At 45.4% G+C, this 126,587-nt stretch overlaps 1 protein-coding gene and 1 long non-coding RNA gene across 2 annotated transcripts; one reads left to right on the forward strand and one right to left on the reverse strand.

The window, feature by feature from the left end:
* Nucleotides 1–31,192: 31,192 nt before the first annotated feature.
* Nucleotides 31,193–96,675, forward strand: LOC149445760 (integrator complex subunit 14-like). Its single transcript, XM_089653415.1, has 4 exons — nucleotides 31,193–31,833; nucleotides 77,432–77,550; nucleotides 87,374–87,439; nucleotides 95,082–96,675. The coding sequence occupies exons 1-4, from the start codon at nucleotides 31,809–31,811 to the stop codon at nucleotides 95,331–95,333; spliced, it is 462 nt and encodes a 153-aa protein (XP_089509541.1). The 5' UTR covers nucleotides 31,193–31,808; the 3' UTR covers nucleotides 95,334–96,675.
* Nucleotides 32,931–38,734, reverse strand: LOC149445761 (uncharacterized). Its single transcript, XR_016306347.1, has 2 exons — nucleotides 38,225–38,734; nucleotides 32,931–33,140 (listed from the first exon to the last, which is right to left on the reverse strand). It is a non-coding gene; the product is annotated as an uncharacterized LOC149445761 (long non-coding RNA).
* Nucleotides 96,676–126,587: the final 29,912 nt, after the last annotated feature.

Here is a 126,587-nt window from a genome sequence, read left to right on the forward strand (position 1 = left end):
TTTCCCCACAAATCATTATCACTCAATTCTGCAAGTGGTTCTGATTTACTATCGCTGTTTTCTAGCTGGACTAAAACCGCTTTTGACCTAAAGGGATCCTTTTTCGACGCCATGGACATTCTCAAGTTTCCAGACAGAAAGAACGGTAAAAATGCAGGTCAGGGCACAGGACAAAGCACTCGGGACAAAATGTATGTGAAATGGTTTGATACAGGAATGGAATCCTAACAGACGGATGCTGGCACAGCGGGAGGACATTGGGGGAATCGCAGGACAAGGTAAGGATCGGGGGATCACAGGACAAGCACTACAGTGTAATCCCGAGTGTGGCTCTGGGTTGCTGCTTTTGGTATTGTAAATTAACCCCAAGTCACACTCGGGATTACCACTAGGAAGGTTAAAACTAAACTCCTGGATAAACAAATATTTTCTAAATACAAGACTCGTACTTCTTTGAATCTTGGTGTGCTCTGTGTATTTCTTCCAGATCTGTACACTCATCCATTCAGTGTGAAACCTTACCTCTGCACAGGAGTTTCCTGTAATAAAGACCAGTCACTGCTGCTCTCTCTCCTTGTGCAGGGTGACTGGTCTTGTCTCCGCCCCCTCCTGTAGTTGTCTGCAGGCAGCCTGTACTACTTTTTAAAGGTAATATCTGAGATTAGTTTCTGCAGAGTAGATGTACAAACATTTGTGGCAATTAAGGAATATAACTATTTTAATTAAGGTTTTCGTGCCCAGGGTTCAGCTTTAAGCTCACAGGAATTAAAAAGGACACTGCATTTCTGATTAGATCAAAGGGAAAAAAATTGATACTTACTGTAAACCAGAAAAATTAAAACTAATGCAGCCACCACATCTAAGGTCTGGTAAGCTGTAATCCATAAAATATTGGCTTTGGGGTTTGGATATGCTTTAAAAAGGATGTTTTGGATAGAGTTGGGCTTTAAGCACCTGCACACATTTTCTTGTGAGAGGAAAGGTTTATACTCCTATGTTTATATATATACAGTGGGGCAAAAAAGTATTTAGTCAGCCACCAATTGTGCAGGTTCTCCCACTTAAAAAGATGAGAGAGGCCTGTAATTGGCATCATAGGTAGACCTCAACTATGAGAGACAAAATGAGAAAACAAATCCAGACAATCACATTGGCTGATTTGGAAAGAATTTATTTGCAAATTATGGTGGAAAATAAGTATTTAGTCAATATCAAAAGTTCATCTCAATACTTTGTTATATATCCTTTGTTGGCAATGACAGAGGTCAAACATTTCCTGTAAGTCTTCACAAGGTTGGCACACACTGTTGCTGGTATGTTGGCCCATTCCTCCATGCAGATCTCCTCTAGAGCAGTGATGTTTTGGGGCTGTCGCTGAGCAACACAGACTTTCAACTCCCTCCAAAGGTTTTCTATGGGGTTGAGATCTGGAGACTGGCTAGGCCACTCCAGGACCTTGAAATGCTTCTTACGAAGCCACTCCTTCGTTGCCCAGGCATTATGTTTGGGATCATTGTCATGTTGGAAGACCCAGCCGTGTTTCATCTTCAATGCCCTTGCTGATGGAAGGAGGTTTGCACTCAAAATATCACGATACATGGCCCCATTCATTCTGTCCTGTACATGGATCAGTCGTCCTGGTCCCTTTGCGGAGAAACAGCCCCAAAGCATGATGTTGCCACCCCCATGCTTCACAGTAGGTATGGTGTTCTTTGGATGCAACTCAGCATTCTCTCTCCTCCAAACACGACGAGTTGTGTTTCTACCAAACCATTCTATTTTGGTTTCATCTGACCATATGACATTCTCCCAATCCTCTTCTGGATCATCCAAATGCTCTCTAGCAAACTTCAGACGGGCCCGGACATGTACTAGCTTAAGCAGGGGGACACGTCTGGCACTGCAGGATCTGAGTCCCTGGCGGCGTAGTGTGTTACTGATGGTAGCCTTTGTTACGTTGGTCCCAGCTCTCTACAGGTCATTCACTAGGTCCCCCCGTGTGGTCCTGGGATTTTTGCTCACCGTTCTTGTGATCATTTTGACCCCACAGGGTGAGATCTTGCGTGGAGCCCCAGATTGAGGGAGATTATCAGTGGTCTTGTATGTCTTCCATTTTCTAATTATTGCTCCCACAGTTGATTTGTTCACACCAAGCTGCTTGCCTATTGCAGATTCAGTCTTCCCAGCCTGGTGCAGGTCTACAATTTTGTTTCTGGTGTCCTGCGACAGCTCTCTGGTCTTCACCATAGTGGAGTTTGGAGTGTGACTGTTTGAGGTTGTGTACAGGGGTCTTTTATACTGATAACAAGTTCAAACAGGTGCCATTGATACAGGTAATGAGTGCAGGACAGAGGAGCCTCTTAAAGAAGAAGGTACAGGTCTGTGAGAGCCAGAAATCTTGCTTGTTTGTAGGTGACCAAATACTTATTTTCCACCATAATTTGCAAATAAATTCTTTTCAAATCAGCCAATGTGATTGGATTTTTTTTCTCATTTTGTCTCTCATAGTTGAGGTCTACCTATGATGCCAATTACAGGCCTGTCTCATCTTTTTAAGTGGGAGAACTTGCACAATTGGTGGCTGACTAAATACCTTTTCGCCCCACTGTGTGTATATATATATATATTTGTTTGTGAAATACAGTTATATTCATTCTGTTATTTTAAAAAAAGGAATTTATTGAAAAAAAAAAACATGAACCTGTACTATTTTTATTTTTTTACTGTTCCAGGCTGTCGTTAATCTAGTGGATGGCAAGCTGGTTGCGCAGCTTAAGGAGGTCCTCTCTGTCACTGAAGTCTCCGGAGATCTTCTCATCTCTGTAAGGATAATATGCTTCTTCTACCTGAACACCAAATGTACATTTAGGGATCATGCATAGAAAACGGTCGAACCTTATTTTTTAAACAGGGGGAACAGCCAGTAGCAACCAGTGTCAGTGGAGTGAAATACCAAACTAATGAATTGAGAGATGATCAAGAATATGTATATATTGCACACATGAATACCGTCATCTGCATCATTAATGTACGTGTTCCAAACATGATAATTGTTGTGTCTTAGTGCACGCTTTTGAAACAAATCAGCTGGCTGCAGATTGAGAGAGAAATGTAAAATAACAAAAAGTAGAATTTTCCTTTTAAGTAATTTTATTTGAAGGTCTTGTGCAAGCAGCTATAAATTACGCTTGTTGCTGGGGTGCCACGGAGCCACAGCTAAAGTGTACGTTTGACCATTGAGATTTATAGAAAAACGCAAGACCCCTAGTAACCCATTTTGTAATGGGGCTTGCAAATGGCTGTGGGATGGTGCCAAGAGGCACAAGTCCCTGCCAAGCTTCTTCTTGCTACCAGAACAACCCTCCTGCTTGAGATTTTCACCATTGTGCCAGAGGCCTTCTCACAACATTTCTGGCCATTGACCTTTATATTCTAAGGAAGAAATGTCCACACAAAAAATTAGGATTGCTGCGTTTTACTGATGTTACTTTAAGATGGCATTACAGTCACATCATGTGGACATACTGTCCAGGGTCACTTGACAGCATTTTGTCAATCACATAGAGTGGACGAACCGCAGCAGTCACATGAGGAAACAGTACACTTTAGTATGCCATCTTCCCTACTTAGTCCTTTTCCTCCCGAGGTCATCAGTACTCTTGTTCTGGTTTGCGTTAGGCTGTCGGTATCCAGCTCACTGCTCCTTACAGGTAGCCTTCCTGAGGCTGGACCACTGCACTCAACTCTGGCTTGGGCACATCTTCTACCAGGTCTTCCAAGGGAATAGCCTCTCCAAGGAACACTTGGCCTGGCCTAAAAGGCCTTTTGCAGCCTGCTCTAGCCTCCCTATAAGAGTCAGGATTACTAAAGCCAGCTCTTCTGGGTGCAGGTCTACATTTCCCTGTCCTCCAGCCATGTCCAGAGCCTCCACTTGCTGACTACATCTGACTAAAGGTGGGGTCTCTGGCTCCAATACCCCAACTGCACTAGGGCTGCTCCCAACCAGGCTTATATGTGGGCACTGACTCATCCAATACATCACTACAGGAGGGTTCTAGCTAAAAGGGGCCTAGCACCTGATGACACTATTCTCTGTAACCAGACACTATTCTGGAACAGAGCCACTGAATGGCAGACTAGCTAAGTGCACCTGCTTACACTTTTACTAAGGTTTTGCTTTATGTAGTTCCCCACGGAGAACATTTTTGCTAGGCCTCATGACATCCTGGTTTATTCAGAATATACATTGTAAAACCATGGTTGTGAACAAATAATGTACACATGTACAGTTGCAAGAAAAAGTATGTGAACCCCTTGGGATTATGTGGAGTTTTGCATGAATTGGGCATAAAATGTGCTCTGAACGTCATCTAAGTCATAACAATAGAAGAACACAGTCTGCTGAACATAATACTACACAAACATTAGATGTCGCCATGGTTTAATTGCACATAACATGTAAACATTCACAGTGCAGGGAGGAAAAAGTATGTGAGATCCTAGCTTAATGACTTCTCCCAGAGCTAATTGGAGCCAGGAGTGAGCCAACCTTGACTCCAATCAGTGTGATGATATTGGATGTGTTGCTGACAGCTGTCCTGCCCTTAAAAAACACACACCTGTTTTGGGTTTACTGGTTTCAAAAAGCACTGTCTGATGTGAACCATGCCTCGCAGAAAAGAGCTCTCCGAAGACCTACGATCAAGAATTGTTGACTTGCATGAAGCTGGAAAGGGTTACAAAAGTATCTCCAGAAGCCTTGATGTTCATGTGTCCACGGTAAGACAGACTGTCTACAAATGGAGAAAGTTTAGCACTGTTGCTACTCTCCCTAGGCGTGGTCGTCCTGTAAAAATGACTGCAAGAGCACAGCGCAGAATGCTGCATGAGGTAAAGAAGAATCCCAGAGTGTCAGCTAAAGACCTACAGAAATCTCTGGCACATGCTAACATTTTTGTTGACACATCTACAATAAGGAAAACATTAAACAAGAATGGAGTAGATGGGAGGACACTACGGAGGAAGCCATTGCTGTCCAAAAAGAATATTGCAGCACGTTTGAAGTTTGCAAAAGAGCACCTGGATGTTCCACAGCACTACCGGCAAAACATACTGTGGACAGATGAAACCAATATTGAGTTGTTTGGGAAGAACACACATCACTATGTGTGGAGAAAAAAAGGCACAGCACACCAACATCAAAACCTCATCCCCACTGTAAAACATGGTGGAGGGAGCATCATGGTTTGGGGCTGCTTTGCTGCCTCAGGGCCTGGACGGATTGTTGTCATTGATGGAAAAATGAATTCCAGAGTTTATGAAGACATTTTGCAGGAAAACGTACGACCATCTGTCCGCCAACTGAAGCTCCGCAGAGGATGGGTGATGCAACAGGACAATGACCCAAAGCATACAAGTAATTCAACAAAACAATGGCTGCAACAGCACAGAATACGCCTTCTGGAGTGGCCCAGTCAGAGTCCTGACCTCAACCCGATTGAAATGCTGTGGCATGACCTTAAGAGAGCGATTCACACCAGACAACCCAAGAATATTACTACACTGAAACAGTTTTGTGAAGAGGAGTGGTCCAAAATTACTCCAGATCGTTGTGCAGGTCTGATCTGCAACTACAGGAAACGTTTGGTTGAGGTTATTGCTGCCAAAGGAGGGTCAACCAGTTAAGTCCAAAGGTTCACATACTTTTTCCTCCCTGCACTGTGAATGTTTACATGTTATGTGCAATTAAACCATGGGAACATCTAATGTTTGTGTAGTATTATGTTCAGCAGACTGTGTTCTTCTATTGTTGTGACTTTGATGACATTCAGAGCACATTTTATGCCCAATTCATGCAAAACTCCATGTAATCCCAAGGGGTTCACATACTTTTTTTTGCAACTATATATGTTTGTTTCTTTCAGATTTTGACCTACAAAGGAATTGTCTACAAGACAGTTGGCAAGAGACTGCAGTAGAAGAGCAGCTTATATCTGTTCAACAGTTAACCAAATACAATAAATATCATGATGAAAAAAATAAAGTTCTCCTTCTGCCTATCAATACAAGTTTAAACGCACATCTGCTGCATGACTGCTTAAAACAGCCACACAAATTAACAAGAATGTTTGTTTATGGGTAGAAGGGGTAGTAGTTCACCCAGCCTGAGTCTTCACTGCTGTCTGGAACTCCAGTGGGGAGATCTTTAGCAACTCCAGCACTGTTTCAACAGGCTTAGTTTAGCTTTTCAGGATAGCTACTGTTGTCACCAGCTAGGATAACTTTCCAATACTGTATCATGGAGGGCCAAGTGCTGACTGGTCCTCAGCTGTTTCCCCTGTGTCAAGAGGAGGGGTTGGCTCTGAGGAAGAGGCAAGTCCTCAAAACGCATTAGCCAGTTGGAAGTCCACAGTTCCCATTGTGGACAGACACGCAGTGCAGATCGGACAGAGCTGTTCCTTTATGATGTGCCTTTGAGTGTATTGCCATTTTGTGGGTACAATACCGACTTTTATTAAATACATTTTTTAAGGTAATGCACTAGGCCAGTGCGCTCTCTGTTTGTTTTTTGCTTTATTCAGTACATTGGGACTCCCCCGGTCTTTTGAGGACAGCAAGGCGTGCATATTCCAGGACATTCGGGATGTGGTCATAATCTGTACTTCTCCCATCCTCTGGAACTCTCTACCCCAATCCATCAGACTGTCACCTTCCCTCCTCGCCTTCAGGTGCACCCTGAAAACCCATCTCTTCAGGGAAGCCTACCCCACCCTCACCTAATTGCTGATCTACACTCCTACTACTCCATCCCCCACAGCCACTTCCTCCTGTACCACTATCCCCTCCCTCCTAGATTGTAAGCTCGAAAGAGCAGGGCCCTCGAACCCCTCGTGTTTTGTCTTGTTACTGTACTGTCTCATGTACTGTCCCCCACTATAATGTACAGCGCTGAGCAAACCTTTTGGCGCTATATAAATAATGTATAATAATCCCTAAGCAACTGGATAAAAGAAAAAACATGAAGAATGTGAATGGAAGGTTAAAAGATAATAACGTGAGAATACAGAGAGAAGTACAGAGTACAGAATAGAGAGGAAGCAGGCAGACTTGGAAAACAGAAATGTTCCAGCCTGATTTGCCAGCAGATGACAGGACATAGTGGACTTCTTGTTTCATGAAAAACAATGAAAATCAAAGATCTTTTATAAATGTGACAGTTATTCTGGAATTGTCACTGGAAGCAAGAGGCAGACCCCAACTGGCCTGAATCTAGCTCAAGCTGCCATTGACCCTTCTCAAATCTTTAGGTACACCAACACTCTCAGCTCTGGGCAGGTTTTGTGTTCTCTTCCAAAATTTGTTTTCACAAGTTAACACATCAGAAGGACCAGAAGTCACTTGGAAAATTTCCGCAAAGCAGACAGATCTAAAATTTGTTCACAGCCTTCCAAAATTATCAGGACTGGGCAGGGGTGAACTGACCATTCGGGCACTGCCCAAGGGTCCGGGGTCAGTAGGGGGCCCCATGAGATGCCCCTGGTATCTTTCATTGGCTTTTTCATAGGATTTTTTGGGTGTGGGCAAGGACACAGGGGCCCCATGATCCCCTTTTGCCCGGGGGCCCCATGAGTTGTCAGTCCGCCCCTGGGTCTGGGTAAAGATCAGCTAATATATGCTGAAGTGTTTCAAAAACTGTAGTCATGCCCTGCAGAACTCAAGATGTGTGTGAAGAACAGTCCATGGCAAAAATACAGTCATGGAAAAAAATATTGGCACCCCTGTATTTCTATCAGATAATGCACTACTTTGCACAGAAAATTATTGCTATTACAAATGTTTAGGCATTCTCATATTTATTTCTTTTGTTTGTATTGGTGTGGCACAAAACAGTGGAGAAATGACTGCTACTGTACTACTGTTGTCAGCTAGTGCCAAACACGATCAAGCATCTCAGGTTAATAAGCAGACTGGAGGGGTCTCCACTCCAATGGAGAACTAAGGCTTCATGCACACTGGGGCTTTTGTAAATGCTCTTCTCTTGACAGGAGGAAAGCAGCTTCAAAAATGCTCATACGCCTCATTATTGCAAATGTGTTTAGGCGTGTCAGGCACTTGGGTGTTTATTCATTTCATTGACCAGAATATAAATTTATTCTGGCCACTGAAATGGAAAAAAACATGATCAAGAGGGGGGTTTGGGGTCATGGCATGTATTTTCTGAGCAAAAAAAGCCCTGTGTGGATATATTCTATATTTGCAGAGCGGTGCAGAATAGGTCAATATTGCATTTAGCAGCTGCGTTACCAGAAAACAGCTTCGGCTAGCAGGGGTAGCAGTTCCAGAAGAGGTATCTAGGATGAAGCAGCACTTCCCACCAGCTCCAAACACCGGAGGATTTGCAATAACCAAGGAGCCTACCCATAAATGTCCCTACTCCTCCTCAGGAACTTTTCCCTGTTTTCCACTCTCTCTCTCACATGCAGGTCCCTGTCCCTTACCATTCACTTGCCAGAAGCATGCCAAAGTGGTGCAGGTTCCCTTATTTAAAAAGGTTCCCTATTCCAAATTGTTGACATTACTACATAACCCGTATGCTTTAGCAAACATTGTTAAAATTTAAATATTTACTGCACCTAAGCCTGCATGAATGTTCCCGGCTTCTTTCCATAGAAGCCACTGGGCACTTCCAGGTTTAAAGATGGCTGCCATGTGGAGAGAGGGAGAGTGCGGCCATATTGGGCATTGGCACATTTTCCAGGACTTCCTTATCTTTTCCCCTGACACAGGCCATCTCTTAACCACCATTGGACTTTACTTGTGTGGTTAATATACTAGCCATCACAGTATACATCTGTTTTTTTCTTCTTAGTGCGCCAAAATCTATGTTTACATATTTGCACTTTAAAAATAAATGACCTCTAAGCAATCTGTCCCATGTCTGGTTGCTGCTTCCTTGTTTGAAACATGTAGCTTCATTAACTTTTCACAGAGCTGTCAGTGCCAAACTTTCAGCACTGAAACTTACAGTTCCACAGATCATTATGGGTAGCTGGCTCATCACCCCCAGCCATTCACAAAATGTCATGCAGACATTACCAGAGAGCACTTTTAATTTTGCTTTAAGTAACCTGGGCCTGTTGGACAGAAATGTCATTATAGGACAAAAGGGGCAAAAACTCAGCTTCCTTCTCCAAATGTGATTCAGTTGACGTTCTTTTGCCCCAGTGCCTTCTAAATTACTGGTCTTGAACAAGTATGCATCTAAAGAAGTCAGGGGAAAGTCCACATTTCTGATCTGCATAATTGTTCTGGATCATTGATTCATAACAAAGACTGTCAATTTCATAAAGACATAACTGTCAGGCAATTAGCATTACAAAGGAAGGATTCAGTAATGTCAGCCTCCTTTAAGATTCAACTTTTTTTATCATCACTCCTGAAAAACAAAACAAAAAAACGAAAGTTGACCTACGGTTTAGTTTAGTAGGCCAGGGACAGTGTAATTCAATGGGTAACTAGTTGCTTTTTTCCAATTGGAAGACTGAATTTTCTGGTATCAGCTGTATATCCAAACAATGACAGATAACTCTGTAAATGCATCAGACACAGCCAGCCATGACATACTACAGTGTGCCAGTTCTCACAATGATATCACTGGATCCTATTGGGTTAGCAGGCTACTTAGTATTGGTCTAGAACAGGGGTCTCTAAACTGTGGCCCTTTGCTTGCCTTCATCTGCCTAATCCTACCACTGATAGGAGGCACTAGTCCTTCCACTGACACCAATGATGAGACACAAATCCTCCCACTGACACCAATGATGGGGCTCTATTCCTCCCACTGAGACCATTGATGGAACACAATTCCTCCTACTGGCAGCACTGATGGGGCTCTATTCCTCCCACTGAGACCATTGATGGAACACAATTCCTCCCACTGACACCAATGATGGGGCACTATTCCTCTCACTGACGGCAATGACTGCGCACTATTCATCTCCCCCACACCAATGATGGGGCACTATTCCTCATTCCTCCCACTGACACCAATGATGGGGCACTATTCCTCTCACTGACGGCAATGACTGGGCACTATTCCTCCCACTGACACCAATGATGGGGCACTATTCCTCCCACTGACACCAATAATGGGGCACTATTCCTCTCGCTGACGGCAATGACTGGGCACTATTCATCTCACCTACACCAATGATGGGCACTATTCCTCTCACTGACGGCAATGACTGGGCACTATTCATCTCACCTACACCAATGATGGGGCACTATTCTTCCCACTGACACCAATGATGGGGCGCTATTCCTCCCACTGACACCAATGATGGGGCACTATTCCTCCCACTGACACCAATGATGGGGCACTATTCCTCTCACTGACGGCAATGACTGGGCACTATTTATCTCACCTACACCAATGATGGGGCACTATTCATCTCACTGACACCAATGATGGGGCACTATTCCTCTCACTGACGGCAATGACTGGGCACTATTCTTCCCACTGACACCAATGATGGGGCACTATTCCTCCCACTGACACCAATGATGGGGCACTATTCCTCCCACTGACGGCAATGATTGGGCACTATTCATCTCACCGACACCAATGATGGGGCACTATTCCTCCCACTGACGGCAATGATTGGGCACTATTCATCTCACCGACACTAATGATGGGGCACTACTCCTCCCTTTGACACCAATGATGAGGCACTATTCCTCTCACTGACACCAATGATGGGGCACTATTTTTCTCACTGACATCAATGAAGGGGGAATTTTTTCTTATTGACATCAATGATGTCATTTTTCTACCACTGGCCACTGTCCGGCCCTGCTCATATATGAAAGTCAGTAAACTGGCCCTTTGTTTCGAAAGTTTTGGAGACCCCTGGCCTAGAACCTATTTGGTTAGCAGGCTACTTAGTATTGGTCTAGAACAGGGGTCTCTAAACTGTGGCCTGCAGGCCAGATGTGACCCTTTGCTTGCTTTTATCTGCTTAATCCTACCACTGATAGGAGACACTAGTCCTTCCACTGACACCAATGATGGGGCACAATTCCTCCCACTGACACCAATGATGGGGCTCTATTCTTCCCGCTGAGACCATTGATGGGGCTCTATTCTTCCCACTGAGACCATTGATGGAACACAATTCCTCCTACTGACAGCACTGATGGGGCACTATTCATCTCACTGACACCAATGACTGGGCACTATTCATCTCACTGACACCAATGATGGGGCACTATTCCTCTCACTGTCTGCAATGATTGGGCACTATTCATCTCACCGACACCAATGATGGGGCACTACTCCTCCCTCTGACACCAATGATATGGCACTAGTTCTCTCACTGACACCAATGATGGGGCACTATTTTTCTCACTGACATCAATGAAGGGGAAATTTTTTTCTCATTGACATCAATTATGTAATTTTTCTACTCCCACTGGCCACAGTCCGGCCTCCCTCATATATGAAAGTCAGTAAACTGGCCCTTTGTTTCGAAAGTTTGGAGACCCCTGGCCTAGAACCTAACACAACTGTAGTAAATAAAAATGTGGCCTGCATGCTGTTACTTCCCCACTAGATGTCACCATAAGTGTGCAGTATCCAAAGTCTACATTTTTTCTGCTTTGAATAAAGTGGCGAGGGACTAGAATCCCGTTCAGGTTTTTATTGCTGTTTGAGTACAGTATATGATAGAGAGATCCGCTCTCTGTAATCTTCCTGACGCCTGTGGTTACCAGGACCAGTAGTAAGGAAAAATCCAAAAGTTTAAATTATCACCAGAACAAGAAGAATGGAGAAGTCTCCCAAGAGGTGACAATTTTCTAAAACAGCATTTCACTCTTTTTGGAGAAATTTCCTCTCATTTCCTGTAGGGTCTACAAGACAGGAAGTGAAGAGAAATCTCTCCAATGGGACATAGAATGCAAAAAGATTGAATAGCCCTAAATCTCAGAAACCTACTACAATGTAATTTCAGTTTTTGACCAGTTGCAGGCTCCTTTCTCTGCAACAGAAGACAACATACAGTGTAAATAATTATAAAAGCAGCAAATACAGTAACAAACCGGCTAAGTTTATTAATGCTTAAAGTGTTACTAAACTCTGGACCCTGCATTCTCTATATCTGGTCTCCCCGGACCCTGCATTCTCTATATCTGGTCTCCCCGGACCCTGCATTCTCTATATCTGGTCTCCCCGGACCCTGCATTCTCTATATCTGGTCTCTCCGGACCCCGCATTCTCTATATCCGGTCTCCCCGGACCCTGCATTCTCTATATCTGGTCTCCCCGGACCCTGCATTCTCTATATCTGGTTTCCCCGGACCCTGCATTCACTATATCCGGTCTCCCCAGACCCTGCATTCACTATATCCGGTCTCCCAGGACCCTGCATTCACTATATCTGGTCTCCCCGGACCCTGCATTCACTATATCCGGTCTCCCCGGACCCTGCATTCACTATATCTGGTCTCCCCGGACCCTGCATTCTCTATATCTGGTCTCCCCGGACCCTGCATTCTCTATATCTGGTCTCCCCTGGACCCTGCAGTCATTATATCTGGTCTCCCCAAACCCTGAACTTACTATATCCGGTCTCTCGGACCCTGCATTCACTACATCTGGTCTCCCCGGACCCTGCATTCACTATATCTGGTCTCCCCTGGACCCTGCAGTCACTATATATGGTCTCCCCTGGACCCTGCAGTCATTATATCTGGTCTCCCCTGGACCCTGCAGTCACTATATCTGGTCTCCCCGGACCCTGCATTCACTATATCTGGTCTCCCCTGGACCCTCCAGTCTTTATATCTGGTCTCCCCTGGACCCTGCAGTCATTATATCTGGTCTCCCCGGACCCTGCATCCACTATATATGGTCTCCCCCAGACCCCGCATTCACTATATCTGGTCTCCCCGGACCCCGCAGTCACTATATCTGGTCTCCCCGGACCCTACATCCACTATATATGGTCTCCCCTGGACCCTGCAGTCATTATATCTGGTCTCCCCTGGACCCTGCAGTCACTATATCTGGTCTCCCCGGACCCCGCATTCACTATATCTGGTCTCCCCGGACCCTGCATTCACTATATCTGGTCTCCCCGGACCCTGCATTCACTATATATGTTCTCCCCCGGACCCTGCATTCACTATATCTGGTCTCCCCGGACCCCGCAGTCACTATATCTGGTCTCCCCGGACCCTGCGTTCACTATATCTGGTCTCCCCGGACCCTGCGTTCACTATATCTGGTCTCCCCGGACCCTACGTTCACTATATCTGGTCTCCCCGGACCCTGCATTCACTATATCTGGTCTCCCCTGGACCCTGCAGTCATTATATCGGGTCTCCCCTGGACCCTGCATCCACTATATATGGTCTCCCCTGGACCCTGCAGTCATTATATCTGGTCTCCCCTGGACCCCGCATTCACTATATCTGGTCTCCCCGGACCCCGCAGTCACTATATCTGGTCTCCCCGGACCCTACATCCACTATATATGGTCTCCCCTGGACCCTGCAGTCATTATATCTGGTCTCCCCTGGACCCTGCAGTCACTATATCTGGTCTCCCCGGACCCCGCATTCACTATATCTGGTCTCCCCGGACCCTGCATTCACTATATCTGGTCTCCCCGGACCCTGCATTCACTATATATGGTCTCCCCCGGACCCTGCATTCACTATATCTGGTCTCCCCGGACCCCGCAGTCACTATATCTGGTCTCCCCGGACCCTGCGTTCACTATATCTGGTCTCCCCGGACCCTGCGTTCACTATATCTGGTCTCCCCGGACCCTACGTTCACTATATCTGGTCTCCCCGGACCCTGCATTCACTATATCTGGTCACCCCTGGACCCCGCAGTCATTATATCTGGTCTCCCCTGGACCCTGCATCCACTATATATGGTCTCCCCTGGACCCTGCAGTCATTATATCTGGTCTCCCCTGGACCCTGCAGTCACTATATCTGGTCTCCCCGGACCCTGCATCCACTATATATGGTCTCCCCTGGACCCTGCAGTCATTATATCTGGTCTCCCCTGGACCCTGCAGTCACTATATCTGGTCTCCCCGGACCCTGCATCCACTATATATGGTCTCCCCCGGACCCTGCATTCACTATATCTGGTCTCCCCGGACCCCGCAGTCACTATATCTGGTCTCCCCGGACCCTGCGTTCACTATATCTGGTCTCCCCGGACCCTGCGTTCACTATATCTGGTCTCCCCGGACCCTACGTTCACTATATCTGGTCTCCCTGAACCCTGCTTTCACTATATCCGGTCTCCCCGGACCCTGCATTCACTATATCTGGTCTCCCCTGGACCCTGCAGTCATTATATCTGGTCTCCCCTGGACCCTGCAGTCACTATATCCGGTCTCCCCGGACCCTGCATCCACTATATATGGTCTCCCCCAGACCCCGCATTCACTATATCTGGTCTCCCCGGACCCCGCAGTCACTATATCTGGTCTCGCCGGACCCTACATCCACTATATCTGGTCTCCCCTGGACCCTGCAGTCACTATATCTGGTCTCCCCGGACCCTGCATTCACTATATCTAGTCTCCCCGGACCCTGCATTCACTATATATGGTCTCCCCTGGACCCTGCAGTCATTATATCTGGTCTCCCCTGGACCCTGCAGTCACTATATCTGGTCTCCCCGGACCCCGCATTCACTATATCTGGTCTCCCCGGACCCCGCAGTCACTATATCTGGTCTCCCCAGACCCTGCATTCACTATATCTGGTCTCCCCGGACCCCGCAGTCACTATATCTGGTCTCCCCGGACCCTGCGTTCACTATATCTGGTCTCCCCGGACCCTACGTTCACTATATCTGGTCTCCCCGGACCCTGCATCCACTATATATGGTCTCCCCTGGACCCTGCAGTCATTATATCTGGTCTCCCCTGGACCCTGCAGTCACTATATCTGGTCTCCCCGGACCCTGCATCCACTATATATGGTCTCCCCCGGACCCTGCATTCACTATATCTGGTCTCCCCGGACCCCGCAGTCACTATATCTGGTCTCCCGGACCCTGCGTTCACTATATCTGGTCTCCCCGGACCCTGCGTTCACTATATCTGATCTCCCCGGACCCTACGTTCACTATATCTGGTCTCCCCGGACCCTGCGTTCACTATATCTGATCTCCCCGGACCCTACGTTCACTATATCTGGTCTCCCTGGACCCTGCTTTCACTATATCCGGTCTCCCCGGACCCTGCATTCACTATATCTGGTCTCCCCTGGACCCTGCAGTCATTATATCTGGTCTCCCCTGGACCCTGCAGTCATTATATCTGGTCTCCCCTGGACCCTGCAGTCACTATATCTGGTCTCCCCGGACCCTGCATTCACTATATCTGGTCTCCCTGGACCCTGCATCCACTATATATGGTCTCCCCCAGACCCCGCATTCACTATATCTGGTCTCCCCGGACCCCGCAGTCACTATATCTGGTCTCCCTGGACCCTGCAGTCATTATATCTGGTCTCCCCTGGACCCTGCAGTCACTATATCTGGTCTCCCCGGACCCTGCATTCACTATATCCGGTCTCCCTGGACCCTGCATCCACTATATATGGTCTCCCCCAGACCCCGCATTCACTATATCTGGTCTCCCCGGACCCTGCGTTCACTATATCTGGTCTCCCCGGACCCTACATTCACTATATATGGTCTCCCCTGGACCCTGCAGTCATTATATCTGGTCTCCCCTGGACCCTGCAGTCACTATATATGGTCTCCCCTGGACCCTGCAGTCATTATATCTGGTCTCCCCTGGACCCTGCAGTCACTATATCTGGTCTCCCCTGGACCCTGCAGTCATTATATCTGGTCTCCCCTGGACCCTGCAGTCATTATATCTGGTCTCCCCTGGACCCTGCAGTCACTATATCTGGTCTCCCCGGACCCTGCATCCACTATATATGGTCTCCCCCAGACCCCGCATTCACTATATCTGGTCACCCCTGGACCCCGCAGTCATTATATCTGGTCTCCCCTGGACCCTGCATCCACTATATATGGTCTCCCCTGGACCCTGCAGTCATTATATCTGGTCTCCCCTGGACCCTGCAGTCACTATATCTGGTCTCCCCGGACCCTGCATCCACTATATATGGTCTCCCCTGGACCCTGCAGTCATTATATCTGGTCTCCCCTGGACCCTGCAGTCACTATATCTGGTCTCCCCGGACCCTGCATCCACTATATATGGTCTCCCCCGGACCCTGCATTCACTATATCTGGTCTCCCCGGACCCCGCAGTCACTATATCTGGTCTCCCCGGACCCTGCGTTCACTATATCTGGTCTCCCCGGACCCTGCGTTCACTATATCTGGTCTCCCCGGACCCTACGTTCACTATATCTGGTCTCCCTGAACCCTGCTTTCACTATATCCGGTCTCCCCGGACCCTGCATTCACTATATCTGGTCTCCCCTGGACCCTGCAGTCATTATATCTGGTCTCCCCTGGACCCTGCAGTCACTATATCCGGTCTCCCCGGACCCTGCATCCACTATATATGGTCTCCCCCAGACCCCGCATTCACTATATCTGGTCTCCCCGGACCCCGCAGTCACTATATCTGGTCTCGCCGGACCCTACATCCACTATATCTGGTCTCCCCTGGACCCTGCAGTCACTATATCTGGTCTCCCCGGACCCTGCATTCACTATATCTAGTCTCCCCGGACCCTGCATTCACTATATATGGTCTCCCCTGGACCCTGCAGTCATTATATCTGGTCTCCCCTGGACCCTGCAGTCACTATATCTGGTCTCCCCGGACCCCGCATTCACTATATCTGGTCTCCCCGGACCCCGCAGTCACTATATCTGGTCTCCCCAGACCCTGCATTCACTATATCTGGTCTCCCCGGACCCCGCAGTCACTATATCTGGTCTCCCCGGACCCTGCGTTCACTATATCTGGTCTCCCCGGACCCTACGTTCACTATATCTGGTCTCCCCGGACCCTGCATCCACTATATATGGTCTCCCCTGGACCCTGCAGTCATTATATCTGGTCTCCCCTGGACCCTGCAGTCACTATATCTGGTCTCCCCGGACCCTGCATCCACTATATATGGTCTCCCCCGGACCCTGCATTCACTATATCTGGTCTCCCCGGACCCCGCAGTCACTATATCTGGTCTCCCCGGACCCTGCGTTCACTATATCTGGTCTCCCCGGACCCTGCGTTCACTATATCTGATCTCCCCGGACCCTACGTTCACTATATCTGGTCTCCCCGGACCCTGCGTTCACTATATCTGATCTCCCCGGACCCTACGTTCACTATATCTGGTCTCCCTGGACCCTGCTTTCACTATATCCGGTCTCCCCGGACCCTGCATTCACTATATCTGGTCTCCCCTGGACCCTGCAGTCATTATATCTGGTCTCCCCTGGACCCTGCAGTCATTATATCTGGTCTCCCCTGGACCCTGCAGTCACTATATCTGGTCTCCCCGGACCCTGCATTCACTATATCTGGTCTCCCTGGACCCTGCATCCACTATATATGGTCTCCCCCAGACCCCGCATTCACTATATCTGGTCTCCCCGGACCCCGCAGTCACTATATCTGGTCTCCCTGGACCCTGCAGTCATTATATCTGGTCTCCCCTGGACCCTGCAGTCACTATATCTGGTCTCCCCGGACCCTGCATTCACTATATCCGGTCTCCCTGGACCCTGCATCCACTATATATGGTCTCCCCCAGACCCCGCATTCACTATATCTGGTCTCCCCGGACCCTGCGTTCACTATATCTGGTCTCCCCGGACCCTACATTCACTATATATGGTCTCCCCTGGACCCTGCAGTCATTATATCTGGTCTCCCCTGGACCCTGCAGTCACTATATATGGTCTCCCCTGGACCCTGCAGTCATTATATCTGGTCTCCCCTGGACCCTGCAGTCACTATATCTGGTCTCCCCTGGACCCTGCAGTCATTATATCTGGTCTCCCCTGGACCCTGCAGTCATTATATCTGGTCTCCCCTGGACCCTGCAGTCACTATATCTGGTCTCCCCGGACCCTGCATCCACTATATATGGTCTCCCCCAGACCCCGCATTCACTATATCTGGTCTCCCCGGACCCCGCAGTCACTATATCTGGTCTCCCCGGACCCTGCGTTCACTATATCTGGTCTCCCCGGACCCTACCTCCACTATATATGGTCTCCCCTGGACCCTGCAGTCATTATATCTGGTCTCCCCTGGACCCTGCAGTCATTATATCTGGTCTCCCCTTGACCCTGCAGTCACTATATCTGGTCTCCCCGGACCCCGCATTCACTATATCTGGTCTCCCCGGACCCTGCATCCACTATATATGGTCTCCCCTGGACCCTGCAGTCATTATATCTGTTCTCCCCTGGACCCTGCAGTCACTATATCTGCTCTCCCCGGACCCTGCATCCACTATATATGGTCTCCCCGGACCCCGCAGTCACTATATCTGGTCTCCCCGGACCCTGCGTTCACTATATCTGATCTCCCCGGACCCTGCGTTCACTATATCTGGTCTCCCCGGACCCTGCGTTCACTATATCTGATCTCCCCGGACCCTGCGTTCACTATATCTGGTCTCCCCGGACCCCGCATTCACTATATCTGGTCTCCCCGGACCCTGCATTCACTATATCTGGTCTCCCCGGACCCTACGTTCACTATATCTGGTCTCCCCGGACCCTGCTTTCACTATATCCGGTCTCCCCGGACCCTGCATTCACTATATCTGGTCTCCCCGGACCCTGCATTCACTATATCTGGTCTCCCCGGACCCTGCACTCACTATATCTGACCCCGGGCCCTCGGGCAATGCCCGAATGGTCAGTCCACCCCTGATGTGTAACCTAAGGGGTTAATCCTCTGCATTGTGTAAAAAAAAAGTTTGATCCTGACTTCTCTGATCTTCCCCCTCTATCTCCTGATAAGACATATTGTGTAGAGTTACTCTGAACATGCTCATTTTGGTGTGTATTGTTAAAGAGGTTTTTGTTTTCTTGGGAGAATGCATGTGATCAGCACAGGGTCAATCAGCACTTTCCAGGCAGAGGGTCAGCGATCCTGCATCCTCCTAGAGCAAAATGAAAACTCCTCCTACAAGCTTTAACATGTGCTCAGCTGGACATTGATAAAAATCACAAGACTGCTATATACTGCTGATTAGAAAAGGTATTTAGCAGTTTATATTTACTAAAATAATTGCATTTCCATGTTGTGTGTACTGTGGGAGACCAGATATAGTGAATGCAGGGTCTGGGGAGACCAGATATAGTGAATGCAGGGTCCTGGGTTTAGAAACATTTTAACAAACCACACAGAACCCTTCTTTAAAAAGCCACACCCACTGCGGCTGGTATTTGTTTGCAAAAAAAGTTGGCAACTTTACCCATCACACATAAATATGGCCCAGGTGACCAGGTAGCGGCGGTTTCCTCTACCATCAGTGGGCTGGGGGCTGCCATAATATGATACAACCCAGCAGGCAGCAATGGTCCTATGTCTATGGATCCCAAGGTTTCATGTGATGACACAGGCATGGGAATCGGAAACTTTACTGCTCAATAACCAAATTCACCTTTTTTCCAAGAAAACTTAACATCTCAACATCGCCATCTAGTGCACACTTATATGAACTCCACACTGGCTTTCTGCTTGGATTGTTAACCTCTTCCATACCGGGCACTTTTACCCCCGTCCTGCCCAGGCCAATTTTCAGGTTTCAGCGCTCACACTTTGAATGACAATTGCGCATTCATACAACATTGTACCCAAACTAAAATGTTATCATTTTCTTCACACAACTAGAGCTTTCTTTTGGTGGTATTTAATCAAAGCTGGGGTTTTTATTTTTTGCTAAATTAACAAAAAAAGACCAAAAATTTTGAAAAAAAAAACATTTTTCTTTGTTTCTGTTAAACGTTCTGATAAAAGTTTACAAATAAATAATTGTTCTTAATAAATTTAGGCCAAAATGTGTTCTACTACATGTCTTTGGTGAAAATAACCCAAATTAGGATGTATTATTTAGTTTGTAGGAAAGTTATAGAGTTCACAAACTATGGTATAGATCTGAATATTGATCAATACTGAAGTACTGACAGCCAATCTAATTTCTTGAGGTCCAAGAATGTCAGAACTATACAGATATCCCCCAAATGACCCCTTTTTGCAGAGTAGACAGTCCGACGTACTTCATAAGAGGCATGGTGAGTTTTTTGAAGTTGTAATTTTTTTGTCATAATTTTTTGGAAATGAAGAAATAAAAAAAATTATTTTCACTATTTTTTTTATTTACATACTGTCACCAGTGCAGTACAGCATCATCATATAACTGGCATGGTGGTGATCAGGGACACTGACTGGTGACAGTATGAAAAAAAACAATAATTGATATTTTTTTTTTTATTATTTTTTATCTTGTATTACTTTTTTCTCTTTTTTTAAGATTTTTTTTTTCATATTTCACTATGACCAAAGTAGTATAATATTACCATAGTAACGTTGTACTACTTTGGGGAAGTGATCTATATTTTTTTTTTTTTATACAATTTGCTTATAGCAAAGAATTACTTTGCTATAAGCAAGCATTTACCTGAATGACATCCATTCATTCAGGGTTTTTTTTTCTTAACTGTGATTTGGCCACAGCTAATCACATGACACAGCTGGGCTGTGATTGGCCCAGCTTGTGCATGTGATCGCTGTGACCATTCACAGCTAGCCACACTCATATACAATGGATGCCATGAATGAAGCCATCCATTGTATACAACTGTCATGTGACCTTCTGTGATTGGTCACAGCAGGTCACATGGTACTGGCAACGGGGCTGGTACACAGATCTGTCATCGGCCGTGTCCAAGGTACACAGATCTGTCATCGCCCGTGTCCAAGGTACACAGATCTGTCATCGGCCGTGTCCGAGGTACACGGCCGGTGACAGATCGCGCCATTGCGTGGCTCTTCGGGCATGCAAACTGCGCATGCCCGAAAGGACGCCACATGACGTCCACCCGGAGGGACGAGGGTTTTTGCCGGCCGCCATTCGGCCATAGGCCGGGCGGGAACCAGTTAAAATGAATGCTTTGGAACTTACAAAAAACATCTGTGCGATGTATTGCGGATATGCACATAGACTAATAAATGTGGCCCCTCTCTCTGTCTAAAAAAATATAAATGTGTTTTGTGTATGTATGTACAGGGCTTTTTTTTCCTGCAGGAACACAGGGAAACCGGCACCTCCAGCACTGAATGTATGTAATGGCAAGGGGTACTGGGGTGTCCTGGAAAGTCTATTGATGCTGGCTGCTGAGGGATCTATTGTCACTGGAAAGGATCTGTTTTTGCATGGTAGTCTATTGTTGCTGGAGAGATCTATTGTTGCTGGAAGGGATCTACTGTTGAGGGAGGGGTCTATTGCTGCTTAAACTGGGATGCCCAATACGTTTAGTAATATATAGTGTATATATATATATACTGTATATACTGTACATATTTAAAAGTAAATTCATAGGAAAAAACAACAGACTAACCTACAGCTGTACAGTGAGCACCTTTGCATTTGTGAATGAAAACCTCCTGCGCTCCTAGCTAGACCACTAAATGAATAAACTAATGAAGCCGCCACCTTCCAGTCATATACCTAATGATCTATAGACAAATAACTCAGTAAATGATGTAGCGCTATCTATGTAAAACTAAGTGCATAAAAGAATATCATAACCAAAGTATAAGTGAATAAAAAACATAAATATAAATAAATGATGTAAATATAAAGCAAAATACACAACGTGACCGAGTCCTCATAAACGCCTAGTGATATACAGTTGTGTTCAACATAATAGCAGTGTATTGAAAAAAGTGAATAAAGCTCAAAATCCTTCTAATAGCTTTTATTTCCATACACACAAATGCATTGGGAACGCTACACATTCTATTCCAAATCAAAACATGAAGAAAAATAGATCAAATTTGTGTTGTTCCTCTAAAACAATTAAAGAAAAGTGAATATTAGACTGTTAAAAAAAATAGCAGTGTTTGTATTCTTCTTTACAAACTCAAACATTCACTATATAAACTGAGAAATGTTTGAAGATTTTGCTTTCACTTAATGAATATTTGGTTGTAGTCGCACTGTTTCTGAGAACTGTTGTACATCTGTGTTGCATGGAGTCACCCAACTTCTGGCCCCTGTGATCAGGTATTCCAGCCCAGGATGATTGGACTACATTCCACAGTTCTTCTCTATTTCTTGGTTTTGCCTCAGAAACTGCATTTTTGATGTCACCCCACAAGTTTTCTATTGGATTAAGATCCGCTGATTGGGCTGTCCACTCCATAACGTCAATCTTGTTGGTCTGGAACCAAGATGTTGCACGTTTACTGGTGTGTTTGGGGTTGTTGTCTTGTTGGAACACCCATTTCAAGGGCATTTCCTCTTCAGCATAAGGCAGCATGACCGCTTCAAGTATTCTGATGTATTCAATCTGATCCATGATCCCTGGTATGCGATAAATAGGCCCAACACCGTAGTATGAGAAACATCCCCATATCATGATGCTTGCACCACCATGCTTCACTGTCTTCACAGCGTACTGTAGCTTGAATTCAGTGTTTGGGGGTCGTCTGACAAACTGTCTCCGGCCACTAGACCCAAAGCATGACTTCAATAACGTCATGGCCCATCGACAGGGAATGTGGCGGTATGTGCGGCAGGACTGGATGCCTATCACACTCCTCAAAACACAACATGAAAGCTTTGCTGCCTCAGAACATCCAAGGCCTGTGGGAAAGAAATCTGACAAACACCACTATGTTCTATTGTGTCTTTTGTAATGTCTACATTCATCTCTGTTGTCACACATTTAGAAAATGCGACTTTAGGGCACAAATAAAATCAGTCACTAAACAGCTATAGCTTTCCAGACAAAGTTTCCGCTGTGCTACTCAGACAACTCATTTTACCCTGAAAGTGAATCTGTCACCAAAGGCCCGTTCCCCTTCTTTCTACCTGCCGCCAGGAGTGTGATTCTCAGATACTGGAACTTGACAAGGTAGCTTGCCTCCATCACCTAGAACAGTGGTCTTCAAACTGCGGCCCGGGGGCAGGAAAAGGCCCTTTGCTTGCTTGTATCTGGCCCTTTGGACACTATTCTTTCCAATGACTGCATAGATTGGACACTATTCTTTCCACTGACACCAATGATGGGGCACTATTCCTCCCAAAGATATCAACAATAGGACACTATTCTTTCCACTGACACCAATGATGGGGCATTATTCCTCCCAGTAATACCAAAAACAGGGTACTATTCCTTCCACTGACACCAAAGAAGGGTCTCAATTCCTCCCACTAACACCAATGATGGGGTACTGTTCCTTCCACTGATACCAGTGATGGGTCACTATTCTTCCCACTGACACCAACAATGGGGCACTATTCCTCCCATTGACACCATTGCCACTAATGATGGAGAACAATTCCTCCCACTGACACCAATGAAAAGGCACTATTCCTGCCACTGACACCAATGATGGGGCACTATTCTTCCCAAAGATAACAACAGGGCACTATCCCTCCCACTGAAAATAACAATGGGACACCATTCTTTCCACTGACACCAATGATGGGGCACTATTCCTCCCACTGACACCAATGATGGGGCACTATTCCTTCCACTGACACCAATTATGAGCCACTATTCCTTACACTAGTACCAATGATGGGGCACTATTCCTTCCAAAGATATCAACAACAAGGTACTATCACTCCCACTGACATCAACAATAGGACACTATTCTTTCCACTGACACGAATAACAGGCACTATTCCTCCCACTAATACCAATTATGGGGTACTGTTCCTTCCACCGATAACAATGATGGGGCATTATTCTTCCCATTTACACCAACAATGGGGCACTATTCCTCCTACTGACACCAATGATGGAGCACTATACCTCCCACTGATAACAATGATGGGGCACAATTCCTTTCACTGACTCTAGTGATGGGTCTCTATTCCTCCCACTGATAACGATGGGGCAGTATTCCTACCACTGACACTAGTGATGGGTCTCTATTCCTCCCATTGACACCATCAATGAGGGACTATTCCTTCCACTGATACCATCAAAGGGGCACTATTCCTTCCAATGACATCATCAATGAGGCACTATTCCTTCCACTGACATCATCAATGGGGCACTATTCTTCACATTAAAACCAATGATGGGGCTTTCTTTACTTCCACTGATGTTACAGTCAGGCCCCCTAAAGTCTGAAGGACAGGTAGCTGGCCCTTTGCTTAGATAGTTTGGAGACCCCTTACCTAGAAGAACTGGTAGCCTGGCACCGTGACAGATACCCCACTTATGTGGTCATTTGGACTATCGGGTTTGGGTTATTTATTTTAGAGATTTATGACGGTTTTAATGTACTTTTGAATTTAGAACTTGGAGAGGATATGGATAAAAGACACTGACCAAGGCTTGTTGACATGTTGCTAAGGCATCCAAATATATGTTGTATAGAATGTGTTTTAAGGTCCCACCATTGACTCTATGGGCCTCCAGACACAAGAAAATAAAATTAATAAGTAAGAATAATTAAAAATAAATAAATATCGTATCTTGAAAAGGTACTGCTATGCAGCACTTGAGAACATGGCTCTATCTTTATTGTGGGGGGCCAAGACACATGCGTTTTGGCATGCTAGAACATTCGCATTAAAACGCAACACTGTAAATGGTCCCTAAATGATCAGCAAAATAGCGTGTCCTTCACAAGCTGCAGCAATGGCCCAGTTTTCATCTATTGATGAAGGGCCTGAATGCAACACAGTTAGAGCAGACCACCCCATGCGGCGGAGGAGAAGTCTGTACAGATTTCAGCGGAGAAATAACTGATTAGGCCAAGCAGTCATTCGGCACATCCTTGAGGATGTTTGATCCTAGATCTGTCCCATCTGCACACTGACAGATTGGCTGTCGCCCCCACATGGAAGCACGGTGCAATCACTGGCTGCCCGGGCCCCTTTCCTCTCCGTCTGTCAGGGGATACTTGGGTGACATGCGCCTGGAATGGGATGTTTTCCGTATAAAATCAGCGCCTCTCACAAATGTCTCAGACACTCAATAAGATGGATTCCGTTTAGAAAAAAATGGGGGCTTGTGGTCCATTAACAAGTGTCCAAAGAACTGTACTTTTTACACGAACCCATCATCTTCTCCCACTTATTTTCCCCATAATACACCAGAAAGATGAATGGAGCAGCACAGTGACTTAGTGGCCAGCACATCCCAACCAGGACACTAGTTGCATGGAGTTTGCATGTGCTTGCGTGGGTTTCCTCCCATACTCCAAAGACATGCTGGCGGATAAATTGGCCCTAGCACTGTGTTTGTGGGTATAAAAATAGTGGCAGAACCTGGGGACACTCAGTCCAGTGGATAATGCACCTCTGATAAGGAGCCACTGAAAACAATAAGGTTTCAAGTGCAGAAAAGATTGCAACGTGGTCCAGGTAGTAAGGATGGAGAGGATAGCATGGCAGCACAGTGGCTAAATGGTTAGCACTACCACCTGGTAGTACTAGGGTCGCTGGTTCAAATCCCAACCATGGCACCACCTGCCTGGAGTTTGCAAGTTCTCCCTGTGCCTGTGTGGGGTCCCTCCAGGTACTCCGGTTTCCTCTCACACTCCAAAGACATGCTGGTAGGCTAACTGGATCCTGTCTAAATTGGCCCTAGTATGTGTATGTATGAATGTGAGTTAGGGATCTTAGATTGTACGCTGCTTGAGGGTTAGGGACTGATGTGAATGTAGAACATATATGTAAAGTGCTGCGTAAATTGATGGCACTATATAAGTACCTGAATTAAATAAAATAACAATAAAAGCAGAAAAATAGATCCCCCCAGCAACAATAGACCTTCCCAGCACCATTATATTCCCACAGCAACAATAGACCTTCCCAGAAACATTATATCCCCTCCAGAAACAACAGATCTACACAACAACCCCCCTGTAACAATAGATCCCCCAGCAACAATAGACCTTCCCAGCAACATGATATCCCCTCCAGCAACAACAGATCCCCACAACAAAATATCCCCAAGTAACAATAGATCCCCACAGCAACAACTGACCTTCCCAGCAACATTATATCCCCTCCAGCAACAACAGATTCCCACAACAAAATCCACCCCAGTAACAATAGATCATCCCAGCAACATTATATCCCCTCCAGCAACAACAGATCTCCACAACAAAATACCCCCAGTAACAATAGATCCACCACAGCAACAGTCAACCACTGCCAGAAATAATAGACCCCACCAGCAACAATAGATCACCCAGCAGCCAGCATCAATATACCGCTACCCTCAACAGTAGATCCCCCCAACAGCAAATGATTCCCCCAGCAGCATAAGACCCCTCCAGCAACAATAGATCCCTCACCAGCAATAATGGACCTCCCCAGCAACAGTAGAATCCCCCACAACAATAGATCCCTTCAGTACACCCCTTCACCCTTTGCCATTATATTCAGAACTGGAGGTGCCAGTACTGCGTTCCCCCGAGCCCAAGCTGAAATAAAGCCCTGTCCTCAAGAAAATGTTCGAAGAGTATCCAGGACCAGAACACTTTTGGTAAATTTGCAAAGAGTGATGAAAAGCTAAAGTGGCCCTGTCACCTTGTCCATTCAGCCAGGGTCTCTTCAAAGCCACCCCCTGACCCAGTTACACTCTCCTTCCCAGCATCCTCCCACATCTGGTCCAGGTGATAGCTGGAGTGGGAGTTTACATGGAGCAGTGATGCTTCCCCACCACCCCCCCCGTTATATGATAGAGTTCAGACACAGCGATTGGCTGCTAGGCCTGAGCACTGCATGAAGGGAGAAGGGCACATGCTCCCTCATACTCGGAAGCACTGGGTATTTTGTGTCGACTACATGTCGGTAGCAACAGCAAGGAGCACTGTGAAGCAGTGTGAAGGTCAGTATAACCATTCATCCCCGTATCACGAGGACTGTTCAGCCCTACTTTCATGTACTTTTTATATCTTGTATTGAACTGCCTTAGCTTATCAGTTTTCTGTAATATGCTGACATCTAGTGGTGGTTTCTGGCCACTACAACTTGTTTACCAATGTGTTGTTGGTATCTTCCTTTGTCCTGCCCTACTATTTAGTGTTAGTTGGTTTAGTCCTAACTAGACTGTGCCCACTTCTTCCATGTTCCCTCAGTCAGTGTTAGTTATTCACAGAGATGGGACTTATGAAAGTCATTGTCTTCTTACACTTCAAAAAAACATCCACAGTACTTCAATTAGCTGAAGTAATTTTGCACTGTATTCTTTTGTGTCTTTGCAACAGAACCGACCCAGTCTGCACTTGGGTATTTCCGTTAGAATACCGCTTCCCCGTCCGAACTTCGACAACAGACACCACAGCTGACCATACAAGACTAATCCAGAGTAATCCAGAAGGTAGACTACTTTATTTTAACACAGATACAAGATATATACACTCAGGGGACAATCCCCCTCCCTGCATAATGCCACAGGGTGGGGCAATCCACATTTAGTAACAAGAGCCATACCAACAGACAGTCCCATCAGGAGGGAGGGCTGCTGGAGACACCCCCCACCAAGCCAATACACATAAACACATACATCCCATAATAGTTTGCTCCCAAGCCAGACACACAATATAACAATGGGATGCACCCACATAACATCAAACAATCAACAACCCCCTACCCCAATATTAGGACAGATCACCCTGTACCCCTAACATGCACATGGTGATTTACACATAAGAGGGATATGGGGAGCTGAGATAGGGGTCTCCCCACCTCTCCAAAGTGAGCTGGGTTCCATGGGCCCCCCACCCAAAGAGACTCCCGTCACAGTCTTATTGAAAAGTTACTGCGGAAATTTACTGCATCTGAGCACCACAAATCAAAAACTCTGTTTAATTCATTTTTAATATTCAAAACGCGCCCATCCATTCATGTCTCCATGTTTTATTTTGCCGAGAAATCATATTGAAAAACATCCCTTAGCATTTCTGGCAGTGGCCATCTTGATCAAGGGCAAAAGATTCCTGTAGCAATTACTTCCTGAAATCCATCTGCCCTTAGCTCAGGCATGCAGGCAGGAGGGTGTGCTTAGCTAAGAAAAGTCCTCCTCCCCTCCTAAAGACTCTTGGGATGTATGCCATCATTTGCCTAGGCCTGGAAACCAGGAAGTAACTGAAGAAATTAAGAAAAAAGTTTAAAACAAGTAAATATGATAAACGTTCCTATCAATTTACTAATGTTGGCAGCATAAGGACTGAAAAAAGTCAATGTTTGCTGTGAGGGTAAAGTTCCACTCTATGCTGCCTGTGGATGGTGCCAAGTCAGCAGGCTGTAGTGTCAAGACAGTCTGGCTCTAAGGTGGTATGTCAATGCATAAAGAGTCATCTGATACAGAACAGGGATGGTCCCCATTTTGAGGGGTCTGTCCCTGGAAACCGTGTCCCCAACATGTCCACAGCTGTAAGGTGGTACAATATAAATAGCACTATCCCCTTAGGAGTCGCTAGAGATTTGGGTCCTCGTATAGTCCTGCACAGCCAGGCAACACAGATTTTCCACACAGACATTAACCGGTCCTTGGGCTTGTGTTTTTTGGATTTTATTAGGGCAATTTGAACTTGGATGGGGTAAGGGGTGTATAGAATGGGATGCCCAAGGGAACGGCAACTGAGGACAATCCTTCTGGAACTACGTAGAAGTCTCTTTAAACATCACAATTTTCTTCTTGGAGAGCTAGCCAGCCTCTCCTGGTGTACCACCCGAGACGCTCCTCTATCCAGCTGTCTGAAGGAATTCTTGGGGAGGGGATCCAGTGCCTGTCACTTTAAAGCTAATCCAGTTTCCCACTAGAGTGCTCCCTCCCCTTGCTGGCCCAGGGGGTGTAGGTCTACTCACTCAGTCCTCTGTCTGTGAGCTGATGGGTTGGTTGCTGCTCTCTGGCCTGCTGCTGGGCCGCTCCTGTCCTGGTCCTGTCTCTGGGGGCCGGTGAGGTCCTGAGCTTTTCTCCTTTCCAGCGCCACTTACTTGAGGGGATCCCCTTCCCAGCTGGGCCCCCTCCCCGGCTCCTGCACCTCAGCCTTTTCTCTCCATATTCCACTTGAACTCTCCTGCTGCTGAGCAGGCTCTCTCACATTTAAAGTGTTACTGAACCCACAACAGTACAATCAGTCTGTAGATGCAGTAAAGCATGCTTGTTATACTCACTGTGGAACCTAAGGTGTTAATCCTCCACATTGTGTAAATAGGGTGTTTGATCCTAACATTTCTGATCCCCCCCCTTCTTCTGGTGTCTCCTAAATATCTCCTGGTAGAACAGAGGCGCGTGGGTAAGCTGCACATACTCAGTTTGGTGTGTATTGCTAGAGAGTTGTTTTTTCATAAGAGAGTGTATGTGATCAGCACTGAGCAGACAGAGGTCAGAGGTTCTGCATCCTCCTAGAGCAGAATGAAAACTCCTACAAGCTAAAACCAGTGCTATGCTGAACACTGATAGAAGTCACAAGATTGCTCTAACTGCTGATGAGTAAAGGTATTTAGCTGTTTATATTTACTAAAATAATTGCATTTCTATGATCTGTGTACTGTGGGAGACCAGATATAGTGAATACAGGGTCCTGAATTTAGTAACACTTTAAGGGCTGCCCTGGCCCCATGCCAAGCCTCCTGTTTGGGGATTGGTCAGGGTCCCCTAAGTGTGCAGGCCAGCCCCTCCTCACCTCCGCCCACTGCTTCTAGAATCTTCTCCAAGATTCTACAGCAGGGGGAGGTATCAGGGAACTAACCTGCAGAGCCTCTCAGTTCTATTACACCCAGGCTTCTACTCTGCCCTTCTAACTAAAAATTTAACTCTAGCTCCACCTGGCTATCTAGAGGGGCGCCACATTAGCTCTACAATGCGCAAGTGTCTCGGTCACTCCAAAATTGTGTGGCAGAACTCTGTAGCCTATTGTTCTTCCTCATAGGGATTTTGTCTTTATATCTTAATTGTCTGCTTCTTGTTCTAAATGTCTGTGACCAATTGTTTTGGGGTGTGTTCAAAATGAGGGTGTGGTTTTGTGGGTGTGGCTATAAAAAGGGGTGTGATTTTTTTTTGTGCGTGTGGTTTAAAAGTGGGCATATTTAGTTGGATTTCATTTTGAAAATATGTTAACCTTAGCATAACTAGATTAGGTGAATGTATTCTTTTTTACACACAGTTATCATAGTGACAGTGTACTACTCTGGGGAGGTGATCAGAGACCAAAAATAAATAAGTAAATCACTAGAAAAATTGTAATAAAAAAAGAAAACAAATGTTAAAAATGTTTTTTTTGTGTTTTTTTTAATCTTTACATACTATTGCTAGTCAGTGTCCCTGATCACAACCACACCAGCCATATGATGAAGCTGTATTGCACTAGTGACATTATGTAAAAAAAAAAAAAAAAGTTTAGAATTTTTTTTTACTTTCTTAATTTTCCAAAAAATTACAACTTCAAAAAAACTCACCATGCTTCTTACTAGATACCATGCTTTCCAAAAAAGGGTCATTTGGGGGATATGTGTACTGTCCTGGAATTTTAGGGCCTCAAGAAATGAGCTGTCAGTATATCAGGATTGATGGATTTTCAAATACACACTATATTGCCAAAAGTATTGGGACTCCTTTACACGCACATGAACTTTAAAGGCATCCCAGTCTTAGTCCGTAGGGTTCAATATTGAGTTGGCCCACCCTTTGCAGCTATAACAGCTTCAACTCTTCTGGGAAGGCCGTCCACAAGGTTTAGGAGGATGTCTATGGGAATGTTTGAACATTCTTCTAGAAGCGCATTTGTGAGGTCAGGCATGAAGGGCGAGAAGGCTTGGCTTGCAGTCTCCGCTCATAATTCATCCCAAAGGTTCTATTGGGTGGAAGAACTTGCAGACCAGTCAAGTTCCTCCACCCCAAACTCGCTCATCCATGTCTTTATGAAATGAAAAGTGAAGGAGGCAGGACTGATTGGTGTTGAGAAGAGGGAAGGGCTGTGTGCAGAATAGAAGAGGCAGGAGGTATAGTAAGGAACGTAAACACAATGACAGCTGGCTGGAAGTGAGGAAAGTGAGGCTGGGAGCTGCTCGGCGTGCAGGCAGGGAGGGAGGAGAGACACACGGCCATTCAGCACATTTCTCTGCCAGTACAGCCCGGACTCCGCCGACATACCTCCACCAGGCTGCAGGTGAATTCCCCATCCTGTCTGTGGATTTATGAAAGAACAAAGACAAAAATAGCTCCCGGAGTCTCCAGGATACAAGAAGCTGGTTGGTGATTCAATGCACCAGTGCCAACCTAAAAAAGAAAAGCATCCAGTTTACAGGAGGTGCTCTTTGGGATGGTGAAGAGGCTTAATTTGTCCTGTGCAGATTCCAAACCTACAAGCTTCTCTTCTTGATTGACCTTTCTTTTCAAATATATTCAAGCTAAGCACCAAAAAAGAGCTTTTTCCATCCTTGTAGCCCTGGGGATCCCTGTGCCAGTTCCTTTGGAGGCTTTTCCAGATTGATACTGCTATGACCTGCCGGATCATTTTCTCACCACATGAGGGCGTAGGATCTCCATTTTCCCAGCTACACACTTGACCAGACCTGAGTGGAGAGGGGATCGTCAGGATATATATATACACATGCGCATTACCCATGCGCGTTCTGGTTAGTGTGAAATTCTACCATTTGCACTGGGAATCAAGGAGCACTGTTTTCACCGGACTGTGTCTTAATATTATCTACTCACGTTTTATGAGCGCTGCATTTCTTTTATTTATGTATTTTGGGACTTTTATGTGTTTTCCTATGATGTTCAGCTGCTCTGCATTGTAGACGAGCGCTTACTATATAATATTATTCTCTTAGTTGGCGACTTCTGTGCGCTTCAACATGCACTGACCCCGCTCTGTCATTCTACGTGGCCTATCATTTTGTGGCTGAGTTGCTGTTGTTCCCAGTTGTTATCCCACTAACAGTTGAGCGTGGAATATTTGTAGCAAGGAAATTTTACAGATGGGCTTATTGCACAGGTGACAACCTATCACGGTACAACGCTTGGAGTCACTGAGCTCCTGAGAGCGATCCATTCTTTCACAAATGTTTGTAGAAGCAGTCTGCATGCCTAGGTGATGATTTTATACATCTGTGACCATGGAGGGGATTGGAACACCTGAATCCAATGATTTGGAGGGGGAGGCCCAATACTTTTGGCAATATAGTGTATATATGCCATAGTTTGAATAAACTTTAGGCTAGGTTCACACCTATGCAGTTTGTGTTTGATGCGTTTCTGCAGTGCATTTTGTAGTGCATTTTGCACATGCATTTTTGCCGTGTTTTTGATGCATTTTGCTTTTTTTTTTTTTTTCAACTTGTTGCTGGCCAGCATAAAAACGCATTAAAAACAAACTACATTATTTTCTGCAGTGTCTCCATTGAAGTCTATAGAACTAAAAACGCAATGTTTTCAATTTAAAAAAGTCCCTGACCCTTTCCATAAAACACACTGTGAAAAAGCGGAGAAGTGAACCTGCCCCATAGGAAATCATGTTAAATGGACTGCAAAACGCAGTGGAAAATGCACAGGTTTGAACCTAAACTCAAACAGGCTAAATATTATAAACTGATTTGGGTTATTTCTACCAAAGAAATGTAGCAGAATACATTTTGGCCTAAATACATGATGAAAGATTATTTATTTGCTAAATTTTATAACAAAAACAAAGGAAAGCACTCCCCCCCCCCCCCACACACACACACAATTTTCTGTCTTTTTTTGCATTTATTTAGTAAAAAAAAATAAAAAAAAAACAGCTGTGATCAAATAACACCAAAAGAAATCTCTATTTTTGTGAAAAATTATAAAAATGTAATTTGGGTACATTGTTGCTTGAATAATTGTCATGCAAAGTGTGACAGCGCTGAAAGCTGAAAATTAGCCTGGCCAGCAAGGGGGTGAAAGTTTCCTCCTCCTACAAGAAAAACATAAGAAGCATTAAAATGCATCAAAAACACATTTGAGGCTCCGTTCACACCAATACGTTTTTTATTGCTTTTTGCAGAAACGCACTACAGTCCATTGAACATGGTTTCCTATAGAACATGTTCACATCTGTGCTTTTTTGATCTGCTGCGTTTTTGGAAAGAGTCGGGGACTTTTTTTTTTTTAAGCAAAAAGCAACATTTTTGCTACAATAGATTTCAATGGAGAATCTGCTGAAATGCATGGTAGTGCGTTTTTACCGCGTTTTGCATTTTTATTCTGCCCAGCAACAAAAAAAAAAAATCCACTTTAACAATAAAAAAAAAAAAAAAAGATGAACAAAATGCAAAACGTGGTAAAAACGCATCAAAGACACAAAACGAACTGCAAAAGTCACTGCAAAATGGACAAAAAGCAAACTGCATAAGAGTGAATGGAGCCTTAACATTAAATTCGAAAGTGTAACAAAAAAAACAAAAAATGCATGAGAAGCAACGCACAGATGTGAGCCTAGCCAAAAATAAATTTAGCATGTGCATGTATGATACATTTTGTGTAAGTATAAAATATTTGAGGTATTTATCATCTCTTAGACCAGTGGTTCTCAACCTTCCTAATGCCGCAACCCTTTAATACAGTTCCTCATGTTGTGGTGACCCCCAACCATAAAATTATTTTCGTTGCTACTTCATAACTGTACTTTTGGAGTGGGAGGAATAGTGCCACATCATTGGTGTCAGTGAGAGGAATAGTGCCACATCATTGGTGTCAGTGAGAGGAATAGTGCCACATCATTGGTGTCAGTGAGAGGAATAGTGCCACATCATTGGTGTCAGTGAGAGGAATAGTGCCACATCATTGGTGTCAGTGAGAGGAATAGTGCCACATCATTGGTGTCAGTGAGAGGAATAGTGTCCCATCGTTGATATCAGTGGGAGGAATAGTCCCCCATCATTGGTGTCAGTGTGGGAGGAATAGTGCCCCATCATTGGTGTCAGTGAGAGTAGTGCCACATCATTGGTGTCAGTGAGAGGAATAGTGTCCCATCGTTGGTATCAGTGGGAGGAATAGTGCCCCATCATTGGTGTCAGTGTGGGAGGAATAGTGCCCCATCATTGGTATCAGTGGGAGGAATAGTGCCCCATCATTGGTGTCAGTGTGGGAGGAATAGTGCCCCATCATTGATACTAGTGTGGGGCGGAATTGTGCCCCATCATTGGTGTCAGTGGGGGGGATAGTGCCCCATCGTTGGTGTCAGTGGGGGGAGGAATAGTTCCCCATCATTGGTGTCAGTGGGGGGGGGAAATAGTGCCCCATCATTGGTGTCAGTGGGAGGAATAGTGCCCCATCATTGATATTAATGACACCAATGATGGGGCACTATTCCTCCCACTGACACCAATGATACTTACCTTGCTGACTCCTGCTCCAGCCTGGGCTCGCTCCCTCCCTCTCCCATCTACAGCCAGCATACCTGGCTGCAGCAGCACCATCTGCACGCTGTAGACACTTACCTGTCAGCTGTCTTCCTTCTCTGGCCGCTCGATCTTCTTTGCTCTTCGCGCTGCTGCTTGGCTCCTCCTCTCCAAGCTCCACCTCCTCGCCGGTGATTGGCCGCCTGTGTGCCTCTCCTGAGCTACAGTTTCGGCGGCCAATCACTGGCAAGGAGGCAGAGCTGTTGAGTGATCCCGGGGATGTGGCCAGATGACAGGGGCAGCATGTCATCCCGCGCACACATCGCGGTCCAGGGAAATGTGGACGTATCTGCATGTGGGCAGACCCGCCTGGAGACTGATAGAGGAGCCGTGTCTCGGTTCCTAAGACCATCGGAAATATGTGTTTTCCGATGGTCTTAGGAGACCCCTGTGAAAGGGTTGTTCGACCCCCAAAGGGGACACGAACCACAGGTTGAGAACCGCTGTTTTAGAGAGATCACACTACTTCTCCATGACAATGCCTTCATATGATTTTCTCATCAAGAATTTAGAGCCATCTTTGTTCTGAGATCATCCAAGGTCATTTACTTCCTGGACTTGGATAGCAGAGCAGAGATGAAAACATAAAAACCCAGGTGCCTATGCAGCTCTTGTGTTCACAAACACCTGACACAGATCAGCCCCTGTTCTAGCCTCTCAGCTTGTGACTTGCTGCAAAGTTACCATGTTGCAGTCTGATCACTGAGGGAGGTTAGACTGAGGAAATGCCCCTCCTGTCTGCAGCAGACTGATGGCATCATCTCGGCTTAGGCAACACCACTGGAATGGATCTCCAGGACAAATTTATAATGATAAAAATGCTGATTTTGTCTTTTAAAATGATACTGTTGCTGTATATGGGGGCATATCAGAGCGTTATTCATGCAGATTTGTAATTTACTGAAAGGTCCACTTTAAGTTAGCCAACAGAGGGTATCACTTAAATTCAAAACTTTCTGCAGACTTCTAAAATAAAGTCTGGTGGGAAAAGGTGGCCATCCACAAAGGCTTGCAGTCATGCATGATGGCGTGTTATGGAAATGTGATCACCTCTCGTGTAACACGGTATTTACTCTCAACAGCAAGACACGCATAAAAACTTCAATTCTACTCTCTAAACAAAATATTATAACAACACGCCTTTGAAGCATTTTATCCGAGGAATATTCTTCCATGCTCTCCGAGAAAAGGTCTGGATTTTTCTTCAATGCCTCTTTAATGTAACCAAATGTTACAATAACATGCGAGTCTGTCTCTGCTTCACCTATCCTGGATGATTGAGCCCGCTCTCCCATTGCTGGTGATTGGGGTCACTGCCACTACAGACTTGTGCATTGTACTTGGAGGCTGTGTTGTATGAGTTATGTTGTTTCCTGGATCCGAGTGCTTAGGAACAGACGTTTCATGATTGAGGATGTGTGAAATGGTTAAACAAATCTACGCCTGGAAGCTTGACTACAATATTAAACAGCACGACTACTGAAATTCTCACTACACTAAGTACTACGCTAAGTACATCTTACATAGAGGGCAACTTAGATAAACTGCCTAAGGAAAATAGGAATTTTTAGTTCTTAGCTGGCTCTGGCTAGCATTTGAGCAAAATGTAATGCAGCTACAAGAAATATAGCTCAGGGCAGGGCCGGTGTTACAGGGTGTAACTGCTACTGCAGCCCTTCTCAAACATGGCTCCATGGAAGGGGCGGACTGACCATTTGGAAACTCGGGCACTGCCCGAGGGCCCGGGGTCAGTAGGGGACCCCATGAGATGCCCCTGGTACCTTTTTCATAGGCTTTTTTGAGTTTGGGCAAGGACACAGGGGCCCCATGATCCCCTATTGCCCAGGGGCCCCATGAGTTGTCAGTCCGCCCCAGCTCCATGGAACCATTGGGTTCCCCCAGAGGTTGCCAGGGGTTGTCTGAGCAATTAATGCCACTCAGATAAACTACCAATGACATCAATAATCTTTTCTGGAACGTCTAAGAAAGGTATTTTTTCCACTGACCACCAACGTATCGGGACATTCTTCACACTGACTTCCAAAGTAAGGGACATTCTTCACACTGACCTCCAATGTAGGGGATATTCTTCCTACTGACCTCCAATGTAGGGGATATTCTTCCTACTGACCTCCATTGTAAGTGACATTCTTCCCACTGACCACCAAGGTAAGGAACATTCTTCCCATCGACCACCAATGTATGGGCATATTCACACTGACTTCCAACGTAAGGGACATTCTTCCCACTGAATGAAAATGTAAGGGACATTCTTCCCACTGATCTCCAACATTCTTCCCACTGATCTCCAACCTAACTGACTTCCTACTGACCACCAATGTAAGACGCTGACTTCCAATGTAAGGGACATTCTTCCCTTTAACTGCCAATGTAAAGGACATTCTTTCCTCTGACCTTCAATGTAAGGGACGTTCTTTCCACTGACCACCAATTTAAGGGACGTTTTTCCCTCTGATTTCCAATGTAGGGGACATTCTTCCCACTGACCACCAATATAATGGACATTCTTACCAATGACCAATATTGTAAGGGACATTCTTCCCACTGACCACCAATGTAGGGGACATTCTTCCCACTGACCACAAATGTAAGGGACATTCTTCCCACTGACCACCAATGTAAGGGAAATTCTTCCCACTGACCACCAATGTAAGGGACATTCTTCCCACTGACTACCAATATAACGGACATTCTTCCTACTGACCACCAATGTAAGGGACATTCTTCCCACTGACTACCAATATAATGGACATTCTTCCTACTGATCACCAATGTAAGGGACGTTCTTCCCTTTGACTTTCAATGTAGGGGGCATTCTTCCCTTTGACTTCCAATGTGAGGGACATTCTTTCCACTGACCACCAAGGTACGGTATATTCTTCACACTGTCCACCAATGTAAGGGACATTCTTCCCATTGACCACCAATGTATGGGCATATTCATCATACTGACTTCCAACGTAAGGGATATTCTTCCCACTGAATGAAAATGTAAGCGACATTCTTCCCACTGATCTCCAACATTCTTCCCACTGATCTCCAACCTAACTGACTTCCTGCTGACTACAAATGTAAGACGCTGACTTCCAATGTAAGGGACATTCTTCCCATTAACTGACCACCAATGTAAAAGATGTTCTTTCCACTGACAACCAATGTAAGGGGGAACGTCTGCACTGACCATCAATGTAAGGGGGAGCTTTTCCACTGATCTCATTGAAATTGAGGGAGCAGTAAAATTTTCAATGTTGATGCTTACAATCAGAAGAAGAAAATTAACACTCTCCCCCTTATTGAAGCATTTAACAGGCAAGGAATACCAGCACATATTGCCTTTCAGACAGGTTCCATTTAAAGCTGATACATACACAGATGAAGTATATATTGGAAGAGACCAGTATTCCTTTGTATGCAGTTCTAGCACACAGCACAGACTCGTCTGGAAAGGTTTCTTGTGCTGCTTTCCTTCTCCCAGTCCAAGTTCTGCTGTAAAGAGGTTTGTAAACACTGATACCAAATCAAAATGTATATACCTATACTGCTGGAATAAAAATGGAATGATGTTTTAACCACTTACCGCTGACCTAGTACCTAGGCACAGTAACAAGCGGAGAGCTCCTGTTGCGTAGTGGCGGCCACATGATTGGAATGCCCACCTCCTCCTCCTGGCATTTAGATCCTGTTAAAGGGGCAGAAGGCGTCAGCGGGAAGGGGTTAATGAATTGACTCTATGAATGATAGTTTAAAGCTGAACTCTAAGCAAAAATAAAAGACATGAATTCATGTAGCTCTGTAATCACATCATTAAATGTATTTTTAAATGAAACCGAGTGCCTGAATTTGACCTGGTATCAGCCTCTTGCAAACCCCAGAACAGCAGAGCTTAGAGTGCGAGAAGGAGAAGCAGTACAAGGAGCCAATAAGTTGTGCTGACAAGAAACACACTGATAGGAGGAGAGAGCAGAGTAACAGAGGTCCCATCACTATGCTGCTTCACCTTTCACTGACCCATCACAGGCTGGGGGAAAGTCCAGGATGACCTGGGCTCAGAGGTAGTGGGTTGAATGATGCTGGTCATCAAATTAGGGACATCTAGTGACAGAAACAAAGTACTGCAGTGTACATCTCTGGCTTAAAGGTGAAAATTGCTGCAAAAAAAATGGTTTTGTGTTTTATAATTTAAATCAGCTATTCATTTTTTTACCTGGTTATTTGTCTGGAACTCTGTTTTAAATGACTAGGTACAGTGTCCTTCCTGGGCGGCAGACAGATGAATATTCCTCACTGAAGGATATTTTTCTCCACATATTTTCCCTCAGTAGTAAACTTTGGACCTCTCAGAACCGCTGCAGGAGGAAGGGGTTTGAAGCCTAATTAAAGCACACAGCCAGGAGATAACCTATTTGGGAAAATTTTGTGTAATAAATGGAATTACAGGCATGGGGCCAGCTCCACCGGATGTCATTTACAGCAAAGGAAAAAGATACTATTGTATTACGCTGAGCTCAAAATGAGCAATAATTTCAGAATAGTAATTGGCAATGAGGGCCACTGCCAAAGAAAACAAAGATTTCCTTTACAAGTGTCCAGCATGAGGAGGAATATAAAGACCACATTGAAGAAAGATCATTACAGGTTTCGTTCCCCGCTCAGAGGTTCCTTTTTATTTAATTGACAAAATTAAAAGGAAAATGTCAAATGGCTGAGATCTGCGGGATGATGGAAGAACGGAGATTAGTGGCAGAAGGTTAAGGAAGTCCTGCAAGAACGTCTTCCTAGGAAGGAGTGGAGTGGGGCCGGTATGCTGAGGGTAGAATAACAAGATGGAAGGAGCTTACCTATTGTTTGAATATACAAGCAGGGCTGGGCAAATGGATAGACAGGCAAGGCGTTTTCTTTTGGCACAAATGGGAATGTGTTTGTGAGTTAGCTCTGTTGTAATAAGCATGCTGCGCTTCCTGCAGCTGTGTTTTCCCAGGCTTGTGCTCCAAGAAAACAGTTAAACACACAATTGACATACGTGAACTCTCCCAAATGATTAGTAAATGTGTTCAGCCAGTCTTGTGATCCAGGAAATCCTGCCACGTAGCACACCGAGTATTGGACCTCCCTGCAGCCTACACTGCACTTAAGCAATACAGCCTGGTCTAAGACCCACCCCAGAGCAGCAGCACATTGATGAGGTCATCACTCTCCTCCTGTGAGCAGCTTGACTGTGTTAGACTAGGAGTCTCTTCTGTCCCCTGAAGACGTTCCTTAGCAATGAAATGCCTTGTACGGAGCTTATTCATGACATTATCCCACATACCGATCCCAATGCGGTAGTGTTGATGTTTGCCTGTCTCTTCTATAATATAGTGAGTGCCCTGTACTGTATAAATGAACACTTCTATATCAACAGTGCCAAACAATTAGTAAATGTGTTCAGCCAGTCTTGTGATCCAGGAAATCCTGTCACGTAGCACAGCCAAGTAGTGGACCTCCCTGCAGCCTACACTGCACTTAAGCAATACAGCCTGGTCTAAGACCCACCCCAGAGCAGCAGAACATTGATGAGGTCATCACTCTCCTCCTGTGAGCAGCTTGACTGTGTTAGACCAGAAGTCTCTTCTGTCCCCTGAAGACATTCCATGGCAATGAAATGCCTTGTACGGAGCTTATTCGTGACATTATCCCACATACCGATCCCAATGCGGTACTGTTGATGTTTGCTTGTCTCTTCTATAATATAGTGAGTGCCCTGTACTGTATAAATGAACACTTCTATATCAACTAAAGTGTACAGGAGGGTGCACACCTTTTTTTTTTTTCCACAATAGGTATTACAAAGCACATTCTTATTTAAGCTGCACAACTGCTTTAATAGCAGACTTTTCAAAAGTTCCGACCAGGTCAAACCAACCACTTCAGAACATAATATTCAAAAGTTCCGACCAGGTCAAACCAACCGCTTCAGAACATAATACAAAACATGCCCTGGTAGTTTTAATTTCCATACCTAAGGAGTCTAGAGGTCTAAAAATACCATCAATTTTGCCCTGTCTGGAAATAATGCAAAATACGGAGCGTGTTTACTGCATAGGTACATTGTTAGACAATAAGCCATTTTTCCATGCAAATTATGCGCAGGTGTAGGAATGCCTTTGAAGCTCACGTGTGGGGCCTTTTAGACATTTTTTTTATTGCATCATACCAAAAGACTGTTATTACCAATCTCACAATCTCTGAGGGGAAGCAGCGATGCTCTGATTAGTTGAATCATTGTTTATTGTGAACTTGATTGAAGGAGTTGTTGATTAGAAGATCTCTCCTCCCTGTAGCCTGGCTTTGGATTGGCTACATCTGGATGGAGCGGTGCTTGCTTCTGTGAAATACTCCATGCTGGCAGTGACCCATCCACCTCCACCAAAAGAAAAACAGCAGAAACGGCTCCATTTCTGCTACTCTGCTGCTGACTAAGGCTGAACAACGCAAGTCTTGCCTGAACCACAATATTCAAAGAATATCTCCAGCCTTGATTGTTTTGGCGAACACTCAGGAATTTCCTTCCTCGCCTGAGGGTCTGGAAATTAATACTTGATGTGTTTTTAATTTCTTTTTTCTTAACAAGAAAATTGAGTGTTCCTTTTACCCTGTTTAAAACAAGAAGTATTCCGAATCCTTTGGATCCTTCCAAATGCAATGTAAGACATCCTTTGGAAACCAGCAACTGGCAATACAGATAGTGCTAGAAGACTATTGGCTTTCGCAAAGAGCTGGTCTGCCATCAGGGGGGCATCAGTAGTAGATGGTGTGGGCGGCCCCTGGGATTAGGGAATTAGTAACTGCCTATCCAAATTTCAAATTAAATCCATGTGGTGGTATGACCCATAAACTGCTCTGTTGAGAAAGGAAGACAAAATATATTAGCAAGGGTAAAGGCAGCTACATGGATTAAGAAGAATATATCTAAGTATGAGCAAAACAGTTTTCACATACCTATAAAATTGTGACATCCACACTATCTTAGCCTCTTGCCAATGTAACACATATGTGCAGCGGCAAAGAGGGTGGGCTTTAATGCCCACACACTACACATATGTTTCCTTGGGTGACGGGAGTTTCTGTGCTGAGAGTTCACTCAATGCATGCTTTCAGCACAGTCTTTGACATCTCCCAGGCACTCTAGTAATGATCGGCACTGTGACAGCCATTCACAGCATGTAGAAAGAACGTCCCAGGTGTCTCACATCCAGCAAAACCCAACAATCTGTATGGTAAAAGCAGCCTCAGCCCAGGCTCCATCCAGGCCATGCGCCTCAACGCGTTTCGCCCTGCCCAGTCATGAACATTTCATATGTATTCATTTTTTTAATTGAGGTTTATCACTGTCATAAGAGAGCTCACATTCCCCTTTAATGAGAGCCTAAATGTAAAGATAGGTGCTCTTGAAGGGCTTAGATCTTTAATGTCTCAAGCCCATCTGGATTGGCATAACCCCAAATACCACCAAAACTATCCCAGACTCCTCTGGACTGTCCCAGGATTTTAACAGAATCCTGGTATCCCGTGTGTCTAGGACCGAGAGATGGAGCGCACAGCTCCAGCTCTTTGCAGACGAACTGATCTACTGCTTGACAGAGTCTACTCAGTCCAGGTAGCAGAAGGAGGAGGACGAAGAGAGCAGATTCGCGGGACAAGGACTGCAGTGCAAGGTAAGTTTTGTCCACTGACACCATTGTTTACTTTCACCCCCTACTGGGTGCTGTTGTTCCTCCCCACCGCCCTCTGGGTACTATTGTAAACCAGCCCACAGGTCACTACTGATTCCCCCCAATACACACTGGTACCGTTACTGACCACTATTTTTTCCACACCCAGTTCTGTGCACTACTGTTCTCGCCCACCTTTCACAGTCATCTAGGGTATTTTTATTCCCCTCGCCCTCCGCTGGGCAACATTGTTCTCTCTACTTTGGCTGGGGACTAGTTTTCCCTCAACCAAATCTTCGCATTGTTGTTCCTCCCATACCCTGCTTATAACCTCCCCCCCTCCCCAGAGCATTATTGTTCCCTCCCACCTCCACTGGGCATTATTGTCCCCCTTGCTAAGGTTTACTATTCCCTCCACCACCTTCTTAGCACCAATATACCTTCTGACCCTCTCTGAGCATCAATATTGCTCCCATTATGTTCCCTGAGCGCCGCATAGAGAGGGGGTGTCACCAATCTCATCTGGTCTTCTCACCCTGCAGCTCCCCTGAAGCCAGATCTTCTCCACATCACAAGCACTAGAGCTGCAGCAAGGATTCATGTAGCAGAGCAGCGCTTGTGATATTGATGAGATTGGATGCTAGGGGACGTTGGAGCCACGTTCTTCTTTCACAGACCTGAAGTGAAGATTAGTTAACACACAGTGGACTATCAGCAATGTCCCTGCGCTCCTCACAACGTAAGTCCTGCCCCTTCTAGAACTGTGGGGCATTGTCTATGGGATTGTCCCAGGATTGAAGCATAATCCTGGTGTCCTGCTGATCCAGGTCATGTCCTGAAGTCCAGGGCTGAATCTCTTGTTCCAGCGCTCAGCTCTGATCTATGCACCTACTGCCTGGCAGTGTGATCTCACCAGCAAAGTAAGGGCCCCATGTTACACCCTTCTGACCCCTGTATGTTTCACAGTCCTGACCCTGCACTTTATATGCTGTGTCATATACAGTATGTATAGTACGTGATTACCTAATTCTGACCAAGACATTTATTGTCTCTCTCGTGTCCAGTTGCTAGATAGTTCCCAATTATTTAAACGAACCAGACAAGGTGTTCACATCTATATCCTGTAAGCAGGGAACTACAGTGGGGCAAAAAAGTATTTAGTCAGCCACCAATTGTGCAAGTTCTCCCACTTAAAAAGATGAGAGAGGCCTGTAATTGGCATCATAGGTAGACCTCAACTATGAGAGACAAAATGAGAAAACAAATCCAGACAATCACATTGGCTGATTTGGAAAGAATTTATTTGCAAATTATGGTGGAAAATAAGTATTTGGTCAATATCAAAAGTTCATCTCAATACTTTGTTATATATCCTTTGTTGGCAATGACAGAGGTCAAACGTTTCCTGTAAGTCTTCACAAGGTTGGCACACACTGTTGCTGGTATGTTGGCCCATTCCTCCATGCAGATCTCCTCTAGAGCAGTGATGTTTTGGGGCTGTCGCTGGGCAACACGGACTTTCAACTCCCTCCAAAGGTTTTCTATGGGGTTGAGATCTGGAGACTGGCTAGGCCACTCCAGGACCTTGAAATGCTTCTTACGAATCCACTCCTTCATTGCCCGGGTGGTATGTTTGGGATCATTGTCATGTTGGAAGGCCCAGCCACGTTTCATCTTCAATGCCCTTGCTGATGGAAGGAGGTTTGCACTCAAAATCTCACGATACATGGCCCCATTCATTCTGTCCTGTACATGGATCAGTCGTCCTGGTCCCTTTGCAGAGAAACAGCCCCAAAGCATGATGTTGCCACCCCCATGCTTCACAGTAGGTATGGTGTTCTTTGGATGCAACTCAGCATTCTCTCTCCTCCAAACACGACGAGTTGTGTTTCTATCAAACAGTTCTATTTTGGTTTCATCTGACCATATGACATTCTCCCAATCCTCCTCTGGATCATCCAAATGCTCTCTAGCAAATTTCAGACGGGCCCGGACATGTACTGGCTTAAGCAGGGGGACACGTCTGGCACTGCAGGATCTGAGTCCCTGGCGGCGTAGTGTGTTACTGATGGTAGCCTTTGTTATGTTGGTCCCAGCTCTCTGCAGGTCATTCACTAGGTCCCCCCATGTGGTCCTGGGATTTTTGCTCACCGTTCTTGTGATCAATTTGATCTCACGGGGTGAGATCTTGCGTGGAGCCCCAGATCGAGGGAGATTATCAGTGGTCTTGTATGTCTTCCATTTTCTAATTATTGCTCCCACAGTTGATTTGTTCACACCAAGCTACTTGCCTATTGCAGATTCAGTCTTCCCAGCCTGGTGCAGGTCTACAATTTTGTTTCTGGTGTCCTTTGACAGCTCTTTGGTCTTCACTATAGTGGAGTTTGGAGTGTGACTGTTTGAGGTTGTGGACAGGTGTCTTTTATACTGATAACAAGTTCAAACAGGTGCCATTGATACAGGTAATGAGTGCAGGACAGAGGAGCCTCTTAAAGGAGAAGGTACAGGTCTGTGAGAGCCAGAAATCTTGCTTGTTTGTAGGTGACCAAATACTTATTTTCCACCATAATTTGCAAATAAATTCTTTCCAAATCAGCCAATGTGATTGTCTGGATTTTTTTTTCTCATTTGTCTCTCATAGTTGAGGTCTACCTATGATGCCAATTACAGGCCTCTCTCATCTTTGTAAGTGGGAGAACTTGCACAATTGGTGGCTGACTAAATACTTTTTTTGCCCCACTGTATATGTAATGATCGAATTTACAATTTTGTTCTTTGTGGCATAGTGACTACAGTATACCTCCCAACTAACCTGGGGACTTTGAAATAAATACAAGGGTCCCGCAGACCCACCCTATGTTCTGGCAGTGCTGAATGCTTTTTCCAACAACCCAGCAATGGTATCAAACCTTCAACTAGCATGGTGCCTATACAGGAAGGTGTGGAAAACTATCCACACATCTTGTTTCTGGTCATGTGATATAAGCTGATACTGATCTGGAGTCTGAATTAAAGTTTAGGGGGGCTGGTCTAAAGAGAAGTTTAAAGGGGGTGCTAATCTGGGGCCTGAAAAGTTTAACCTCCTTACATGGGTGGATGGATGTACCAGTACAGACTTTTGTTTGCACACACACAAAGCTCTTACTCCTGCCATTAGTCAATGGAGAACATTTAGTAAGGGCACAGAGACGATCAGGGTGGCTCTGTGCCATGGGATAGATGTGATTTCCAATCACAGAGATCACCAATGTAAATAGTGTAGTACTGTTTATATTGTTGTTCCCTCCTCTTCCTCTCACTACAGACTGAAGGATTCAAGGAATTAATCAATCCTATGGGAAGGCTGCAATTGAAGGTGGGGGTGGGGTTAAAAGGCCATTAACCACCAGTCTTTTGGGATTGCTTTTTGGGTTTTAAAGTGCCGCTCACCACCAGTAATAAGATGTAGGGATTTTAAAGTGCCAGTGATCACCTATGATTGTGGGATTGTTTTGGTGAAGTTTAAATGCCACTGGTCACTAACGTTCTGGGAGTGTTTTGGAAGGTTTTAATATGCCGCGGACCACCAGTGATGAAGGGTGGGGCCTTTTAAAATGCCACTGACCACCAATGATTGTATGACTGGGTGGGTGGAGATGTGTGTGTATTATTGCTATTAAAACTTTAAACTATTGAACACAATGCAATTTAAACCTTTGCACTTTTCATACTTTAAGCGCTTTTCCACTAATAATGAAATTCTAAAGCTGGCCATAGATGGATTGATGGCTAGCCATCGATCAACTTCAGTACAACCAGCCTGTCTGATTTTATGCATGTGAACACTGCCGGTGGGTATATCAGCCAGCAGTAATCATTGTGTTCTGCCGCAGGGAAGGCTTCCTGACTACAGAACACAGTAATGCTGTGGAAGGGAATCAGCGTTGATGGGGGAATCAAGCACTTTTCTTTCCTTCCACCCATGGTGGAAGAAAAGAAAATTTTATCATCTATGGCCTGCCTGACACTTGTATTCAGGGGGTGACTTTTAAAGGCCAAGCTCACCTTAAAGCAGAACTTCACGTATGGATATTTCAGGGGCGGACTGACAACTCATGGGGCCCCCGGGCAATAGGGGATCATGGGGCCCCTGTGTCCTCGCCCACACCCAAAAAAGCCTATGAAAAAGCCAATAAAAGGTACCAGGGGCATCTCATGGGGTCCCCTACTGACCCCGGGCCCTCAGGCCCTCAGGCAGTGCTCGAATGGTCAGTCCGCCCCTGGATATTTTATACATAGTTACATTGGTCCAACTTGAGCCGCTCACCATGGGTGCCATTCAGAGATTGTTTTGCATTTTCTGAGCAAGTTTAAAGTGTTCTCTGATTGGAAGAGGTGGAGAAGCGGCATGGTGATATCATAAAACAGCAGCCTGCTTATATAAAGTCCAAGATATTTGACTACTGAATATATATGATTGGGCTTCTCCTATTTTGGTATTTTTTTTATAAATACGATTTATATTCAACAATCTAGGAGAAAAAGTAGAAGCGAAAAAGGATAAAAGTAGAAAACGAGGGGTGAGGAAGGGGGAGGTGACTGACAGGGCGTGGTCACAAATCTTAACAAACTGATAATAGTTTGCAGAATTGTGATCTGCTGATATTCAGACTTATAATTGGTCTCCAAACTGTGTGTGGCAGTCATGGAAATAAAGTTGACTCAGCCACAATCCCCCTTTAACAGCTTAAAGCTGAACTCTAGGTACAAAAACGTTTATTGAAATATAATTCTTTACAATGACAAAAGATTTAAATCTATTTTGTGTGCATTAAAAGACTTTGCAAACCCAGTTATTACCTGGGTAGAGGTGACATCATCATTGTGCTGTATATAGCATGTGCAGAGGAAAGAGCTGTGGGAGGGACTGAGCAGGCCCCACCCACCACAGGCTACCTGCAGAAAACTATAGGAGGGGGCGGACACAAGATCAGTCACCAAGAAGGGAGAGCAGCAGTGACCGGTCTTTATTATCTTGGATTACTGTACAGATCTGGAAGAAATGCACAAGAACAGGCTTGGTTCAAGGGGGGGTGGGCACTCGCTTATTCCCCCCCTTTGCTGATCTGCCAGGCTGCATGCTTGGAAAAGGGTCTGCTATGGATTTTGGGGAGTACCCCCACGCTATTTTTTTTTCCACTTTTGGCGTGGGGGTTCCCCTCAAAACCCATACCAGAAACAATGGGCTTGGTATGGATGGAGGGGGGGACCCCACGCTGTTTTTTAAATTATTTTTTTAATTGCTGGCAATTCTATCTTTTACATTCAGCTGTCAGTGGGAACCCCGCGGACAGCTGAAACATTAACTCTGCATGGTTTTCACTACTAAAATATCGCATGACTTGATAAAATAACTCACGGGATATTTTAGTAGTGTTTTTTGGTGAATTCAAACTTTTTTTAAAAAATGCTGTGCGGTATCCTACCGCATACTCGGATGTGGTAAGATACCGCTTAGTGAACTGTGCCCAGTGAGCCTCTCACTGGGCCCCCTGCTGACCCCGGACCCTCGGCAATGCCCGAATTGTCAGTCCGCCCCTGATGCGTAACCTAAGGGGTTAATCCTCTGCATTGTGTAAAAACAATGTTTGATCCTGACTTCTCTGATCTTCCCCCTCTTATATCCTGATAAGACATATTGTGTGGAGTCACTCTGAACATGCTCAGTTTGGTATGTATTGTTAAAGCGTTTTTTTTTTCTTGGGAGAATGCATGTGATCAGCACAGGGTCAATCAGCACTGTCCAGACAGAGGGTCAGTGATCCTGCATCCTCCTAGAGCAAAATGAAAACTCCTCCTACAAACTTTAACATGTGCTCAGCTGGACATTGATAAAAATCACAAGACTGCTATATACTGCTGATTAGAAAAGGTATTTAATAGTTTATAGTTACTAAAATAATTGCATGTCCATGTTGTGTGTACTGTGGGAGACCAGATATAGTGAATGCAGGATCCAAGGAGACCAGATATAGTGAATGCAGGGTCCTGGGTTTAGTAACATTTTAACAAACCACACAGAACCCTTCTTTTAAAAGCCACACCCACTGCGGCTGGTATTTGTTAGCAAAAAAAGTTGGCAACTTTACCCATCACACATAAATATGGCCCAGGTGACCAGGTAGCGGCGGTTTCCTCTACCATCAGTGGGCTGGGGGCTGCCATAATATGACACAACCCAGCAGGCAGCAATGGTCCTATGTCTATGGATCCCAAGGTTTCATGTGATGACACAGGCACAGGAATTGGAAACTTTACTGCTCAATATCCAAATTCACCTTTTTTCGAAGAAAACTTAACATCTCAACATCGCCATCTAGTGCACACTTATATGAACTCCACACTGGCTTTCCGCTTGGATTGTTAACCTCTTCCATACCGGGCACTTTTACCCCCGTCCTGCCCAGGCCAATTTTCAGGTTTCAGTGCTCACAATTTGAATGACAATTGTGCGGTCATACAACATTGTACCCAAACTAAAATGTTATCATTTTCTTCACACAACTAGAGCTTTCTTTTGGTGGTATTTAATCACCGCCGGGGTTTTTATTTTTTGCTAAATTAACCAAAAAAGACCAAACATTTTGAAAAAAAAACACTTTTCTTTGTTTCTGTTATAAAACTTTGCAAATAAATAATTGTTCTTAATAAATTTAGGCCAAAATGTGTTCTACTACATGTCTTTGGTGAAAATAACCCAAATTAGGATGTATTATTTAGTCTGTAGGAAAGTTATAGAGTTCACAAACTGTGGTATAGATCTGAATATTGATCAATCCTGAAGTACTGACAGCCAATCTAATTTCTTGAGGTCCAAGAATGTCAGAACAGTACAGATATCCCCCAAATGACCCCTTTTTGCAAAGCAGACAGTTCAACGTATTTCATAAGAGGCATGGCGAGTTTTTTGAAGTTTTTTTGTCATCATTTTTCGGACATGAAGAAATAAAAAAAAATGATTTTCACTATTTTTTTTTTTACATACTGTCACCAGTGCAGTACAGCGCATGGTGGTGCTCAGGGACACTGACTGGTGACAGTACAAAAAAAAAAAATTGATATATATATTTTTTTTTTATTTTTAACTTTTTTTATTTTGTATTACTTTTTTTCTCTTTTTTTAAGATTTTTTTTCATATTTCACTATGACCAAAGTAGTATAATGTTACCATAGTAACACTGTACTACTTTGGGGAAGTGATCTATATTTTTTTTTTTTTACACAAGAATGAATATAAGCAAGCATTTACCTGAATGAAACCGATTCATTCAGGATTTTTTTTTTCTTAACTGTGATTTGGCCACAGCTAATCACATGACACAGCTGGGCTGTGATTGGCCCAGCTTGTGCATGTGATCGCAGTGACCATTCACAGCTAGACATACTAGTATACAATGGATGGCATGAATGAAGCCATCCATTGCACACAACTGTCATGTGACCTGCTGTGATTGGTCACAGCAGGTCACATGGTACTGGCAACATGGCCGAAACACAGATCTGTCATCGGCCGTGTCCGAGGTACATGGCTGGTGACAGATCGCGCCATTGCGTGGCTCTTCGGGCATGCAAACTGCGCATGCCCGAAAGGACACCATATGGCGTCCACCCGGAGGGACGAGGGTTTTTGCCGGCCGCCATTCGGCCATAGGCTGGGCGGGAACCAGTTAAAATGAATGCTTTGGAACTTACAAAAAACATCTGTGCGATGTATTGCGGATATGCACATAGACTAATAAATGTGGCCCCTCTCTCTGTCTAAAAAAATATAAATGTGTTTTGTGTATATATGTACAGGGCTTTTTTTTCCTGCAGGAACACAGGGAAACCGGCACCTCCAGCACTGAATGTATGTAATGGCAAGGGGTACTGGGGTGTCCTGGAAAGTCTATTGATGCTGGCTGCTGAGGGATCTATTGTCACTGGAAAGGATCTGTTTTTGCATGGTAGTCTATTGTTGCTGGAGAGATCTATTGTTGCTGGAAGGGATCTACTGTTGAGGGAAGGGTCTATTGCTGCTTAAACTGGGATGCCCAATACGTTTAGTAATATATAGTGTATATATATATATATATACTGTATATACTGTACATATTTAAAAGTAAATTCATAGGAAAAAACAACAGACTAACCTACAGCTGTACAGTGAGCACCTTTGCATTTGTGAATGAAAACCTCCTGCGCTCCTAGCTAGACCACTAAATGAATAAACTAATGAAGCCGCCACCATCCAGTCATATACCTAATGATCTATAGACAAATAACTCAGTAAATGATGTAGCGCTATCTATGTAAAACTAAGTGCATAAAAGAATATCATAACCAAAGTATAAGTGAATAAAAAACATAAATATAAATAAATGATGTAAATATAAAGCAAAATACACAACGTGACCGAGTCCTCATAAACGCCTAGTGATATACAGTTGTGTTCAACATAATAGCAGTGTATTGAAAAAAGTGAATAAAGCTCAAAATCCTTCTAATAGCTTTTATTTCCATCCACACAAATGCATTGGGAACACGACACATTCTATTCCAAATCAAAACATGAAGAAAAATAGATCAAATTTGTGTTGTTCCTCTAAAAAAATGGAAGAAAAGTGAATATTAGACTGTTCAAAAAAATAGCAGTGTTTGTATTCTTCTTTACAAACTCAAACATTCACAATATAAACTGAAAAATGTTTGAAGATTTTGCTTTCCTTTGAATCACTTAATGAATATTTGGTTGTAGTCGCACTGTTTCTGAGAACTGCTGTACATCTGTGTTGCATGGAGTCAACCAACTTCTGGCACCTGTGAACAGGTATTCCAGCCCAGGATGATTGGACTACATTCCACAGTTCTTCTCTATTTCTTGGTTTTGCCTCAGAAACTGCATTTTTGATGTCACCCCACAAGTTTTCTATTGGATTAAGATCTGGGGATTGGGCTGGCCACTCCATAACGTCAATCTTGTTGGTCTGGAACCAAGATGTTGCACGTTTACTGGTGTGTTTGGGGTCGTTGTCTTGTTGGAACACCCATTTCAAGGGCATTTCCTCTTCAGCATACGGCAGCATGACCTCTTCAAGTATTCTGATGTATTCAAACTGATCCATGATCCCTGGTATGCGATAAATAGGCCCAACACCGTAGTATGAGAAACATTCCCATATCATGATGCTTGCACCACCATGCTTCACTGTCTTCACAGGGTACTGTGGCTTGAATTCAGTGTTTGGGGGTCGTCTGACAAACTGTCTCCGGCCACTAGATCCAAAAAGAACAATCTTACTTTCATCAGTCCACAAAATGTTGCGCCATTTCTCTTTAGGCCAGTCAATGTGCTCTTTGGCAAATTGTAACCTCTTCAGCACATGTCTTTTTTTCAACAGTGGGACTTTGCGGGGGCTTCTTGCAGATAGCTTGGCTTCACATAGGCGTCGTCTAATTGTAACAGTACTCACAGGGAACTTTACACCTTCTTTCATCTTCCTGGAGCTGATTGTTGGCTGAGTCCTTGCCATTTTGGCTATTCTTCTATACATTCGAATGGTAGTTTTTCGCTTTCTTCCACGTCTTTCAGGTTTTGGTTGCCATTTTAAAGCATTTGCGATCCTTTTAGCTGAGCAGCCTATCATTTTCTGCCCTTCTTTATATGTTTTCCCCTCTTCAATCAACTTTTTAATCAAGGTACGCTGTTCTTCTGAACAATGTCTGAAACGACCCATTTTCCTCAGAATTTCAGAGAGAAATGCACTGTAACCAGCATGTACAACATTTGCTGCCTTCCTTCCTTAAATAAGGGCAATAATTACCACCTGTTTTTCAAAGAATGAATGACCTCACTAATAGAACTCCACACTGCTATTATTTGAACATGCCCCTTTCAATTAGTGATTCAATTACACAGAATCAGCAGCATGCATGTCATGACTGTTGGGTCTGTTGGATTTCTATTACTCTACTACACCTGCTAGTAAATTATTTGCCATGTAGAAATATCATTTCTACCAAAAACAGTGATTGATCAGGTTAGTGATGTCTGACTGCTATTATTTTGAACACAACTGTAACAGCCAAATGAAACTTGATCCCCCAGGGATCATACAAGTGAAAAAGATTAAGAAGTGAATAACCATCAACAAGGTGATACAAGTGTCTACAATACTCACACAATAATGTGTGTGTGAATAGATCCTAATGTGGATCTGAAAGTGATAGTGAACATACAAATAGTCCAAATGGGACTAGTGCATAAAATGTGTCAAAAATGGGACTGAAAGAAAATAACGCATGTAAGTAAAAATGCTAACAAAAAAATCCCCCCAAAAAAACAAAAACATCCCCCATAAAATATCAACACAGAAATAGTGCAAACAGAACACACATGTGACCACAAGCGTGATAGTGTGAATAAATTGTCATGTAAAATATAAATAAACATAAAAATTCCTAATAAACGCATTTGCCCCGTCATCAGGATTTATTGCCAGAGTTATATTGGTGGGGGTCTCTTAATCCCATGCAAGTTTTTACTTTTTTAAGAAGCCAACACCTACAAAGGAATTTTAGGGAATTCTAGGGTCTTCCACAGAAGGTGATTGAAGCAGAGCCAAGTACAGACACTTGTACTGACTATGGAATGGCAGGCTTTTTTTCCTTACAGGGTCACTAATTGGAGCAAAGAGGAAGCTTTGGTATTTCCAAGCCATTTTTTCAAATTTTTAGAGATTTTGAAATGGCTGGCTTTATACCAAAGGGTTGGGATAAGACCACTGCAGGGGCACTGCCCGAGGGCCCAGGATCAGTAGGGAGCCCCATGAAATTCCCCTGGTACCTTTTATAGGTTTTTTTGGGTGTGCTTTGACTATGGGTAAGGACACAGGGACCCATGATCCCCTATTGCCCGGGGGCCCCATGAGTTGTCAGTCCGCCCCTGGACCACTGTGGTGCCTTTTGTAGCAGAAGAATATCTTCTAGAAAGCAATATTATAAGCTGTAATCAGCATTGATTCACAAAAGACAAGTCTGCTTTCTTTTTATGAAAGTAAGCAAAAACCTAGACAAAGGAGTGGAGGTGGAGGCGGTTTGCTACAGTTCCTAGAATGTGTCTCAGCGCCTCTCACAGTTGTATATACTGCTTAGAGTACACTATACCCCTCTTGAACTGTACTGGATGGCTGATCTCCTCTGTCCTGGGTGTCGGAGGGACCATGGCGACCTGATTCACATGTTATGGTGCTGTCCCAAGCTTCATAGATACTTAGATACTGGGTCAGTGTCCTAGGTATCATTAACCAGGCCTATCAACTCAAGTTAACATTGGACCCCCTGTCTTGCATTTTGGGTATTTTGGATCTGGTGATCCCTGATGCTTTTTTTAAGAAGGCAGTATCTAGAGCTCTGTTCCAAGCCCGAAAGGTGATTTTGTTGTGCTGGAAGAGCCCTTCACCCCCGTCTATGCAGGGCTGGCTTACCACCATGCACACTACTCTGCGCTGTGAAAAACTCATATACCAACATAGGGGATGCCCAGCTAAATTTGATCAAATATGGGATGGCTGACTGTCGGTCCCTGGCCTAGCTTCACTAGAGCTGGGGATACCTCGTTTGTTAGGATATGGTTGAGCTTCTTAGTGGTGGGGCTCTCTCCCTAGGATGGATCCATTTTGATTTAGTATTTGAGTGGTCACAAAACTGTTCCAGTTATGATTTTGATGCTTTTTATCTTTTGCCCTGTTTACTTATCAGCGGTGGGTGAGGATGTTGTAAAGTCTACCCACATGGAAGAAAAATATATTTGAAAAATATTTTACAAATATTCTTCCCAAATATATTGCCATATATTTGAAATGCTACAATTTTGGCCATATTCAATACATATAAAAAAATAATAATATATATATATATATATATACTGCATGTTGAAATGCATTTTTACACTGTATGTCTTTAAAAATACAAATCTATTTCAAATAAAAAATAAATAAATAAATATATATATATATATATATATAGATATATATATAGATATATTGAAATATATTTTGAAATATATTGAATATGGCCAAAAGTGTAGCATTTCAAATATATGGCACTATATTTGGGAAGAATATTTTTATAAATATATTTCAAATATATTTTTCTTCCATATGGGTACTTTTTTCCACTTTATAATGTGATTGTATGATTTCTAAGAATCTGTACCCTAATCCTGGTTAACATCTTCACTATATGCTGTTACTATGACACAGGTATTTTGGAATATGTTTCTGTGTTCTGTTAAATAAACCTTTTTTTCTGATTTAAAAAAAGATTGGAAGTGGAACTAGTATACTTGGACTTTGCTAAAGTGTTTGACATGTGGCTGATGCATATGTTAAGGTCTAAAAGCTTCGTAAATTCAGTAAATGGAAAGAAAACTGGATTACAGACCGTATTCAGAGAGTAGTGATTAATGAACCACACTCTGAATGATTTGTGGTTATCAGAGGTGTACCCCAGGGTTCAGTGTTGGGACCCTTACTTTTTAACCAATTTATAATGATTAACCCTAGGTTCACACCTCTGCAGGTTGCACTTGATGTGTTTTTGCATTGCGTTTTCTGTTTTTGCACTTCCAGGGGGATCCCACAGGTATGGTATATGTATAGTTACATTGGAAAGCTCTATACTTGCGGGGCTGAAAACATGCAGCATCATAGTTTCTAGGAGTACAACTAGAAGGGTCAAAAATTGAGAAGAATGTGGGAGCTCAGGTAGATCATAGACTAAAGAATGGATATAAAAACACAGGCACCTGGACTGCAAGGATTACAATTAGTCTAGTGGGGTAGAGGAAGACGCTTCAATACTTACCATATCCATCGCTCTCCTCTTCTTCCTGATGCTTCAGGCTATGGAAGGTCCCTCTGCATCATAGCAAACAATGAAGGAATATTAGTCCTGCATTGTATGTGAGGAGTAAAATATAGGAGTGCAGGGAGGAGTGCCTTAGAACGTGGGCTGGGGGGGGGAGTTGTCACAAAAATGGAAAGAAGCCACTAGCCGCACGGGTGTCAAACTGGTGGCCTTCCAGCTGTTGCCAAACTACAAGTCCCATGAGGCATTGCAAGATTGACAGTTACAAGCATGACTCCCAAAGGTACAGGCATGATGGGACTTGTAGTTTCACAACAGCTGGAGGGCCGCCAGTTTGACACCCCTGTGTTAGAGCAAGGAATAAACACCTTATTCCTCATTTTCTAGACATGCATAAAACCCTTGCAGGGGGCACTACCCAGAGTTGAGATTTAATAGCACCACACTATGCCAGTCTGCATCTTCTAGAGCAAGCAAGATAATGTACAGTTGCAAGAAAAAGTATGTGAACCCCTTGGGATTACGTGGAGTTTTGCATGAATTGGGCATAAAATGTGCTCTGAACGTCATCTAAGTCACAACAATAGAAGAACACAGTCTGCTGAACATAATACTACACAAACATTAGATGTTGCCATGGTTTAATTGCACATAACATGTAAACATTCACAGTGCAGGGAGGAAAAAGTATGTGAGGCCCTAGCTTAATGACTTCTCCCAGAGCACATTGGAGCCAGGAGTGAGCCAACCTTGACTCCAATCAGTGTGATGATATTGATGTGTTGCTGACAGCTGTCCTTCCTTAAAAAACACACACCTGTTTTGGGATTACTGGTTTCAAGAAGCACTGTCTGATGTGAACCATGCCTCACAGAAAAGAGCTCTCAGAAGACCTACGATCAAGAATTGTTGACTTGCATGAAGCTGGAAAGGGTTACAAAAGTATCTCCAAAAGCCTTGATGTTCATGTGTCCACGGTAAGACAGACTGTCTACAAATGGAGAAAGTTTAGCACTGTTGCTACTCTCCCTAGGCGTGGTCGTCCTGTAAAAATGACTGCAAGAGCACAGCGCAGAATGCTGCATGAGGTAAAGAAGAATCCCAGAGTGTCAGCTAAAGACCTACAGAAATCTCTGGCACATGCTAACATTTTTGTTGACACATCTACAATAAAGAAAACATTAAACAAGAATGGAGTACATGGGAGGACACCACGGAGGAAGCCATTGCTGTCCAAAAAGAAGATTTCAGCACGTTGGAAGTTTGCAAAAGAGCACCTGGATGTTCCACAGCACTACTGGCAAAATATACTGTGCACAGATGAAACCAAGATTGAGTTGTTTGGGAAGAACACACAACACTATGTGGAGAAAAAAAGGCACAGCACACCAACATCAAAACCTCATCCCCACTGTGAAACATGGCGGAGGGAGCATCATGGTCTGGGGCTGCTTTGCTGCCTCAGGACCTGGACGGATTGTTGTCATTGATGGGAAAATGAATTCCAGAGTTTATCAAGACATTTTGCAGGAAAACGTACGGCCATCTGTCCGCCAACTGAAGCTCCGCAGAGGATGGGTGATGCAACAGGACAATGACCCAAAGCATACAAGTAATTCAACAAAACAATGGCTGCAACAGCACAGAATACGCCTTCTGGAGTGGCCCAGTCAGAGTCCTGACCTCAACCCGATTGAAATGCTGTGGCATGACCTTAAGAGAGCGATTCACACCAGACATCCCAAGAATATTGCTACACTGAAACAGTTTTGTGAAGAGGAGTGGTCCAAAATGACTCCAGATCGTTGTGCAGGTCTGATCTGCAACTACAGGAAATGTTTGGTTGAGGTTATTGCTGCCAAAGGAGGGACAACCAGTTATTAAGTCCAAAGGTTCACATACTTTTTCCTCCCTGCACTGTGAATGTTTACATGTTATGTGCAATTAAACCATGGCAACATCTAATGTTTGTGTAGTATTATGTTCAGCAGACTGTGTTCTTCTATTGTTGTGACTTAGATGACGTTCAGAGCACATTTTATGCCCAATTCATGCAAAACGCCACGGAATCCCAAGGGGTTCACATACTTTTTCTTGCAACTGTATTGTATTAAAGTTGTAGTAAAGCTGGCTAAAAAAAAAATCTTCTCCCTGCAAGGTAATGTTCTAATGTGCTAGTATGCATCACATTGTTGTACATGATGAATGCCTTATCTTTAACCCTCTAGCGGCGAACTGTCACTGCTGACAGGGCTTCTACCTTCACCTGGTCTTCCTTCCAGATTTGAGGGCTCTAGGTGCTTGATTGGCAGAGCTGCAATGAGGTCACTCCCACACATGCCGTTCCTTCAGAGCATATGCGCAAGTGATGTCAGCAGCTGCAGGGATACTGAATATCTTCTAAACCAGTGGTCTCCAAACTGCGGCCCAGGGGCCAGATGTGGCCCTTTGCTTGCTTTTATCTGGCCCTCGAGGCATTGTTCCTCACACTGCAAGCAACAGTGTGGCATAGTTTCTCCCACTGACTTTGACAATGGGGCACTATTCCTTCTATTGACAGCAATGATGGGGCACGATTCCTTCTATTGACAGCAATGATGGGGCACTATTCTTCCTATTGAAACCAACAATGGGGCACTATTCCTCCCATTGATACCAATGATGGGGCACTATTCCTCCCATTTACAACAATGATGGGGCACTATTTCTCCCATTGATACCAATGATGGGGCACTATTCTTCCCATTGATACCAATGATTGGGCACTATACCTCCCATTTACAACAATGATGGGGCTTTATTTCTCCCATTGATACCAATGATGGGGCACTATTTCTCCCATTGATACCAATGATGGGGCACTATTTCTCCCATTGATACCAATGATGGGGCACTATTCCTCCTATTGAAACCAACAATGGGACACTTTTCCTTTCATTGGTACCAATGTTGGGGCACTATTCCTCCCATTAATACCAATGATGGGGTACTATTCCTCCCATTGATGCCAATGATGGGGCACTATTGTTCCCATTGACAACAATAATGGGGCACTATTTCTCCCATCAATACCAATGATGGGGCACTATTCCTTCCATTGACAACAATGATGGCGCACTACTTCCCCCATTGATACCAATGATGGGCCCTATTTCTCCCATTGACACCAATGATGGGGCACTTTTCCTCCCATTGATACCAATGATGGGGCACTATTCCTCCCGTTGATACTAATAATTGGGCACTATTCCTCCCATTGACACCAATGATGGGGCACTATTCCTCCCATTGACACTAATGATGGGGCACTATTCCTCCCATTGACACCAATGATGGGGCACTATTCCTCCCAGTGACACCAATGATGCAGCACAATTTCTCCTATTGAAACCAAAGATGGTGCACTATTCCTCCCCCTAATACCAATGATGGGGCCATGTTTACTCCCAACTACTGCATCTTCTTCTCCCACTGGCCACAGTCTGGCCCCCCTAAATTTTAAAGGACTGTAAACCGGCCCTTTGTTTAGAAAGTTTGGAGACCCCTGTTCTAAACGATGCACATTTATTAGATATTCCTTGTACCTACAGGTAAGCTTTATTATAAATGAACCTCAAAATGTGTATAATTAATCCCATGCCACCAATCTGTGTGTTATCTATTTCTTCTAATTATGGGTGGCTGCTCACAACAAAAAGTGTTCCCACCAAAAAATTCGTATAATAAAGCGGAAGTGGCATGAGAGTGCTAGCTCCGTGACTTACAGATATGCAAATTGTTTTTAACAGCTTGTAAGTACATTTTTTATTTAACCTCCCTGGCGGTATGATTATTTCAGATTTTTGGTGCTGAAAGCGGTACCATTTTTTTGCATGGAAATATGTATTTTTTTAATTGTAGGCCTGTAATTTTTAGGAAAAACTCACTGAAATCTGTCCGAACAAGAGTCTAGTAAACATCCCGGGTATGATAAAATTTGAAACACAAAATCATAAATTATAATTTAATAAATAATCATAAAAATAATATAAAAATAATAAAAAATTTAATTCAATAATATAATCAAACCAAAAACACTGAAATTTGAAATATAGCACCAAGTTCGCACATTGCTGAGCTCAGTCGCAGAATCGTTTTCAGTGTCTGATGACGAATTTCCCCACGAATCATTATCACTCAATTCTGCAAGTGGTTCTGATTTACTATCGCTGTTTTCTAGCTGGTCTAAACCGCTTTTGACCTAAAGGGACACTTTTTGGACGCCATGGACGTTTCTCAGTTTCCAGGCAGAAAGAACAGACAAAATGCAGGCAGGGCGCCGGACAAAGCACTCAGGACAAAATGTATGTGAAATTGGTTGAGACAGCAATGTTTTACTATGTAAAATGTAAAAAAAAAAAAATGACATTTTTTAAAATTTTCAAATTTCCCGCCGCCTGCGGCGGCGGCGCCCGTACGTCCCGACGTCACAGGGACAGGACACAGAAGTCGGATGCTGGCATCGGCCGGAGGAGATGGCCGGGGACGCTGCAGGGGACACATCGTGGGAGCGCAGGGTAAGGTAAGTGAAGAACACATGCCGGAGCAGTGCCGCATGGTATTCCCGAGTGTAGCTCGGGGTTACCGCTTTTGGTACTGAAATGTTACCCCGAGCTACACTCGGGAATACCGCTAAGGAGGTTAATAAATGTGATTCCTTTAAATACTACACTAAGGGAGTCCCCTCTCTTGTGTGAGTTTTCACCGCAGACCAGAAACCGCTCATTTGAAAGGCCAGTTACATACAAATAGCAGAATCCATTTGAATCATTGAAAGTGAGATGATTGGATGGGAGAGAGTCCATATATGAGAGAGAGAATACCTTCAGGATTCCAAATATAAGGAAATAAGCACTTTGACCTGTAAGAGGGCAGGTCACATAGTGGAGGTGAGCACGGATTTTGAACGGTGGAAGATTATGCACTTATGCATGAGTTTGGAAAACTACATGGACTTTATTTTATAATTATTGCATGCATTTATGGACGTTTTTATCAATTATATACAGGGGCGGACTGACAACTCATGGGGCCCCTGGGCAATAGGGGATCATGGGGCCCCTGTGTCCTTGCCCAAACTCAAAAAAGCCTATGAAAAAGGTACCAGGGGCATCTCATGGGGCCCCCTACTGACCCCGGGGCCCTCAGGCAGTGTCCGAGTTTCCCAATGGTCAGTCCGCCCCTGATTATATATGCATTTTAGAAATAGCACTTTATTTCAATATTAATGATTAGTGATTTATGAGATTTATATTTTGGCACATGTGGGGATATGATTCTATGTAATCTATGCACTTGCACTTTGATATTATTAGCACTTTTATGCACTTTCTAGGTAATATGGTTATTTGTGAGGATTTTTGCACTTAGGGAGGCTCAGCAATATATATATTGGTGTATTAGGCTTTATTATAAGCTGCCCTGTAGGTACAAGTGTCCAATGGGAATTTATTCCCACTTTAAAAGAGGATTATACTCCAGAGAGAAAGAGAGGCATAGGGGTTGATTTACTAAAGGCAAATAGACTGTGCACTCTGCAAGTGCAGGTACACTTATTTTCCCCAAAGCTTAGTAAATGAGATGAAGCACTAATGATTTCCAGCATCCAATCCTGTGCAAGCAAAAATGCTTTTTTTTTTAACATTTTTCTTGCACCTCATTGAGTATTCTTTACATCAGCCTTTCTCAAACAGGGTGCCTTGGGATTTCTTCAGAGGTGCCTTGGCAAAATGTGCAAAACTTTTATATAAGCCAGAGAGTGGAACAAAGCCACAGGTTTTCATTGTGCACCATTACAACCTTCTAGCCGCCGGGTTCCTGATAACCAATGACATCATCAGTTGATAAGGAGAATGTCAGCTGCCTGCACAACATCCTAGTTTGCCCCTCCTCTTCCCCTCTCCATTAGTGCTGGGGTCACATCAGCTCAGTGATGGAGAAAAACTGAGGGAGAGGAGAAACACTGGAATACTGGTCAGTACCAGTGTGCAAAAGTATATTTGCTTTGGAAGAATAAATCACCTCTAATGTTGGATTCCCTACGTGTGTGGATGTTGCTGCATTATATAACACTATTAGAATAGTTTTTCACATTTTAGAATGGGGTGCACTTTTAAAAATAGGGACAGTCAATTTTTTAGAATGGTGTTCCTCAGGACTGTCCATAATTTTAAAGGGTGCCTTGACTGAAAAAAAGAATGAGAAACACTGCTTTACATAAAGTGAATCTTCACCACATTATTATCATTATTATTTTTATCATCAATATTATCATACAGGAGTTATATAGCACCAACAGTTTGTTCAGCACTTTACTATATTAACTAAGGAAAATGAGTGCAACTGAATATGCAAAGTGCACAGTTTATTTGCCTTTAGTAAATCAACCCCATCATTTTTCCCCTTTGCAAAGACTTAGTAGGACATCATCTGCAACATGCAGTTCTGTTTTGGAAACCAGTTCACAAAAAGGACAAAAAGGTTGGAGCGAATGCAGCATAGATCTACTCTTCTCAATATTCATTGAGAAATTGCTGCAGAAGATTTCTATTGTTCGTGTGGCTACATTCACTTGTGGGTCCTCTATGGAGCTCCGCTGTAGTCATTGCAACATGCGCACCTCCCTCAGGGTGTACAGATGGATGAGAAGCTGTTCTGTATGTGGACACGTGCTTTAAAAACATGTCTACCTGTATTTTATACATTAGCCACTAGATGTCAGTAAAGTTCTGTTTTACATCCTTCATCCTTTTCATCCTTGAAAAAGAAGTACAATGCAAAAAAAAAGAAGTACAATGCAGAGGTGATAGGGGTTCCTTGAGCAATGAGAATTTTCTGCCTCTCAGAGCCATTTAAAGCAGTGTGCCTGAGCTGACAAGAAGGAGAACTGTTAGTAAACAAAACAGTTCTCCTACCTGTCTGAGATCGTCGGAAATCACTGGGCGCCAGCAAGTAATCACCGCCCGTGACCTGGTGATTGACATGCTGGGGGGTTTACTGGCTGTAGAAAAAAAACATCAAAAGCCAAAAACAGCCGCTGTAAAAACGTCCCGTGTGCATGAGGACTACTGGTGCATTTTCATGGGACTAGAATTCTGACACCTAATTTGGGAAGGATGAGGCGTAGCCTCATTTGGTTCATTTGGCCTATTTTCAGGATTTATAAATAGCATGGTCAATGCCAGCTCCTTATACAGAGAACATTTACAGCAGGGATTCTCAGCCCTTTAACCTCGGAGGAACCGTTTTAGCTATTTAATGTGAAACGTGTGCTTGCTTTTTTCTGAATGGAATATTGGGTCCAACTTGAGATAAGCAGTGTACAAGGGGCAGCAGGGTGAGGTACAGGGGGTCAGGAGGACATAATATACAGGCAGGAGGGTGCACTACATGGGGGGCATCAGGGTGCATTACATGGGAGCAGGGCACATTACATGAGTGCAGGGCACATTACATGGGGCAGGGCACATTACATTAGAGCAGGGCACAGTACATGGGTGCAGGGCACATTACATTAGAGCAGGGCACAGTACATGGGTGCAGGGCACATTACATGGGAGCAGGGCACATTACATGGGTGCAGGACACATTACAATAGAGCAGGGCACAGTACATGGGAGCAGGGCACATTACATGGGTGCAGGGCACATTACATTAGAGCAGGGCACAGTACATGGGTGCAGGGCACATTACATTAGAGCAGGGCACAGTACATGGGTGCAGGGCACAGTACATGGGTGCAGGGCACATTACATGGGAGCAGGGCACATTACATGGGTGCAAGACACATTACATTAGAGCAGGGCACAGTACATGGGAGCAGGGCACATTACATGGGAGCAGGGCACATTACATGGGTGCAGGGCACATTACATTAGAGCAGGGCACAGTACATGGGTGCAGGGCACATTACATTAGAGCAGGGCACATTACATGGGAGCAGGGCACATTACATTAGAGCAGGGCACATTACATGGGTGCAGGGAACATTACATGAGAGCAGGGCACATTACATGGGTGCAGGACACATTACATTAGAGCAGGGCACATTACATGGGTGCAGGGAACATTACATGGGAGCAGGGCACATTACATGGGTGCAGGGCACATTACATTAGAGCAGAGCACAGTACATGGGTGCAGGGCACATTACATTAGAGCAGGGCACATTACATGGGAGCAGGGCACATTACATTAGAGCAGGGCACATTACATGGGTGCAGGGAACATTACATGGGAGCAGGGCACATTACATGGGTGCAGGACACATTACATTAGAGCAGGGCACATTACATGGGAGCAGGGCACATTACATTAGAGCAGGGCACATTACATGGGTGCAGGGCACATTACATTAGAGCAGGGCACAGTACATAGGTGCAGGGCACATTACATGGGAGCAGGGACATTACATGGGTGCAGAACACATTAAATGAGAGCAGGGCAACTTACATGAAAGTAGGGAAAGTAGGGATCCTGTCTGCACCCATTTTAAGTAAATTCCCCTCGAGGTAGCCCAAAGGAGGACTGTCTACAAGCTCTCTTTAGCCCATTGCACAGTAAGTCCATGAACTTTACAAGCTATATAACCACGGTAACCTACGGAAAAATCTATATCTGCTCATATAGATTTTAGTTGCAGACATTTGCAAATGTATGTGGAAGCCGCACTGCCTCACCAAGGCTCCTCTGTAAAGTGCGGTCCAACTCATTATTATTTATTTCAGGTACTTATATAGCGCCGTCAATTTACGCAGCGCTTTACACATATATACTGTATATATTGAACATTCACATCGGTCCCTTACCCTCAAGGGGTGTACAATCTAAGGACCCTAACTCACATTCATACATGCACATATTAGGGCCAATTTAGACAGGATCCAGTTAACCTATCAGCATGTCTTTGGAGTGCGGTAGGAAACCGGAGCACCCGGAGGAAACCCACGCAGGCACAGGGAGAACATGCAAACTCCATGCAGGAGACGCCAATGGTCGGGAATCGAACCCATGACCCATTTTTACTGCAAGGCAGATGTGCTAACCATACAAGAGTCTTCCTGTTGGAACATTCACAACAGAAATAAAAATGGAACCAAATGGAGCGATATAATCACGTTTCCGCCAACAATCCTGTCCTGCATCTTCTCCATCTTCATTGCCTGGCATGAGATGACATCACTTCTGCGCATGCACAGGAGCTATTCATTCTGACACACAGAGACTGGCCCGGAGCTGTAGGGTGAGCTGTGCATGTGCAGATCAGGTTACAGAGCTGGAGATGACATCGAGCAGGTATGTAGGGGTATTTAACTGCTTGCCATCCAGCCACCATGGAAAAACGGCCACAAGGTGGCACCGCTGGGCAAAATCACGTTTAAAACGTGATATTGCAAAACAAGTAGGGGCCGCACGAGAGGCACGCAACCGCCCTACCTGTTCTGCAATACAAAAGCCAGCGGTTTGTCGCTTGTCTGGCAAATTTAACCACCCACCTCTCTCACAACAGTGTTGTGAAAAGAACGGTGGGTTGACCACGCCCATGGGAAAACTACACTTTAGGCGAACAGGTCCTGCTGTCTATCCTCCGTAAAGGGGTACACCTTCTTCCCCATTTTACAGTCGAGCGTGCACACACAGACGGGACAGCAGTAAAGAGCTTTGTAGTATTTTGAGGAGGAGTTTACTTAAAAAGGGAGAAGACAGAATCTGGAGCCACTGAGTATAGCAACCACTCAGCTCCTTGTGTCCATTTCAAACCTTCACTCAACAAGCTGAAGTGAGAAGTTGATTGCTTACGATGCACAACAACTCCGGATCCTGTCTGCACCCATTTTAGGTAAATTCCCCTCGAGGTAGCCCAAAGGAGGACTGTCTACAAGCTCTCTTTAGCCCATTGCACAGTAAGTCCATGAACTTTACAAGCTATATAACCACGGTAACCTACGGAAAAATCTATATCTGCTCATATAGATTTTAGTTGCAGACATTTGCAAATGTATGTGGAAGCCGCACTGCCTCACCAAGGCTCCTCTGTAAAGTGCGGTCCAACTCATTATTATTTATTTCAGGTAATTATATAGCGCCGTCAACTTACGCAGCGCTTTACACATATATATATTGAACATTCACATCGGTCCCTTACCCTCAAGGGGTGTACAATCTAAGGACCCTAACTCACATTCATACATGCACATATTAGGGCCAATTTAGACAGGATCCAGTTAACCTATCAGCATGTCTTTGGAGTGCGGGAGGAAACCGGAGTACCCGGAGGAAACCCACGCAGGCACAGGGAGAACATGCAAACTCCATGCAGGAGACGCCATGGTCGGGAATCGAACCCATGACCCATTTTTACTGCAAGGCAGATGTGCTAACCATACAAGAGTCTTCCTGTTGGAACATTCACAACAGAAATAAAAATGGAACCAAATAGAGCGATATAATCACGTTTCCGCCAACAATCCTGTCCTGCATCTTCTCCATCTTCATTGGCTGGCACGAGATGACATCACTTCTGCGCATGCACAGGAGCTATTCATTCTGACACGCAGAGACTGGCCCGGAGCTGTAGGCTGAGCTGTGCATGTGCATATCAGGTTACAGAGCTGGAGATGACATCGAGCAGGTAGGTAGGGGTATTTAACTGCTTGCCATCCAGCCACCGTGGAAAAACGGCCACAAGGTGGCACTGCTGGGCAAAATCACGTTTAAAACGTGATATTGCAAAACAAGTAGGGGGCGCGCGAGAGGCACGCAACCGCCCTACCTGTTCTGCAATACAACAGCCAGCGGTTTGTCGCTTGTCTGGCAAATTTAACCACCCACCTCTCTCACAACAGTGTTGTGTAAAGAACGGTGGGTTGACCATGCCCATGGGAAAACCACACTTTAGGCGAACAGGTCCTGCTGTCTATCCTCCGTAAAGGGGTACACCTTCTTCCCCGTTTTACAGTCAAGCGTGCACACACAGACGGGACAGCAGTAAAGAGCTTTGTAGTATTTTGAGGGGGAGTTTACTTAACCACTTGAGCCCCAAAGGATTTACCCCCCTTAATGACCAGGCATTTTTTTGCTGTTTGGCGCTGCACTAATTCAAATGATAATTGCGCGGTCATGCAATGCTGTACCCAAACAAAATTTACGTCCTTTTCTTCACACAAATAGAGCTTTCTTTTCGTGGTATTTGATCACCTGTGCGCTTTTTATTTTCGGCGCTATAAACAAAAAAAACACGAAAATTTTGAAAAAAAACAATATTTTCTACTTTCAGCTATAAAAAATATATTGTAAACTCAAAGTTAGTCATAAATTTAAGCCAAAATGTATTCTGCTACATGTTTTTGGTAAAAAAAATCCCAATAAGTGTATATTGATTGCTTTGTGTGAACGTTATAGCGTCTACAAACTATGGTATAGATACTGTAATTTATGCCTTTTTTTGCTATATAGCGCTGCACTAATTCAAATGATAATTGCGCGGTCATGCAATGCTGTACCCAAACAAAATTTACGTCCTTTTTTTCACACAAATAGAGCTTTCTTTTGGTGGTATTTGATCACCTGTGCGCTTTTTATTTTTGGCGCTATAAACAAAAAAACACGAAAATCTTGAAAAAAAAAATTTTTTTTCTACTTTCAGCTATAAAAAATATATTGTAAACTCAAAGTTAGTCATAAATTTAAGCCAAAATGTATTCTGCTACATGTTTTTGGTAAAAAAAAAATCCCAATAAGTGTATATTGATTGCTTTGTGTGAAAGTTATAGCGTCTACAAACTATGGTATAGATAATTTGAAATTTACACAGCTTTTACTTTCTGACCGCTCATCACATCTCTTGAGATGCTAAAATACCAGGATAGAACAAACACCCCCAAATGACCCCTTTTTGGAAAGCAGACACCCTAAGCTATCTGCTGAGAGACATATTGGGGTTTATTTACTAAAGCTGGAGAGTCCAAAATCAGACTCCCTTCTGCATAGAAACCAATCAGCTTCCAGGTTTCATTGCCAAAGCTTCATTGAACAAGCTGAGGTTAGAAGCTGATTGGTTTCTAGGCAGAAGGGAGTCTGATTTTGGACTCTCCAGCTTTAGTAAATAAACCCCATTGTGTCCATGGAAGATTTATTTTTTTTCTACAAGTTTCTGGAAAATGACAAAAACTTTTTTTTTGTTTTTTTTTTACACAAAATTGTCATTTAAATGATTTATTTCTTGCACAAGCCATGGGTATATGTGGAATTATACCCCAAAATACATTCTGCTACTTCTACTGAGTATGAGGATACCACACGTGTGACACTTTTTGGGAGCCTAGCCACATACAGGAGCCTGAAATCCAATGAGCACTTTGAAAGCCTGAAGGTGCGTAACTTCTTCATTTCACTTCCCCACTACCTATCACAGTTTCGGAGGCCCTGTAATGCCAGGATAGCAACAAACCTCCCCAAATGACCCTTTTTTGGAAAGTAGACACTCCAAGGAATTTAAAAAGAGGCATGGTAAGTATTTTGCAGATCTCATTTTTTCTCACAAGGTTTTGAAATATAAAAAAGAAAAGAAAAAATATATTTTTATTTTCTTTCTTCATTTTCCAAAAACTTGTGGTAAAAAAATAAATTCTTCTATTGATTCAACATGCCTCTCAGCAAATAGTTTGGGGTGTCTACTTTCCAAAAAGGGGTCATTTTGAGGGGTGGGGGCATTTAATGCCCAGCATTAGAGGTTTATGCCACACATCACTCATTCTTCTAACCACCTGAAGACCAAGCCTTTTCTGACACTTTTTGTTCACATTAAAAAAATTTGTATTTTTGCTAGGAAATTAAAGTGAACCCCCAAACATTATATATTTTCTTAGAGCAGACACCCTAGTAAATAAAATGGTGGGTGGTGCAATTTTTTATCTCACATATTACTTACACAGCGATTTTTCAAACGCAATTTTTTTGAAAAATATACACTTTTTTTAATTTTAATGCACAAAAACACAATATATTGGCCAATTATTTGGTATGATATAAAAGATGATGTTATGCTGAGTAAATAGATACCAAACATGACATGCTTTAAAATTACACATGCCCTGTGCAATGGCGACAAACTGCGTACATTTTTAATATCTATAGGCAACGCTTTAAAAGCCTTTACAAGCTACCATTTTAGATTTACAGAGGAGGTCTAAAGCTATAATTACTGCCCTTGATCTGACGTTCGTGGCGATACCTCACATGCATGGTGCAATCGCTGTTTCCATACTGGTAAAGGGTCAACGCTCACGACCGCAGGTGTGCGCGTGCGCGGATGAGCGAGGGTCCTTTTTTTTTTTTTTTTCTGATTTATTTAATTATTTTTACACTGCCCCTTTATTTTTTGTTTTTTTTAATCACTTTTAATGCTATCTCAGGGAGGGGGAGGGGGGGCCATTTTCTCCCGCTTCTTGTAAAGGCAATTCTGCAGCTAATTAACCACTAGGAATGCTTTTACATGAAAGCCCATTGCCGGCTGAAAAAAATGATACCAGGATGATGCCTGCAGCTGCAGGCATCACCCTGGTATAACCATTCAAAGTCCAGTGATGTACCAGTACGTCACTGGTCCTTGTTGGGTGTATATGCTATGTTCTTTTTTTCTTTATGCAGCCTGTGGGCTGAATGAAAAAAAGGAGAAGAAATCTCTGCCAGAAAAAGTGTGTGGTATGCCCACCATTAGAAACCTCCCTCAATCCACCCACTTCTAATGGTGGGCACATATGAAATGTGCCAACAAATATAAAATATATATGCCGAAGCATGGGGGCCATCCACCCACTGGCCACCCCAGGCCCCCATGCTTTGGCATATATTCTCTTTTTTTTAACTGCGGATGAAAAATCTCATCCGACAGCACTGCACACACCTACTTATGTCTATTCTGAAAGCAAGACCCTGTTGCTGTCAGAATAAACAGGTCAGTGCTGCAGTTTGACGTTCCTGCAAAGAAATCAACAATGGTTAACAATAAAACATAAACTCAATAAAACAACTTTATAAGGAAAAGTGTGTGGTGGTATGCCCACCATTAGAAACCTCCCTCAATCCACCCACTTCTAATGGTGGGCACACATGAAATGTGCCAACAAATATAAAATATATATGCCGAAGCATAGGGGCCATCCACCCACTGGCCACCCCAGGCCCCCATGCTTTGGCATATATTCTCTTTTTTTTAACTGCGGATGAAAAATCTCATCCAACAGCACTGCACACACCTACTTATGTCTATTCTGAAAGCAAGACCCTGTTGCTGTCAGAATAAACAGGTCAGTGCTGCAGTTTGACGTTCCTGCAAAGAAATCAACAATGGTTAACAATAAAACAAACTCAATAAAACAACTTTATAAGGAAAAGTGTGTGGTGGTATGCCCACCATTAGAAACCTCCCTCAATCCACCCACTTCTAATGGTGGGCACACATGAAATGTGCCAACAAATATAAAATATATATGCCAAAGCATAGGGGCCATCCACCCACTGGCCACCCCAGGCCCCCATGCTTTGGCATATATTCTGTTTTTTATAACTGCGGATGAAAAATCTCATCCAACAGCGCTGCCCACGCTGACTTATGTCTATTCTGAGAGCAAGTTCCTGTTGCTGTCAGAATAAACAGGTCAGCGCTGCAGCTGAAAGCATTCCTGCAAACAGAAATGGTTAACAATAAAACAACAATAAACCAGTGAAAGTCGAACAATCACAAAAATGACAACAACAAAAAAAACTATAACTATTTTTGGTTTTTACATTTTTTTGGGGGGTATTTGTACTTTTATTTATTTTTTTTTACTTTTTTTTTCCAAACTTCAAACATTTAAACAGCTGGTAGGGTCTCTCCAAATGCGATAGCCAGTTTCCTGACTACCTAACATCTTTTGAGACCCTGTGTAAATGTGCCCTGATCTGTGCCGTGCTGTACCCTATACTAATAGTTCACTAGTGTATGGTAGAGGCGGAAGCAGGGCTTGATGCAGAGGCCAGGTTGGCCAGGACAGGAGGGACAACAATAGCGGCTGTCACGCCTAATTCCACGTTTGCTGCAGACACGACATCTTTTTTGGGGTCTTCTTTGGGTTGGGGTACCAGGAATGGTATCGGGAAAATGTCTCTCATGCAGACGGCTAACTGCATCTGGGAGAGGGATTTGGGGCGCAGCACCTTCTGGATACAAAAGGGCCCTGATGTTCTCTAACTGGAAATTTAGGTATGATCCACTATGTCCAGTTGCTTTATAGAGAACAAAAGCGTTATATACAGCCAATTGAAATAAATAAACTGACACTTTTATGTACCAGCGTTTGGATTTTCGGGAAACTAAATACGGCTGCATCATCTGGTCATTGAAGTCCACCCCTCCCATGTTAAGGTTATAATCGTGGACACAGAGGGGCTTCTCAACAACACCAGCTGCCGTGGTAATTTGGACAGTCGTATCTGCGTGAATGGAAGACAGGAGGTAAACATCCCGTTTGTCCTTCCACTTCACTGTGAGCAATTCTTCATTTCTCAAGCAGGCTTTTTCCCCCTTTTTAAGCCGTTGGGGGAAGCCTCGGCGATTAGATCGCACAGTGCCACATGTGCAAATTCCCAAATTGAACAAATGTCTATATAGTGGCACGCTTGAATAAAAATTGTCCACGTATAAGTGGTACCCCCTATGGAAATAGGATGACGCCAAGTCCCAAACTATCTTGCCACTGCTCCCCATGTAGTCTGGGCATCCGGGGGGCTCCAAGTAACTATCTTTTCCCTCGTAAATCCGAAACTTACATGTATAGCCTGTTGCCCTCTCACAGGTCTTATACATCTTGATCCCATATCTGGCACGCTTGCTGGGGAGATATTGTTTGATTAGAAGGCGGCCAGAATATTGAATGAGGGACTCATCGATGCAGATGTTTTTCTGGGGAGTATACACATCTGCAAATTTTTGGTTAAAGTGATTTACGAGGGGCCGAATTTTGTGGAGCCGGTCAAATTCAGGGTCACCCCGAGGACGACTGAGTGAGTTGTCGTAGAAGTGCATAAAACGCCTTATCGTCTCATATCTATGCCTGGCCATGGCAGCAGAGAACACGGACATGTGAACAAGAGGGTCGGTGGACCAATACAACCGCAGTTGATTTTTATCATTAATGCCCATGTTGAGGGTTAGGCCCAAAAAAACTTTAAATTCGGAAACCGTAATGGGTTTCCATGCGAATGGTCTGGCAAGGTTTGAATTTGGGTTGGCGGCGATAAATTGTCGTGCATATAAATTGCTTTGATCCACAATCAATGCATAAAGATCTTCTGTGAAAAACAGCTCAAAAAATTAAGGGGAGTATTTAAATTTTCTGTTTCCACCTGAATTCCGGGTTGGGCAGTGAATGGGGGAAGTACGGGTGCTGCAGAATTTGTGGGCTGCCAATCGGGATTTGCAAGCACATCCGGAAGGACACTAGTGGCTCTACGGGCCTGTCTGCAAATTCTTGGTGGCCGCGGGACACTACTTGTGCTCGCCACCGCACCAGCTTGTACTGCACTTATGGGACTCGCCACGTCACCAAGTGATACTGCAGTGCTGGTATGCCTATGACCAGGACGTACTAGGCCGCTGGTGCTCGCCAGTTCACCAAAAGATACTGCGGCACTAGTACTGGCACTCTGCTGCATATGAGAGTCATCATGCATTTGTAGCACCTCAGCAACCTGTGAATGGGATCGGGTACGCCTGACCTTAGCAGGGACCACTTCCTCATCGTCTGAGCTAGCTGTCAGGGTGCCGCTGCTGTCTATAGGTTCGTATTCTGAGCCTGGTTCTGCCAGTGAGTCTTCCCCTTCGCTCTCACTTGACATGCTCAGAATCCTATAGGCCTCTACACTAGTGTACCTTTGCTTAGACATTTTGGCCACTAAATTTACAGGTACCTAGTGCGACTCACGGGAAAAAGAGCGCCTGGCTGTCAGGGACTGCTTGAACCGCTACAAAAAATTTACCGACAAGTGCTAACAGATATCAGGCCTGATTCTGTGAACACTGCGGTTTTGTGTGTAATATGTATCAAGTGACAGTTATCTACTGACACTGCACTTGCTGGGGGAGAAGGGGGGGGCGTAGGGGCTAAACGCAGGTGCTGGCAGGTGTTGGGGCTGATCCCGCTAACACTGCGTTTTTGGGGATACTAAAGTAATGTGAATGCTGGTATAGCGCTGATCGGATCAAAGATATTGATCCAATCAGACACTATACTAGCAATGAAGGTTTAGCGTGCAAGTAAGCGTGTTCCTGGCAATCAAGGGGTCAAATGTGATTATTTGTGTACTAGCGGGCAAACTGGTGCTATCTGGGAGGGGAGCTAAAACTATCGGAAGTCACCAGCGACACTGATACAGTGATCTGTAAAAATTGGTTCACTGATCAGTGACACTGGTGACAGGGCAGTGAAGGGGTCAACTCAGGGGGGGGGCGATCAAGGGGTTAGACGGGACTACTGGTGTATTAGCGGGCAATCTGGCGCTATCTGGGAGGGGCGCTAACACTAACGGAAGTCGCCAGCGACACTGATACAGTGATCAGTAAAAATTGGTTCACTGATTAGTGACACTGGTGACAGGGCAGTGAAGGGGTCAACTCAGGGAGGGGGGGGCGATCAAGAGGTTAGACGGGACTACTGGTGTATTAGCGGGCAATCTGGCGCTATCTGGGAGGGGCGCTAACACTAACGGAAGTCGCCAGCGACACTGATACAGTGATCAGTAAAAATTGGTTCACTGATCAGTGACACTGGTGACAGGGCAGTGAAGAGCTCAACTCAGGGGGGGGGGGGAAGCCATCAAGGGGTTAGACGGGACTACTGGTGTATTAGTGGGCAATCTGGCGCTATCTGGGAGGGGCGCTAACACTATCGGAAGTCGCCAGCGACACTGATACAGTGATCAGTAAAAATCGCTTCACTGATCAGTGACACTGGTGACAGGGCAGTTAAGGGGTTAACTGGGGGGGGGATTAAGGAGTTAAATGGCTTTATTGGTGTACTGGCGGGCAAACTGGCGCTATCTGGGAGGGGCACTAGCACTATTGGAAGTCGCCAGCGACACTGATAAAGTAATCAATAAAAATCGCTTCACTGATCAGTGACACTGGTGACAGGGCAGTGAAGGGTTCACTGGGGGGGGCAATCAGGGGGTTAAATGTGTCCTAGACTGTGTTCTGTCAGTGTGCTGTTTTACTCACGTTTAAATGTCTCTTCTTCTCTGTCTGGAACGGAATGTGTCCAGGCAGAGAAGAATGACATCATATCCTGCCCTGTATAAATATCAACACAGGACAGGATAGGACAGGGACCGATCATCCGATTTCAGCCAGAAATCACTGGCTGAAATCTAATGATTGATCCCTCCTGGATCGAATCGGATCACCCGCGGGTCGGCGGGAGCGCGCGCGCCCCCTGCCGGCGAAAGTGTCGGGAGCGAGGAACCCGTTTTAAAACGTGGTTTTGCGCTCCACTGCCGCCCTGCACACGTATATATACAGTGGCAGGGCGGCAAGCGATTAAAAAGGGAGAAGACAGAATCTGGAGCCACTGAGTATAGCAACCACTCAGCTCCTTGTGTCCATTTCAAACCTTCACTCAACAAGCTGAAGTGAGAAGTTGATTGCTTACGATGCACAACAACTCCGGATCCTGTCTGCACCCATTTTAAGTAAATTCCCCTCGAGGTAGCCCAAAGGAGGACTGTCTACAAGCTCTCTTTAGCCCATTGCACAGTAAGTCCATGAACTTTACAAGCTATATAACCACGGTAACCTACGGAAAAATCTATATCTGCTCATATAGATTTTAGTTGCAGACATTTGCAAATGTATGTGGAAGCCGCACTGCCTCACCAAGGCTCCTCTGTAAAGTGCGGTCCAACTCATTATTATTTATTTCAGGTACTTATATAGCGCCGTCAATTTACACAGCGCTTTACACATATATATATTGAACATTCACATCGGTCCCTTACCCTCAAGGGGTGTACAATCTAAGGACCATAACTCACATTCATACATGCACATATTAGGGCCAATTTAGACAGGATCCAGTTAACCTATCAGCATGTCTTTGGAGTGCGAGAGGAAACCGGAGCACCCAGAGGAAACCCACACAGGCACAGGGAGAACATGCAAACTCCATGCAGGAGACGCCATGGTCGGGAATCGAACCCATGACCCATTTTTACTGCAAGGCAGATGTGCTAACCATACAAGAGTCTTCCTGTTGGAACATTCACAACAGAAATAAAAACGGAACCAAATGGAGCGATATAATCACGTTTCCGCCAACAATCCTGTCCTGCATCTTCTCCATCTTCATTGGCTGGCACGAGATGACATCACTTCTGCGCATGCACAGGAGCTATTCATTCTGACACACAGAGACTGGCCCGGAGCTGTAGGCTGAGCTGTGCATGTGCAGATCAGGTTACAGAGCTGGAGATGACATGGAGCAGGTAGGTAGGGGTATTTAACTGCTTGCCATCCAGCCACCGTGGAAAAATGGCCACAAGGTGGCACCGCTGGGCAAAATCACGTTTAAAACGTGATATTGCAAAACAAGTAGGGGGCGCGCGAGAGGCACGCAACCGCCCTACCCGTTCTGCAATAAAACAGCCAGCGGTTTGTCGCTTGTCTGGCAAATTTAACCACCCACCTCTCTCACAAGAGTGTTGTGAAAAGAACGGTGGGTTGACCACGCCCATGGGAAAACCACACTTTAGGCGAACAGGTCCTGCTGTCTATCCTCCGTAAAGGGGTACACCTTCTTCCCCGTTTTACAGTCGAGCGTGCACACACAGACGGGACAGCAGTAAAGAGCTTTGTAGTATTTTGAGGGGGAGTTTACTTAAAAAGGGAGAAGACAGAATCTGGAGCCACAGAGTATAGCAACCACTCAGCTCCTTGTGTCCATTTCAAACCTTCACTCAACAAGCTGAAGTGAGAAGTTGATTGCTTACGATGCACAACAACTCCGGATCCTGTCTGCACCCATTTTAAGTAAATTCCCCTCGAGGTAGCCCAAAGGAGGACTGTCTACAAGCTCTCTTTAGCCCATTGCACAGTAAGTCCATGAACTTTACAAGCTATATAACCACGGTAACCTACGGAAAAATCTATATCTGCTCATATAGATTTTAGTTGCAGACATTTGCAAATGTATGTGGAAGCCGCACTGCCTCACCAAGGCTCCTCTGTAAAGTGCGGTCCAACTCATTATTATTTATTATAGGTACTTATATAGCGCCGTCAATTTACGCAGCGCTTTACACATATATATATTGAACATTCACATCGGTCCCTTACCCTCAAGGGGTGTACAATCTAAGGACCCTAACTCACATTCATACATGCACATATTAGGGCCAATTTAGACAGGATCCAGTTAACCTATCAGCATGTCTTTGGAGTGCGGGAGGAAACCGGAGCACCCGGAGGAAACCCACACAGGCACAGGGAGAACATGTAAACTCCATGCAGGAGACGCCATGGTTGGGAATCGAACCCATGACCCATTTTTACTGCAAGGCAGATGTGCTAACCATACAAGAGTCTTCCTGTTGGAACATTCACAACAGAAATAAAAACGGAACCAAATGGAGCGATATAATCACGTTTCCGCCAACAATCCTGTCCTGCATCTTCTCCATCTTCATTGGCTGGCACGAGATGACATCACTTCTGCGCATGCACAGGAGCTATTCATTCTGTCACACAGAGACTGGCCCGGAGCTGTAGGCTGAGCTGTGCATGTGCAGATCAGGTTACAGAGCTGGAGATGACATGGAGCAGGTAGGTAGGGGTATTTAACTGCTTGCCATCCAGCCACCGTGGAAAAACGGCCACAAGGTGGCACCGCTGGGCAAAATCACGTTTAAAACGTGATATTGCAAAACAAGTAGGGGGCGCGCGAGAGGCACGCAACCGCCCTACCCGTTCTGCAATAAAACAGCCAGCGGTTTGTCGCTTGTCTGGCAAATTTAACCACCCACCTCTCTCACAAGAGTGTTGTGAAAAGAACGGTGGGTTGACCACGCCCATGGGAAAACCACACTTTAGGCGAACAGGTCCTGCTGTCTATCCTCCGTAAAGGGGTACACCTTCTTCCCCGTTTTACAGTCGAGCGTGCACACACAGACGGGACAGCAGTAAAGAGCTTTGTAGTATTTTGAGGGGGAGTTTACTTAAAAAGGGAGAAGACAGAATCTGGAGTAACTGAGTATAGCAACCACTCAGCTCCTTGTGTCCATTTCAAACCTTCACTCAACAAGCTGAAGTGAGAAGTTGATTGCTTACGATGCACAACAACTTCGGATCCTGTCTGCACCCATTTTAAGTAAATTCCCCTTGAGGTAGCCCAAAGGAGGACTGTCTACAAGCTCTCTTTAGCCCATTGCACAGTAAGTCCATGAACTTTACAAGCTATATAACCACGGTAACCTACGAAAAAATCTATATCTGCTCATATAGATTTTAGTTGCAGACATTTGCAAATGTATGTGGAAGCCGCACTGCCTCACCAAGGCTCCTCTGTAAAGTGCGGTCCAACTCATTATTATTTATTTCAGGTACTTATATAGCGCCGTCAATTTACGCAGCGCTTTACACATATATATATTGAACATTCACATCGGTCCCTTACCCTCAATGGGTGTACAATCTAAGAATATAACATTTTTGCTGTGAAGAAGAGGCATGTGATCTCCGCTGAGTCCAATTCAGTTTTGAGAACTGCAAAAGTAAACCAATCATCTGTGATAATATCTTGTAGGCAGAGAAACTGCCCAATAATCTTACAAAAACCTCTGGAAGAGCCTGACATTGTGAATGGATTCATGGAATTTATTTACCAAAAAAATTAAACATATACAGCCTTATTCTACATAATTAAAAAACTAATCTTTATTTCATGATGGAATAACCTTTGGATGGTAATATATTTTCCTCAAAAAGCATTTTATTTAAAAAAATCCAATTTATATAAAAACAAATCCGATTTAAATCAAAAAAATCCGATTTAAATAAAAAAATCAGATTTTTTTTATTTTTTAAAAAAAATCATTGATTTTTATGCACACTGCTGAGAACACATTTCTTTTTTAGATGCCAAGGAGAATCCATATGGCGAAGAAGACAACAAGAGCCCATTTCCCCTGCAACCCAAGTCAAAGAGAAGCTATGCACAGAATGTAACCGTATGGATTAAACCTAGTGGACTGCAGGTAACTGCCTTGATGGTATGTTCTTAGTTCAGTACTGCGTCCTGTAGTAATGTAGGGTCCAGCAGAAGGAACCACAGTGCATGGTGATGGACCAGGTACTCAAGACACCAGAAAGTATGTCATGTTTCTAGTTCACTACTGCATACTGTAGTAATGTAGGGTCCAGCGGAAGGAATCGCTGTGCATGGCGGAGAACCAGGTACCCAAGACTCTGGAAAGTATGTTATGTTCTTGGTTCAGTACTGCATATAGTAGTAATGTAGGGTCCAGCAGAAGGAATCCCTGTGCATGGTGGAGAACCAGGTATCCAAGACACTGGAAAGTATGTCATGTTCTTGGTTCAGTACTGCATCCTGCAGTAATGTAGGGTCCAGCAGAAGGAATCGCCGTGCGTGGTGGAGAACCAGGTATCCAAGACTCCGGAAAGTATGTCATGTTCCTAGTTCAGTACTACATCCTGCAGTAATGTAGGGTCCAGCAGAAGGAATCGCTGTGCGTGGCGGAAAACCAGGTATCCAAGACACTGGAAAGCATGTCATGTTCTTGGTTCAGTACTACATCCTGCAGTAATGTTGGGGTCCAGCAGAAGGAATCGCTGTGCGTGTTGTAGAACCAGGTATCCAAGACACCGGACAGTATGTCATGTTCTTGGTTCAGTACTGCGTCCTGCAGTAATGTAGGGTCCAGCAGAAGGAATTGCCGTGCATGGTGGAGAAACAGCTACCCAAGACACTGGAAAGTATGTCATGTTCTTGGTTCAGTACTACATCCTGCAGTAATGTAGGGTCCAGCAGAAGGAATCGCCATGCGTGGCGAAGAACCAGGTATCCAAGACACCGGAAAGTATGTCATGTTCTTGGTTCAGTACTGCATACAGTAGTAATGTAAGGTCCAGCAGAAGGAATCACCATGCGTGGTGGAGGACCAGGTATCTAAGACTCCGGAAAGTATGTCATGTTCTTGGTTCAGTACTACATCCTGTAGTAATGTAGGGTCCAGCAGACGGAATCCCTGTGTATGGTGGAGAACCAGGTATCTAAGACACTGGAAAGTATGTCATGTTCTCAGGTCAGTACTGCATACAGTAGTAATGTAGGGTCCAGAAGAAGGAATCGCTGTGCATGGCGGAGAACCAGGTATCCAAGACTCCGGAAAGTATGTCATGTTTCTAGTTCAGTATTGCATACAGTAGAAAATGTAGGGTCCAGCAGACGGAATCACCGTTCATGGCCAGGAACCAGGTTTCCAAGACAGCTGTAAGTGTGCTGGTGGTGGTGACTGCTCAACTCCTTCATGATAGTGAAGATTTACAACACCACCCACATAAGTATGTATTCATCTTCTTTCTTTACAGGGTGGATTTATTGTTGGTTTGAAGAGTTGGCAACAAAGTTGCTTTAAAGCCACAGCCGCCATACTTATTGAGGAAAGCACAAAAACAATAGAGGCTGCGACTGCTGACCTCTTTCTGAAAATGCTTGTTGTCTGGCTGTCAGCTAACCGCTTGAGTTTAGTACGTTCTAAGACTCCGAACTTGAAAAGTACACAGAGCAGAGGATCCATACTACACACTACTGCCCCCAACACCGTTCCACCCTCCCTCCTTGGCCACTGCGCCCATCACACTGACAGATGCTTGGCTGGACCGTTTTATACTGAAGATGGGCTGAGCCTGATGGGGGAACTGAGAAATTGGTTCCCCTATCAGATCTGCTCCAATTTTGACTGACAACATACGGCAGTGTGCAGATCTATATGTGTTGTTCAGTCCAATAGTGTCTTTAGACTCTGCTCCATGCTGCGCACTCCTCTGATTTTGTCGCTGGAGCCCTTTCTGTGTGAGATCCGAGCAGATTGTAATATCTCTGGTTTTCATAAACCATCTGGGGAACATAAAATGGCCGCGTTTGCGGACGATCTTATCTTTTTTTCTTAACGACCCTCTTATTGCCCAATATTTTGCAGGCGCTTGGGGACTATGGTAGCCTCTGCTACTTCAAAATCAGCCTCATGAAATCCTCGGCACCGAACATTTCCACCAAGTCCACGGTCCTTAGTCACCTTCGCCCTTCCTTCTCTTTCCATTGGGCCACGGACTCGATCAGGTACCTGGGCACTAATATTATGCCAGATTCTGCTCTTAAGGAAGACCTTCTCCGATGGCAATCCCTTACGCTGACATGGTTTGGTCGATGTAGTGCGCTTAAGATGACAGTGCTGCCCCGTATACTGTACTTATTACAAGCCCTCCCCATCAAGCTTCCCACGTCCTTTCGGAAGGTCAATGCCCTATTCCGCACTTATATCTGGTCACATGGGGGGGGGTCACATTTGGCTTTCCATGTTCTGACCCTGCCTAAGACATGTGGACGTGGGGATTGCTGGATATTTGCTCCAATTATAGAGCCGCTCACCTCACTCGCCTGGCTGATTGGCACTGCCATGGTGTTGCCAAGCACTGGATTGCCATGGAATTGGAGGACTCTGGGGGCACGGCCCTGAGTTGGCCGTGGATGCGATGTCCTTTACCTCCCGACCTAGTAGCATGCCTAACTCTTGGTGCCACTCTTGTAGTTACTCTAGAAGCATTCCGCAACATGTCCAACTCTCCGGCGCCTTATTCTCTGGTTACCATTCTGGGAAAGCCTGACTTCCCTCCAGGACAAGAAGACCCTCAATTTGCTTGTCTCACAACTACTGGCTACTCTCACTTAGTGGACTTTCTCAATCCCACTAGGGTCCTTCTTGCCAATGATTTTACTCGACTGGTGGATCCCCCATTGAGTTTCTGGAGAGGTATTCAGCTCCGCTCCTAACTGCGTTCTGTTTTGCGTGCTCCTGGTATTTCTTGAAAGTTGACTGCCTTTTGAAGCTCTATGTCACAAGGGAGAACCAATTCACCATAGCCTCTCCATCATCTTCTTTTCTCTTATTCACCCGGAACCCAACTTTGTTCCTCCTTTCCTATCTAAATGGGAGTGTGACCTGGACATCTCCTTTACCACGTCACTATGGGAAAAGATCTTGCACTTTGCCCATAAGTCTTCTTTAGCCACCAAAGTACAGGAGACCAAGTATAAGCTCCTCACGCATTGGTACCGGGTGCCATCTAAACTTCACCGTATTTCGTCGTAGCTTCCTGATGTGTGTTAGCGATTTGGAGCCAATGGTGGCACTCTCCTCCATGTCTTCTGGCAGTGCCCAAGGCTTCAGCCCTTTTGGTGAGGGGTGACTGACATTATCAAACAACTTACCGCTATGGACCTGCATGATGACCCGGCGGGCTGCCAGTTGCATCTTTCGGGGAGACCCATCAAAAAAATATAATGCTTCTATCGCTGCTTAACATGGTCAAGGCATGTATTCCTCTATGGTGAAAAGGCAACCACCCTTCTACCCTTTCATTGTAGTTTTGCAAGGTGAACGGGCTTAGGGACATGGAGGATCTCACAGCCACCCTGTATAATGAGGAGATATTTTGGGACACCTGGCACCTTTGGCAATATTTTCAATTTGCAGATGAATACCTGACCGAATCTACTCGCCCTCACTGAATGTCTTGCCTCTGAATTTATTCTCTCTTGAGAAGAGGAGATTAAGTGGGGATATGATCTCCATGTATAATACATAAGGGGGGATATGATCTCCATGTATAATACATAAGGGGGGATATGATCACCATGTATAATACATAAGGGGGGGGATATGATCACCATGTATAATACATAAGGGGGGATATGATCACCATGTATAATACATAAGGGGGGATATGATCTCCATGTATAATACATAAGGGGGGATATGATCACCATGTATAATACATAAGGGGGATATGATCTCCATGTGTAATACATAAGGGGGGATATGATCTCCATGTATAATACATAAGGGGGGATATGATCTCCATGTATAATACATAAGGGGGGATATGATCTCCATGTATAATACATAAGGGGGGATATGATCTCCATGTATAATACATAAGGGGGGATATGATCTCCATGTATAATACATAAGGGGGGATATGATCTCCATGTATAATACATAAGGGGGATATGATCACCATGTGTAATACATAAGGGGGGATATGATCTCCATGCGTAATACATAAGGGGGGGGATATGATCAACATGTATATTACATAGGGGGGGATATGATCTCCATGCACAATACATAAGGGGGGATATGATCTCCATGCATAATACATAAGGGGGGATATGATCTCCATGCGTAATACATAAGGGGGGGATATGATTTCCATGTGTAATACATAAGGGGGGATATGATCAACATGTATAATACATAAGGGGGGATATGATCTCCATGTATAATACATAAGGGGGATATGATCTCCATGTATAATACATAAGGGGGATATGATCTCCATGTATAATACATAAGGGGGATATGATCTCCACGTATAATACATAAGGGGGATATGATCTCCACGTATAATACATAAGGGGGGATATGATCTCCACGTGTAATACATAAGGGGGGGATATGATCACCATGTGTAATACATAAGGGGGATATGATCTCCATGTATAATACATAAGGGGGGATATGATCTCCATGTATAATACATAAGGGGGGATATGATCTCCATGTATAATACATAAGGGGGGATATGATCTCCATGTATAATACATAAGGGGGGATATGATCTCCATGTATAATACATAAGGGGGGATATGATCTCCATGTATAATACATAAGGGGGATATGATCACCATGTGTAATACATAAGGGGGGATATGATCTCCATGCATAATACATAAGGGGGGGGATATGATCAACATGTATATTACATAGGGGGGGATATGATCTCCATGCACAATACATAAGGGGGATATGATCTCCATGCATAATACATAAGGGGGGATATGATCTCCATGCGTAATACATAAGGGGGGGATATGATTTCCATGTGTAATACATAAGGGGGGATATGATCAACATGTATAATACATAAGGGGGGATATGATCTCCATGTATAATACATAAGGGGGATATGATCTCCATGTATAATACATAAGGGGGATATGATCTCCATGTATAATACATAAGGGGGATATGATCTCCACGTATAATACATAAGGGGGGATATGATCACCATGTATAATACATAAGGGGGGATATGATCTCCACGTATAATACATAAGGGGGATATGATCTCCACGTATAATACATAAGGGGGGATATGATCTCCACGTGTAATACATAAGGGGGGGATATGATCACCATGTGTAATACATAAGGGGGATATGATCTCCATGTATAATACATAAGGGGGGATATGATCTCCATGTATAATACATAAGGGGGATATGATCTCCATGTGTAATACATAAGGGGGGATATGATCTCCATGTATAATACATAAGGGGGATATGATCTCCATGTATAATACATAAGGGGGATATGATCTCCATGTATAATACATAAGGGGGGATATGATCAACATGTGTAATACATAAGGGGGGATATGATCTCCATGTGTAATACATAAGGGGGGATATGATCTCCATGTATAAATACATCAGTGGTTCATATAGTGAACTCGGTGTAGAGTCATTCCCCCTGAGGTCATCACAGAGGACAAGGGGGCGCTCTTTACGTCTGGAGGAAAAGAAATGTAATCTCCAAACACGGAAAGGTTTCTTCACAGTAAGAGCTGTGAGAATGTGGAATAGACTCCCTCAAGAGTTGGTTGTTGCCAGCTCAGTGGATTGCTGTAGGAAAGTCCTGGATTCTTTCCTGGATACACAGAATATAACTGGATATAACATTTATACAGTTGCAAGAAAAAGTATGTGAACCCCTTGGGATTACATGGAGTTTTGCATGAATTGGGCATAAAATGTGCTCTGAACGTCATCTAGGTCACAACAATAGAAGAACACAGTCTGCTGAACATAATACTACACAAACATTAGATGTTGCCATGGTTTAATTGCACATAACATGTAAACATTCACAGTGCAGGGAGGAAAAAGTATGTGAACCTTTGGACTTAATAAATGGTTGACCCTCCTTTGGCAGCAATAACCTCAACCAAACGTTTCCTGTAGTTGCAGATCAGACCTGCACAATGATCTGGAGTCATTTTGGACCACTCCTCTTCACAAAACTGTTTCAGTGTAGCAATATTCTTGGGATGTCTGGTGTGAATCGCTCTCTTAAGGTCATGCCACAGCATTTCAATCGGGTTGAGGTCAGGACTCTGACTGGGCCACTCCAGAAGGCGTATTCTGTGCTGTTGCAGCCATTGTTTTGTTGAATTACTTGTATGCTTTGGGTCATTGTCCTGTTGCATCACCCATCCTCTGCGGAGCTTCAGTTGGCAGACAGATGGTCGTACGTTTTCCTGCAAAATGTCTTGATAAACTCTGGAATTCATTTTCCCATCAATGACAACAATCCGTCCAGGCCCTGAGGCAGCAAAGCAGCCCCAAAGCATGATGCTCCCTCCGCCATGTTTCACAGTGGGGATGAGGTTTTGATCTTGGTGTGCTGTGCCTTTTTTCCTCCACACATAGTGTTGTGTGTTCTTCCCAAACAACTCAATCTTGGTTTCATCTGTCCACAGTATATTTTGCCAGTAGTGCTGTGGAACATCCAGGTGCTCTTTTGCAAACTTCAAACATGCTGCAATCTTCTTTTTGGACAGCAATGGCTTCCTCCGTAGTGTCCTCCCATGTACTCCATTCTTGTTTAATGTTTTCCTTATTGTAGATGTGTCAACAAAAATGTTAGCATGTGCCAGAGATTTCTGTAGGTCTTTAGCTGACACTCTGGGATTCTTCTTTACCTCATGCAGCATTCTGCGCTGTGCTCTTGCAGTCATTTTTACAGGACGACCCCGCCTAGGGAGAGTAGCAACAGTGCTAAACTTTCTCCATTTGTAGACAGTCTGCCTTACCGTGGACACATGAACATCAAGGCTTTTGGAGATACTTTTGTAACCCTTTCCAGCTTCATGCAAGTCAACAATTCTTGATCGTAGGTCTTCTGAGAGCTCTTTTCTGCGAGGCATGGTTCACATCAGACAGTGCTTGTTGAAACCAGTAAACCCAAAACAGGTGTGTGTTTTTTAAGGGCAGGACAGCTGTCAGCAACACATCCAATATCATCACACTGATTGGAGTCAAGGTTGGCTCACTCCTGGCTCCAATTAGCTCTGGGAGAAGTCATTAAGCTAGGGCCTCACATACTTTTTCCTCCCTGCACTGTGAATGTTTACATGTTATGTGCAATTAAACCATGGCAACATCTAATGTTTGTGTAGTATTATGTTCAGCAGACTGTGTTCTTCTATTGTTGTGACTTAGATGATGTTCAGAGCACATTTTATGCCCAATTCATGCAAAACTCCACGTAATACCAAGGGGTTCACATACTTTTTCTTGCAACTGTAGGTAAAGTTGATCCAGGGAATATCCGATTGCCTCTCGGGGGATCAGGATGGAATTTGTTCCCTGCAGGAGCAAATTGGATTGTGCTTTTCTGGGTTTTTTGCCTTCCTCTGGATCAACTGTGGGTATAGGATTATAACTTTTTTTTTTTTTTCTATGGTTGAACTGGATGGACTTTTGTCTTTTTTCAGCCAGACTAACTATTTAACCTGGCTTGACCTCTCACTCCAGGAGGGGATGCAACCCCCAAGGCTCTTGTTCTGTTTCTCCTGTATCCCATCTCTCCTCTCCCTCTATTTTCTCCTTTTCATTTAACTCTCTCTGCGCCTTTCTAACTTTGTTTTTCTTTTTCCTTTCTGTCCCAGCCCCTACAGTATCCTACTGTGGGGTCCCCCCCCTCACTTTTCCCCCCCATTCTATTATGTCTTTACGATACTGGTAGAGTTTTTTCTCTGTCGGTTTGATATTATCTCTACGTTCTTTCACATCTTTGTAACTATACATTCGATCCGCTCTCTTTGTGCTTTGGCATAATCCTCCTTTTCTTAGGATGTCATTTAAACGATCACCCGATGATTTGTTCTGGTCCTGTTTTGTTGTCATACAGTATATGTGCTGTTTCATTCGCTCTTGATACTTTCTTCTCACATGCAAACTTGATGAACCCCTAAAGATTCTATGTGACTATTTCAGGCTTGGTCTAGATGTTTATATTGGTTTTTTTTCTGTATTCTGGTGAATCTTTCTCCTGGTTCTTTTTATTGTATGTTAATTTCACCAATAAATAATTACAAAAAAAAAAAAGTATCACTTTAATTGCTGCCAGTTTCCTAACCAGAAAACTTGTTAATTCTTTAAGAATTTGTCACTGATAGATTCTTGAAGCGGCGTATGGTAGCATAACGCGTACCGTAGTTCTTAACCATTTCCATACCGGCAATTTTACACCTTCCTGCCCAGGCCATTTTTCAGGTTTCAGCGCTCTCACACTCTGAATGACAATTGCGCGGTCATACAACATTGTACCCAAACTAAAATTTTATCATTTTCTTCACACAACTAGAGCTTTCTTTTGGTGGTATTTAATCACCGCCGGGGTTTTTATTTTTTGCTAAATTAACAAAAAAAGACCAAAAATTAAAAAAAAAACACGTTTTTCTTTGTTTCTGTTATAAAAGTTTGCAAATAAATAATTGTTCTTCATAAATTTAGGCCGAGATGTATTCTGCTCCATGTCTTTGGTGAAAATAACCCAAATTAGGATGTATTATTTAGTCTGTAGGAAAGTTATAGAGTTCACAAACTATGGGATAGATCTGAATATTGATCAATCCTAAAGTACCGACGGCCAATCTAATTTCTTGAGGTCCAGGAATTTCAGAACAGTACAGATATCCCCCAAATGACCCCTTTTTGCAGAGTAGACAGTCCAACGTACTTCATAAGAAACGTGGCGAGTTTTTTGAAGTTGTATTTTTTTTAGTCATAATTTTTCGGAAAATTAAAAAATGCAAAAAATTATTTTCACAATTTTTTTTTTTTTACATACTGTCACCAGTGCAGTACAGCGTCTTCTTATAACTGGCATGGCGGTGATCAGAGACACTGACTGGTGACAGTATGAAAAAAAAATAATATATATATTTTTTTATTTATTTATTTTTTATTACATTTTGTTTCTTTTTTTTAAGATTTTTTTTTCATATTTCACTATGTCCAAAGTAGTACAATGTTACCATAGTAACATTGTACTACTTTGGGGAAGTGATCAGTATTTTTTTATTTTTTACACAATTTGCTTATAGCAAAGAATTACTTTGCTATAAGCAAGCATTTACCTGAATGACATCGATTCATTCAGGGTTTTCTTTTTTTTTTTTTGTGCTTAGCTCTGATTTGGCCACAGCTAATCACATGACATGTGCATGTGATTAGCTGTGACCATTCACCGCTAGACAGTAGTATACAATGGATGGCATGAATAAAACCATCCATTGTATACAACTGTCATGTGACCTGCTGTGATTGGTCACAGCAGGTCACATGGTACCGGCAACGGGGGCCGATACTCAGATCTGTCATTGGCCGTGTCCGAGGTACACGGCCAGTGACAGATCGCGCCGCTGCGCGGCTCTGCAAGCGCGAAATGTACGCATGTGCGGGAGGACGGAACGCTGATGACATTTGCCGGCCGCCATTCGGCCATAGGGCGGGCGGCAAATGGTTAAAGGAACTACCACCAGAAAAATGGCATTAAAGCCGTTTTGAATTGACGCCCTCATATTGTACCGTAGTTGTCAGCATTAAAAATTAGCAGTTCTTGCAGTTGTTAAAATCAGTAGTGTATGGAACCCTCTTGCTTGTTTGCCACATTTTACTTTTTTTTTCTTTTTCTTTTTTGTTAGACTGATGTGCAGAAGATTCTGCGGAATGCCAGGAAACTTCCGGAGAAAACGCAGACGTTCTACAAAGTAAGATACAGTTCCCAATATCTTTTAGTTCTTTATTTATTAAAGCGGAGTTCCACCCAAAAGGGGAAGTCCTGCTTTAAAGATTGGTCCCCCGCTCCCCATTAAGGATTGGTACCTTTGAGGAGCTGGTACCCGAATTTGACAGGTACCCGCTCCCACTGCGATCGCCTAGGAGATCGGAAACGGAAATTGTCCTCCCTCCCCGAAGTCTTGTGGGACACGTGACAGGTCCCAGAAGACGACGGGGCCATTCAGGAAGCGCAGCTCTACTCGCGCATGCGCAGTGGGCACCCGGCTGTGAAGCCGCAAGCTGTCACAGCCGGGTGCCCACACTGAAGATGCCGGCGCCGGGGAGAGAAGACGGCCGGTGAAACCAGCTGTGGTGAGGCCGTCGCCATCTTGAAGTGGTGTGCCCACACTGAAGATGCCGGCGCCTGGAATACACGACGGACGGTGAAAAAGGCTGCGGCGGGGGGCAACGCGGGATCGTGGGACAGGTAAGTGGCTGTTTTTTTAAATGTCAGCAGCTATAGTTTTTGTAGCTGCTGACTTTTATTTTTTTACAGATTGAGTGGAACTCTGCTTTAAGATGAAACAATTCTTTGATTAGTAGATTGCTGTGCAAACAAACCTAAAAGAGGAAGTGGAAGCAAAAGAATAATAGAGGTATTATCCCCGGCTCTTCCATCCTGACTTGTGCTCCATCTCCGTAGCCTCTCTGAATCTGTTTTGAGGTTGAGAAGCCAAGCCTGGACATTTTACAGCACCTTCGTTTATTTATAAGGGATCTTTATCTTTTGAGTAACAATTTTTCTTAATTTTTAGTATTTTCCAAAGATGTGTTTAATAAATTAAGCAATAACTTTTGATCATGTCTCAGCTGGCCTGCTCTTCTTCTTCTTTCTTTTTTTTTTTTTTTTTTTTTTATGATGTATTGCAGGAAGATGTTCACTGATGCTGTGCCTAGTCAGCTTTCTGTTCATTTTGTACCGGTAGTATACCGAACTATAGCTGATATTTTGCTGTTGAGCCAGCTTTTTAGGTATGTTACACTATATGCAAAAAGTTCAGTATGTGGACATCACTCCAAATGTGATTCTCGTAGTTTCCCGTGAAGGGTACTAATAATGCTACAGTATTCAGACATTTTAGGCCAGGGTTTCTCAACCAGGGTTCCTCCAGAGGTTGCCAGGGGTTCCTTGAGCAATGAGCAATTTTTGCCTCTCAGGTAAGTTCCCGCTGACACCATTGATATTTTTAGCAATCTGTAAGGGGGTAATTCTTCCCAATGACCACAAGTGTGAGGAGCATTGTTCCCAATGACCACAAGTGTGAGGAGCATTGTTCCCAATGACCACAAGTGTGAGGAGCTTTGTTCCCAATGACCACAAGTGTGAGGAGCATTCTTCCCACTGACCACAAGTGTGAGGAGCATTCTTCCCACTGTCCACAAGTGTGTGGAGCATTCTTCCCAATGACCACAAGTGTGAGGAGCATTCTTCCCACTGACCACAAGTGTGAGGAGCATTCTTCCCACTGTCCACAAGTGTGAGGAGCATTCTTCCCACTGTCCACAAGTGTGAGGAGCATTCTTCCCACTGTCCACAAGTGTGAGGAGCATTCTTCCCACTGTCCACAAGTGTGAGGAGCATTCTTCCCACTGTCCACAAGTGTGAGGAGCATTCTTCCCAATGACCACAAGTGTGAGGAGCATTCTTCCCAATGACCACAAGTGTGAAGAGCATTCTTCCCAATGACCACAAGTGTGAGGAGCATTCTTCCCAATGACCACAAGTGTGAGGAGCATTCTTCCCACTGACCACAAGTGTGAGGAGCATTCTTCCCAATGACCACAAGTGTGAGGAGCATTCTTCCCACTGACCACAAGTGTGAGGAGCATTCTTCCCACTGTCCACAAGTGTGAGGAGCATTCTTCCCACTGTCCACAAGTGTGAGGAGCATTCTTCCCACTGTCCACAAGTGTGAGGAGCATTCTTCCCACTGTCCACAAGTGTGAGGAGCATTCTTCCCACTGTCCACAAGTGTGAGGAGCATTCTTCCCACTGTCCACAAGTGTGAGGAGCATTCTTCCCAATGACCACAAGTGTGAGGAGCATTCTTCCCAATGACCACAAGTGTGAGGAGCATTCTTCCCAATGACCACAAGTGTGAGGAGCATTCTTCCCAATGACCACAAGTGTGAGGAGCATTCTTCCCAATGACCACAAGTGTGAGGAGCATTCTTCCCAATGACCACAAGTGTGAGGAGCATTCTTCCCACTGACCACAAGTGTGAGGAGCATTCTTCCCACTGACCACAAGTGTGAGGAGCATTCTTCCCAATGACCACAAGTGTGAGGAGCATTCTTCCCAATGACCACAAGTGTGAGGAGCATTCTTCCCACTGACCACAAGTGTGAGGAGCATTCTTCCCACTGACCACAAGTGTGAGGAGCTTTCTTCCCACTGACCACAAGTGTGAGGAGCATTCGTCCCACTGTCCACAAGTGTGAGGAGCATTCTTCCCACTGTCCACAAGTGTGAGGAGCATTCTTCCCACTGTCCACAAGTGTGAGGAGCATTCTTCCCACTGTCCACAAGTGTGAGGAGCATTCTTCCCACTGTCCACAAGTGTGAGGAGCATTCTTCCCACTGTCCACAAGTGTGAGGAGCATTCTTCCCACTGTCCACAAGTGTGAGGAGCATTCTTCCCAATGACCACAAGTGTCAGGAGCATTCTTCCTAATGACCACAAGTGTCAGGAGCATTCTTCCCAATGACCACAAGTAAGAGGAGCATTCTTCCCAATGACCACAAGTGTAAGGAGCATTCTTTCCAATGACCACAAGTGTGAGGAGCATTGTTCCCAATGACCACAAGTGTGAGGAGCTTTGTTCCCAATGACCACAAGTGTGAGGAGCATTCTTCCCAATGACCACAAGTGTGAGGAGCATTCTTCCCACTGTCCACAAGTGTGTGGAGCATTCTTCCCAATGACCACAAGTGTGAGGAGCATTCTTCCCACTGACCACAAGTGTGAGGAGCATTCTTCCCACTGTCCACAAGTGTGAGGAGCATTCTTCCCACTGTCCACAAGTGTGAGGAGCATTCTTCCCACTGTCCACAAGTGTGAGGAGCATTCTTCCCACTGTCCACAAGTGTGAGGAGCATTCTTCCCACTGTCCACAAGTGTGAGGAGCATTCTTCCCACTGTCCACAAGTGTGAGGAGCATTCTTCCCAATGACCACAAGTGTGAGGAGCATTCATCCCACTGTCCACAAGTGTGAGGAGCATTCTTCCCACTGTCCACAAGTGTGAGGAGCATTCTTCCCACTGTCCACAAGTGTGAGGAGCATTCTTCCCAATGACCACAAGTGTGAAGAGCATTCTTCCCAATGACCACAAGTGTGAAGAGCATTCTTCCCAATGACCACAAGTGTGAGGAGCATTCTTCCCAATGACCACAAGTGTGAGGAGCATTCTTCCCAATGACCACAAGTGTGAGGAGCATTCTTCCCACTGACCACAAGTGTGAGGAGCATTCTTCCCAATGACCACAAGTGTGAGGAGCATTCTTCCCACTGACCACAAGTGTGAGGAGCATTCTTCCCACTGTCCACAAGTGTGAGGAGCATTCTTCCCACTGTCCACAAGTGTGAGGAGCATTCTTCCCACTGTCCACAAGTGTGAGGAGCATTCTTCCCACTGTCCACAAGTGTGAGGAGCATTCTTCCCACTGTCCACAAGTGTGAGGAGCATTCTTCCCAATGACCACAAGTGTGAATAGCATTCTTCCCAATGACCACAAGTGTGAGGAGCATTCTTCCCAATGACCACAAGTGTGAGGAGCATTCTGCCCAATGACCACAAGTGTGAGGAGCATTCTTCCCAATGACCACAAGTGTGAGGAGCATTCTTCCCACTGACCACAAGTGTGAGGAGCATTCTTCCCACTGACCACAAGTGTGAGGAGCATTCTTCCCAATGACCACAAGTGTGAGGAGCATTCTTCCCAATGACCACAAGTGTGAGGAGCATTCTTCCCAATGACCACAAGTGTGAGGAGCATTCTTCCCACTGACCACAAGTGTGAGGAGCATTCTTCCCACTGACCACAAGTGTGAGGAGCATTCTTCCCACTGTCCACAAGTGTGAGGAGCATTCTTCCCACTGTCCACAAGTGTGAGGAGCATTCTTCCCACTGTCCACAAGTGTGAGGAGCATTCTTCCCACTGTCCACAAGTGTGAGGAGCATTCTTCCCACTGTCCACAAGTGTGAGGAGCATTCTTCCCACTGTCCACAAGTGTGAGGAGCATTCTTCCCAATGACCACAAGTGTCAGGAGCATTCTTCCCAATGACCACAAGTGTCAGGAGCATTCTTCCCAATGACCACAAGTGTCAGGAGCATTCTTCCCAATGACCACAAGTGTCAGGAGCATTCTTCCCAATGACCACAAGTGTAAGGAGCATTCTTCCCAATGACCACAAGTGTGAGGAGCATTCTTCCCAATGACCACAAGTGTGAGGAGCATTCTTCCCAATGACCACAAGTGTGAGGAGAATTCTTACCTCTGACTATCACACTAATGCATCATGAATAGTAAATAAAGCCATTTTTAGCAGGGGTTCCCTGAGACCGGAAAGTTAAATCAAGGCTTCCTCTGTGTTAAAAAGGTTCACAGAGGCTGTTTTAGACAATTGTGTGCTACTAACCTTGTGGCAACAGTTTTAGGATGGTCTTTTTTTCTGTTCAGCAAAACTGTGCACAAAGCCAGGTTTATAGACACAATGGAGGTGGGGGAATTTACTAACAATAGAGCATGCAAAATCTGGTATGGCTCTGCATAGAAACTAATGGGCTTCCAGGTTTTAGTCCTCATGCACACCTGATGTTTTTACAGCTGCTGTTTTTGGCTTTTGATGTTTTTTGTTTTTCTTTCTACAGCCAGTAAACCCCCCAGCATGTTATCCCATGTGTCCATACACACATAGACTGGAATCAGCATTTTTTGGCAGGGGTGTTTTTTGGCTGGAAAAAAACCCCAGAACTAGTGGGTTTCTAGAGGAGTATTTTAGCTGTAAAAACGCTCTAATGCTAAAAACGCTGAAAAACTCAGGTTTTTCCTGAGCAGCGTTTTCAAAATGCCCTCCCCCCAGTGTGTATGGAGCCTTATTGTCAAAGCTTAGTTGAACAAGCTGAAGTTGGAAGCTGATTGGTTACCATGTACGTCTGCACCAGATTCTGAGTGCTCCAGTTTAGTAAATCGATCCCATGGCTTGATGTGGAGGAACTGCACAGGCACCTTTCTGGTAGAATGCAAATGCAAGCCAAGTCTTCTAATCCAGTATCAATATCTGATGTCACAGGTTCTCTTTCAGGCTAAATGACTAAAACAAATCTGGCGCAATGTCCTCCCAGGATGGTGGCGGCTGTTATAGCAGTGTAGCAGATGAGGGGGGTGGAGCTCTTGGATTTAGCGCCATATAATTGCCAGTGATTTTTAAATGGGACATCCAACAAGCTTATTTAGCTGTGATTGTCTGGACATGACAAACGTTTGGCCATGTATTGCATACTGTATTAGCAGGTTACCCTTGGAACATGTATGTTTTAAAATTCACACATTTTTAAACCCTTCTGCCCAGCCCTGCTATTGCTTTAGTTGGGCTATATCATCCGGGGGGTTGTGATGGTCTGCCCAGTCACACAGGGTCGTGGATAAAGGGGTACCACCTGTCCTCCTGTATGGGCCCCAGGCTAGCAGGGGGGCCCAGGCAGCTGGGTGAATCTGATGTGGGCAGGGAGGGTGATTGGCACAGTGGGGGCAATTACTGGAACAGATTCCATGTATGGCTCTCTGCAGTAGCTGAAATCTGTCTTTTTCTCCTCTCCCTCCCGATGGCATTCAGCTGCTGCAGAGAGAGCTATACAGGGGATTGGTTCCAGTAATTGACCCGCCACACCCATAAACCTCAGTTAGCACTATATGTTTCTCCCTGCTACCCAGGCCCCATTGTATTCCTCTCCTTCCCACCGGTTGCTGCCAGCACACAACAGGATCCTTTTCGTAATGAAAAAATGCAGTAATGTAACGAGTCATCTGCTGGGGCACCTGCTGAAAAAAAAAAATTGCTAGCAATTAAAAAATAAGAAAAAAACGGTATGGAGTAGCGTTCTCCAAACCCCCCCCCCCCCAAAAAAAAAAATCCATAGCAAGCCCTTTGGGTCTGGTATGGATTTTGAGGGGAACCTCCACGGCAAGCAAAATAAAAAAAATAGTGTGGGGATTTCTGAGCGTGCAGGTCAGGAAGGGGGGGGGGGTGGGTGTTGGGGCTGGGGGCAAGCAAGAAGTCACCCCCCCTTCCCAACATGGGGGGGCAGCTCTGCTCCCCCATTGATGCCACAAGGGGGCGTGGTCACCGGTTGACTTTGCCCCTTAGTTATTTAAGAGCTGTCAGGCAGCGGAGCTGTGGGGGAGTCTTTGTCGGGAGCGGAGCCCTTTTTTTTTTTTTCTTTGGTTTGTTTGTTAGGAAGTTCCAGTAATTGACCCCCCCACCCCCGCCACACCCATAAGCCTCAGCCTGCACTATATGTTTCCCCCTGCTACCCAGGCCCCGTTGTAAAAATGCAGTAATGTAACGAGTCATCCGCTGGGCACCTGCTGAAGAAAAAAAATTGCTAGCAATTAAAAAATAAGAAAAAAACGGTATGGAGTAGCGTTCTCCAAACCCACCCCCCCCCCCAAAAAAAAAAAATCCATAGCAAGCCCTTTGGGTCTGGTATGGATTTTGAGGGGAACCTCCACGGCGAGCGAAAAAAAATGGTGTGGGGATTTCTGAGCATGCAGGTCAGAAAGGGGTGGGTGGGTGTTGGGGCTGAGGGCGAACAAGCAGTCACCCCCTCCTTCTCAACATGGGGGGGCAGCTCTGCTCCAGTCATTGATACCACTAGGGGGGCGTGGTCACCGGTTGACCTTGCCCCTTAGTTATTTAAGAACTGTCAGGCAGCAGAGCTGTCAGACGGGGAGTCTTTGTCGGGAGCGGAGCCCTTTTTTTTTTTTTTTTTTTGTTTGTTGGGAAGGCGGTGGCAGCGGGCATTGTGATTGACGAGGGCTCTAAACCAGGGGATGTTTTTTATATTTTTGTTTTTTTTAATAAAGGACTTGTCAAAAGGGCATGTGGGCTGGTATGGTTTTGGCAGGGAGGGCGTGACAACCTGCTGGCAGCTGATGACTCGTTACATTACCTCATGTTTTCACTAACTCATGCTGTATTTTGGTACACTTTTTTTAGTGAATGCCAACAATTTTTTTTGAAACATACTTGGATGAGGTAAGATACCGCTTTGCGAATTGTCCCCACAGACCTAAAACGTATTCTGCAAGAAGAGAGTTTTCAGCACCGCATCACTTGCATCGCGTTCTTGCTGGAAGAATCTGCAAACATGCTGGCATGAATACATAGAAGAAGCTGGTTTTGTTCCCATAAGAATACATTCAATGTAGAAGATGGGCATACAGGGTGGTGATAGCCTCTTCTGCTGCCTGCTCCTGTACTTCCAATATAGGATGCTACTTTTAATGGCGTTTTGTGTCTTTCTTATCTCACGCGACATTCTTGCTTGTGATTTTTCTCTCAGGAGTTGAATCGTCTTCGAAAGGCAGCACTTGCCTTCAGGTTCCTGGACCTCTTGAAGGGAGTGTCTGATATGCTGGAGAGGGAATGTACTCTGCTTCCTGACAACGCTCATCCTGATGCCGCCTTCCAGCTCTCACATGCAGCAGCTCAACTCAAACTGGCCAGCACTGGAACCTCTGACCACGCTTCCTATGACAATAACATTGCGCCTCTGCAGACGGACTTCTCTGGCCGTGGCTCTGAAAGAATATGAAGACCGGATCTATATCCTTGTGGGGCCTCAGCGGAGGACTTCTCCTCCACCTTGGAAAGCCGGTTGGCTTTCTAGCAAGTAAACCACTGCAGACTTCCAGAACCTGCCACAAAATAATTCACTGGTAATGGGCCAGGACTGAGAACCCGTTGGCTCAGGTATAGCTGCCCGAAATGTGGAAGCACAGTAATCTCTATTGATATGTGTACTGTATATAGTAACATCAGGAACCACACAGGTCTGCGGATCCTAGGATTACAAGGCTTGCCTGTTTCCACTTTCCTGTGGCAATATGTGGCCCTAATTTCCATGTTTTGTGACTGATGGGAAAATTTTTTGCAAGAATTGCACTATACCAGTAGCAAGGATGTACAGGTATCTAAACGACTTGTATACAAAGGGTTTCCTAAATGTGTTAAAATCTCTCTTGGACCAGTAAGTGATCATTACTTTTTGCTATAGAAGGCTCATCGCTGAATGTCTGCTAGTGTCAAACATCCTCTTAAGTCCGGAATAAATGTTCTGGCAGGTCTTGATGGGACACCATTATGGCAAAGGCTGAATTTTTACCATCCATCATTCTGAAAACAGATTAAACCTTCTAAGGGCAACCTTAAGCTGGTGCTATGTGGGGGTGGGGATATCGGCACATTTTGAAGTTCTTGGATTTTTCCAAGAATCTCCAAGAATCTGATCACTCATCTCTGACCTATGACATTACCCCCTTGTGGAAGGCTGAGCTGTAATTTGCAAAGTAATAAGCCTTTTGCTCACAGGGGGGATTATTTTTCAAAACGCTCTTCAGTTTTAGTGAGGTTTGTGGACCAGTGGACTTTGTAGGCACATATACATCAATCCTAAATGAAATAAATATGAAGGAGGAGCCTGCACGCTGTGACGTGACGCCGCCGGATCACGGAGGTCCGGCGGCCATCTTTATACACAAGCTGGTTAGTCATCAAGCAGCTTTAACCCCTTTGCGCCGGTGCCTCCCGACCCTTTAAGGGTTTCAGCAGCCAGGGGGCAGGGTTTAGCGTCATGTGACCGCCGTGACACCCCGTCACATGATCAAGAAAGGTCCCGATCGAAAGAGGAGATCGGGACCTTTCCGTGAGTACCGGACATGTGTGCTGGGAGCGTGCAGGGCGCGCGCTCTCAGCACATATGTCTTTTTTTAATAGAACGCAAATGTGCGGCCGCTCGGTGTCTAGGCCCAGACGCTGGGAGGCCGCACATTTACGTTCGGCCGGCGTGAAGAGGTTAAGCTGCATGTATCTCCTGTTAATTTTGGAATGCTGTCTGGAATTTTAACCCTTTAATAAAATCTGGTATTTAATTACTACACTATGGGCAATATCCCTTTTTACTCTGTACCGAGCATTTAATTCCCCAGAAACCCTGTTGACCACCCCAGCATCCAGAGGAGGGCAATCCACCACGCTCCAGCTTATCCTATAGGGGACCTATAGGAAAATTTCACCACAAAAACCACGATATTTCGTGAAACATTCGGCAAAACGTTCCACAAAGTAATAGCACACCAATCGGGAACAATCCGCACGTTTTGATATATTACTTGTCTTTGTAGTGTAAAAACTGTGGGAGGAGTTAGCGTGGCAAATTTAGCTATAATAGGAATAAAAATAAGAACTAGAAAAGCTAAAATTTCTGGGGAAATTGTGTGAAGTGTTCTTGCCTCCACCAGTAGTCTACAACTGGAGTGGGCGGACATTTTTAGTGGCAGCAGGGATAGCTGAACATTTTGATATAAGATTTGTGCAGGTGGGCTCAGGGGCCGACTGACAACTCATGGGGCCCCCGGGCAATAGGGGATCATGGGGCCCCTGTGTCCTTGCCCAAACTCAAAAAAGCCTATGAAAAAGGTACCAGGGGCATCTCATTGGGCCCCCTACTGACCCCCCGGGCAATAGGGGATCATGGGGCCCCTGTGTCCTTGCCCAAACTCAAAAAAGTTTATGAAAAAGGTACCAGGGGCATCTCATGGGGCCCCCTACTGACCTCGGGCCCTCGGGCAGTGCCTGAGTTTCCAAATGGTCAGTCCGCCCCTGGGTGGGCTTGAAAATGAGGGAGTGATGGCAGTTTAGAAATCATGTCCTGGTTTGTCAGCTCCCACTCTAGTTTTGAACATTCTGCCATTCATTCCTATGGGACCAATTTCACCACAAAAACGCTGATATTTCGTGAACCATTCGGCGAAACGTTCCACAGAGTAATAGCACACCAATCGGGAACAATCCACACGTTTCGGTATGTTACTGTCTATGTAGTGTAAAATCTGTGGGAGGAGTTAGGGTGGTAAATTTGGCTATAATAATATGAATATATATGTGAGATAACAGGAAGTGGTCGCCATGCAAGAACACTTAACTAGAAAAGGTACAATTTCTGGGGAAATTGTGTGACGTGTTCTTGCATCCAACCCTAACCAAGTGATTGATGAAATGTAAGCAGTGCACATGGCAAGCCTGATAGACTGAGAAATGCATTTCAACTTGTATTTTGCAGCTCACAGTCTAGCCTGGGTCACTCAGCTGCCTGGTGAGTCATCTTTGGTTGCTATGGCAACTCACTGAGTCAGTCACAGGAAGCTGAGAGGGGCTTTTATAAACACACTGCTCCAACTTGCCAAATTCACTGGCGATTGCCACTTTCAAACACTTGTAGTTTTAAAAGTATAAATGCTACTGCAAAGAGCTATATTGTGAGAATCACAAGAACCAGACCTACATTTTGATGCATAGTATGTCTCTGAAATATTAAAAATGAAGGCACAGTCACAGTTTAGAAATGACCCTTCAAATTTCAGGTGGCTGCGAGTGAAGTTTCAATGAAAGTCAATGGGCAGTGTGAGTTGCAAACAAAAGGTGATATTGTGAAAACTATCAGGACTATGGCTTAGCCATGGACATTTTTAGTGGCAGCGGGGATTGCCGAACGTTTTGATATAAGATACGTGTAGGTGGGCTTGAAAATGAGGGAGTGATGGCAGTTTACAAATCATGTCCTGATTTTTCAGCTCCCACTCTAGTTTTGAACATTCCGCCATTCATTCCTATGGGACCAATTTCACCACAAAAAACGCGATATTTCGTGAACCATTCAAGTGATAGCGCACCAATCGGGAACAATCCGCACGTTTCCGTATATTACTATGTAGTGTAAAAACTGTGGGAGGAGTTAGCGGGGTAAATTTGTCTATAATAAGAATATATATGTAAGGGGTCTTGCAAAAACACTTAAAAATGAGAGGTACAGGGAACAACCATTACGCTCAACTTCCAAGCCTCAGTGTCACTGAACTCCGGTGACATCCTCACCCTGTCATTGAACTTCATTAGATCAGATCCTCATTGTCAGTATCACTGAACTCCCCAGAGAGATCCTCATGGTAGTAAGCACTCATGGGGGAGTCTCACTCCTGTCAGTGATCACTGAACTTCCCTCAGATAGATCCTCACATCAGTATCAATGAACTTCCCTCAGAGGAATCTACACCTCGGTGGTGTCACTGAGTTGGCCCTAGAGAGAGCCTTCACTTGGTGTCCATTGAGCTTTCCCAACCTCTCCATCTGCTCCGTAAGCTTCGAGTCTTTTTATACCGCACCGAACTACCAAAATATCAACCTATGGAGAGTCAAATTTGAATTTAACATTAAAATCTTTCTTTTGGCTTGTATGTTCGCATCCAAATCTTTCTGGCTCTGTAAACCATCTAAAAACACAAATAATTCAGATTTGATCAACCCTGAGGTGGCAAAACCCATTTCCCAGAATCCTTTGCAAAGATATGCAAATGAGCAGGTTCAGCCAGTAACTTTCAAATCATACCTCTGCTGATAACTGTCACCAGTGTGCCTATGAGAGCTCTCAACTGACTTTTCATGCCATAGCTGGACACAGGAGCCGGACCAGGGCAACCGCCTGTAAAATGACAGCTTTCTTAACTACAAAGGTGAGGGGGGGGGGGGATTCTGCTTTAACCGTTTCAATACCGGGCAATTTTACACCTTCCTGCCCAGGCCATTTTTCAGGTTTCAGCGCTCTCACACTTTGAATGACAATTGCGCGGTCATACAGCATTGTACCCAAACTAAAATTTTATCATTTTCTTCACACAACTAGAGCTTTCTTTTGGTGGTATTTAATCACCGCTGGGGTTTTTATTTTTTGCTAAATTAACAAAAAAAGACCAAAAATTTTGAAAAAAAAACACATTTTCTTTGTTTCTGTTATAAAAGTTTACAAATAAATAATTGTTCTTCATAAATTTAGGCCGAGATGTATTCTGCTCCATGTCTTTGGTGAAAATAACCCAAATTAGGATGTATTATTTAGTTTTTAGGAAAGTTATAGAGTTCACAAACTATGGTATAGATCTGAATATTGATCAATCCTGAAGTACTGACAGCCAATCTAATTTCTTGAGGTCTAAGAATGTCAGAACAGTACAGATATCCCCCAAATGTCAGAACAGTACAGATATCCCCCCAAATGTCAGAACAGTACAGATATCCCCCCAAATGTCAGGACAGTACAGATATCCCCAAATGACCCCTTTTTGCAGAGTAGACAGTCCGACGTACTTCATAAGAGGAATGGCGAGTTTTTTGAAGATGTATTTTTTTGTCATAATTTTTCGGAAAATGAAAAAAATGAAAAAAATTATTTTCACTATTTTTTTTTTACATACTGTCACCAGTGCAGTACAGCAACATCATATAACTGGCATGGCAGTGAACAGGGACACTGACTGGTGACAGTATGAAAAAAAAAAATATATATTTTTTTTTTTTTTTTTTTATTATATTTAATTTTTTATTACATTTTTTTTTTATTTTTTTAAAGATTCTTTTTCATATTTCACTATGACCAAAATAGTACAATGTTACCATAGTAACATTGTACTACTTTGGGGAAGTGATCAGTATTTTTTTTTTTTTTTTTTTTACACAATTTGCTTATAGCAAAGAATTACTTTGCTATAAGCAAGCATTTACCTGAATGAAATCGATTCATTCAGCTTTTTTTTTTTTTGTGCTTAGCTGTGATTTGGTCACAGCTAATCACATGACATGTGCATGTGAGTAGCTGTGACCATTCACAGCTAGGCACTAGTATACAATGGATGGCATGAATGAAGCCATCCATTGTATACAACTGTCATGTGACCTGCTGTGATTGGTCACAGCAGGTCACATGGTACCAGCAATGGGAGCCGGTACTCGGATCTGTCATCGGCCGTGTCCGAGGTGCACGGCCGATGACAGATCGCACTGCTGCGCCACTCTGCACTAGCGCAAATGGCGCATGTGCGGGAGCACGCCAAATGGCGGGCACCCAGAATGCAGATACACATCTGAAGCCGCCAAATGGCCATTGGCCGGGCGGCTAATGGTTAACCACTTGCCTACCAGGCACTTATACCCCCTTCCTTACCAGGCCAATTTTCAGCTTTCAGCGCTGCCGCACTTTGACAATTGCGCGGTCATGCAACATTGTACCCATATGAAATTTTGATCATTTTTTTCTCACAAATAGAGCTTTCTTTTGGTGGTATTTAATTGCCACTGGGCGCTTTACTTTTTGCGCTATAAATAAAAAAAGTGCAAAAAATTTTTATAAAATTTTTCAAACAGGTATTTTTTCTCTTTCACTGATGTGCGTTGATGAGGCGGCACTGATAGGTGACACTGATGATGGGTACTGATAGACGGCACTGACTGGCATCACTGCTGGGCACTGACTGGCGGAACTGACTGGCACAACCCCTGGGCACTGACTGGTGGCACTGCTGGGCGGCACTGGTGGGTGGCACTGGTGGGCAGCACTGGTGGGTGGGCACAGGTGGGTGGCACTGGTGGGCACAGGTGGGTGGGCACAGGTGGGTGGCACTTCTGGGCACAGGTAGGTGGCACTTCTGGGCACAGGTGTGTGACACTGCAGAGTGGCACAGGTGGGTGCACTGCTGGGCACAGGTGGGTGCACTGCTGGGCACAGGTGGGTGATCTGCTGGGCACAGGTGGGCGGAGCTAGTGGGCGCACTGCTGGGCACAGGTGGGCGGAACTTGCGGGTGGCACTGCTGGGCACCGATCATCAGGGCACTGATCATCAGTGTCCTGATGATCGGTGCCGATCCCCGCTCTGACAACTGCCGGTTCTCGGCAGTACTTTCCTCACGATCTGACAGCGTGAGGAAAGTGCAGCCGAGAACCGGCACTTGCATTTCCCTGTGATCAGCGTGTCATTGGACACCGCTGATCACGTGGTAAAAGGCCGCTGGGATCGGCCTTTTACCACATCACGTGATCAGCTGTGTCCGTAGGACACAGCGATCACGGAGATCGCCGGGTGCGCGCCCCCTGGGGCGCGCAGGAGAGCGCGTTCTGGGGGGACGTCATATGACGTCCACCCAGAACTGGCCGGCCGCAGTGAAGCCGTCATTCGGCTATCTGCGGTCGGCTACTAGTTAACAAAGCCTTCATTTTTCCTTCATGGAATCCTCCCAGCACTTTGTTATGTGGCAATTTAAGTGTCTGCTGTCATCTCAGGAAGTAGCTGGTGCCGCCTCTCCATATATACAAGTATAGAATCGAAATTCAAGAAACCTCAAGGTGGTAATGTTGTGTTATTAACCCCTCGCCTACAGGACACCTATACCCCCTTCCTGCCTACCGGGCACTTCTACCCCCTTCCTGCCTACCGGGCACTTCTACCACCTTCCTGCCTACAGGGCACTTCTACCCCCTTCCTGCCTACCGGGCACTTCTACCCCCTTCCTGCCTAACGGGCACTTCTACCCCCTTCCTGCCTACCGGGCACTTCTACCCCCTTCCTGCCTACCGGGCACTTCTACCCCCTTCCTGCCTAACGGGCACTTCTACCCCCTTCCTGCCTACCGGGCACTTCTACCCCCTTCCTGCCTACCGGGCACCTATACCACCTTCCTGCCTACAGGGCACTTCTACCCCCTTCCTGCCTACAGGGCACTTCTACCCCCTTCCTGCCTACCGGGCACTTCTACCCCCTTCCTGCCTACAGGACACTTCTACCCCCTTCCTGCCTACCGGGCACTTCTACCCCCTTCCTGCCTACAGGGCACTTCTACCCCCTTCCTGCCTACAGGACACTTCTACCCCCTTCCTGCCTACCGGGCACTTCTACCCCCTTCCTACCTACCGGGCACTTCTACCCCCTTCCTGCCTACCGGGCACTTGTACCCCCTTCCTGCCTACAGGACACTTCTACCCCCTTCCTGCCTACTGGGCACTTCTACCCCCTTCCTGCCTACCGGGCACTTCTACCCCCTTCCTGCCTACCGGGCACTTCTACCCCCTTCCTGCCTACAGGACACTTCTACCCCCTTCCTGCCTACAGGACACTTCTACCCCCTTCCTGCCTACAGGACACTTCTACCCCCTTCCTGCCTACCGGGCACTTCTACCCCCTTCCTGCCTACAGGGCACTTCTACCCCCTTCCTGCCTACAGGACACTTCTACCCCCATCCTGCCTGCAGCGCACTTCTACCCCCTTCCTGCCTACAGGGCACTTCTACCCCCTTCCTGCCTACAGGACACTTCTACCCCCTTCCTGCCTACCGGGCACTTCTACCCCCTTCCTGCCCAGGCCAATTTCCAGCTTTCAGCGCTGTTGCACTTTGAATGACAATTGCGCAGTCATGCAACACTGTACCCATATGAAATTTTTATCATTTTGTTTTGTGACAAATAGAGCTTTATTTTGGTGGTATTTAATCACCGCTGGGTTTTTTATTTTTTCTTAAACAAACCAAAAACCACTGAAAATTTTGTTATAAAATTTTGTAAATAAGTTATTTTTCTCCTTCAATGATGTGTACTAATGAGGCTGCAGTGATGGGCACTGATAGGCTGCACTAATTGACACTAATAGGTGGCACTGATGAGGAGGCACTGGTAGGTGGCACTGATGGGTATTGACAGGCATCACTGATGGGCGCTGAAAGGCAGCACTGATACATGGCACTGATAGGCGGCACTGACTGGCGCTGTTAGGCGGCACTGACTGGCACTGTTAGGCGGCACTGACAGGCACTGATGCACACTAATAGGCAGCACTGACTGGCACTGATAGGTGGCATTGACGGGTGACACTGAAAGGCAGCTCAGATGGGCACTGATATGGAGCACTGATGTGGCACTGATGGGCACTGGCGGACACTGACAGGTGGCACTGCTGGGGCTACATTGCTCATCAGGGCACACTGATGATCAGTGTACATGTCGCCCCCCCCCCCCCCCCCGCGGAAAGCCGATTTCTGGCTCTCCTCTCCTCTGTCAGCGTGACAGCTCGAGAGGAGAGAAATGCCGATAACCGACATTTCCCTGTTTACATGTGATCAGCTGTGATTGGACACAGCTGATCACATGACTGAGCCGACATCTTCGGCTCTTTCCGTGATCGGTGATCCGCTGTGTCTGAAGGACACAGCGCACCGCCGATCGCCACGCTGCGCGCTCCCTGAGCCGCGCATGCGCAGTGAGAATGGGAGGACGTCATCCCAGAACGAGAGAACCACCTTGCGCCCGTCATACTACTATATGGCGGGCGGGAGGTGGCTAATATGGGTTTGGATTTTTCCAAATTCGAACCGTTATGCTGGTCATTCACAGTTTGAATTTTGGGAAATTCCTGATTAATGGGTTGAACTTTGGGATAAGCAGACATTTAGATTTATTAAAACTGGAGCACTTACAATCTGGTGCAGCTGAGCATGGCGGCCAATCAGCTTCTGACTTCAGCTTGTTCAGTTAAGCTTTGACAATAAGGCCCCATGTACACGGGGGAATCTGGAAAACACTTCTGAACGATGGAAACTGACTGCTGGAAAACGTAGGTTAAAAAATGTCTGTTAGCTGCGTTTGCATACCGTGTTTATGTGCGTTTGCATTTAGAAGCGTTTTTTTAACCACTTGCCCTCCTGAGGATTTACCCCTCTTAATGACCACGCCTCTTTTTGCTACTCGGCGCTGCACTAATTCAACTGATAATTGCGCGGTCATGCAATGCTGCACCCAAACAAAATTTACGTCCTTTTTTTCACACAAATAGAGCTTTCTTTCGGTGTAATTTGATCACCTGTGCGCTTTTTATTTTTCACGCTATAAACAAAAAAAGCCAAAAATTTTGAAGAAAAACAATATTTTTTATTTTCAGCTATAAAAAATATATAGTAAACTCAAAGTTGGTTATAAATTTAGGCCAAAATGTATTCTGCTCCATGTTTTTGGTAAAAAAAAATCCCAATAAGTGTATATTGATTGTGTGGAAGTTATAGCGTCTACAAACTATGGTATAGATACTGCAATTTACGCTATTTTTCTGCTATACAGCACTGCGCTAGTTTAACGGACAATTGCGCGGTCATGCAATATGGTACATAAATGAAATTTACATCCTTTTTTTCCCCACAAATTGAGCTTTCTTTCGGTGGTATTTGATCGCCTGTGCGGTTTTTATTTTTTGCGCTATAAAAAAAAAAGTCTGACAATTTTGAGGAAAAAAAAACAATATTTTGGACTTTTTGCTATAAAACATGTCCAGTAAAAAAAAAATGCAAAAATCAAATTTAGTCATAAGTTTCTGCCAAAATGCATTCTGTGACATGTCTTTGCTAAAAAAAAAAAACAATACGTGTAAATTAATTGGTTTACGTGAAAGTTATAGCGTTTACAAATGGCGGGAAAGATACTGGAATTTTTAGGGTTTTTTTTATACTAATAATGGCGGCGATCAGGGACTTATGGCAGCGACCAGCGACTTATGGCGGGACTGCGGCGGACATTCTGACATTGGGGGGTACTGACTTGGGGTCACTGACATCCCCAAAAACACTAATACAGTGATCAGTGCAAAAATAATAAAAACTGACACTGTACTAATGGCAATGGGGAGGAAGGGGTTAACTTTATTTTGCAGGGAAGGGTTATAGGAGTGAGGGGAGTGTTTTACTAGGGGGCGGGGGTGTGTACTGGGCGGGACAAGGCTGATCGAGAAAGAGAAACTATTCTTTCTCGATCAGCTCATCCTCGAGCTGACAGAGAGGTGACAGACAGCACAGCTACTGCAGCTGTGCTCTCTGTCACCGTTTACCGCCGATCGCCGGGACATAGCCGCTAATGAGCGGCTGTGACCCGGCAACTGACATCTGCGGCGGTGATCCACAGGACAAATAGGGCGGCAGCGCGCCTCGCGCGCGCCCCCTATTTGTTTACAAAACACACATTTTAAAACGTGGTTTTGCCTGTGAGTGCCGCCCTGCCGCCGTATATGTACAGTGGTTGGGCAGCATGCGGTTAAGATAACTTCAGGAGACCTTCCAAAATGCCCAGAATGCACTGAAAAATAGTAAAAAATTAACTATTTCAGACATTTTAGAAGAAATAGAGAGAGCAGAAGCAGAGAGAGCAGTATGTGTTGAGATGACCGGTCTTTTCTGGTTGTCTTCACTATGGATCCCATCATGAGCATAATGCGGCACGTTCTACCATTTTTTTCCTTCACGCAAAACCTGGAACTGACTGCGCTGGTGTACCGGGTCCATTTGAATACATGGAAAACACTTTGCATGCATTTCTGATGATGAAAAAAAGCTCTGGACAGCATCTGGATATGGAACAGTTAAAAAAAACGCTTCTAAACGCAAACGCGGTTAAATGCGTTTACATACGTTTACAAGCATTTGGCATTTGAAATGCTGATAAAATCTACTCCTGAACGCAAGTTTGGTGCATTAAAAAAAACAACTGTAAACTCAACTGCCTGTAAACAACGATGTGTACATGGACACATAGGAAAACATTAGGGAGAATTCAGGGGCTGCTGAAAAAAATGCAGAAAAGTTCCTAAACGTGAGTTTATCAGCTGCAGGGTACATGAGCCCTAAAACCTGGAAGCTGATTGGTTACTATGCAGAGCTGCACCAGATTTTGCACTCTCCAGTTTTAGTAAATAGCCCCATTGTCCACAGGAGCCATGCAATTTGGTGTGCAAAGGCATTGGGTGCACTCAAAGTAGATTTACATCTTGTATGGGTAGGAATATATTTAAATGGGTTTTTGGTACTTGGAGTTCAGCTTTAGTCCTCACGCACACGGGACGTTTTTACAGCGGCTGTTTTTGGCATTTGACATTTTTTTCTACAGCCAGTAAACCCCCCAGCATGTTATCCTATGTGTCCATCCCCGGCATGTTATCCCATGTGTCCGTCCTCGGCATGTTATCCCATGTGTCCGTCCCCGGCATGTTCTCCTATGTGTCCATCCCCGGCATGTTATCCTATGTGTCCATCCCCGGCATGTTATCCTATGTGTCCATCCCCGGCATGTTATCCTATGTGTCCATCCCCGGCATGTTATCCTATGTGTCCATACACACATAGACTGTAATCAACGTTTTGTTTTGGCTGGAAAAAAAACCCAGGACTAGCGGGCTTCTAGAGAAGATTTTTAGCTGTAAAAATGCTCTAAATGCTGAAAAATGTGGCAAAACGCTGTAAACTGCCGCAAACTTGTGTTTTTTGGACTTTTTTGACCAAAAAAAAAATTTTTTTTTTTTTTAAAAATGCAAATGTGGCAAAACTCCGCTAAATGCTAATGCAAAAATGCTTAAAAAAGCTGAAAAACACACATTTTTAACGTGACTTTACACCGTTAACGTTACCAGCCTTCTGAAAACGTCCAGTGTGCGCGAGGACTTAAATTTGTATTTACTGGGCAAAATTCTGACAGATGTGGAATGAAGCCACAGAAACCATATTAAATTTGGAGGACAATACTAAACTAGAAAAGCTAAAATTTCTGGGGAAATTGTGTGAAGTGTTCTTGCCTCCACCAGTAGTCTGCAATTGGAGTGGGTGGAGTAACTGGGTGGAGTGGGCGGAGTAACTGTTGTGTGGTTGGAGTGGCTGGAGTAACTGTTGTGTGGTTGGAGTGGCTGGAGTAACTTTTGTGTGGTTGGAGTGGCTGGAGTAACTGTTGTGTGGTTGGAGTGGCTGGAGTAACTGTTGTGTGGTTGGAGTGGCTGGAGTAACTGTTGTGTGGTTGGAGTGGCTGGAATAACTGTTGTGTGGTTGGAGTGGGCGGAGTAACTGTTGTGTGGTTGGAGTGGGCGGAGTAACTGTTGTGTGGTTGGAGTGGCTGGAGTAACTGTTGTGTGGTTGGAGTGGCTGGAGTAACTGTTGTGTGGTTGGAGTGGCTGGAATAACTGTTGTGTGGTTGGAGTGGCTGGAATAACTGTTGTGTGGTTGGAGTGGGCGGAGTAACTGTTGTGTGGTTGGAGTGGCTGGAGTAACTGTTGTGTGGTTGGAGTGGGCGGAGTAACTGTTGTGTGGTTGGAGTGGGCGGAGTAACTGTTGTGTGGTTGGAGTGGCTGGAGTAACTGTTGTGTGGTTGGAGTGGGCGGAGTAACTGTTGTGTGGTTGGAGTGGCTGGAATAACTGTTGTGTGGTTGGAGTGGGCGGAGTAACTGTTGTGTGGTTGGAGTGGCTGGAGTAACTGTTGTGTGGTTGGAGTGGGCGGAGTAACTGTTGTGTGGTTGGAGTGGGCGGAGTAACTGTTGTGTGGTTGGAGTGGCTGGAGTAACTGTTGTGTGGTTGGAGTGGCTGGAGTAACTGTTGTGTGGTTGGAGTGGGCGGAGTAACTGTTGTGTGGTTGGAGTGGCTGGAGTAACTGTTGTGTGGTTGGAGTGGCTGGAGTAACTGTTGTGTGGTTGGAGTGGGCGGAGTAACTGTTGTGTGGTTGGAGTGGGCGGAGTAACTGTTGTGTGGTTGGAGTGGGCGGAGTAACTTTATGGAGTGGGCAGAGTAACTGTGTGGAGTATTTGGAGTGAGTAAAGATAGTGAACATTACACTAACCAATTGATTGATCAAATTTAAAAAGTGCACATGGCAAGCTTGATAGAGTGAGAAATGTATTTCAACTTTTATTTTTCAGCTCACACTCCCTCTTTTGTCACTCTGCTGCCTGATCACACACCTGGGTTCCTATGGCAACTCACTCTACAGCAAGGGCAGAGAAGAGCGGTTAAAAACAAACTGCTCCAACTTGCTCACTTCACTGGCGGTTGCCATCTTCAAACGGTTGTAGTTTAAAAAGTATAACTCCTACACCAAAGATATTGTGAGAATCACAAGACCCAGACCTACATTTTGATGTATAGCATGTCTCTGAAATATTACAAATGACGGCACAGTCGCAGTTTAGAAATTGCCCTTCAAATTTGAGGTGGCTAGAGTGGAGTTTCAATGAATGTCAATGGTCGGCGTGAGCTGCAAACAAATGGTCATATTGTGAAAACTATCAGGACTATGGCTTAGCCATGGACATTTTTAGTGGCAGCAGGGATAGCTGAACGTTTTGATATACGATTTGTGTAGGTGGGCTTGAAAATGAGGGAGTGATGGCAGTTTAGAAATCATGTCCTGATCTTTCAGCTCCCACTCTAGTTTTGAACATTCTGCCATTCATTCCTATGGGAAAAGTTCACCACAAAAATGGCGATATTTCGTGAACCAAAGTAATAGCACACCAATCGGGAACAATCCGCACGTTTCAGTATATTACTGTCTATGTAGTGTAAAACTGTGGGAGGAGTTAGGGGGGTCAATTTAGCTATAATAAGAATATATATGTGAGATAACAATAAGTGTTCTTGCAAGAATGAAGATCATTGTAACAGGAAACTTTTCAACTGTCATGAATCGGTTACATACATGACTGCTGTGCTCACTAGTGATCGGTGATTGGCTACAGCTAATCATATGGTACAAAGCGCTGTGATTGGCCCTGGCACCATGTGACAGCTGTGGGCCATTCACAGTCTAGGAACCACAGATGTTATGAATGAATGCATTCAGAACAGCTCTGTTGACACTGATTTTGTGATTGCATATCGATCACATGATCAGCAGGCGGCGAGTGCCAGGATCCGCGATTTGCTGTGTCCAGTGGATACAGCGGGGGTGTGTGTGTGTTTCGGGGGGGGGGGGGATGTGCTGTGCACCCCTATACCAGAATAGACCAAATTAGTTTGGCTTCTATATGTACTACAGCTGGTTGGCAAGTGCTTGTAGGAGTCAAAGATAATGATGGACCCTAGAAGAGGAGGCTCGGGGCTGCTCTGTGTGCAACCATTACACAGAACTGGTAAGTAAAAAAAAAATGGTTTAAAATCACTTTAAAACCATTAAAGTGTTACTATACCCACAACAGTACAATCAGTCTGTAGATGCAGTAAAGCATGCTTGTTATACTCACTGTGGAACCTAAGGGGTTAATCCTCAGCATTGTGTAAAAAGGCTGTTTGATCCTGTCTTCTCTGATCCTACACTGTCCCTAATCCATCTTCTGATAGCACATGCTCAGTTTGGTGTGTATTGCTTGAGGTTTTTTTTTTGGGGAGATTGCATGTGGTCAGCACAGGGCCAATCAGCACTGTCCAGACAAGAGGGTCATGAGTTATGCAGCCTCATAGGACAATTGGGAGAATGAAAACTCCTACAAGCTTTAACCAGTGCTCTGCTGGACACTGATAGAAGTCACAAGACTGCTATATACTGCTGGTGAGAAGAGGTATTTAGCAGTTTATATTTACTAAAATAATTGCATTTCCATGTTGTGTGTACTGTGGGAGACCAGAGATAGTGAATACAGGGTCCAGGGAGAGCGGATATAGTGAATGCGGGGTTCGGGGAGAGCGGATACAGTGATTGCGGGTTTCGGGGAGAGCGGATACAGTGAATGCGGGGTTCGGGGAGAGCGGATACAGTGAATGCGGGGTCCGGGGAGAGCGGATACAGTGAATGCGGGGTTCGGGGAGACCGGATATAGTGAATGCAGGGTCCGGGGAGAGCAGATATAGTGAATGCGGGGCCCTGGGAGAGTGGATATAGTGAATGCAGGGTCCGGGGAGAGCGGATATAGTGAATGCAGTGTCCAGGGAGAGCGGATACAGTGAATGCGGGGTCTGGGGAGAGCGGATACATTGAATGCGGGGTTCGGGGAGAGCGGATACAGTGAATGCGGGGTTCGGGGAGAGCGGATACAGTGAATGCGGGGTCCGGGGAGAGTGGATACAGTGAATGCGGGGTCCGGGGAGAGCGGATATAGTGAATGCGGGGTCGGGTGAGCGGATACAGTGAATGCGGGGTCCGGGGAGAGCGGATATAGTGAATGCGGGGTCCGGGGAGAGCGGATATAGTGATTGCGGGGTCCGGGGAGAGCGGATATAGTGAATGCAGGGTCCGGGGAAAGCGGATACAGTGAATGCAGTGTCCGGGGAGAGCGGATACAGTGAATGCGGGGTCTGGGGAGAGCGGATACAGTGAATGCGGGGTTCGGGGAGAGCGGATACAGTGAATGCGGGGTTTGGGGAGAGCGGATACAGTGAATGCGGGGTCCGGGGAGAGCGGATACAGTGAATGCGGGGTCCGGGGAGAGCGGATATAGTGAATGCGGGGTCCGGTGAACGGATACAGTGAATGCGGGGTCCGGGGAGAGCGGATATAGTGAATGCGGGGTCCGGGGAGAGCGGATATAGTGATTGCGGGGTCCGGGGAGAGCGGATATAGTGAATGCGTGGTCCGGGGAGAGCGGATATAGTGAATGCGGGGTCCGAGGAGAGTGGATATAGTGATTGCGGGGTCCGGGGAGAGCGGATATAGTGAATGCGTGGTCCGGGGAGAGCGGATATAGTGAATGCGGGGTTCGGTGAGCGGATACAGTGAATGCGGGGTCCGGGGAGAGCGGATACAGTGAATGCGGAGTCCGGGGAGAGCGGATATAGTGAATGCGGGGTCCGGGGAGAGCGGATACAGTGAATGCGGGGTCCGGGGAGAGCGGATATAGTGAATGCGGGGTCCGGGGTTTAGTAACCCTTTACTGCTTCTCAAACGTCTAGGCAAATGATACTATGGACAGCCCACAGTGCCGTTCACGTTAGCTAAACAAAGCGTTAGCATTGCTTCAAACGTGAAGCCTGATGTTGAGTCTGGAGGAGTTCGAAGTCTTTCAATGCCTCCCATTCAAGCCTATGGTAACGCTCCACAAACACACTGACAGGCCTTTGCGGTGCATTAACGTTACGTTGTATTATAGGCATTTGTGGTGCGGTTTTAACATGCCTCAAACGCACCAATAACGCACATAGGGTGTTTAGGGTATCATTTTTAACGAGTGTTACATGTGAGTCAAATACACCTATTACCGCTATATGTGCATTTGTTAAGCGGTAGCATTTTGAGTCAAGTGTGAACAGACCCTTAGGGCTCATTCTGACTTGTGCATTATAGTAATGAGCCCATTCTATGGTCAACACCATTTATTGGAAGGCTTTGGTCACACAGAAGGCTGGACTCCGCTAGCAATCGGCATATTATTGCGGCCGGGATTCACAGAAGTTTGGGTTCAGCCACCGGCAGCCAGTACAAGTCAATGACAGGCTGACAGATGCTGCGGCTGTAAGTGTGTCACTGCACATCGAGTACAGAGGGGTGGCGGTGGACGCGGTATACTTGGACAGAGGGGTGGCGGTGGACGCGGTATACTTGGACAGGGGGGTGGCGGTAAACGTGGTATACTTGGACAGAGGGGTGGCGGTGGACCTGGTATACTTGGACAGAGGGGTGGCGGTGCACGTGGTATACTGGGACAGAGGGGTGGCGGTGCACGTGGTATACTGGGACAGAGGGGTGGCGGTGCACGTGGTATACTGGGACAGAGGGGTGGCGGTGCACGTGGTATACTGGGACAGAGGGGTGGTGGTGCACGTGGTATACTTGGACAGAGGGGTGGCGGTGGACGCGGTATACGTGGACAGAGGGGTGGCGGTGCACGTGGTATACTTGGGCAGAGGGGTGGCGGTGCACGTGGTATACTTGGACAGAGGGGTGGCGGTGGACCTGGTATACTGGGACAGAGGGGTGGCAGTGGACGTGGTATACTGGGACAGAGGGGTGGCGGTGCACGTGGTATACTTGGACAGAGAGGTGGCGGTGGACGCGGTATACTTGGACAGAGGGGTGGCGGTGGACGCGGTATACTTGAACAGAGGGGTGGCAGTGGAGTACTTGGAAAGAGGGGTGGTGGTGGACGTGGTATACTTGGACAGAGGGGTGGCGGTGGACGTGGTATACTTGGACAGAGGGGTGGCATTGGATGTGGTATACTTGGACAGAGGGGTGGCGGTGGACGTGGTATACTTGGACAGAGGGGTGGCATTGGACGTGGTATACTTGGACAGAGGGGTGGTGGTGGACGTGGTATACTTGGACAGAGGGGTGGTGGTCGACGTGGTATACTTGGATTTTACAAAAGCGTTTGGCACAGTTCCCCACACACAGCTAATGTGTAAGGTAAAGTCTACAGGCTGGAAAAATCTGAATGTAAATGAATAGAAAACTGACTAAAAGTTTGTATTGAGAGAGTAGTGGGTAATGATTCATACTCTGAATGGTCTAGGGGTGTCAGTGGTGTACCCCAAGGTTCAGTGTTAGGACTCTTACTTTTTAATATATTTATAAACAATATAGGGTCTGAGATTATAAATCCCATTTCAGTCTTTGCAGATGACACCAAGCTGTGCCGTGGAATAACGTCCTTACAGGATGTCTCCAATTTACAAGCCGACCTCAATGCTCTGTGTAATTGGGGGACTATGGGGCCAATGAGGTTTAATGTTGATAAATGTAAGGTTCTGCACTGGGGGGCTAAGAATAGGCATGCCTCATACATATTGGGGGGGGGGTACAACTGGGGGAATCAATGGAGAAGGATCTGGGGGGGGGGGTCAATGGTGGAGAAGGATCTGGAAGTTCTGGTAGACCACAAGCTTAATAATGGCATGCAATGCCAAGCTGCGGGATCTAAAGCGAGCAAAATACTCTCTTGTATTAGGAGAGGTATAGACTCCAGAGAGAGAGATATCATTCCCCCCCCCCGGTACAAATGATTAGTAAGACCTCATCTGGAATATAAAGTTCAGTTTTGAGCACCAATTCAGTTCACAAAAAGAACATTGGGGAACTGGAGAAAGTACAGAGAAGGGCAACCAAACTGATAAGAGGCATGGAGGAGCTCAGCTATGAGGAAAGAATATAACTGGATATAACATTTATAGGTCAGGTTGATCCAGGGAATATCCGATTGCCTCTCGGGGAATCAAAAAATTATTTTTTTCCCTGCAGGAGCAAGCTTTGCTGTTTTTTTTTGTCTGCCTCTGGATCAGCTGTGGGTATAGGATTATAACTTTTTTTTTTCTTTCTCTGGTTGAACTGGATGGACTTTTGTCTTTTTTCAGCCAGACTAACTATGTAGTTACAGGTGATTTTTTATCTATTTTTTTTTTTTAATTTACTACAGGCACCTATATAGCGCTGTCAATTAACGCAGTGCTACACACACATCAGCATCCTCTTACATCAGGGTCCTCATCAGAGACTTACCTTACATCAGGGTCCTCATCAGAGACTTACCTTACATCAGGGTCCCCATGAGAGACCCGCCCTTACATCAGGGTTCCCATCAGCATCCCCTTACATCAGAGTCCCCCCTTAGGGTCGCTGGTTCAAATCCTGACCATGGCACCACCTGCCTGGAGTTTGCATGTTCTCCCTGTGCCTGCGTGGGTTTCCTCCGGGTACTCCAGTTTCCTCCCACACGCCAAAGACATGCTGGTAGGTGAATTGGCTCCTGTCTAAATTGGCCCCAGTATGTGTATGTATGAATGTGAGTTAGGGACCTTAGATTGTACACCCCTTGAGGGTTAGGGACTGATGTGAATGTACAATATATATGTAAAGCGCGGCGTAAATTGACGGCGATATATAAGTACCTGAAATAAATAAAATGATTTTCTTTTAGTTAGGGGGAAAGTGACAGCTAATTCTCTGAGCTATAGTGACAAAAAAAAAAAAAAAAAGCGGTAAATACATTTAAAAATCAGCACCATAATAAATTAAAAAAAAAGGCCTGGGCTCCTCCCTCCCATCTATACCAAGCCCTCGGGTCTGGTATGGATTTTGGGGGGGACCGCCACACCATTTTTTTTTAGGCATGAGAGTTCCCCTCAAAATCCACACGAGACCCGAAGGGCTTGGTATAGATGGGAGGAGGGACCTCACGCCGTTTTTTTTAATTATTATAATTGCCGGCAATTCATTTACATTTAGCTGTCAGTGGGGAACTCCGCTGACATCTGAAACATTAACACATGGTTGTCACTAGTAAAATACCGCATTACTTAATAAAATAACTCATGCGGTATTTTAGTAGCTTTTTTTTCTGACCTCTGGAACGGATTAATTGGTTTTCAATGCATTCCTATGGGAAACGGCATTTCGGTTTACGAATTGTTTGCTATAAGAAAAGTCCTGCAGAACAAATTAAATGAGTAAACCGAGGTGTTACTGAACTAGGGCCAATTCACCTCCCAGCTTGTCTTTGGAATGGTGATGAGGGACAGACAAGTGTCCCTTGGAGAAGCAGCTGGCCCCAGCTGAACGCAAACGCGGGTGAATGCCAACCTCTTGAGGCGCTTGTTATTGCCATTTCGGTGATCCACAAAAGGGGTGCCGGCCATCCAAAAGGCGATCTAGAGAACACTCCAACCATGCGCTAAGAAGACGCCACACACGTCCGGCTCATCAAATGGCCGGATGTAAGAACAGCCTCTACCGAGGTCACAGCCTCTGATACGTCTGGCACGTCCCTCCACCCGGGAGTGGACCGGATGGGGAACTCGTCTCTCAGTTCCCCATCAGGCTCCCTAATAACAAGGACCATGTAATTTCCCAAATATGGTGGGGCTTGCCCGTATTTTGGTAATGACGTCCCCTGCATCCGCGGCCCTTTTGTTTACATTTAGCTTGCGGCCGGGAATTTCCCAGATGACATCTAAATGAGGCCGGGGATACATTTCTGTGTGAGGTTACATACATGACGGCCTCCCAGCACAGCCAGTGCCCGCTTTGAGTACTGGCATACCTCTGCATGTTCAGAGTTGATCTTCAAGTGGTTCTAAAGGCTCAACCCCCACCAAATACTTACCTGAGCCCCTTTTCAATCCAGCGATGTGCATGAGAGCCTCGGCTCTCCAGGGACTCTCCCTCCTCGTTGGCGGAGACAGCAGCAGGAGCCATTGACTTTCATTGCTGTCAATCACAGCCAGTGAGCCAAGGAAGGGGGGTGGGTATGGCCGAGACATGGCTGTGTGTGTGTGAATGGACACAGAAAGCAGCGGCCTAGGAGTGAGCCTACTCAGGCTCAAGCAGTTTGCTGTGGGGGGCACTTGGCAGAGGGAGGGGGACCCAAGAAGAAGAGGATGGGGATAGGTATAACAGGTTTGTTTGGGTTTTTTTTTCTTCTTTAAATTGCCTATAATATCACTTTAATCATAGACTACCTCTTCGACGAAGCCCAGAGGGTGGGGCTAAAAGCACTGGCATGGGGTAGCTTAGGATGGTCTAAGACAGGGGTGGGCAGCTGTTGGTGAACTACAAGTCCCATCATGCCTCTGCGAGTCATGCTTGTAACTATCAGTTTTGCAATGCCTCATGGGACTTGTAATTCTACAACAGCTGGAGGGCCACAGTTGCCCACCCCTGGTCTAAGACAACCAACTGACGCATTTCACCCAAAACTCAGAGTATGCGGCTGAGGCCGAACATGTGCAGCATTTTCTTACCACCTGAGAATCCCAGCTGCACAAATACACCGATTCTTGGCAGTGTACCGCTCTCTGTGACCGTGTGAATGAGGCCTAAATGGCAGCTTAACGCACAGAACAGTAGAGGGGGAAAAAGCACAACTAATTTCAGCACACAAAAACGTATGTAAGAAATGTTGTGGCGCACGGATGAAGAGTAATAAATGGACTGTCACAATGCAATGCACATTAACCTCTTCACGTCGGCAGCACACAAATGTGCGGCCTCCCGGCGTCTGGGCCTAGACGCCGAGCGGCCGCACATTTGCGTTCAGGTAAGAAAAAAACATATGTGCCGAGAGCGCGCACCCTGCGCGTTCCCAGCACACATGTCCGGTACTCACGGAAAGGTCCCAATCTCCTCTTTCGATCGGGACCTTTCACGATCATGTCACACGTCGTCACGGAGGTCACATGATCCCTAAAACCCATCCCGCCTCCCGGCCCTTTAAGAGTTTCAGAAGCCGGGACGGGTTTTAGAGATCACGTGACCACCGTGATGACGTGTCACATGATCGGGAAAGGTCCCAATCGAAAGAGGAGAAGGGGTTAAAGTGCATCAGTTAAGACACCGCAAAGGATCACAAAAGTGCAAATCCAACCTAAGGTCAGGTTCACACCTATGCAGTTTGCTTTTGCTCTGTTTCTGTAGTGCGGTTTTCATTTTTTTTTTTAATTTCAAGTTTCTGGGCAGATTCAAAAACGCAAAAAGCATCAAAAACGCACTAAATGCCCTTCTGCAGCTTTTCCATTAGCGTTTATAGGAACAAAAATGCAACTTTTTCCATTAAAAAAAAAGTCCCTGACCCTTTGCAAAAAAACACACTGGGTGAAAACGCAGAGATGTGAACGTGTCCCATAGAAAAATCATGTTCAATGGACTGCTGTGCGTTTCTGCAAAATGCTGCGGAAACCGCTTAGGTGTGAACCTGGGGTAAAGGGGGCAAAAGTGTCTCTGCAGGGCTCACACCATGGTGCAGAGACGTCCGTTTTTCTGCACACGTTCTGATAGGGCATAATGAAATCAATTGTTCTACTAACATTTATAGGTGACGTTGATCCAGGGAATATCCGATTGTCTCTCGGGGGATCAGGAAGGAATTTTCTTCCCAGCAGAAACAAATTGGATCGTGCTTTGCTGGGTTTTTTTTGCCTTCCTCTGGATCAACTGTGGGTGTAGGATTATTACTTTTTTTTTAATGGTTGAACTGGATGGACTTTTGTCTTTTTTTCAGCCAGACTAACTATGTAACACTTTAAAAAACGGTCCTCACTGACCTCTATAGCTGCAGACACTGTGCAGTAATTCATCCTCCCTATTTAAAGAAGGTACACTGAGTTTGTCAAAGTCCTTCTGGCAGCAGCTGACCCCTTGTGAGAATAGGCTGCTTATGAGAATACAGGAGGGCATTATTGTGAGATTTTTTTTTTTTTTTTTAATGGTTGGCTGAAAAAAAGACAAAGGTCCATCCAGTTCAACCATTAAAAAAAAAAAAAAAATCTCACAATACTGCCCTCCTGTATTCTCAAAAGCAGCCCATTCTCACACGGTGTCAGCTGCTGCCAGAAGGACTTTGACAAACTCAGTGTACCTGCTTTAAATAGTGAGGATGAATTACTGCAGTGTCTGCAGCTATAGAGGTCAGTGAGGACTTGTTTTTAAAGTGTTACATAGTTAGTCTGAACTGGATGGACCTTTGTCTTTTTTTCAGCCAGACTAACTATGTAACAGTTTAAAAACAAGTCCTCACTGACCTCTATAGCTGCAGACACTGTGCAGTAATTCATCCTCACTATTTAAAGCAGGTACACTGAGTTTGTCAAAGTCCTTCTGGCAGCAGCTGACACCGTGTGAGAATGGGCTGCTTATGAGAATACAGGAGGGCATTATTGTGAGATTTTTTTTTTTTTTTAATGGTTGAACTGGATGGACTTGTCTTTTTTTCAGCCAGACTAACTATGTAACTATGTTCTCTATGTGTCCTGTTCACTCCACAACAGTGGTATCACGGGCAGATTTTTTTTCTGCACAGGAATCTACAACGTGTATAAAACTCATTGATGCGCGCATGAAAACTGATGAATCTGCGCATATGGTGGCACAGTGGCTTAGTGGTTACCACGTCTGCCTTGCAGTAAATGGGTCATGGGTTCGATTCCTGACCATGGCGCCTCCTGCATGGAGTTTGCATGTTCTCCCTGTGCTTGCGTGGGTTTCCTCCGGGTGCTCCGGTTTCCTCCCACACTCCAAAGACATGCTGGTAGGTGAATTGGATCCATGTGTATGTATGTATGAATGTGAGTTAGGGACCTTAGATTGTATGCCCCTTGAGGCTTAGGGATTGATGTGAATGATATATATATATAATGTATGTAAAGCGCTGCGTAAATTGACAGCGCTATATAAGTACCTGAAATAAATATGGTGTGAAGGAGGCCTAACAATGGCGATTCTGATTCCTCCAAATGCCCCCTTCCTCTCCTATTATTTAGTCCTGGCCTCTCGCGTCATTCTTGCCCCCCTGCGCGGAAATCACATGCTAGAAATAATCATTATATATTACACTCCATAGGTTGCAGAGGTAATCTGCATTTTTGGGCAAACCATGGTGCAGGACAACAGACTGTGGAAGGGCACAAATGATTTTTTTTTTTTTTAATTTGGAGGTCAATAAGTGGCTCACAGGTGAGTGACAATTGTTTATTACACTTGACCAATCCCTTTCGACTGTTCAGCTTTCAGTAGGAATGCCCTTTGACCTTTGTGGTCCCAGAAAGTAAGAAGACTGAACAATGTACTAAGGAGTAGAACCAGAAGCAGAAAGATTGGGGAATGAAACAAAAATCTTCTCCCACCCGCTATATAAAACAAACAAAAATATGGAAAACATTATGCGGTCTTCCTTCTCTGACTCCCCAGACGCCTGCGCCTTTGCTTGTATAAGTGACGGAAATTGATGGCGAGTCCTGTCAGGAGAGAAAAAGGAGAAAACGCTTTTAGGAGAACGGAATTTCAGGCATACGATGTACAAACTATTAACCCTTTCACTGCCGCAGAGGTAAGGCTCATGTCGGCAGCAGCAGGTAATGCGTGGAAATGTTACAAGCCGACTGTTGGCTGTCAGGGACCCCACTGCGGTAGCCTCTAGCACTCCACAGACTGGATTCCCCCAAGGCGCGGAATCTAAGCTCCGACCTGCTTGTTCACCAGGGCCCCTGATGGTGGGGATGGACTTGAAGCAGGTCGAGACCAGGTCGCGGCCCCTGGGTTCACCCAGCTGTGGTAGAAGCACCGTTGGAGGTGTATAGCAGGTGAGAGTCTGATGTGAGGAGGTAACAGGAGCAGCGTCAGGCAGGCCGGGTTGGTAACAGTGGTGGCGGCGTAGTACAAAATCAGCAGGCAGAGGGATAAACAGGTCACAAGCCGGGTTCGTTAGCAGGAGGTCAGAACGTACAGGGTTAAGCAGGAGAATGGTCAGACAAAGCCAGGGATCAGAGCAGGAGACGGACAGCAAATCAGGGTCAGGCAGGTTCGGCAACAAACAATCTACTCACAGGAACTCAGGAACACAGATAAGACCATACGGCACTTGAGCATTGCAAGAGCCGGGTTTAAATAGTCCACCCAACTCCTGACAGGCACTCCTGGGTCCTAGTGCTTGCCTAGCCCGTCATTTGTGACAGGCACGCCTGGGTCCTAGTGCCTGCCTGCCTGTACGTTTTGTCAGGATTCTACGCATGTGCAGATTCGATCGCTGCGGCGATCTTCCCATTCCCTGACATTGCCCCCCCCTTACGGGCAGCCTCCGGATGCCCACCCGATTCCTCCTTTGAGGCTGGTTACGTAGGAATTCCCGCATCAATCTGGGGGCATGGACGTTCTGGGCAGGTTCCCACGAGTTTTTCTCCGGCCCATAGCCTTTCCACTTAATTAAATATTGTACCTGACCACCCCTCCTCCTACAATCCAAAATTGCTTCCACCTCAAATTCCTCCTCCCCATTGATGTCTATGGCTTCTGGAGGTCTAGACCTGCGGTCTAAAAAGGGGTCTGCAACCACAGGCTTCAACAACGATACATGGAAGACTGGGTGTATCTTGAGGGATTCAGGGAGAGTCAATTTAAACGCTACTTCGTTAATCTTACGTTCTACCTGAAAGGGCCCTACAAACTTGGGTGCCAATTTTCTGGACGGGCAAGTCAGTTTCAGGTTGACCGTTGATAACCAAACCCGATCCCCAGGATGTATAGCCAATTCTCCCTTTCTCCTCCTGTCACAGAACCTTTTACTGTCCTCTTGGGCCTTAGCCATTGTCTCTTGTAGTAGCTTGTTATTGGCAGTGAAGAATTCTAAGGTGTCCTGGGCCGCTGGGACTGAGTTCTCAGGAACCAGGTCTGGCAGGAAGGTAGGGTGAAACCCATAATTAGCGAAAAACGGGGATTGGTTGGTGGCAGAATGATTCGCATTGTTATATGCAAATTCTGCCATTGGTAGAAGTGTCAGCCAGTCATCCTGCAGGAAAGATGTATAGCATCTCAGGTATTGCTCAAGCGTTTGATTAGTTCGTTCTGTCTGCCCGTTTGTCTGGGGGTGATATGCTGACGAGAAAGATAACTTAATCGCCAGCCCCTCACATAATGCTTTCCAGAATCTGGAAGTAAACTGTACTCCACGGTCCGAGACAATCTCTGTTGGCACTCCGTGCAGCCTCACAATCTCTTTGATAAATACTTGGGCTGTTTCGGAAGCTGATGGTGTCTTGGCTAGTGGCAGAAAATGGGCCATTTTAGACAGGCGGTCCACAACCACAAAGATCACAGTGTGGTCTCGTGAGGGTGGCAAGTCAACAATAAAATCTAACGAGATCATACTCCAGGGTCGGTCAGGTATTGGCAGTGGTTTCAATAGGCCCCAGGCCTTGTCTCTGGTGGGTTTGTTTCGGTTACAGACGGGGCAAGATTTCACATATGCTTCACAGTCCTTGGCCATGTTTGGCCACCAAAATGTGCGTCGTGTCAGCTCCAACGTCTTATGTATCCCGAAGTGTCCTGCTAGGGGATGGTCATGACAAAACCCCAACACCAGGGATTGGACCTCCTTGGGTACCACGACCTGTTCCCCTCTCCAAAAGAGACCCTCCTTGTTCAGCAGGGAGACCCCAGGCAGGTCAGGAACCCGGTTGGAGGCCGCCTGCAATTTAGACAGCAGTTCTGACTGTAGCAATAGAAAGCTACCTGCCGGCAGGATGGTGTCTGGCTGGGGCGTCTCCCTAGGATCCGCGAACATCCGAGAAAGGGCATCAGGCTTAGTGTTCTTTGACCCAGGACGATACGTTATGTGAAGACTAAATCTCGCGAAAAACAGTGCCCATCTGGCGTGGACGGAGGCGTTTGGCTGTTTTTAAATACTCCAGGATTTTGTGGTCAGTATAGACCAGAATGGGGTGTAGGGCCCCCTCTAGCAGATAACGCCATTCCTCCAGAGCTGTCTTAATGGCTAGTAACTCCCTATCCCCAATATCGTAGTTCCTTTCAGAAGGGGATAGCTTCCTGGAGAAAAAAGCCACTGGATGCATTAGCTCCTTGGCCCCTACCCTCTGTGACAATACTGCTCCAACAGCCACTTCTGATGCGTCTACCTCTAGTATGTAGGGTAGGGATGCGTCAGGGTGGCTCAGAATGGGAGCCGTTGTAAATAGTTTTTTCAATGCGTCAAAAGCTACCTTTGCAGCTGGAGTCCATTGGAAACGAACTCCTACCTTGGTGAGCTGGGTAATGGGCGCTACCAGGCCTGAGAAGTTCTTTATGAACTTTCTATAAAAATTGGCGAATCCAATAAATCTCTGAACTCCCTTCTTATCCGTGGGGGCAGGCCATTCCAGGATAGCTGAGATTTTTTGTGGGTCCATAGCGATCCCCGTAGTGGAGATTATTAAACCAAGAAATTAAATGCTTTCCTGTTCAAAGCAGCATTTCTCGGCTTTCGCATAAAGGCCATGCTGACGGAGACGTTCCAGCACACTCTTAACATGTCCCCGATGTGCTTCCAGGGAAGAGGAAAATATCAGGATATCGTCCAAATAGACAATGACAAAGATATCCAGAAAGTCCCTGAAAATGTCATTGACAAAGTGCTGGAAGGTGGCCGGTGCATTACATAGCCCAAAAGGCATGACAAGACATTCAAAATGTCCGAACCGAGTGCGAAACGCTGTTTTCCACTCGTCTCCCTCACGTATCCGAACCAAGTTATAGGCACCCCTGAGGTCCAACTTGGAGAAGATGGATGCCGTCCTTAATCTCTGAAATAATTCTGGGACCAAAGGAAGGGGGTAGCGGTTTTTGACAGTAATCTTATTGAGGTCTCTGTAATCAACACACGGTCTTAGGGATCCGTCCTTCTTTTCAACAAAGAAAATCCCTGCCCCGGCCGGGGATGTGGAAGGGCGGATAAATCCCTTCCGGAGGCTCTCATCAATATATTCTCTTAAAGCCCCTAGTTCCCGCTCAGATAAGGGAAAAATGCGGCCAAAAGGAATCTCGGAGCCTGGGAGCAGATCGATGGGGCAATCATAGGCCCGATGTGGGGGAAGAACCTCTGCCCCCCGTGGACTAAACACATCTAGGAATTTGTGGTAAGCTGCAGGTACCATCTGAGTTAACTTGGCCTCGGAGCTTACAGTTAATAAGGCCGGGGTATCTAGTGATGCCCTAGGTAGACAATGTTCCTGACAGTATCGTGAGTGGAACTGGATTGACCCGGTCTTCCAGTCAATTTGGGGGTCGTGAGCTCGTAGCCAAGGGAGCCCCAGAATAACTGGAAATAGGGGGGACGCGATGGCGTCCAAGCGGAGAAACTCCTGGTGATAACCCGCCACTGTGGTATGTATAGGAGGGGTTTCCCGGTCTACCGTCCCCGATTTTATCCGAGACCCATCCGCCAGAAAAATATTCACCCTGTGTTCTTTGGCGAGCAACGGTATTTGGTGCTGGGTAGCGAAACCGAGATCGACAAAGCAACTACAGGCCCCAGAATCAATGATAGCCATCACCTGTGTGCTTCCTCCGGGAAGCTGAAAAGACACAGGTACAGCCAAGTGAGTGGGGTTGCCTGCACATACAGTAGATATATTAAAAGGAATAGAAGAGAACTTACAGTATTTCTTCGGACAGGAACGCACCATATGACCCGCTGCTCCGCAGTAAAGACACAGGTTATTGGCTCGACGCCTCTGTCGTTCCTCAGTAGAAAGAGTAGGCCGCATCAGTCCGAGTTGCATAGGCTCGGCCCCCTCGGACGGTTCGGAGCTCCGACTGCCGACACTGACCCTTGGCATGACTGGTACTCTAGGCATCATCCATGAAGTTCTCTGCCCCTGGCTGGACCTCTCCTGTCTCCTTTCCCGCAGTCGGCGATCGATCTGTATGGCCCGATTGATTAAACCTTCCAAGGAGTCTGGAATTTCTGTTCTCGCTAACTCATCCTTCAATGGTTCTGACAGTCCCAACCGGAACTGGTGGCGTAAAGCTGCATCATTCCACTGTGTGTCTCCACTCCATTGCCTGAACTCAGCGGCATAGTCCTCCGCTGCCCGGCGTCCCTGTTGTAATGAATAGAGAGCTGCTTCAGCCGAGGCGGCTCGATGCGGGTCATCGTACAGTTGTGCCATCGCCTTAAAGAATGTGGTGACAGTATTTAAATGTGGGTGGTGGGCCTCCATCAGGCGATGAGCCCATCCCTGGGGCTCCCCCTGCAGCAAGGATATGACAAATCCTACCTTCACTGATTCAGAAGAGAAGGTCCGGGGTTGCAGGTCAAAGTACAGCTGGCAGGAATTTTGGAAGGCCCTGAACTTCCCTCGGTCCCCACTGAACCGCTCAGGGGTCGGCACTCTTGGCTCTGGCGGGGAGATGGTAAATGCTGCTCCAACTGCAGACCCCGCTGCACCCATGGTCGGAGGCGCACCCACTGGGCCTGGAGTTGTGGGTGTTGGTGCGGCCAGGCTCTGGACCTGTCCCTCCAGGTGCTTGTATCCCTCTTCCAGGGTCTTCACTGCCTGTGTGAGTGCCGCCAGATGTTGGCACATCTCTTCCCAGGGCGAAGGTCCTCCTCCAGACTCTGACATGGCCGTATGGTTCTGTCAGGGACCCCACTGCGGTAGCCTCTAGCACTCCACAGACTGGATTCCCCCAAGGCGCGGAATCTAAGCTCCGACCTGCTTGTTCACCAGGGCCCCTGATGGTGGGGATGGACTTGGAGCAGGCCGAGACCAGGTCGCGGCCCCTGGGTTCACCCAGCTGTGGTAGAAGCACCGTTGGAGGTGTATAGCAGGTGAGAGTCTGATGTGAGGAGGTAACAGGAGCAGCGTCAGGCAGGCCGGGTTGGTAACAGTGGTGGCGGCGTAGTACAAAATCAGCAGGCAGAGGGATAAACAGGTCACAAGCCGGGTTCGTTAGCAGGAGGTCAGAACGTACAGGGTTAAGCAGGAGAATGGTCAGACAAAGCCAGGGATCAGAGCAGGAGACGGACAGCAAATCAGGGTCAGGCAGGTTCGGCAACAAACAATCTACTCACAGGAACTCAGGAACACAGATAAAACCATACGGCACTTGAGCATTGCAAGAGCCGGGTTTAAATAGTCCACCCAACTCCTGACAGGCACTCCTGGGTCCTAGTGCTTGCCTAGCCCGTCATTTGTGACAGGCACGCCTGGGTCCTAGTGCCTGCCTGCCTGTACGTTTTGTCAGGATTCTACGCATGTGCAGATTCGATCGCTGCGGCGATCTTCCCATTCCCTGACATTGGCTCTCGGATGCATGTGATCAGGTGGCTATTCAGCTGCCATATTGCTTCCTTGGATCCCCAGAATGTGCACCACCCCCAATGTCTCCTGTCTCACCTGTCCTACGATCCCGCGGTGTCCTCCCCACAGCCCGTTTCACCAGCCGTCTGGCACCAGTATCTCCAGTGTGGGCACCCGGCTGTGACAAAGTTTTTTTTTTTTTTTTTTCAAACCTGAAAATTTGAACATTTCAAACAACCTGCCCAGTGGATCCAGCGATGTCCTGCAGAATCCTCTCAGAATTCTGCCCTTTCTCGGTCCCGTGCTACCATCTTCTTATGTGACGTCATTAGGTTCCGCTGCCGAGCCTCACAATGTGCCGCTAGGTCCGCCCCTTCCTCTATCGATGAAAGTGTGTGCCTCCTATGATGTGTGACTGTGTGATGTGCATATCCCCAAGAGCCACAGCAGGCTTAATGCACGTCATTCGCCTAGGAGAGTGAAGTGCAATGGGGGGAGGGGAAAGGGGGTGGGAACGGGTTAGAACTTTAAAAATAAAACAAAGTACATAAGCCTGGCAGTACTAGGGTCCTGGGTTCGAATCCCAACCACAGCACCACCTGCCTGGAGTTTGCATGTTCTCCCTGTGCCTGCGTGGGTTTCCTCTGGGTACTCCGGTTTCCTCCCACACTCCAAAGACATGCTGGTAGGTTAATTGGCTCCGGTCTAAATTGTCCCTAGTATGTGTATGTATGAATGCGAGTTAGGGACCTTAGATTGTACGCCCCTTGAGGGTTAGGGACCTTAGATTGTACGCCCCTTGAGGGTTAGGGACTGATGTGAATGTACAATATATATGTAAAGTGCTGCGTAAATTGACGGCACTTTATAAGTACCTGAAATAAATAAGCAAAAAAAAAATTTGCTCTTCATGTAGAGGAGGGGAGGAGGAGTGGAGAGGAAGGAACTATACTCCGAGGGTGAAGATCCGCTTTACACATACACATAAATGCGAATGCAAGCAAACGTCCACGTGAGAGCAGTAATTCATTCACAATTATCTCTGAATCAACAACCTGTGAAGGCTTTTAATTGCATGCCGCCCAGCCACTGTACATATACGGCGGCAGGGCGGCACTCACAGGCAAAACCACGTTTTAGTAAACAAATAGGGGGCGCGCGCGAGGCGCGCCTCCGCCCTATTTGTCCTGTGGATCACCGCCGCAGATGTCAGTCGCCGGGTCACAGCCACTCCTTAGCGGCTATGTCCCGGCGATCGGCGGCAAACAGTAACAGAGAGCACAGCTGCAGTAGCTGTCTGTCACTTCCCTGACAGCTCGAGGATGAGCTGATCGAGAAAGAACAGTTTCTGTCTCCCGATCAGCCTTGTCCCGCCCAGTACACAGCCCCGCCCCCTAGTAAAACACTCCCCTCACTCCTATAACCCTTCCCTGCAAAATAAAGTTAACCCCTTCCTCCCCAGTGCCATTAGTACAGTGTCAGTGTTTTTTTTTTGCACTGATCACTGTATTAGTGTTTTTGGGGATATCAGTGACCCCAAGTCAGTAGTCCCCAATGTCAAAATGTCCACCGCAGTCCCGCCATAAGTCGCTGGTCGCTGCCATAAGTCCCTGATCGCCGCCATAATTCGCTGATCGCCGCCATTATTAGTATAAAAAAAACCCTAAAAATCCCAGTATCTTTCCCGCC

Source organism: Staurois parvus, unplaced genomic scaffold (assembly GCF_062004578.1).
Source record: "Staurois parvus isolate SC_StPar_1 unplaced genomic scaffold, SC_StPar_1.0 ptg000711l, whole genome shotgun sequence".
In the NCBI taxonomy this organism is placed as follows: Eukaryota; Metazoa; Chordata; class Amphibia; order Anura; family Ranidae; genus Staurois; species Staurois parvus.

Excerpts from the sequence above, each read along its gene's own strand:
- LOC149445760 (XM_089653415.1), top strand. The coding sequence starts at position 31,809 with ATGCGCATTACCCATGCGCGTTCTG. Across the intron at positions 31,834-77,431 it reads CATTACCCATGCGCGTTCTG|ATGCCAAGGAGAATCCATAT; the intron begins GTTAGTGTGAAA and ends TTTCTTTTTTAG. Across the intron at positions 87,440-95,081 it reads AAACGCAGACGTTCTACAAA|GAGTTGAATCGTCTTCGAAA; the intron begins GTAAGATACAGT and ends TTTTTCTCTCAG.